Source organism: Nuphar pumila, chromosome 14 (assembly GCF_984573655.1).
Source record: "Nuphar pumila chromosome 14, dmNupPumi1.hap1.1, whole genome shotgun sequence".
Taxonomy (NCBI): domain Eukaryota; kingdom Viridiplantae; phylum Streptophyta; class Magnoliopsida; order Nymphaeales; family Nymphaeaceae; genus Nuphar; species Nuphar pumila.
In genome coordinates, this window is record NC_143262.1 from 84389595 (window position 1) to 84517554 (window position 127960).

The 127960-nt window shown below is 37.2% G+C and overlaps 4 protein-coding genes and 1 pseudogene across 7 annotated transcripts in view; 4 read left to right on the top strand and 1 right to left on the bottom strand.

The window, feature by feature from the left end:
- LOC149817186 (protein kinase STUNTED-like) overlaps positions 1–3171 on the top strand; it is a 4868-nt gene extending 1697 nt beyond the window's left edge. The window contains exons 4-11 of the mRNA XM_089987466.1: positions 1–47; positions 141–983; positions 1083–1331; positions 1408–1568; positions 1663–1739; positions 1841–1988; positions 2103–2252; positions 2688–3171. The exon at positions 1–47 is cut by the window's left edge and continues 72 nt beyond it. Coding sequence (XP_089843592.1) covers positions 1–47; positions 141–983; positions 1083–1331; positions 1408–1568; positions 1663–1739; positions 1841–1988; positions 2103–2252; positions 2688–2939 — 1927 coding nt within the window. The 3' untranslated portion in view covers positions 2940–3171. The remainder of the gene's footprint in view (positions 48–140; positions 984–1082; positions 1332–1407; positions 1569–1662; positions 1740–1840; positions 1989–2102; positions 2253–2687) is intronic.
- A 9472-nt stretch (positions 3172–12643) lies between these two features.
- NDHM (subunit NDH-M of NAD(P)H:plastoquinone dehydrogenase complex) lies at positions 12644–14346 on the top strand. The gene is made up of 2 exons (XM_089987467.1): positions 12644–13081; positions 14107–14346. The coding sequence occupies exons 1-2, from the start codon at positions 12752–12754 to the stop codon at positions 14272–14274; spliced, it is 498 nt and encodes a 165-aa protein (XP_089843593.1). The 5' UTR covers positions 12644–12751; the 3' UTR covers positions 14275–14346.
- An 18878-nt stretch (positions 14347–33224) lies between these two features.
- Positions 33225–52001, top strand: LOC149817188 (uncharacterized). Of its 3 annotated transcripts, XM_089987470.1 has the most exons (11): positions 33225–36392; positions 38863–39067; positions 39364–39514; positions 41424–41544; positions 41754–41828; positions 43439–43529; positions 44221–44491; positions 44584–44626; positions 45026–45129; positions 51158–51607; positions 51715–52001. In XM_089987470.1, the coding sequence occupies exons 1-10, from the start codon at positions 33305–33307 to the stop codon at positions 51578–51580; spliced, it is 4572 nt and encodes a 1523-aa protein (XP_089843596.1). In that variant the 5' UTR covers positions 33225–33304; the 3' UTR covers positions 51581–51607; positions 51715–52001. The 3 variants fall into 3 exon arrangements, 2 of the variants coding, with proteins under 2 accessions (XP_089843596.1, XP_089843595.1); XM_089987469.1 differs by having other exon boundaries at positions 51158–52001; XR_016427655.1 differs by lacking the exon at positions 44584–44626 and having other exon boundaries at positions 51158–52001.
- A 1862-nt stretch (positions 52002–53863) lies between these two features.
- Positions 53864–85216, bottom strand: ARC5 (P-loop containing nucleoside triphosphate hydrolases superfamily protein). 2 transcript variants are annotated; one of them, XM_089987471.1, is made up of 18 exons: positions 84669–85216; positions 82911–83075; positions 82143–82265; positions 81753–81974; positions 81444–81577; positions 81268–81360; positions 80960–81023; positions 80710–80758; positions 80453–80535; positions 78765–78922; positions 78598–78658; positions 63644–63706; positions 63418–63518; positions 62210–62267; positions 61760–62098; positions 54515–54679; positions 54283–54431; positions 53864–54089 (listed from the first exon to the last, which is right to left on the bottom strand). In XM_089987471.1, exons 1-17 carry the CDS (start codon positions 85080–85082, stop codon positions 54333–54335), a joined length of 2391 nt encoding a protein of 796 aa, XP_089843597.1. In that variant the 5' UTR covers positions 85083–85216; the 3' UTR covers positions 53864–54089; positions 54283–54332. The 2 variants fall into 2 exon arrangements, with proteins under 2 accessions (XP_089843597.1, XP_089843598.1); XM_089987472.1 differs by lacking the exon at positions 81268–81360 and having other exon boundaries at positions 84669–85208.
- Positions 85217–122937: 37721 nt separating this feature from the next.
- On the top strand, positions 122938–123366 carry LOC149817190 (calmodulin-like protein 2 pseudogene; annotated as a pseudogene).
- The last annotated feature ends 4594 nt before the right edge of the window (positions 123367–127960 follow it).

The following is a 127960-nucleotide window of genomic DNA, read 5'->3' on the forward strand; positions in this document are numbered from 1 at the left end:
TGGGAAAGTGATGTTTCAGCGAGAAGCATCAGGAGAGAATCGTTCTGGTTTGTTTTCAGTTCCTAAAAGAGTTCTTTCAATTTGCTTTACTAAAATTGTGATCAGGCTTTCTATTGGCCACTGTGGTCTTTGTGGAACAGGTGTAGATGAATCACGTAGAGCTAGAATATTTGGTGCAATACATAGGACATTAAGCAAGAATTCGAAAGTCTTGAGTAATAGTTCTGATGATACATCAACAAATGAAGACAGTAGCAAGAATTCGGACTGTGAAACATGGTCTGAGTCGGGGGATTCACCTCAATGCCGTAGCAAAAGTTTGGCAGGAGGTGGAGATTTGGCCTCTATAGATAATAATAGTGGGGATGGCTTAGCCTTTACTGATGTCTTGGAGTTGAATAATCCAAAACAAGCCTGTCAGATTTGTACAATGGATTTAGTGGGAAGAGCAAAAAACAAGGCTGTCGATAACAATGATAGGAAATTTTCTTTAGGTTGTGAGCCTCATGTAAGTGACTACTCTGCTACAGAGGATGAACATAATTGCTTGGCACTGGTTCCTGTTCAAAAGTTGGAAGCTGCTTCAAGCTCTGTTTCTCTCTTAATTAAAGAGATGCCAGAGTTAAGACCTGGTTGGCCCTTACTAAGAAGAAAGTTATTGCCAAACAGGGGTGTTCCAAATTCAGTAAGGCAGATCTCTGTTGTTCAATGGGCTATGCAGCTGCCAAGCAGGTATTCAGCAGCAATAAATTCTGACTGCAGGACTAAGAACAAGAATATGTCTGTGCCTGCCATTGACAAAGCTTGTACTGGTAATAGAAGAGAGGAATTAGTTCAAGTTCGGAATGTAGATGGTGAAATCCAGAAAAAGGAGTATGAGAATTTGCCAAAGGAGCTGAAGATTCTTTATCAAGGGCATGCTTTTGCTTGTAGACTGTTCAGCTATGAGGAACTTGCATGTGCTACATCACAATTCTCATCAGGTTACTTATCTTCTTTTGTAATCCATCCTTTACTATCAAAATCACCTGTCATTAAGAAGTTTTGGTTAAACCTAATTTGATCCTTTTTTTGGACCTCAGACAATTTGATTGGGAAAGGGGGCAGCAGCCGTGTGTACAAGGGTTGTCTAGGTGATGGTAAAGAATTAGCTGTCAAAATCTTGAAGTCCTCTGATGATGCTTGGAAAGAATTCCTGCTGGAGATTGATATAATCACTACCTTGAAACATAAGAATATAATATCTTTGGTTGGGTTTTGTTTCATGGAAAGTAATTTTCTCCTTGTTTATGATTTCTTATCTAGAGGAAGCCTGGAAGAAAGCCTTCATGGTGAGTAATCATTTTGGAAAGTTTGCTTTATTCTACAATGTTTTGGTTTCTTATCTATGATTTTTATTTTCTGCAGGTTCAAAGGATAAGCATTTGCTTTCTTGGACAGAGAGGTACAAGGTAGCAATTGGTGTGGCTCGGGCACTAGATTATCTTCATAATGGCAATTCTCATCCACTGGTACATAGGGATGTGAAATCATCAAATATCCTTCTCTCTGATACATTTGAACCCCAGGTACTGACTACTAAGTTTCTCCTCATAGAGATGTATGTACCACGGCTTCTTCTATATATCTATTTACCACATTGTATCTCTTGCTAAATTTCAGCTGTCTGATTTCGGTCTAGCTAAGTGGGCACCTACTTCTTCTCATATAACATGCAATGATGTCGCTGGGACCTTCGGGTTTGTATCTTCTCTTGCTCCCTCATGAATGATTTGTTTGAATGCTAAGCAAGAATATTTCATGACAGGGGGTGCTAAGTGGTTCACTTCCTTTTCTGCAGGTACTTGGCGCCTGAATATTTCACTTATGGTAAGGTAAATGACAAGATTGATGTGTACTCTTTTGGTGTGGTCCTCCTTGAGCTGTTGTCAGGGAGGAAGCCAATCAGTAACGAGTATCCAAAAGGCCTAGAGAGCTTGGTCATGTGGGTAAGAACCTACTTTTGATTTCTTCTGCTGAAATGAAGGACTTGCTTTGTTGATTCCATGTTTGATTGACCAGATCATCCTTTTTCCTTTTTTTTCCATGGAATTAATGATCAGGCGATGCCGCGTCTACAAAGAGGAGAATTTGCTAAGGTCCTTGATCCAAGTTTGGGAAAAGATTATGATGGTAGCCAGATGAGAAGAATGATGTTAGCTGCTTTGTTGTGTCTAAGACGTGCACCACGCTTCAGACCTCGAATGAGAGTGGTAATTATTCGGTCTTCCATTTGCATCTGTTATTTGTGAACGTTTCTATGTCACTTTTTACGAAAGTTTGATGACATCTGCTACTTGGAAATGTTTAAAGTTCAAGTTTTGTGAAAATTTGTTGCTCCACTGTCAACAACATGCTGTTCACCTTAAAAAAATTCAAACTAACAGGAGTCATGTGGCTTTCCAGATAATGCCACATTATATAACATCAACATCATTTTGGAAGTTGGTTGTGCTTGTTAAATTGAAATGATCTTTCAACGCCCAGATGCACATCGCACTGTTACAAAACACCGAGCAATCTAGTAGATGAAACCAATATATTAACTGAAAATATCAATTGAAAAAGAGGGTTGTTTGGGTACGGGAAATTGACCTCACTGCAACTTCTTGAATTTTTGTCTTAAATTGAGCACTTTCTAAATCCAGGTCTTGAAGCTACTCCAAGGTGATGAAGATGCAACAAAGTGGGCAAAATTTCAACTCAGCGTGGCTTCGGCCGAGTTTGATGGGATAGATGATGAAGCATTCCCCGTACCTGATATTCAATCTTACCTTGATCTTGCTTTGCTTGATGTAGAAGAGGACTCACTGCAGCAAAGCATTGTACAAATCACCAAAAACAAGTGTTTGGAGGATTACCTGCGGAGACGAGGAAGCCTTTCATCAAGTTTTGGTTGATTGCTCATCTCTAACATGTCTAATCGTATACATGATCTTGTATAGTCTTTTTATTTTTCATATTCTCTTTTCTTTTAGCTTTTTTGTGTTTAAAATTATGGGCCTTGGATGGGAGGTGGCTAGAAGGGTTGATGCCCTCCTCCTTGCCTCATAAGAATTTAACAGACATCTTTTTGTTGTCTGGTCTTCCTGGAAATGTATTGTGGGCCTGTCTTCTGTTAAGAGGAAGCTCTTGAAAATTTTGTTCTGTTCTGTTGTAACGGGAAACTGCCCTTTGTTGCTTCTATGAAAAAGATTTAATTATACGCATACACGTTGTTTTATCAGTATTGTATTGCGTAGATGAGAAATACTATGGAAACACGCTTTGTAGTTCACCAATAAGGAAAGTATGCACCTGAAAATCAATAACATGATTGATCCGTCTTGATATTTTGGTCATGCAACCAACGCAGTCTTGCAAACACAAAGTCTTGGTTCGATTTGATTAGATTTCCTTTTTTTTCTTTGTTTAGTTTGCTAGTCATGATGTCTCCAATGAGGATATTGCTTTCCGACGAGAGAGAGAGAGAGAGAGAGAGAGAGAGAGAGAGAGAGAGCATAACAGCATAAGTGAAAGTGATACGCCTTCAGTGAAACACTTTTTGGTAGTCAAGCCAGAGCATATAGCCAGGCCAAATACTACAGCTAGGCCAATAGAGTCAATTCATCTTTAAGCAAGGGAACGAATTTCTGTTTTTTTTTTTAAGGCAAGCTGGGGTTAGGCTGATCCCCCACCCAGTTATTATTCAAAAAGAAGAAAAAGGATGCTAGGTGTAACCCTTTTGGTGGACTTTGAACATCAGACTTCTTGGCTAAAATTGGTGAACTTTTATCACCAATTATCTCCTTCAAGACAATAAGGTAAACCATTCATGAACTTATTATGTGATGAGTTTATTAAAAAAAGACACATCAAGAATGGGTATATAGGGCAGTCGAAATTGTCACTAGCATACCCTTGACTAAGCCACAGCTATGGTTGCAAAAATCTGTATTGGATCAAGGAATAATCTTTTCAGTCATTGCTTTTCTTTCTGCTAGACGTGGCAAAAAGTGACCAAGTTCTTGAAAAGTAGCACAAGAAACATTGGAGTTTGCGATCTAGGTCACTTGCCCAATGCTATATTATGGTTAATTTTATTGTATATAGATATTATTTAAGTAATCAAGTTGGAGACTATTCCCCCCCCCCCCCCCCCCCCCCCTAAAAAATCAGTGGGCACCGAGATTACAGATTACATCTCCACAAAAGGTTACCAATTAAGAGCTTCTATACATAGCCTCCTATCTTAGGCATTGAATATATAATTGTTGCCGAAGTAAGAAGTGGGTGTGAGAAGCGTGAAGTGTTTAATAATTGCAAAGGAAAACTAGAGCCTATAACAGAGACAGCTAGAAAATGATATATAACTACAGTTTTTTATATATATTTACACTGAGAAGCTGCCCCCAGAATCAGAGACCTAACCGCTCTGACTCTACCTGCCCTACTTATTATCACTATCACGTCAGTGTAAAACTTCGTGGGCTTTATCCCTTGCCCCTAGAGAGTCATCACGCTTAGGCTTAGGCTTAGGCTTGCACAATAGGGGTGGCAATCGTGCCGGGTTGGCGGGTCGACCCGACGGGTTGACGGGTCAGCATACCTCAACCCAAACCCGACCTGTTTATTAAACGGGTCGGCTGTGGCAAACACGAACCCGACCCGTTTAATAAACGGGTAACTCGACACGACCCGCCAACCCATTTAATAAATAGGTTGGGTCGGGTAAACAGGTTCTTAGGTTCGCGGGTCAGGTTGGCGGGTCGGGTTGGCGGGTTGACCCACCTACCTAACCCATTTATTAAATGGGTCAGCCGGGTTGGCGGGTTGGCATACCCCCAACCCGAACCCAGCCTGTTTAATAAACAGGTTACGCGGGTCGACCCGTTTATCAAACGGGTTGGCTTAAGCCCAACCCGAATCCGCCTAAGAGGTGGGTTGGTGGGTCGTGTCAGGTTTTGCCACCCCTATTGCACAAGAGATGATGCCCATAAAATTTAAACCCATACAACTATATTGTTTTTTTTTTATTTATAACCCGAAGAAACTGTAACCTGGTCACACTGGCTCAGCCTGCCATACCTATGGTCATCTTACGGGCAGCATAAAACTATGAGGCTAGGACCCCTGCCCCCGAGGCCTATGCTACTCGTTGACTTGCGTAGAGGGGCGACACCCATAAGAATCAAACCTTGACTGCCCGTCTATCAGCCAAGGCCCCACCTTACCACGCCAACCCTCCTTGGGGCTATACAACTATAGTTAAAATGTGTGTTTTAACTAAAATGAATTTTAAGCAATTTTATCAAAAATATTCATTATACAATGGATTTCATAACAAAATTAATGGTTAAAAAAGAAAGTGAACTTCTTTTACCCAATTTTTTGGGTGGGTTGCCTAAAGTTTTGCAAGAATTCCGTAGTAATTCTTAAATTTTTATAATATTTTTAAGATTGATATACAAAAATCTATAAAATGGTCAAATAAATGAAGAACAATGGAGGAATGATGAGATATTCTAGGACCTTAGGTTCTTCCATTATCGTGAGATGTGCCACATTGGTTGGCAATTGATCAAATAAATGAAGAACAATGGAGGAATGATGAGATATTCTAGGAACTTAGGTTCCTCCATTATCGTGAGATGTGCCACATTGGTTGGCACCAATATTGAAGTTGATGTTGGAAGTTGACAAGGGCTGACCCTTTGATTGTTAAAACTTAATTCAGTGACTTTATTATAAAAAATTGTAGTTGAAAGAATTAAAAATAGTCTGCCGATAAGGCCTATTGGGGACTGCAACCCAGGAAAGTATTAATCTAGGTGAGTCTTGCACGACTTTGTGTAATTTGCAAAAAATGGCCTAACTTATCAGGTATTTAAGGGAAGCCCTATAATGTTTCGGGTATTATATTTAACTGTTTGCTTTTATAAGTTATTTCTAAAAAATACGCGTGGTCTTAAAACCAGTTGATATTTGTTTAATTAAAGAAACCAGTAAAATGACTTTATTGTTGATTTTCTTAACAAAAAACCATAAAATAAGTTGTTTATTAAAAAAGGAGAAAAATGTTTGAATTTATACTTTAGGCACGTATTTGATTTGGGGTGTGGCCCCGTTTTCCTTCGATCCATTGTCATCCCTAAAAAAGGATTGGGGATGGGGCAGGGCCGGGCAAGGCGGGGATTGGGATGAGGACGGAGCGGGGCGGGGCAAAGCGTAAGTCCATCCCCGCATGGGTTTCTATTTTAACCTCCATCAGTGTTTCATCTCCTCCATTCCCGGTCCAAATGGGGCAAGGCGGGGCAGGGCCCTATTTTCCCTCGGTGCACAGTCGTCCCTAAAGCTACCACAGAAAGGACCCGAGAGAGGTCTATATTTTTTTACCACATTTTATAAAATTAAAACCGAATTAATTGGGTACTTATTGTTCGCCAATCTTTTTGCGACTCATTTTTTTAGGCCATTTTTCAGTCATCTAATAAGTGTAAAACTTTTCAAATAACATATTCAGTATTTAACTATTTTTCGCCATTTCATGTATTGCTAACTATGACCAGGACATGTAGCGGGGCAATGAATCTGCTTTGCTTCTCCACTTAGGCAAGAGCTTGGCTTCAGATTGGATCTGGTCTGATCCAGAGGATTATGGGCTCCAACTATAGCTAACCTGTTATTGTGAATATAATAAGGATTGGTGTAGGACTTGTCTATTTGGGGTACTATCTAGATCCAGACAAATTTAAACCAGAACCAGTTAAGGTTTCAAGAGTTCATATTCCAAACCAGCTCAATCATAATTTTTGTTTTAAAGGCAAGCTGGTTAAGCAGATCCCTACCAATTATACAACTATACCATTGGGTTTTGAACCTGCAACCTCCCAACACAAGGTGACTGCTTATGTCAGACAAGCAGAGCCCCCCACAATCATAATTCATAAGCAGAATTTCAGTCACCCAGCAAAATTTAAACAAAGTACCCAGTGACCCTAATGGAGTTGGAAGCCAAAGCAGCAGGCTCCCTGGTGGAAGGGGGAGCAGCCATAGTGTGTGTAGGAAAACATTTGATATCATTATCTACAAACACCTCTGAATCTTCTTCCCCAAAGTTGTTTTGATCCAATTCAACCTCATCAATAGATTCAGCATGTTCAAAATAATGAGGATTTGCTTTGGAATCATGTTTTCTCGATAAAAAAAAACCACAAATTTTTTACCCGAAAAGTATTGCAGATTGTAGGCAGTCTATTTTTAAAGCCTTATAAAAACCTAACTACATGTAATTGGACGATTCAAAAGCTGATTCCCACTAAGTAAAACAGGTAGAGAGTAAATTACATCTATAAGATTAGTTTCATGAAAAACAACCAAAAAATGAAACAAAAAAAAGTCATTTGTACCTCACGTTGCTATATATATATATATATATATATATATATATATACTGTAACAGTAGACGGCCTTAACTCTGGACGTGCGTCCAGTGTTGATTTTAGACAATTAGTGGCAGTCAAGACACTGTCTTTGTTTCCCAAAAAAAAGTGTCACCACTGATCGGATAACAGTGGTGGAAAATGGTCCGATAACTGTGATCATTGGACTTCTCTCTCTCTCTCTCTCTCTCTCTCTCTCTCTATATATATATATATATATATATATATATATATATATATATATATAGGTGTGTGTGTGTGAAAATGGGTCCGTGCTAAACCAATTTGGTGCTAAGCCCCATGCTAAATGGGTTTGGGGGGCTTCTCCGGTGCTTTTTATGCAGTTTCAGCCCCATAAATGTGTTGGGCATGGTAGATTTACTGAGAATCCAATGAAAAAAATGATGTTTGGAGACTCTAAAATTTACAAAGATTTTGGACAGTTGATTTTTTGAACTTCATAAAAACCTACCCATGTGTTGGAATCAAACTCTGGTCCCTATAAAATCAAGTATATAGATCACATCTCTACAGTTAGAATTTAAAAATAAAATAAAAAAGCCCCAAAAACTTATTTATCACCAAATTGATTTAGCACCGACCCATTTCTATATATATAATGGCAAACTGGAACGGACATTCACCAGTCCCAACCTGAACCTGTTAAGTACCATCTGGTATGAAATATTAATATCACAGTTGTAGGGAAATTAATGGTTGCATGGCCTGTGATGGGGGCAAGTAGCTGATATTAAGTTTGGCAGCATGATCATTGGCTAGAGTTTGGGTCTGGATCACCTTAATCTGAGACAGACCCAATGCAAGCCCGGTCAACTTACAAGAATCAAACACCTATGCATTAGCACCACATTTAGGGGTGGCAATCGTGTCGGGTTGGCGGGACGACCCGACAGGTTGGTGGGTCAGCATACCTCAACCCGAACCCAACCCGTTTATTAAACGGGTCGGCTGTGGCAAACACGAACCCAGCCCGTTTAATAAACAGGTAACCCGACACGACCCGCCAACCCATTTAATAAATGGGTTGAGTGGGGTAAAAGGGTTCTCAGGTTCACGGGTCAGGTTGGCGGGTTGACCCACCCGCCTAACCCGTTTATTAAACGGGTAAGGCGGGTTGGTGGGTTGGCATACCCTAACACGAACCCGACCCGTTTAATAAATGGGTTAGGCGGGTCGACCCGTTTATTAAACGGGTTCATTTTTTTCAAACCCGAACCCGCTTAAGAGGCGGGTTGGCGGGTCGTGTCAGGTTTTGCCACTCCTAACCGCATCGCTTGCTCAAATCCTTGATTGACCTTAACTAAACCCTAGCCTAATCTCAGTTGTCACTGCATGCACCAGCCACGCCTAACCTAGCCCCTTTTTCTGGGACCAAGTTAGTCCCTCATCATATTCATGCAGGCTCTAGTCCAACCGAATTGGACTTGACCCACACGAGCAATGTTCAACTGAAAAATGAGACAAACCAAAACCAAGAGTAGGGAGTAGCTGCCTACTCCGTTTCGTGACTTATTTAGTCTACCTCAAGGGAACAGGAGGCTTTCGGGACGCTTTTTGCAAATCTGACCTTGCAGATGTTTTTGGCATGGACCATTTGTTAAGAAACAACACTTGGATTATGATTTTTTATGAAAATTATGATTTTTAAGCCTTAGATATTTATGAAAATTTTAGACCATCGATTTTCAAACCTTATAAAAACCTATCCGTGGATCAGAACAAGATCGATTCCAACAAAATCAAGCATACGTAGGACGCACTGTATGGTCAGATTTGAGAAAAAACTACCTTCAAAAGCCCAATAGTCTGGGCTAGGCACATATTGGAGTAGGCAGCTACGTACCCCCAAATCCCAAAATCAATATTAATACATATTTTCAAAACTTTTTCAATTTTAATAATTTAAAAGAATATAATTTTCTATTATTTTTCATCCTTTCACTTTTTTTGTACTTCGTACTTTTGCTTTAGATTCTTGCAAAAAAAATTAATTATTACTAAATCTATCCTTTTCTTATTTGTGTATTATTTATATTTATTATAATATCAAGATTTTTGAAAGTTTGCTCCAAATTCATCCAAAAGCCCATGTATCCTTAGATATTCTTCACCGAGATATAACTGAAACCGATATGCTTGACTACTTTCTTGGGCATATATGTTGACCAAACATGTGCTTTATTATTATTATTATTATTATTATTATTATTATTATTATTATTATTATTATTATTATTATGCTCGCGGTTTAACAAAAAATAACTCCTGTAAGGTATTTATAAGGAACTTAACCTGTTTGTTTACATAAAAATACATATGAAAAACACTCGGGTGGGTTGGATATCTGGCAAAAGTCATACTCCAAACCTTACCGGCCCACACGTTTTACTTGAGTAAGGTTTGGGTCGACCCAAACAACACTCTGGTTGGCACTTTTAGGTTTATGTACCCAGATACTTCCATTCAGGTTGGTTCAGGTACACTAGACAAACCCGATCCATTGACTGCAGTGGGTGTGATTCGGATAAGTAAAATGGATTAGATATCCGACCCGTTGATCCACTAATTTATTGCTCTAGATGAAAAAATAAACAGAGCAGTCATTCAAGAATAAGAATAAGAATAATAATAAAGCACAAACTGTAATAAGGTGAATGAAACTAACCTTTTTGATGAGTTTGACTAATCGAAGATACCACGTGTTTCTAGCCCGATTCCCCCTCTCAAATGAGACGAGCTGCTTGTGGATCGGCTCGTTATCAAACTCTTGAAATAGGCTCGGCAAGCCAAACACAAATAACTAGTGTTCAGCTCGGCTCGTGTAGTCTTGTTAACAAGTAGCAAGGTTTGCAAACAATAAGTTTAGAGTTCAAATCTTATTGCTTACAACTTTAAGGGTAGGTTTGGTTCGATCACATGAGATTCACTTTCTCATACACTTTAGAAAGTAAATATCATTTTTTTTTTTTTGCAAAAGCAATTACAACAACAACTACGCCTTCATCCTAAAACAATTGGGGTCGGCGATATGAACCAAAAAAGAAAATTATTCTGGGTCTTCCACATGAATCCTTCTCCTCCAATCATTTCTATCCAGTGCCATGTCCTCGGTGAGGTTCAAAGCATTCAGATCCTTTCCTATCATCTCCATCCAAGTCTTTCTAGGCCTACCCCCAACCTCTTTTAACTAATATATTTTTCCATTTTTTCATCCTTCTAACTGGAGCATCATTAGGCCTTCGCCGAATATGTCCAAACCACCGTAAACGATTATCTCTCGTCTTATTTTCAATGGGTGCAAAAACAATTACCAAACTTAAAAAGGTACCGTTATGATAAAGTGAACCGTTTTAAGAAGTGAATCTCATTTGGGTGATAACTTGACTCTCATGACTGTGAGATTTAAGACTTAAAAAGTGAATCACATTTGCACTGTACCCACAAGCAACCAAATGTATCCTAAAACAATATATTTATTTTGTAAATATGCCACTTTGAGCTTGGCTCAGAAGGTTTAGAATCTAAATTTTAATATTTAGAGTATTCAGATGCACACTTGAGGTGTTGATCTGAAGCAATCTAAGATCTTAGGATCTCAGATAGGGGTCAATGGTTTGAGTTTGGTTCAGACACAGGTGGAACTCAAACCAGATTTGAGATGATGGTGCCAGGTCCGGACATGGGTCTAATCGGACCCACCATAAGAGAAACCATATTGGGTCCTATAAGGACTACATTAACCATACCTGTTAAAATGGTATTTTTTGATCATTTTTACATTGAAAATTTGTGGATCTTAATCGGAACACGGGTCGGGCCCAGGTCTGGTATAAAATTTCACAAACCATACTCGGCTTCATGAATTAATCGGACCCTTCGGGTCCAACCCGAATTCTGATTGGAACTTCTTATTTATCACCAAACCCTGACCCTATAAGGTTTGGTACAGGTCCGGTCCAGGTAAAAACCCAACCCTTTGACACCCCCTAATCTCAGATACATGGATCTCTGTCTCCCCACTCCCCTCAAAATAGGGCCAGAGATCCACATTTTTTGTGAGGTTTTGAGGGTCTCTTTACGGAGTGTCTAAGATCCAAAACCTGGAATCTGGTATGGGCTCCATGCCAAATCAAACCCTTGGGATCTTAGATTCGAGGTTAAATGGGACCTTAGTATCTTCAATATATGTATCTCTGGTCCGATGTTCAGGCTGGGCCTTGACCTGTTTAGCCATTTAAACTCGGTGTTAGCCAAAACAGTATTTGGGTTCAGGTTAGGTTTGTAGTTACCAACCTGAATCTGATCCGGTTTTGCATTGTATTATCTGAAGATGGAAGGAGGAATTGGTATGGAACTGAAAAATATGTGGATATATCCAGACCCGGACCAAGCGCTGACCACATCCGCATCATTACCTGCTAAAACAAGTTAACTAGGATATAACTTGAGATCATAATCTGGATATCAGCCATTTTGCAGCCTAATAATGACACCCCAAATTCAAAGAAAGTACAGAAAATCAAGCAAGCAGGCAATGGTTAGAGCCTTAGGGGTTGTTCGGGTCAGGCTTACAGGGTCCAAATATAGATAGATCTATTACTTGTCTGGGTGTTTGTAAATCATAACTGAACGCAAACTTCCTACTTGCATATGAATTTTCATAAAAAAGAAAAAAAAGGAGGAATTACAATGTATGCATGGTATGTTCTTGTATATACCCAGACCCGGATCCACCTAAACAGCCCTTAAGGAAATGGATCCAATAAATGTGCCTTAAGGATGGATTCAGTCCAGAGCCAACCAGGTCTGATCTGAGTCTGACCTGAACCCATGTCTAGACCAACTAGGTGAAGTGAAAGTGTGAAACTAACTTTTTTTTCTTGGGTTGGTTTGGGGGGGGCTGGGGGTGTTGTGGTTTTTCTTTTTTATATTTTTTCTGCTTTGAATAGAAAATGAGTGGACCCAATTCAACTCGGATCTGATCACTATCGTATGGGCCATGGATTGGGCAGGACAATAGTGGGTGGGAAACCAAACCATTTTAAAAAAGGCATTTCTTATGAATATTAGGGTTTTTCTTGGGAAGTATATGAAAGTAAGGCTAATATGTTAGAATCCATATGAACCACACATTCAACCCTTCAAACTAGAGTTGGTTCCTCCATCCAAAATCTTATCCAATTCTGAAGAGCAATTTCATGTAGCAGCAATGGGATTTCAGAAAACCAAAAGAAGGAATTCTTGCTGAAGGAACAAGGTTCATCCAAACAATGGCCACTACTACCTCAGCCTACCTTGGCTCCACCAGTGTGCTCGGACTTGGCTCAGCAGGTAGGAGAAGGCTGAGAGTGAGGATGACATCTGAGCTGCCGGCCAAGAGCAAGAACATGGCTAGGGAGTATGGAGGACAGTGGTTGAGCAGCGTGACGCGTCATGTTCGGATCTACGCCGCGTACATCGACCCGGTTACGCACGCGTTCGACCAGACCCAGACCGACAAGCTGACCCTCATCCTTGACCCTACTAATGAGTTTGTGTGGAGCAAAGAGAACTGTGAGAAGGTCTATTCCTACTTCCAAGAGCTAGTGGATCACTATGAGGTATGTTCGGTTCCCACAATCAACCATTTCTCTCTCAAGATTATGTTTGGGTTTTATGTGAATACTGACCAAATTCATAAACCTCAAAATTTCTGCTAGCTATCTGGATGTTGGGTTAAAACCGGTTACCAAAGATAAATGTGAAGTGGTATAACTTGGGTTTTTGGATTGCACTCATTTTCGTAATTTCCCAACTTATCCTGCTATTCTGGATATGTAGGTTCATCCAAACACCTTGTAAGGATCACCAAAAACATGACCAAGGCTCCAAATATTATTTTTTTCATCGAAAACACATGATCCAGGTGTGGATTCCTCATAAATCTACCATGCCCAACACAATTATAGGGTTGGAACTGTGAAAAAAAAAACACCAGAAAAAGCAGAAAAACGCATTGATCAAGTTTCATTTAGCACGTACCCATCTCTCTCTCTCTCTCTCTCTCTCTCTCTCTCTCTCTCTGCGCAGCAAGAGGTGGAGGTTCATCTGGCGGACGTGGTTGCTTACTTCTTGGTGGTTTGTTTGGATGGCGCGAAACGATGCTCATTTTCGTCATATTCGAGTTAACATTCAAAACCTGGTGCATAAAATCTTGGTAGATGTTTATGCGATCTTGCGTATGCATCTTAGTGATCTTCCACTCCCTCCTGCTGATGCTACCTATCCTTTGTCCCAATCTGGGCAAGCGGCTCCTGAGCCCATTTTATCTGTCTAATGTTCTTTTCTCTTGTGCTTTCTTTATTTGTTTTGGCTTTTGTTCTTGTTCAGTTCATGTGTTCAACATTTTGTTGATCTTCATGAAGGGTAATGTTGAATTACTTTCGTCTCTCTCTCTCTCTCTCTCTCTCTCTCTCTCTCTCTCTCTCTCTCTATATATATATATATATATATATATATATATATATATATATATATATATATATATATATATATATATATATATATATATATATATATATATAATCAAATAAGAAATGCAAATGAAGAAGAAAAAGCAATTTCCTTACTAGCTTTACCGTGACAGGGTGCACCACTCAATGAGTACACACTTCGTTTGATCGGATCAGACATTGAGCACTTCATACGAAAGCTGTTATATGATGGAGATATCAAATACAACATGAACTCTCGCGTCCTCAACTTCAGCATGGGGAAGCCACGTGTCTTATTCAAAGAGCCCCCACCTTCCTAAAGAGCTCTGTAAATATTGTTTGGAATATTTTCTTCATCAATATAAAGATTCTAGAACTTGTCTATTTCCAAACCACCCTCCTCCATTTGGGTGTCTCATTGAACTTTCTCTTTGTACATTTAGTTTGGTAAATGTCTTTCTTGACTTGATGAGGTATATCATTGGAGCCTGGAATTGAATTGGAGGTGCGTTGTGGTTTCTGTAACACCCTTTGTTGTTTGGGAACAGTGCATTGCAGTTACCCCCAACACCCTCTTGTCTAGAGCAGTGATGTTGCCAAAACATTGTGCTAGGGAAAGAATTGGAATCCCATTGGTGCATGGGGCTATCATTGTTTTATCATGGTTGGGGGTAAGTAAGGCTGGGTGGTCGTGTCCTCAAAACTGGAGTTTTACCTCGCAGGAAGGTGGGCCCATTGGTGACCCCAATTTTGTTGAGGGATTTCCTTGTCATAAAAAAAAGGAATTGGAATACCCCAACACCACATTTTAAAACCATTCCATCCCCACTACCACCACATTTTGCGACACTAACTTGAGAAACATTGCATTTTGCCAAAATCATATTTCAACACATAGAAATGATGTTTTCATCTCAATCCAAGATCACATTTTGCGACACTAACTTGAGAAACATTGCATTTTGCCAAAACCATATTTCAACACATAGAAATGATGTTTTCATCTCAATCCAAGATCCCAAACAAGGGCAGTTCATGATAAGAGAAAATAGTTAATCAGGCTTGTTTTTTTTTAAGAGAAAAATTAGACCGTTAATTTTACCCTACTGATGATTGCACCGTGACAGTGATCAGACATGGGTTGAGTGATGGTTTTTTCATCCATATCCGAATCTAAATCTAAAATTAGGCCATATCAATTATATGGGATTCAGTGCCTCTATTTTTTAAGCACAATAATTACTAACCTAAGGTTAAAAAAATAAAAAGACAGCAAATTTATCTCAACGAGTGAACGTTAGCTGAAGAATCTTGCAAGATTATCCTTCCGATACCCAGCAGATCTCAGCCATTAAATTCTACAATTATGTCAACTGCTCCATTGCAGTAGTGCCCTTTGAAACTAAATCTTGAAGAATTTCTTGAAGTGTGTTGGAGGAGTATTATTAGGGACCATGTTCATAATGTGAGGCCTTTGTTCCATAAAATTTGAAGGAACGACTGCAATACCAGGTGAACACAAAATTTGATCTTGGGACATCTTAATAGTATTTTTAAAACATTAAAATGTTAATCGGTTGGCCTTCTGAACTTACAAATGTCTTGGATCCCATTTGGACTTTAGTTGCATGCTATGGCTTTGTGTGGGAGCCTTGAATAGGAGGTGTTGTGGTTTCTCCCACTGCTCGTACCCTATGGTGATAAGTAGGAATGTCAACATGTCAAATGTAATCCGACATCCAACCTGAACCCGAATTTGATTAGTCGGGTTCGATAGACAGATTCAGACCCAATTAATAATTGGATTCGGGTTTGGTATTGAGTTTTGCATTCAAACCTGAAATTTGAATCCGACTAAAATCTGGTCTGATTAAGGCCTTCTTTGGAAACTGCCATTCAGTGGTAGCTAAGGATGTAGTTACCCCAAATTTTGCAGTTTTAGCAAATCCACATAATTGTTTGGGATAAGTGGAATGGTTCAACTGAGGATTTGCCACTTTTACTTGTGTAGTTGCTTGGAATGCAGCTGAAAAGCTTAAATTAATACTGAAAAAACATTGGGAAGGTTGTTGGAGAAGTCACTGGTGTGAGAACTGGTGTAGTATTTAGTAACTACCACCTCATGTAGGTGGGAAGTGAAATGTGGAGTTGGAGGTGTCAAATACCATCCCAGTTCCATCATTTCCTACAACTCCATCCATCCCAGACGACTTTGGCGTTGGGTATTCCCCACTTCCCATTGACGAACAGTTTCCAAATAGGGCCTAAGTGTGTGTATCAGGTTTTAAGCTAGTCAAATCCGAATTCAAAACCAAACTTAATTAGGCCATGCCTGATTAAGTTGGACTAGGTAATGCTTACATTTGACCTGAGTTTGACCTATTTGCATTCCTAGTGGTGAGCAGGGAGTACATGAAGTTTACGCTAAAAACAAGGTAGGGGTCAACCAATTGTACTTTTTGGTAAATATAAAATTAGTGATTTTGTTTTCAATATAAAAAAGAAAAAGAAACTAATGCTTCCAAAAAAACACTCATAAAGCACTAACAGCTTAAGATAATTGCAACCTAAGAAGAGAATCTTATATAGACATGTGACTTTTCTTGTGGAAAGTATAAATTCATGTTGGATTGTGAGTCAAAGTCAAGTATTGAATTTGTCATATAATTAGGAGTTGTGGTGTCAATATGTGGAGTGTAGAGATTTCATGGGTAAAGTTGGTATTTTCATAATGTAATATGGGCAACATGAATTTGAATAAAGTATTAATGTGAAGTTATTTTGTCGGTTACTCATGCACATAGTAAGTCTCAAGTTATGTAATGGATGTAGTGGGCCATGTCAAGTGTAAAGCTATTGAGATGACATGTGAATAGTTTAGAGGAAAGTTAAATGAGTCATGAGTTATATAGGTTAAGGCATGCAAGTTGTAGACATAGTAACCCATGTCATTAGTAGTCATTAAAATAGAAATTTGTAGTTAGAAATATAGCTCATATAAAAGGATGGTCAAAAGTTGTCATTTATGCATAAGAAGTATGAAGAAATGAGCTCTAAATCTATATATACCTATAAGTTATGTATTTTGAGTATAAGTGAATAGTATTATTCAATATATTGATGTTTTTTAGTGTTTATTTCTCTTAAACCTTTCTTTGTGTGAAATTGAGAGCTCCTCTAATATTTTTCATTTAAAGTGGTATCAAAGTCATAATGACATCCAACAACATGTTTCAAGCTCAAGTCTCTTGTTTGTTAAAAGTCAACTATGAGAATTGGTGCATCCAAATGAAAGCTTGTTGGGTTCTCAAAAGTGTTAGTAGGTGGTCAATGATGAGTACACTCATCCAACAAATGCTCAAGCAAAAACTATCCTATCAAAGGATGATCTAAAGATAAATAAAAAGAAATACGAAAATGACCGCTTACTCATCTACCAAGGTCGAAAATGTTTGTCTTTCAACTTTGAGAGTCGAGTTCAAAGCACTCTGAATGAAGGAAGGTGAGTCAATATTGAACTACTTTTCAAGAGTTATATTAGTTTCTAATTAACTGAAAAGAAATAGTGAGAATTTGAGCGATGTCCAAATCATAGAAAAGATTATCTGATCTTGGATATAAAATTTGATTTCATTATTATGGCTATAAAAGAGTCTACAGATCTAGAAATTATGATCATAAATTAACTCATGGGATTTTTCCAAACTCATTAACAAATAATTACAAATAAGACTAATGCTCTATTAGAATAAATTTTGCAAAGCAAGATATACTTAAGAGAAGTAATAAGTGAACCTAGAGGAAGAAGTCAAAGAGGTCATGGTCAATTAAATAGAAGTGGACATGAATTTAGCAACACTAATAATGAAATCAAAAGAGACAAACACAAGCAACTAAGGGTCATGGTTGTAGAATGAGTAATCGACAAAGGTATGATTGTTTCATTGTTCAATGTTTCAATTGTAGAAAATATGATCATATTAGTATCAAATGCAAATTTAAGGACTCTAATGAGAATGAAAATCAAATAAATCTTGCAAAAAAATATGTTGATGAGGTGACTTCAAGTCTCTTGTTGGCATGCAAAGAATGAGACATTAATTAGTACAATTATTGGTATCTTGATAATGGGGCTAGCAATCACATGAGAGAAAAGAAAGAGATGCTTGTGAAACTTAATGAATTAGTTAATGACAAGGTAACTATTTGTTGACACCCAAAATTTTATGGGTTCCCAATCAACATAAATATTGTCTTCGACACTTCAGAATCACCTCGTTGGATTCATCAAAAATGAGATAGTTTATTCACAAGCCAAAGCCTTGGATGTGAACTCAAAGTATCTTTATATGCAAGAAGCAAGATACTTTCGTGAAGGAATATTTGCTTAAGGTTGGTTAACACTTCGGGCACATATCTTTAAGTTATGAGTGAGAAAATCCCTTTTCATAAATCCCATAAAGCATTCAAACATGTTTTGAAGCATTTTTTGCCAAAACTTGATTTATATTGTACTTGGTTCTCAAAATGACATCCTTTAAATATTTTCATGAAAAACTCAAGGTTTTCAAGCTTTTTGACAAAAAATCACCTGGATCCAAAATTAGAGTGAAAAGTTATAAGTGAAACAAGTTTAAGTTTCAAAAAATGGTTTTGAAAAGTAAAGCCCATTTTCAATGCATTTTTTACCAATCAAATGGCCAAATATCATATTTTTTCCAAATGAATTTTATAGAGGAAGGATGTCATCTTTCCAACACTTCAAACTGCTTATCAATTTGATATACGAGTAGAGTTATGAACAAAATACCAAAATGTGTCAAACTTTAAACTGTATATGTCGACAGACTTATTACTTGTTGACACAACTAGTGTTGACAGGTCCTCACTTTGGTTGTTTCAAGAGCAAGAAACGATTATGAGGGGGTCCTCTAGCATTCAAAACCATCTCAGCATCTCAAGTTGCTTCAAGCATTCAAGAGAGCTTCCAAGGGCTCTCTAGTCTTTTAAGTTATCCAATTTTCAAAAAAAGTCCCTTTGAAAGTCTCCTTTTCAAAAAAATTATGGGTTTTTGATATCTTGAGTAGAGAAATTCTCCTTGGCTCCCAAAGCTCTCTCTATTTCTTGCTTCGAGGAGTCACCCCAATCCAACCTATGCAACCTTCGACTTTTGAGGAGGGGCTCGAGTAAATTTCTAATATTTTCTAAAGAATTTCATTTCTCTACACATTTCCTCGTACTCTTGGGTTTCTTTTCCATGGCCCCAAGATCAAGCAAAGCATGCTCAATGGTCATGTTCCCAATGACACAAGAGATAATCAGTGCCTTTGGATCCTTAAGTTTAGGTGGGGCTTGGTGCCGAAACACTGAGCTCACCTGCTCAGTGAGGAAGATCTTCTTGGGCAATGATCTTGATTTTCTCTTCTACATGCAAAGTTCTTTAAGAAACTTTGCATATGCGTACATGTTGGATGGCATCAAGTAGGGGGGGTTTATGTGAACATGCTTGAATATCTCAATCATTTCTTGTATTCTTACCCCTTGTTTTCCAAAATCATTTGGTTTTTCTAAGGCTTGAAAAAATTTGGCTCGATGAATATACGAAGGAGAAGGCACAGATTGTAGGCCGTGGCCGCTTTCCTTGGGCCTGGTAAGAGAGATCGACTAGTCAGTAAGTCTTTCTTTGCGTTCTTCAATCTTCTTCTACATGGGGTAGAGTTTCTTCCCACTCTAAAGGGTCATAATAGAGTTAGCTTGCTCTTGATGAGACTCTGTGATGTGCAGACTATGGTACATGGGTTTCTTACCCCTTGGGTTGATGACAGGTTAACTAGGAAGGTTTCCTCCATGACGTCTGCCCAAGGCCTCAGCCAACTGTCTCATTTGAGTCTTTAGCTTGGCTATTGACTGCGTGTTGGAGTTGAAGTTAACCTTTATGTCAGAGAAAGCCTCGAGGAGCTTCTCCTTAAATGATGGACTCAATGTAGGTTCTTGGGGAGAAGGCAAGCTAAGCTGGGAAGGGGGCTGTGAGAATGTAGGTCTTTGGTAACTTTGTGGAAAGTTATCTGGTCTGGTCTATAGCTGGGAAGACATATGGAGAGAGTCTTGTGGATTTCTCCATGCAAAGTTGGGATGGTTTTGTCACCCTAAATTAAAGGTCAGTACATATAGATCATGCACCGATCTAGCGAATCTTTAGGCAACATTCACCTGCTCCTAAATGAATTCAGGATAAAGCGGTGGTACTGGACAGTCAGAAACAATGTATAGGGCTAGCGCATAGCTCGCACACTTTACTCACTTGATTTATTGAAGTTGGGTTGGATAGCAGTTGGTCCACTTTTCTAGTCAACTGATCCACTTTAATTTACAATTCTTGGTTGGACCCAACTTCAAAAATCTCACAAATGTGCTCACAATAAACCAAACTCTAATAAAAATGGGTATGTTGAGAACCTAAAATGGGTTAAGGACCAAAGATTTACAAGGTTCAAGCAAGCCCGATTGCAGGCCCTAGACTTACTATTGCAAGATGACCCAGTGAAGTTGCTTGAAGTGTTAGACTCACCATATATGAACGGCAAAGACTTCAAATACTACCAATATCACAGAGTTATGGGGCATGTCACCGAAGAATGCATTGTGATCAAACACATCATAAAAGATAACATCAAAAGTGATGAATTGATTATTGAAAAAGAGCAATAGAATCAAGACAACAATGATATGAGCTTATTTAAAGATCCATTTTCATATCACAACATAAAAGGAGGAGTTTGAGCTTATGAACTAAAAGGGAATTGGCTTCTAAAAATGGCCATTGAGCGAGGATCTCCTACCAACATAGTAATTTGCATTCCTCGATCTCCCACTTGTGATATTAATCTTCATCAACTTTCCATAGTTCCTTAAATATATTACCAAAGATGAAGAAGGGTAGAAGGAAGACAGATTCTGCAGGAAAGCAAAAGAATCTCATTAGAAGTCCCTTAGATAAATGTGCGCATGAACCCAATAGACAACAATTACACCAAGGTTTTGTGGATCCTCAAATTTTAAAAACCAAAAAGAGAATTCTATCCAAAAAATAGTTTGGATTCAAAAACTGTATCCGAATATACACTACAAAAAAACAGTTGATTAGCGACGAAATAATGTTGTCGCTACTTAGCGACGGATTAACAAGAGAAATGCATCTGTCACTATAATTGGAGAATTTTACGAAAATAGCGACAGATTATTTTCCCTCGCAAAATCCGTCGCTAAGTAGCGACAGATTTTGCGAGAGAATATTTTGTCGTAATAAATACGGCATTTAGCGACGGAATTGTGACGGATTATATTTCGTCGCTATTTAGCGACAGAATATATTTTGTCGCCTTTTTTCATATTTTGAATTACAATGGCTTAGCGACGACATTAATCTGTCGCTAAGCCGTCGCTAAATGTCGCATAACCCCTAATCCTAGCCCTCTTTTTCCTTTCTTCTTTCGTTTCTCCTGCTCCCGCCCGTCGCTCTCTCCCTCCTGCCGCCCTATCTATCCCGTCGACCTCTCTGCTGGCCCCCACCGTTCGCCGGAAGTCGATCTCCGTCAACCTTCCACTGCCGCCGCCCGGAGGAAGCGCAAGTATTTCTGGGCCCCACCATTAAATGGATTGGGGGTCGACCCCCTGCGTTTTTCGGCAAAGGGTCGACTCCGCTAGGCGCTCGACCCCGGCAGGGGGTCGACCCCCTGCCGTGTCCGGCCGGGGGTCGACCCCGACAGGCACTCGACCCCGTCAGGGGGTCGACCCCGGCAAGGGGTCGACCCCCTACAGTTCCGGCAGGGGGTAGACCCCTTGTCGTGTCCGGTAGGGGGTCGACCCTGGCAGAGGGTCGACCCCAGCAAGGGGTTGACCCCCTGCGGTTTCGGCAGGGGGTCGACCCCCTGCCGTGTCCAGTAGGGGGTCGACCCCGGCAGAGGGTTGACCCCCTGTCGTGTCTTGTAGGGAGTCGACCCACTGCCGGAAACGGTTTCCGGCAGCGGGTCGACCCCCTAGGGTTTTCGGCAGGGGGTCGACCCCCTGCTATTCCGGCAGGGGGTTAACCCCCTATGTTTCGACAGAGGGTCGACCCCCTGTGTTCCTACAAGGAGTCGACCCCCTGCGGTTTCGGTAGGTCATTAGGTACTAGGTTTCTCAAGCCCTATGCAAGATGTTTTTATTTGCTTCAGTTTTTTTTCGTGGTGACTTTATTTTAACACAACATTTTTTTGTGCAGATTTTTCAACGGAACCAGCTTGTGCTCAGCCACTTGTGGTAAGTAAGGGACAAAAACAATGCAAATCGGGTAAATACCCGTGGTGAGTAAGTGATGCAAGCGTATCACATGTTATTTAATTTATTAGATGTAACATTTTATTATTCACACACTCACTTAGTTGTTAATATTTAGGGTTACTTTGTTGGAGTTCGGAGATCATGTTGAGCATGATTTTAATGTATGAATATTGAAGTGTTCTTATTTTGGAAGTACGAAGTCCATGCTAGGCATGGTAGTAGTTAGTGAGATATTGAAGTGTGTTTGTTGCAGGTACATGTATGTCATTTGTTTGGTATGAATGATTACAATGTATTGAAATGTTTGATGTAATTATATTCATGCTTGCATGTAGTTACTTTCAATTTGATTATGACTTCCATGTGAAATTGTATAATGAAAGCATGCTTCAAATGATTGTATCGTGTCATTAATAGTTTGCACATGAAAATATTAAGTTATCAATGCATGCATCAAAATTCTTGTTATTATATGACATCATATATTGCATGATAAATTTGATATGTTCTTCATCGTAGCATTCTGATTGTTCTCTTTTAATTCGTTAAGCTATTATTCGTAACATCATAAAAAAATGACTGCAAACCATGAATAGATGTACTGTAGGATAGTGGACAATGAGTTATCGCATGAATATATAGATGGTGTTGACAGTTTTATTGAATTTGCAATGGCAAATGTTAGTACAGTGGATCCCACAGGTCAGATTAGGTGTCTCTGCAAGATTTGTAAGAATAATCGATTTGTAGAACCTCATAGCATTAGACATCACCAATACAGGAAGGGTTTTGTGAGTGATTATCATAACTGAACGTTTCATGGAGAAGAATTTAGAAACGATTTTGATGCACGGGTGAATGTGGTGCACGATAATCCATATATGGATTTGATATTTGATGTCGCAGGAATAGAACTGGGTTCTGCTATGAGTTCTAGTGATGTAAGAACTGCCGTAGATGAAGAATCACCAAACGATGCAGCTAGTAGATTTTATGATTTACTTAGAGATGCTGATGAGCCACTTTGGAACGGTTGTGAGAGTCACACTATCTTGTCTGCAGTTCTTCAACTAATGAATTTGAAGTCCAAGTATAATTTGAGTCAATCATGTTTTGACCGTGTGTGCATGATTGTGAAAAGTATGTTGCCCAAAGATGAGAAATTGCCACAAAATTTCTATCGTGCGAAAGTTATGGTCAACGCTCTAGGTATGGGTTACAAAAAGATTGATGCTTGTCCAAATCACTGCATATTGTATTTCAAGGAGCAGGAAAACAACATATCATGCCCGTCATGTGGACATCATCGGTTCAAGCCAAAGACAAGAGGCAATGGTAGCAGAAGATCAAAAGAAGTTTCATACAAGTCGCTCTGCTACTTTCCTATCACTCATAGATTGCAGCGATTGTATTTGTCTTCAAGGACAGCTAAACATATGAAATGGCATGCAAATAAAGTTCGACACGATGAAAACAAGATCACGCATCCTGTTGACGCTGAAGCTTGGAAGCACTTTGATCGTACTCATCAGAACTTTGCAATGGAAGTGCGAAATGTTAGACTCGGTCTATGTACAGATGGATTTAATCCATTTGGGGGTAGATCAACTTCATACTCATGCTGGCCAGTATTTGTAACTTCATACAACCTTCCACCAAGCTTGTGTATGAAACGTCCAAATCTTTTCTTGTCTCTGTTGATCCCTGGTCCGACCTCACCTGGCCAAAATCTTGATGTATTTCTAAGGCCATTGATTGATGAACTAAAAGTATTGTGGGATGATGGTGTTACCACGTATGATGCCCACAAAAAACAAAATATCAACATGAAGGTCGTTGTTTTATGGACAATCAGTGACTTTCCTGCATATGGTATGCTATCTGGTTGGAGCACATATGGGAGGTTGGCTTGTCCGTACTGCATGGAGGATTCCAAAACTTTTAGATAGAGGCATGGAAGGAAGCCTTGCTGGTTTGAGTGCCATCGTCGATTTCTACTCAGCGACCATCCATTCCGACGATAAAAGAATGCGTTTAAAGCAGGCACAACTGAAATGGAAGGTTCATCCTCAAGATTGTCTGGCATAGAGATTCTAAGAAGATTGCGATATTTTCTAGATGTATTAACAGATGCCCGATGTCCTACACCCTTCTGTGGATTTGGAAAGGATCACAATTGGACGAAGAAATCTATTTTTTGGGAACTACCGTATTGGCCGACCCTATTGATACAACATAATTTGGATGTGATGCATGTGGAAAAAAATGTGTTTGATAATGTGTTCAATACAGTAATGAATGTTAAACGAAAAACGAAGGATAATCCGAAGGCCCGTATGGATTTAAAATTAATATGTAAAAGACCAGAATTGGATCTCAAAAAGTATAATGTCAAAGTACTGAAACCAAAGGCAAAGTACGTGTTCGGACTCGATCAAATAAAACATGTATGTCAATGGTTGAGACAACTGAGATTTTCAGATGGATATGTCTCTAACATTGCTCGGGCTGTGAAGATTGACGATGGACAGTTATATGAGTTGAAGCGCCATGATTGTCATATCTTTATGCAACGATTGATACCCCTAGCATTCCATGATATGTTAGACAAACCTATATGGGGGGTATTGTCTGAGTTGAGCGGATTTTTCAGAACATTGTGTGCATCGGAGGTCGTAGTATCAGATGTAAAGAATCTCGAGGACTCTGTCATCACCACTGTTTGTCTGCTAGAAAAGATATTTCTGCCAACATTTTTCGATGTTATGGAACATTTGATCATACATCTGCCATATGAACTAAGGGTTGGTGGCCCTGTGCAATATCGATGGATGTACCCATTTGAAAGGTATATGTTTTTTTATATTTGTCTCTTTAATGACAAATATTTAAAATTTGAAATGTATTTTTCTGTCAGATGCATGTTCGACCTAAAAAAAAAGGTTCGTAATAAAGCAAGAGTAGAAGGCTCTATTTGTGAGGCGTACACTTAAGAAGAGATTTCAAATTTCTCATCTATGTACTTCGAACCTCATATTCCAATATGTTACACATGTCTGCCCCATAACGATGATGGAGAACAAGTAATTGTAGCTGACAAGTTGTCGATATTTCAACCACTTGGGCATGCATTTGGTAATTGCTGATCAAGGCTATTGACAGATCGAGAGCAAGACGCAGCACACATCTATATTCTTTTTAATTGCTCAGCGATCGACCCATACATCGAGTAAGTATATGTAGATGCAACACAATTATAAATCCTTTTATGTTCTATATGTGAATACATGGCTCAGTAATATAAGTATTTGTGGTTTGCAGACGATTTGATCTGAAGTTGCAAAGAGAAGTTTCACATCTCACTGATGCAGAAGTACAAAAAGAACGTGAAACTAAGTTTGTGGAGTGGTTGAAACAATTGGTAAAGAAGCTAACATAAATTTTGTACTTATAAACAACACTAAGTTACTTAATTGATCATGATCACAATCATTGTTTATGTCTGTGCGTAGGTCCGCCATGGTGATGTTAAAGATCAAGGAATATGTGATTTAGAAAATTGTCTGACCAAAGTTGTGCAATGCTACAACGGGTACATCGTAAATGGTTATCGATTTCATATAAAAGATTACGGTATAAACAAATCAACGATAAATAGTGGCGTGTGTGTCAAGAGTAGCAGCTACGGTGAAAATGAACATGATTACTACAGTGTTATAGAGGAAATAATGGAGTTGACTTACTTAGGCATAAATAACAGGGTAACTTTATTCAAGTGTCATTGGTTTGATCCAACTGCAACAAGACTCGACAAAGCTTCAGGCATTGTGAAGGTGAATCATAAATCCAGGTTTGGAACATATGAACCATTCATATTAGCCTCGCAAGCTCAACAAGTTTATTATACTTCATATCCGAGTATAAAAAAGTTAGATAGAAATGAATGGTGGGCAGTTTGCAAGGTGAAGTCTAAACTATACCCCGAGTATGATCAGTTACAGGAAAATGAGTTAGCTGAAGACAGCGATTACTATCAATCAGATGATGTCTATGACTTCACTTATGGTCACGATGTTGCGCATGATATGCATGTCATATCTCCATTGGCCGATGAAACATTCATAGAGGAATGTGATCCAAATGATGTACCAAGTGGATGGGCAAACAATGAAGAAGAAGAAGAAGAAGAAAGTCAAACTGGTGACGAGGAAGAATTCTCAAGCTAGTGAGCAAAATCTTGTACTACAAACCTCTATTTAAATGCATTGCAGTACTTGATGTGAATGATTTGAATTATTTGAATGTATTGTAATACTTGATGCGAATGAATGAGTTGTATTGCAATACTTGGTGTGAATGATTAAAAATTTTATTTGAATATATTGTAATACTTGATACGAATGATTCGAATGCATTGCAATACTTGATGTGAATGATTTGAATTATTTGAATATATTATAATACTTGATGTGAATGCATGAGTTGTATTGCAACACTTGATGTGAATGATTAAAAATTTTATTTGAATATATTGTAATACTTGATACGAATTATTTGAATGCATTGTAATACTTTATGTGAATGATTTGAATTATTTGAATGTATTGTAATACTTGATACGAATGATTTGAATGCATTGCAATACTTGATGTGAATGATTTGAATTATTTGAATGTATTATAATACTTGATACGAATGATTCAAATGCATTGCAATACTTGATGTGAATGATTTAAATTATTTGAATGTATTGTAATTTATGCAACGAATGATTTGAATTATTGCAATACTTGATGTGAATGATTTGAATTATTTGAATGCATTGTAATACTTGATGCAAATGATTTGAATGCATTGCAATGCTTGATGTGAATGACTTGAATGCATTGCAGTACCTGATATGAATGATTTGAATTATTATAATACTTGATGCGAATGACTTAAATGTATTATAATACTTGATGTGAATTATTTGATTGTATTGTATGACATATGTTATTTGTTAGAATATGGTTCATGGAGGTTACAGTGGTCGCTCATCTAGTAGTAGCCAGGCCCAACCTTCATCTTCACGGGCTCCTATGATAGGTATATTGATTAACTAATTGGATGCTTGATTAGTAAAAATGTTCATTCTGAGAACTTCTAACATATTTTTTTACAGATGATGTTTCGCCTATACACGACCCACCTACACCACTTGATCACACAAGTCAGCAGCCAACACAGGAAGCAGGGTCTTCTCATTCTGGCACAATAAGACTCATTCGAATAGTATATATCGATAATCGACCGTAAGTATTTCATTTTCAATTATTGTATATCTTATAAATATTTTATATTGATATTTATTGTGTAACAATTCATGTGCAGCATGAGGTTTGAGCCACAAGAAGTAGTACGAGAGATTAGGAATTCACTTCTTCAGCATCTACCAGGACTGGTTACTCAATGAAAAGAGTACCCAAAGGAGGTGTTAGACAGATTGTGGTTCTCATTCACGGTATACAGTTGTTCCTCATAGTTAATGTGTTTCATATTTAATTTTTTTAAGTAATGTCTACTAACTTTCTGAAAATATTTGTAGGCTTCGAATCGCTTCGCAACTACGATAGAAGAAAATGATGCAAGGAAGGTGTGGCAGAAGGTGGCTGTCAATCGATTTGCAGACATGTTGCACACTATGAAGACTGCAGCAAAAAAGCATATGGCGTAATAGATGATCCACTACAGTGAAAGGGCCATGACCCTATTACTATCAGGAGAGATTATTCGGATGAAATGTGTGATAAGTGGGCGGGAGATGCATTTCAAAATCGCTCTGCGAAGGCTGCACAAAATCGAGCGAAAATGCCCGAAGCCCATCTACACACAGGTGGATCTAAGACATTTGGGAGCCACCTGAAAAAAATGGTAACTCATTAATATATAATATTAATTTTATAAGTATTGTTGCAAACTTGTGAACTAAATCTTTTGTCCTTTAACTTCGCAGGAAGCAAAAAAAGGAGGCATTGTACCATATAAGGACGTGTTTGTTGAAACACATAAACGGAAGACCACGGGAGTCTTCGTATCAAAAAAGGCGAGAACGACAACGATATGTATTTATTCTATTAATAATCATTGCAATATATATGCAAGTTATCAAAATGTTATTATTAATTATTAATGCATACTTTAAACATTATTTTGTAGGAGGCATATGAGCAACAGATGGTAGAACGATATGGCGATGACGCTACTTAGCATCCATCATTTGATCCTACAGCATGGGTGACTCAGCAGGTGAACCCAAAAAAGGTCGCGTGTTCGGGTTTGGGAGTAATATGAACACTTCACCAGTTATTGCTTCTTCCAGTTACGGCTCACCGACTTCTTGTGCCGACATAAGCTCCAAGCAGCAGACTATTCTTTCCGGTGATGATATACGCCAGATCGTTACAGAATCACTGAATAACTACTTCCATGACACTGTCACCCCCTTTCTCCGAAATGAGATCAACAATCTTGTTCTGAACAGGGGATCTTCAATTGCAGGTCCCTCTTAGGTATAATCACATATTCAGTTTTTTGTCTACTTTAGAACACATATGAGCATAATCGAATCACATATATAACTTTTTGCCTGCCTTAGAGCACATATGAGCATAATAGAATCACATATAGAGTTTTTTGCCTGCCTTAGAGCACATATGAGCATGCTATAATCACATATAAAGTTTTTTGCCTGCCTTAGAGCACATATGAGCATGATAGAATCACATATAAAGTTTTTTTGACTGCCTTAGAACATATATGAGCATGCTATAATCACATATTCATTTTTTTGACTGCCTGAGAACACATATGAGCATGTTATAATCACATATTCAGTTTTTTGACTACTTTAAAACACATATGAGCATGCCAAAATCACATATAGAGTTTTTTTACTGCCTTAGAACATATATCATTCATGATAGAATCACATATAGAGTTTTTCTGTCTGCTTTAGAACACATATGAGCATGCTATAATCACATATTCAATTTTTTGACTGCCTTAGCACACATACGAGCATGATCGAATCACATATATAGTTTTTTGTTTGCCTTAAAGCACATATGAGCATGGTAGAATCACATATAGAGTTTTTCTAGCTGCCTTAGAACTCATCTGAGCATGATATAATCGCATATAAAATTTTTTTAATGCCTTAAAACACATATAATTCATGATAGAATCACATATAGAGTTTTGTGCCTGCCTTAGAGCACATATGAGCATGCTATAATCACATATAAAAATTTGTTATTGCCTTAGAACACATATGAGCACATGATAGAATCACATATAAAGTTTTTTGACTGCCTTAGAACACATATGAGCATGCTATAATCACATATTTATTTTTTTGACTGCCTGAGAACACATATGAGCATGTTATAATCGCATATTCAGTTTTTTGACTACTTTAAAATACATATGAGTATGCCAAAATCAGATATAGAGTTTTTTTATTGCCTTAGAACATATATCATTCATGATAGAATCACATATAAAGTTTTTTGCTTTGCCTGCCTTAGAGCACATATGAGCATGATAGAATCACATATAGAGTTTTTTTGTCTGCCTTAGAACACATATGAGCATGCTATAATCACATATTCAATTTTTTGACTGCCTTAGCACACATACAAGCATAATCGAATCACATATATAGCTTTTTGCCTGCCTTAAAGCACATATGAGAATGGTAGAATCACATATAGAGTTTTTCTAGCTGCCTTAGAACTCATCTGAGCATGATATAATCACATATAAAAATTTTTCAATGCCTTAAAACACATATAATTCATGATAGAATCACATATAGAGTTTTTTGCCTGCCTTAGAGCACATATGAGCATGCTATAATTACATACAATTTTTTTTATTGCCTTAGAACACATATGAGCACGTGATAGAATCACATGTAGTGTGTAATTTATTTCATTATATTTTGTTTATCAATACTGACTGTTCTTTTCTTGTGTAGGCTGCTAGCGATAATCAGCGTAGCGGAGCTGAAGGGACAGATAAAGGCAATGAACAAGAAGACGCATAAAATCTTGGCGATGATTAGAGAACTATGTTGAAGAAGTTCTAATGTTTTTTGTTTCCTAATTGTAATTGTTGAATTGTAAATAATTAAACTTGTTAATTTTAAGGTGGAACGATTAATTGTTTGTAGATTCCTTTTATATGGAAATTTTTGTGTAGTTTGTTTTTTATTTACAGGAAATATAAATTGTATCGTTCTCGGTATTTAATTTTCAAATAATTTTTTTTAATTTTTTTTCGTGTTTGCGATGGATTAGCAACAGAAACATCTGTCGCTATGGATATAAACCTAGCGACGGAAACAATCGTCACTATGCATATAAATCTAGCGACGGCTTAGCGACGGACGTAAATCCGTCGCCAAGACGAGGTCGTCGTTTGGTACCGACGGATTGGCGACGGAATACATCGCTCGTTATTCCGTCGCAAGTAGCGATGGACCGAGCGACGAATTTATTTCGTCGCCAGTTAGCATTGAAAAAATTGCGACGTAAGCATACCGTCGCCTCGTCGTCGCTAAGCCGGTTAGCGACGGAATGTGGTCGTCGCTAATCCACTGCTTTGTTGTGGTGATAAGACAAGAGAGTTGTGGGGTCCGCTCTTCAAATTGCATGTCTTTTTTCCTCTGTGAGCATGCATCAGCCACACCAAAAGTTCAAAATCTTCAACGCTATGCTTTAGCTCACAAGTGGTCATGCCTTATACACGGATCCTATGAAATAAATGAGTTTGATGGTGTGAGCTACCACCAAGGCTCAGAAAAAACATGAAAAAATGAACAAGCATACAAAAGTTAAAAAAATCATATTTATAATAATAGAATATATGAAATTAATACACAAAAAGAAAACCAATCCTCACCTGGGGCTTGGTAGCCCTTTCCTATTACAATGACAAGCACAATGGAACTCGGGTAGCACTTAGTATAATTGTGAGTTGGGGCAGGCTCAACTCAGTTAAACTCAAATGGGCAGAGTCTTGATGATGGGCTCTAGGATGTTGAGTTGGACAGTAGGTGTGAGTAAGTTTCTTTACTTAGGTTCTAGATGATGAACTAGGGAGAGATGCTCCATAATTATAGATTTTCTGGCATATTTGGATCATAATCTCATGGATCCAAGATTCAGATATGATTTTTGATGACATGACACGGCCATATTGGTTAAAGGTTTAAAGGTTTCTTTCTGATTGGTTCTTGCTACTAGGTTAAATCTTATTAGTTAGAGTTACCTAGCTTAACAACTAAGCAACCTAAGAATGACCAAGTTCAATGAATCTAAGGTGAGAATAATTCATAAAAGATTAGGAAGACTTATCTTTAAGAGCAGGAGAGAAGCTTTTAGGTAACTTCTAGGGTTTTATAAGAAGATAAAAATCTATAAGTGTGGATGGGGCTTCCAGAAGTTTTATATGGATTGGATATAGGAATTTCAGATATGTAAATTTTAAACTAGGTTGTACTTCAGATCCATTATGACAAGCTAATTTGTTTTGAACATAACTTTTTATTTGGATGTCATATTGATGCACAGTTTGATGTATTGAAAAGATAACATCGATACTTTATTTTATCTTTTAAATAAAAAAATTAAATTCGATCATTTTGGTAGTCAAAATTTTACTCAAAGTGGGCTCTACCTAAAAAATAGGTTTTTACCCAATAAGTCACCTTATTTTGGTCATAACTTTCTACTTTGATGTCATATTGACCTCATTTTTGTTGTGTTCGAAAGCTAATATCCTCTAGTCTAATTTATATTTTGAGAAAACTCCTTAAAAATACTATTTTAAAAGCAAAAAATAAAGATAAAGTTAGAATAACTCTAACGTGAAATGACTCAGTCAAAATTGAGGTATCTACAAATGCCCATCTTTGTTTTTTATCATTCAAAGCTCGGTAGATAACAAGAAAAGTAGACATTGGTTTTGGAAATACCAACAGATTGACTCTAACACTGTTGTTTTTAATTTTAAAAAAAATGTGAAAAAATAACATGATGATGGATCATGCATTTTGTAGGTAAAGACATATACATAGCTCAAAATGAGGGTCTCTTTATGATGTTTGTTTATATAAAGAGAGAGGTCTTGTTGAGCGAGGTTGAACCAAAGACTAGGCCAATACCTTGTTTTATATGATGACTTTTTCATGAACTCAATATGATGAGCGAGAAGTCTTTGTTGAGAGAAATTAGACAAAAAGCAAAACATGTGTTTTGTCGAGTAAGGTTGAACAAATAGACGACTGATAATTTTTTTAAAAGAGAAGGACGAACAAAGACAAACTTTTTTTACAAAGATATCAAGATATAATAAAGATACTTTTGGTCCAAACATGCTTGGAGATAAAGATGATTATTGGACTCATCAAATTGATAGCATATTGCTCCATCAATCTATGACTATTGACCTAATGTTCATCCATATATTTGATGATCTTAAGATAAAATTGGTTAGACTTAACTACTGAAACAATTAGATTTTTAAAAACTATGTCAATGGCCCAAGATTGCTACTATACATGATGCATTTTTCACTCAATAGTATTTATATTGCTATTATCACATTTTGACCCTCACAACATTGGATAGTGCACACACATCCCTACCCGAACATCAATTGCCATCTATCACCGTGACTGGTTGTGCCAATGATGGTTGAGACTATGGATACACATCGGTCCCAAACACTGGCCGCCTTCAGGCATGCCCAACAATGCCTACTAGGTCGGCGTATGACAACGCCATTGTACATCCAAAATCTAGAAACCAAATCTTATTTCATGTCAATCTCAACAAATTCCTATCCATAATAAAAAGACCCGCTCCTCCCCAAACAAATAAACATGAAACAAACAAGAGATAGAAAGAGAAAAGGATCACAAAGAGAGTGAAAGGCGTAAGGCAGCGTCTCTCTCTCCTTCCTTCCTTTTTTCCTTCTTCGACCATGGATGACGGTCGACACGCCCTCCCCGCCTTCGTTCCCGACGCCAGGTACGCTCTTACGCACCATAACCATCCCCATCACCCTCTCCTCCGCACCGATTTCGTCGACATCACCAACAGCAGCGGCGGCGGCGCCACCAATCTGGAGGCCTCTCCCCGCATTTACCCACCTCCCCACCTCTCCCAAGACCTCCGGTTGGGGATCCCCCACCACCCACCGTTGGATTTCCGGACAAACGGCGATCGAGCCCTCGACCGGTTCCTTCGCCGGGAGGGACACCCTGATTTCAGAGGTGCCCAGGATTTCTACCCTTTTGATTCCCCTGAATTTGGTGGGATCTTGAGAGAGGATCCCTGGAATTGGGATTCGCCGCAGGCGGCGGAGCCCTTCTTCGACCCGCACGGCGTCGGGAGGGAACGGTTGCCGGTCGATTCCCGGCTGCGTCCGCCGCATAGGCTCAGGATTGAGGAAGGGGTTTCGAGGGGGAAGAGGAGTAGGGTCGTCGATGAGTTCGTTGATGTTGATGGGATTAGGTATTTTAGGGTGAGTTCGTCGGATTCACATGCGGTTCAGGCAAAATCGCAGGCGAATCATGGGTATAATAACAAGGGTTATAGGGATAATGGTGGCTTTGTTGATCAATTTGGGAGATACCCATCGAAATCACCTGCGGGTAAAGGGAAGAAGATCGTTCCCGGAGGGAATTCGTATAATACCCACAAGGTTCCGGTTTTGAATTCGAAGAAGATGTTGAAGAATGGAATGAGTATTGGGAAAAGGAGCAGTTTTGATCAAGAGCCTCGCAAGGGGTTGGTTGCAACACCACCTCCTAAGGGTATGGAGGATGAGAGTTTGGGAGTTGGGGATTCGGTAGCAGAGAAGACGGTGGACCTTGACGTCTCTTTTAAATCGAATGCGTTGGTAGCCAAAGAGATTCTGGTTGTGCCCAAAGATCAAGGGTCTAATGCAAGAAAATCCACGGCGGGTAATTCAAGCAAATCCATGGGGGCTAATTCAAGCAAGGTCATGGTTTCGAAGAAGAAGATCATCAAGAAGAAGGTGAAGAAAGCCAAGAAAGTGGCTGCCCCTGTTTCAGGTACACCAGTTTCCAATGTGCAGAATAAAAGTGCAAGGGGATCGAGGTTGTTAACTAATCGACCTGCAGCTATGGTGGATTCTAACAAGGATAAGTTATGTAATTCTTCAAATGTAACCACATTATCTAACAAGCCTGCTATGGTAATCGAGGGGTCCAAACCGGATTCGATTTCACAAGATTTAGGTAATTGTGGAAGCAGTATGGGTGGAGCTGATGGAAATGTGAAGCAATTGGTGGTAGATTCTGAAAAGGAAAGGGGATGCACTTTAGATTCTCATGAATTGCGCAGAAAGAGTACACAATCTGGCAAGAAAGGTGATAATTTGATCTCTGTTAATTGTTCCAATGACACTTTTCTCAATTCTAGTGAGGAACAATGTAATAATGTGATGCACCAGAAAAGAGAAAAGAACTCTGATGATACAATTCCATTGCAGCCACCATCTGAAGATGTCAAGGCTTCAGTTTTGGAGAGAAATCCACAATCTGAAGTTGTGGGTGGTGATGCTTGTGATGCATTGGTTACAATGGAAGAGTCTGAAGATTTAATACAGAGCGCCCAGGGATTTGTGACTTCTTTGCACAATAACAAGTCAGGCTGCAACCAAACTGTACGTGTGACTTCTGAAAGAAGTGAGTGCAATTCTGTGGACAAAACTGAACCAGGAGATATTGGTCCTCCAGGGAAGAAGTTAAAGACTGATGATGGTACTGCTTTAGTTGCCAATACTGTTGCTTCAGTCTCTCCTCCAAAGATTCCGCATGCGGAAATCAGAGATATGTATATGCATAAAAATGTGCCATTTGAACACACTGTTTCGGATGCAATCTTGCAATCTTCATTACAAGCAACTGGTGAATTGACATCTAAACTGACTGGTGTGACTTTACCATCTGTATCAAGAGCTACCAGCCAACCAACAGCTAAGTTGAAGACAGCTAGAGAACCAGCCAACAAGAACTTGCAGAGCACTGTAGTACCTACATCGTTACCACAGCCAGCATTTTTTCCATCACTGTCTCTAAGAAAAGGCACAAAAGCAGCAGAAGCTGCTCGTATAAAGGGATCCAGGACCTGGCATCGAACTGACAATACTTCAAATTCCACATCAGCAGGACAACAGGTTTTATCACATGCTACTCCTTTGTCAAACCAATCACTAAAGAAGCAGGACATGTATCAGAATACTTCTTATATTCGTAAGGGGAATACACTCGTAAGAAAAGCGACACCTATTGGTGCTAGCCCTGTGGCATCACCACCTTTAGGTCTCCCCTTAAATCAATCACAAGTGAAAGCAAAATTTTCATCAACAAATGGCTCACCTGATAGAGGGGATAGTACCGTCAGTAAGAGTGTGGGATTCAAAAATAAGATCAAGGCAGTCAGTTCACTGGCCAGTGAGAATCCTGATGGAATAACCCCTATTCAGAGGCCAGATACACCACCTCTAGCTCAAGCTGCTAAATTACCAGTCAACTCTCCACAGAGTTCCCCTTTCCCAGAGTCTCTTGAACCACCCCGTGAAAATGGATTAGGTATCTCCTCTACATCTATGGTGCTGGACTCGATGAAACAGAGTGATGATGAATCACATGCAGTGAAAGTTTCAGATATTCAAAACAATTGTTCTCCTGTCATCAGTTCAGAAGTTCAGGGGAACGTGAACTCAAACAAAGCAAACTTAGAATCAAAGCAGGTGACTTATGTGAAGACCAAAATAAATCAATTGATTGCAGCTTCCAAACCTGTCTGTCATGGCTCATCGCCCAAAACAGAAAATTCTCTGGCACTGGCCAGCACAGTTTCATGTGAACACTACTACAAAAAAAACAAGAATCAACTTGTTCGGGATGTTACTGCATCAGAAAGTCAATCCATTCAAGCATTGGTTGTTCCTGATGATGGCTCCAATTCAGAGGACAAAAGATCTCTTAAACTGCGTTCTCAACAGAGCTGTGGTTTTAACAAAAGGAAGATTGATAGAGGTATATAATTCAGTATCCTTGTTAAATCTGGAATATGTAGTTGAAATTTCTCTTTTCTTCTATATCAGCTATGATAAGATCAGCATTTTATGACCTTAGTTAATCAAAGACAGGGGAAAGATGTGTATGTAGACTCTAGAGTGAATTCAAGCTTTCATTTCCATCTAAATAGTAACCGCTTGACATGGTAATCTTCTGAGAAGAAAAAGCATGCACATGTTTAGGACTCAAAATTTGCTTGGATGAAAGATATATTTGTGTAGTTTGATTTTCCCAAACTCATTTTTCCCTATAATTGATAATTAATTTGGAACAATTGGAACAGATACATTAGGTGTCATGCTTGCTTTCCTTGAGGTTTATTTCCCATTTTAATTAAAGAATCTCTTTTTTATGGTTTTCACTAAAAGAAAACCCTTTTTTGTGTTTTTGACCAAAAGAAAACCTAGGCTTTTAGCAAGATAAATTCCAGTATGTTAAGTTTTTGATAAAAAAATCAAAGGCAGTTAAGAGGTTTAAAAATGAAAAATAAAACGATATTTGTGAACTTCTGATAAAGTGTCTGATAGTGTTGGCCATTTTCTTAACACTCAAGGAAATTTCTTTACATTAAGCTTGGAGACACTCAATGCATTGTCTATCATTGCCAGACAGTTTGATGTCCAAAACTGGCATTTCCAAGCCATGTCGAGGCATATTAGTATTAGTACCTGTGACAGTGTCCAACTGCGTTTGACAACAATGCACCAGACCCCTGAAAGAGTCTTGGTAACATAGTGCAGAAGCACTGGAATGCCGGAAATAGACAAATTGGAATGTCCACAGTTGTTTGATTTTTCTGAGAGAAAATTCAAAGTTGTATGGTTAAAAGTTAAAACTGAGAATCAGGCACATCCAAACTGTAAGCAGAAAGCATAATACATTGTAGAATCGTGTATCTGATGCCATAAATAGATAAGATGTCTCCATCGGTTGCATCTAGAAATCTCCTTGGCCAGTACCAGTGCTAGACAAGTTTGGTAGTGAGATCTTAGGGGGACTCTTAGCCAATATTGTGTGTGGCCAAGGGGGAGGGAGAAGGGGGGGTGGGGGTGGGGGTTATCATTAACTCAAAGCATCAGTTACATAACATGAGAAAGCATACTAATGTAAATGCCCTCCAAGAACTAAGAGAAATAGGGAACAAAAATATGCAAGTGAGAAATGGGTATGTACACTATGTGCACTATATTGCATACACTAACAATCTCCCTCTTTTCAGAGGCCAGCTAAAGAGTGGTTAAAGAAATAAAATAGCATGAAGGCATTACGTGACAACAGATAACCTGCCTAAAGAAGAGAGCAGGGATGAGAGGAAAGAGAGTAGAAGGTGGGATGTCAAGGGCATGATGTAGAGGGTTTGGAGGTTTTTGTTGTCCTTACTAGTGTCCTAGGTCACATTCGGTTTGCTGGGCCACATGTGACTGCAAATCAAATTTGATTTGGAGTCATATGAATCAGAATCACAACCTTGTGATTCTGATTCTCATTGATTCTCATGTAAATTAGAAAATATCTCATTTGCAAAGGCCAATGAGAGTGTGTATCTCACCACTCATTTTCTGATTTTTGTTTAGCTAACACCAGTGAGATTCATTCTCTCATTTGCATGAGAGTCAAAATCTCGAGTCGTGGGATGCTACCAAACATGCCCAGTCATGAAGGGGTTGGGTGAAAAGTGAAAACAGATAACCTGCCTCAAGAAGATATAGAGCAGGGATGGGAGGAAACAGAATAGAAGGTAGGATGCCAAGGGAATGTTGTAATCAGTTCAGAAGTTTCTGTCCTTGCTAGCATCCTAATATATTCCTATTTTGGTTTGGCTGGCAAGCTTCCATTTATCTTCCCTCATCAGTATGCCTATTCCCATGCCATAGTCATCATATTGTTTTTTTCTTGCAAACAATTGCTGTGGGGAAAATCATTTCTTTGGCTATGTGTTCATTTGTCTTTAGCGTAGTCTACAACCAAAAGTGCCTTTGCTTCTATTATCTTCCTTCGCATGTTACATGCTATCATTTGTTGAAATTTGCAGATGTTTTTGCCCTTCAATTCTAAGAGATTTGGATGTTTAGCATTTCACAGCCAGCAAAGCTAACTTACGTAACCATTATATTTTGAATATGTTGCAAATTTTATTGTAGCTCGTATAACTCTAGGTGTGGTGGTGGTGGTGGGGGGGGGTTATACGATTGTTCTGTTTCATCTTATCAACAAAGGATTTGTATGTATTACTGCAATTTGAATTATGATTAACAATTTTAAATGGTGAACTATGATAATGTTTTCAAGTTTAAGCTAAGGATTTTTCTATGTAATGGCACTTGAGTCTTTGATTCAGTGGATGATCAATATTTGACCCTTTGTTTGGCATTATCTGCTTGATGATTTAACTTTTATTGAGACCTTGATTGGTTTCATATTTATTCAGTTTCTGAGGTTCAGAGTGGCAACCCTCAAAGGACGTCAAAGGTTTGGACACTAAGTGGGACTCAGTCACTGTCTAGGGAAGATATTTCCTTTCAGAAAAGATTTGTTCTTCCATCACTTGTTCCTTGGAAGAGAAAGACATATCATACTTTTTATGGAAGGAGCATGGTGTCCAGTGAAATTAGGAACTCATTATCCATGATCAGGCATGTAAATTTTTCTTATTTTCTTTCAACTTTTAGTTCAACATCTGTCATTCTTGCCTTGTTGCTGCTATGATGTTCTAGATTCCAAAGAATCTTTTGAGTACAATTTGTGGTCAATACTTTTAGGCTGTTGCTGTTATCTCAGTGGAGCGCTGCTAAATTAGTTACTACAACTTTATCATAAATGACATATATCATCACATGATGTTCTGTGGTTGTTATTATATTATAGATGCCATGTCATCTATCCAATACAATTTATCATTAATACTTTTTGGATGTTGCTATTCCTTCAGTAGAAAGCTACAACTATCACGTAAAAGAGACACATTATACACGAGATCTAGCAATGGATTTTCTCTGCGCAAGTCAGCAGTGCTCAGCGTTGGAGGAAGAAGCTTGAAATGGTCAAAATCCATTGAGAAACACTCAAAGCAAGCTTGTGAGGTTAGTGTCAGTTTTAATGTGCATATTATAGATGAGATATTACCCTTTTTTCACATCATGCATGCAAAAACAGAAAAATGTATCTGCATACACTCATAGACAATATGCCAGCATGCACACATGCATATTCTTCTTTTTAACTATCTTTGCCTCATGATATATTAGTGGTTTTAAGCTGAGAATAATTTCAAAAGTTAAAAGGTGCATTCTAAGTGGGAGCACATATATATATATATATATATATATATATATATATATATATATATAGAGAGAGAGAGAGAGAGAGAGAGAGAGAGAGAGAGAGAAAGAGAAAGAAAGTTATAGGGCTCTCAAATGGGTTGTTTGGCTAGTGGTTGGTTGTGATCCTATTGAGGAAATGGAGTCATCAAACTTGCATGAAGGTAAGATCATGTTAGAGTTACTAGAAGCTTCTTAGATAGGTGGGAAGTGTGCTTTCCGGCAACTCGCTTCGGAAGCGCGATACTCCTCTCTTCCAAAACTTAATGGGAATTTTGATTCTCCTATACTTGTGTTTAGATTTTGGCAAAAAATTTAGATCTTACACTAGAAAGTCATGAAATTTAAGAATAGTCATTTTTATTTTAGTTTTTAATCGCTTCTCGTTCTATTCGAATTTCGCTTTCCATTCGATCATTTCACTTTCAAATTGATACCTCGCTTCTTGTATCGATTCTCACTTCAGCTTCCTAGTCTGGCAACCTTGGATCATGTTAGGTTTACCCCAGGTTACCAAGATACAAAATGAATGCTGGAAGCTAAAGCGGTGAAGTGAGCAGTTTAGAAATGTGTGAAGCATGACGCATGAAATGTTTAAGAAGCATCAAGGAAATGTTTAGAAAGAGAGATTGGAGGCAATATGAAGCAATGTATCCGATGTAGCAAAACCACCTCTTCTCCTACTAAGAGGGTTGAGCTAGTAGAGCAGCCTAAAACTTTAATTTGTTGGAACCAGTTGATCAACCATGAGAGGCAATAAGAATCAAGTAACACCAAAGGTTTTATGGAAAATTTTATATAAAGATAGAATAATCAAGCTCTTGAAATGAGGTCTTTTGATTTATTTATTGGTCTAAAAATTCATTTGAGACATGATTTTGGGAGTGATAAATCACTTGCATTAACAAGTGCAAATCAACATGATATTGAACAAGTAAATTCAAATACCCTCCAAATGATCTCTATAACTAGGGGCATCACAACTTTTTCTCAGCACTGAAAGATGGACCTTTTGGCCATGCCCTCACTTGTTATTTCATTCCTTCTACCAGCAAGAAGACCAGTTGCTGGGATCAACTATACACAGACACACATATAGAAAGCAGTCTTAGTGCTTGGCCAAGGCTCATGCCTTTGTCCGACATAGCACATCAGACTTGAAGGATCAGAATCCATTACTAATATTTTTCTGTTTTTCATGCAATTAACAACTTATACTGAGTGTGTTTCCTGATATGTGTTGTTTTTTTGTACTATATTTAATTGCTTCTTAAATATTACAGTACCATATTTTTCTTTTTCTTTTTTCTTTTCTCATTGATTGGAAAGCACCTGATCACACCAATAGTTAGCTTATTTGCAGCAATCATTCCTTGAACCTGTTCTTTTGAACTTTAAATGTGTTTTTCTTTTTCCATTTCGATTTGTAAACCAAACAATATCTTTTTGCATGTTTAGAATAACCATATATTAGGCTTGTTAACTATTTTGATTATTTTTGTTTCTTTCTTGTAATAGGAAGTTTTGAAGGTTCTCTGCTTGTTTCACTGTTAGCTACCTTAATGTTGAATTATGGCATTTATATTGCCCCTATTCTAGCATAATCTTACCTGATGATATTTCTGCATTTATTCTTTATTAGCAATTGATATATGTTGATAACGGTTCACAGGAAGCAACACTTGCTTTTGCTGCTGTGGAAAAAGACAAAAGAAAGAAGGGTGATGTTGCCACTGCAAAAGCTGTAAAACACGCCTCTCGGAAATATGCTTGTGGCATTGAATTGCAGCCAGGTCAGCTAGCTTTCCCTATGTTTTGCTTAATCTAGATTTCCATCTGTTCTGGATTTCTTATTTTACTATAATGCAGCAATGAGTTTTTGATAATTAGAATACATTCATGACCTTGATGCTCTGAAAGGACTTCATCTGTAAATTTACAAAACTGCATTGTTTCTTCTGCATTATGAGAGGATGTAGTTGGAGTACACTTATTGTTGCAGGGGAAAGGATCTATCGTGTTGGTTCAGTTCGATACAAAATGGACTCATCTAAGAGAACTCTTCTGCGGATCCCTGGTAGTTATTTCTCTGGCTTTTCCTTTTTGCAGTGTGACAGTTTTGTTAGTATCGCGTGTCCTTTTTATATGCAATTTCCTGTGTCCTTTTGCCAGCATCTTTATATTAGTCATTTTTATGGATGTTAGATTATTTGTTAGTAATCAAGCAACTTGTGGACATGACAAAGTTATTCATACATGCCTGAGTTGGCTTGTACATGGAATGAAACTGCTGTATTAAATATTTTATTTAAGATGTAATATCTTAGTTATAATTCCTTCTTGATGTGTTTTATTGTATCCAATCTCATTATGTGTGGTGATAGGATACATTTGTAAATACTCATGCATATGTGCACACATCCAATGGTCTGGGTTCATGTTGGCTATGGGTTGCCAACTCAGCCTAGGCCTAATTGTGGACTTAGGTGTTTAAGGCCAAGATGATCCATTTACAGAGCCTCTCCCTGTAACACCAATTCGTTATGATTTCTGTATTCCATCATAGATCATGCATATGTTTGTTGAAGTGGTGGACAAGAACCATCCTGAATATGCTGTAATTCGAGAAGGAAAATTTCTTGGGGTGCTTTGTGCATCTTTATTTTTTTTAATATCTCTCAGCTGATTACTCCAGAAGTCATTTCTCTCTTAAGATTTGTCTAGTTAGATCCCTTTTTCTTTTTCCTTTTTTTGATGACGAGGAACCCTCACCGAGAACTGGGTCACTTAATGGCCAAGATCCCAATTTTATGCAAGCAGAAGTTGCATGTCCTTGGGTTAAATCCAAAGAAAGCAACAAGCAGGTTCTATCTGAAAGATGTATTGATTGTTTAGAATCTTTAGATTAAAATGACTGAATGAAGCTTATACATTTATATACTCTGTTAGTCTGTTACCCAATTATGATTATATAGCTTCTATTCATTCTTGATAGAAGTATCAAAGGTAATCTGATGAATTTGCATTTGAGGTGATCTCACATGACACACAGATCATTCTTTTCAACTCGGGCTTCAGTTTCTGAGAAACAGTTTTTGCTGTTCCCTTTTCTCCTTCTAGGAAGCTAATATGAAGGTCAAAATCGTTCATGCCAGATATTTTTGAGAATGGCTCTTGATAATGTAAATTAGTTGAATAACGAAACTTTAGTTTATGCCTTTTCTTTGATACCGATATGTAAATGTTTTTTTATCAAATTAATTCACAATGAGAATGGTTTTTATCAGCATGAATAATGAGGACTTGCTGAGGTTGCATGAGTGTGCTTCATGCCTCTTTGCTTTTTAAATGGAACTTTGCTGCCTGTGTCTAGATGTTCCAAGCATCTTATTTTTGAAACTCTCTCTCTCTTAAATTCTTAATGCAACATTATCCACTTTTTCTCTCATTATTGGTCTGAATTAGGGCTTGTAATCTTGAATGGAACTTGTTTGTGATCCTGATGGATTACTGTGATGGTAAAGTGGGTGCTTGAACCATTTCTTTCTTTGCATACCAGAGCAGTAAATAGTTCAGGCGATAATACTCTTTCTTCATTTTGATACAAATGCCTTAAAAGGTTGAGAGTCAAAACTGTACCTATGCTGTTTGTCTTGTTTACAAATGATGGCTGTCTGTGTGCTTCAGATGAAAGTGTTTCATCTCCTGTTGATCAATCACCTGAAACGGGTTCCAAGCTATCTTTTGTTCCAAGGAGGTTGTTGATTGGAAACAATGAGTAAGTGCCATATTCCTATTGGTAACATTTAATTTCTCAGAATCTATGGTTTTTGTGTTGCACCTGTTTCTTTCTTTTTGTCTCCTGTTGTGGATCATATATGGAATCATTGGTGCTGGCTTTTGTAATTTCATTGTTGAACTTGCAACCTTTGACATCAACTGAGCTCTGCCTCAACCTTTGACATCAACTGAGTTCTGCCTCATTGGTGTATAAGTGTGCTGGATAGGTTGGTGGGTTTTCAGATCATCGCTGTAGCCGTTTTCTTATTCTTTGTGGGGTTGTCATGAGTTTTTTTTTCTCTTTTTTTGGGTTAGAGGGTGGTCATGAGTTGTTGGCATGGGCTGTGGCTGTTAGGAGGAAGGGTAGCACTGGAGTCTCTGGGTGCATCAAGTTCCAAAGTTCCAAAGAACAACTGTAACCCTGATTCTGTCATGCCCTAGGATGACCTTGTAGTTTTGGAGGAACTTGTCAGTTATCACAGTTACTACTTTTTTGGCAAAGCTGGGTCCATACTTGGTGCCCTTCCTCTCTTCTTGGCAACTTTAGAACTTTCATTTAGAAAGGACCAAAAGGGTGTGTTTAACAGTCTTTGAACTTCTATCAGCTATATGTGGAAGCGAATAATGTGTACCATTGAATTTATTTTGTCTAACTGGATAAATCATATGTACTTTTGTTAATTGAATAGATATATACGAGTTGGGAACGGTAACAAGCTTGTAAGAGATCCAAAGAGGTTGACTCGTATGCTGGCAAGTGAGAAAGTTAAATGGAGTTTGCACACTATTAGATCACGCTTAGCCAGAAAGAAACAATACTGTCAGTTTTTTACAAGGTTTGGAAAGTGCAACAAGGATGATGGAAAATGCTCTTACATTCATGATCCTGATAAGGTGGCTGTCTGTACAAAGTTCATAAAGGGTTCTTGTTTCAATGAAAATTGCAAGTTGACCCACAAGGTATTGAGTTGGTTCATTTCTTTTTCTTTTTCTTTTTCTTTTTAAATGATTTGCATGATGTGTTGTTCTAGACTATCACATTACTTGGACAGGTCATACCAGAAAGAATGCCAGATTGTTCATTTTTCTTACAAGGTAATTAAGATCTCTATAGATGTGTCATTCATGTTTCAATTGCTCTAGATATCTCCAACTTGCTGCTGGTGCCTTGACCTGCATGATTTTATAGTCGTAGCATTACAGCAACTTGGAATTAAGGATGACTCACCGAGTTGGGTAGATGTCTAGCCAAGTTATACCAGATATTTTTCATGATGATTATTGATTGATTTTGTGCAAATAGCTTGTCTGAACCTTCTTTTCATTGGTTCATATTTTACTATTATAGAAAGATATAGGCTCTGTGATGACCTCTCTCTCTCTCTCTCATGCACACACACACAAGAGCTTCTGAGCAGGTTTTTGTTGCAATGAAAGTCATCCCTGCAGACATGTAAACGTAAATCTTGATAAGCATGTGTGCTCTTTGAACAGGATTATGTAGCAATGAAAGTTGTCCCTACAGACATGTTAATGTAAATCCTGCTGCATCTATCTGCAAGGGGTTTCTCAAAGGTTACTGTGCTGATGGTGATGAGGTTTGTCTTATTTGGATTCGCTGTATATCTTTGACATGTTTCAAATTTTTAGTTCATGAAAAGCAGATTATAACTTTACATGTATAGGAAATTTAATTCAGCATAATTGTGCCTTCTTTCTACGCATGTTTGTGTGTTACATACATACAAACATATATATAAATATATATATAAACTGTACCCGTACATGTCCTCTCATAAATTTCCACGTCATACTCTGTACCAATGTGACATGGATATAGCATCATCACTATGGTTTGCTAATTTATCAAATCACTCAACTTTTGAAGATATTCAAATTCACTAGAAATAAATAAACAAATGGATACAAAAATCGCTAGATTGCCACATTATTAGTTGCAAATATCTAGAACAAGAGGGGTGTGGAATTGAGAAACAAATACCTGTATGATGCTAGCAGACACCTAATATTCCAGTTGTTTGGGGTCTTATTGAGATGAGACTGAACTGGCATTAAACAAATGGAGCATAGAGAAAAGGTTCAGCAAAAGGTTAGAAATACAGAATTACCTGCAATGCTAGCATACACCGATATTCCAGTTGTTTCAGGTCTTTCATACTTTATTTCATAGCATGCAAGATGTCGGCTATGTCTACGCAGTCTTCAGTCAATCTCTTGTATAAAGTGTAGATGATTTGTGTTGGGATCAATAGACTACCATGTCACCTGCATTTCAGTGATGCCTATTCCAGATAGGTGGCCCCCTTGCTTTTCTCATCCTGGCTAACCTGGGTTGGTCAAGTCAATGGAAACCGTCATCTGGGATTTTTCAGCTTGGGGACGTGGAAGGTTGTCTTTGGCACAGCTTGCATACTAGATGTGTTTGAAAGTCTTTCTATGCTAGTTGTGTTCGGCAATATGTGATGTTTATGACACTGGTTGCAAGCTTATCTTGTATCTAGTGATTGTTAGAAATTTGCCTGTGCCCTCTGTCACCCTTTGAGCTGATTGAAGCATGTTTAGGTATGACTGCAGTTGTCTTTAGTGTTATGTTATTGCTAAGAATCACTTTGCATGGTCCATTCTTGACAAGAGGGTAAGATGTTACTGTTAGAAAGTGAGTTGGAATACATTGGGTTCAATAATGAACCCATACTTATGCACGTGAAGTGCAAATATACCCATTAAAGGGAAACAACACAAGCACATAATGTGCTAACCCATAAAACCCATAAAAAGGAAAAAATATGACATAAAGTCATAAGTTGCATATTATTGAAGAAACAATGGACAAGGGGTAAAAACCCCATTACAATGGAGCATAAGCTCCCTCAAGAAGTAAGAAATACAAAGGGGAGAGCCCCTATTTATAACAACAAAAAGGAGCCTTGGAGGGGCTCCACTCATAGACGTTGGAGCCCCTCCAACGGTCACAAATGTGACCGTTGGAAGGGGCCCAACGTCTATTTGAGTGGGCCCCCCAAGGTACCTTTTGGTACTTGAGAAAAAAGAAATAAAAAATAAAAGAAAAATAAAAATAAAATAAATTACAATCACATTCATAAAGTGAATGTGCGTAAAACAGAGGAAAAGACTAAAATACCCCTACGGCTAAACAAAAGGAAAATATATATTTTATATATATAAATAGGAGGATACATATACATATATACCATATATGTATATGTATCATCTTTTATATATATAAAATATATCTAATTACAACAATTGATGGGTACATTTTAACACCCCCCCCTCAAGCTTTGCAGGGAAACGAAAAGATTGAAAAAAAAGGGCAAAACTCCACGAGGCTTCGGCGACTCCAAGAGGCTTCGGCAAGGATGCAATGAAACTTGAAATAGCCTTCCTCCAATTGTCTTCAAATGATGAACCCATTTCCCGAACCATCCAGGGTACTTCCCTTTGTCCTATCTCCAAGATCCTGAGAAAAGAAACCAACAAAGAACAAGTAAACAATATCTTTGCACTTTACTCAAAAAGGAACATTCCTAACAAGGTGTAAAATTTATGCATAATATGATAGTTACTTTAGTATGAAACGAAAAATTTAGAAAACCAAAGTATCTAAATCATACATTATGTTAAAACAAAATGAGCGGAAGCAAATTATGCAAAAATTACAAGAATGCATAATGCATTCATAAGGTCCACCATTGGACAAATATAACCCCATAATGGGGAATAACAAAATGATCCACTAAGGGATACCACAAGAAGCCTACGAAGAGGCATAACATACATATGCTTTATTGAATGAGAGCCCAAAAAAGGCCATAAAGAGCATATGCATATACGAATCATCATATGAATTAATACTCAAAGAACTAACACATGCTTCAAACATGTAGTGAAGTTCCAAATAAGAGAAACGAAGTCTCCAAGCATACTTTAGGCAAAATAAACCCAAGAGTTCACAAGGTTTTTTTTTTTAAAACATTTATGAAAGTCACACTTAATTGAAAAACATTTTACATATAAGGGTGGCAAAAACCATAAGCACTTAATATATAGATTAAATGCTAAGAAATCAACTTGATATGCATATCAAAAAGATGATTTACTTGAAAAACACAAGTCATGAATGGAATTTTGCAAATTTCAATAATAGTTTATTCATTACAAACAACCTCCTCATTAGTCCTCCAAAACCCATAAATCAAGTGTATAAGCTACTAGATCAAGAATATAAAGCCATTAAAGGTCAAAGACACACACAAAGGTGTGTAAACGAACCTCTTGTCTACATATAATAATACTTGAAATAAGTGCATCTACGACAAGAGCAAGAGAATACATGCCAACATGGACTAAAAAGTATCTCTTGTCTACGTAAAAATACACTTAAAACCAAGTATGTTCAGCTACTAGAACAAGAGTAATAAGCCAACCATGGGCTAAAACATAATACATCTCTTGTCTACATAAGATGGCACTTGAAATGAGTGAAATAAGTCAACCATGAGCATACATCTAAGCGACTAGAACAAGAACACAAACGCCAACATGGACTAAGATCACACACGATGGTGTGAATCAACGTGTCTTGTCTACATATAAGATCACTCAAGACAAGTGTGTTCAGCTACTAGACCAAGAGAGCAAAAGCCAACAAAGGGCTAAAAACACACGAATGTGTAATAAAATTCTTGTCTACATATGATGACACTTAGATAATGGGCATAAAAGGAAAAGACTTTTGAGGCAATAAACTTGTAATGAAAATAAACCTCGAATGAAACAATATTCTTTTTTTAAAAAAGAATACTCATAATAACATTTTAGAATAAATGCAAGTAAAACGTATCTTCAACAAGATACTACAACCGATAAAATAATATTCTTTAGAACAAATGTGTGAACATACACACCAAGAACACTTGTGAAAAAACACAAGAACACATGTGCACAACGAGCACAACATACGGAATCACAAATGTGCAAAGGCACTCATAAGATTCATAAACAAATAAAAGGTTGGGCTATAATCCCAAAACATCTTGATTTTAAATGTACCTTAAAGCATTTAAGGTTTCAAATACCATATGTCCATCACATTTACATAGAAGCATCCATAATATCAATGGCACAAGAGAAAAGATGAGTGACACACTCATAATTAGAGATCAAATAACAAATCATTTTAGAGTCCCAAGGTGCCCATAACTCACCTCAACAACCATCTATAATATGGAAGGTGGACAATCTAAAAATGATACAACACGAGGTGCCCATAACTCACCTCGACAAACATCTCTAATATAACAATACTAAGGCCAAATAAATGATGCATTAAATAACATGTGATGGACAAACATAAATGCCACAAAAGGGCAATAAACACATAAGGAATCGTTTTCCAAATAAAAGTTTTTACAAAGAGGACCGATTAACAAATTGAATCAAAGGTCCAATATAATCCATCAAAACAATTTTGCATAAACACGAATTATGCTTAATCTTCAAAAGAAGTCTTGTACACCAAAAAAGGCTTACATAACATGAAATATTAAGCAACATCATGTGTATGAACTGATTTGGAACAAACAAGTCTTAACTATGAAAGACATAAGGTGCAATTAAACGGTGAAGTTGGTGAAGTTCAAAAAATAACAAACTTAGGCCAATATAGGCATTCATAAAGATGGTGAAGTTCGAAAAACTTATGAAATCTTACTATTTCAACTTAAAAATGATAAACAATCATGAAATCTTCATAAAAGAGTATATACTCACAAGAAGATTATAAGGACCAAAAGGCTCCTTAAGGAGAGTTTGAACAAAAAACATATACAACTCCCAAAGAAGGAGAAAACTCCATTAAAGTGGAAGAAATCCCAACAAAATAGATTCATTAACAAAACCTTATGATAAATAAGATTGTACTATGGCTTAAATAAAAAGTAAACATTTATTGAGGAAAAATTTAACACTCTTAAGTTTTATCAAAAAACATGTCTTAATAGATTATTACCTACTCCTAATGAAATAAGTACACAATAAACATTAGTGAAGACCATAACTTTTGTAATGAAATATGCGGAAAAGCAAAAGAGTGCATTAAGCACTTACAACATTCACTAATGAAAAAGGGCAAACACCAAAACCCACAAGAGACAATCACAACATAAAAATATAAATGTCTCTTATTGAAAAGAGAGAGAACTCTCTAAATGTTGAAAACATCCTTAAGAGTGTAAAGATGGAAAGAAAATCACCATATTCCATAAGACCATTTTAAAACTTAATTCAACCGGTATTATAAAAAAAAAACTTTCTTAATTAAATGTTGCTCATATAGAACGGACACATAATATGGAATTTTTCATATATGCCAAACATTTTTCAAAAAAACTACATTTCACAAGCATTTTAATCTTAACATACCTTTCTTTAAAGACTAAACATTCATATAAAGGTATTTTCATAAATAAGGTTAGGTTTAAAAATGTAAATTCAACGTTCCAATGGTCATAAATTTTTACCGACCCATTAAAGCAAGTTTTGAGCAATCATATATCTAATTTTTCGCCAAACAGGTTATCATTTAAAGTTTTTCAAAGAAAAACATACGAAAATGATTCAATAGAGTAGCAAGTAACTCAAAAAAGACATAATGACAAAAAGCACACATAAAGAAAAGAACACATTACATTCTTCATACAATACTCAAAGAAGTAGAATGCATACCGAATAACAATAAGACAATAGAGAGAAACGAATACTTCACCATTTTTCTTTAACAAATTCTTGAATACCACGCTTCCCGATGCACCAAAGAGCAACTCGATCTCAACCTTGCGCTGATACCATGTTAGAAAGTGAGTTGGAATACATTGGGTTCAATAATGAACCCATACTTATGCACGTGAAGTGCAAATATACCCATTAAAGGGAAACAACACAAGCACATAATGTGCTAACCCATAAAACCCATAAAAAGGAAAAAATATGACATAAAGTCATAAGTTGCATATTATTGAAGAAACAATGGACAAGGGGTAAAAACCCCATTACAATGGAGCATAAGCTCCCTCAAGAAGTAAGAAATACAAAGGGGAGAGCCCCTATTTATAACAACAAAAAGGAGCCTTGGAGGGGCTCCACTCATAGACGTTGGAGCCCCTCCAACGGTCACAAATGTGACCGTTGGAAGGGGCCCAACGTCTATTTGAGTGGGGCCCCCAAGGTACCTTTTGGTACTTGAGAAAAAAGAAATAAAAAATAAAAGAAAAATAAAAATAAAATAAATTACAATCACATTCATAAAGTGAATGTGCGTAAAACAGAGGAAAAGACTAAAATACCCCTACAGCTAAACAAAAGGAAAATATATATTTTATATATATAAATAGGAGGATACATATACATATATACCATATATGTATATGTATCATCTTTTATATATATAAAATATATCTAATTACAACAATTGATGGGTACATTTTAAGAGTTACCCTTGACAAAGATGTTCATGGAGTTTCATATCTGCCTTTAGATACTGATATACCCGGCCTTTAAGTTGATTGTCTCATTTTTGCAATGCAGTGTGAAAAGAAGCACAGCTATACCTGTCCAGAATACGAGGCAACGGGAATCTGTATGCAGAGATCCATATGCAAGCTTCATCACCCAAAGAAGAAAGACAAGCCTGGGAAACAATTGCGTCAGAAGGGTCGGAAAAAGACCAAGGACCGTTATTTTGTTTCCAATCTTCTTGATCTGGAGAAATCTAGAACAATTGTAACTAAGAAGCAAACCATGGAGAAAGCCCTCGACAATGCTTTTGTTTCTGATGCCAAATTTGTTGATTACATCAGTCTTGATGTAGGTGATGATGATGAAGCAGTACAGCCAATTGATCTTTGGGCCAATGAGACATCTATGCCTGACATTGTCTTGGACTCTCCAAAATCAGATCTTGATGTAGTCATAAAACCCATCCGTTTGATGCAAAAGAGAGAAACGTGAAGATGGTCTCAAGCCAATTTGTTTGGAGTTGTGTATTGATACAAGGGTGTATCATACTTCAGTCATTTTTAGTGTATTTCTTCCTTGGATTGTGGGTTGAATACACTGATGTAATTGATTATTTCTTCTTGCAGTTTTTTATGGAGAGCTGCATAATTCCAAGTGATGCTCAAGCTTCTTCATCTGCCCCGGCTGGTCAAGGATCTTCCTGGTGTATTCAAGAAAGATTCCTGCAGCATTTGGAATGTAAAAGGCCACAGAATCTTTGTATTTTGATATTAGATTATGGGCAATCTCACGCTGGAAAATAAAAGACCAAGAAGAAAGTGAAAGAGGTTGAGAATGGATGTGAATGTGCTGGCTGGAAATTGCCCCATTGTAAAACAGTGCAACGATTAGAAGAAATTTTTCATCTTTAAACTCAGATTTCCTGTGCATCTTACATTTTGCTACTTTTTGGGAGGATGGCATGAGCTATGCTATAACCGTCACAAGAAATCATTTGTGCAAGTCGACATCGTTAACAGTTTGGCCAGTCCATTGAAACTGACAAATCTGGTTCAACCCCACCTTGTTAGCTGTCCCCATACAATGAAGATTACCAATAATGAGACCACTATATCGAATCTTTTCATTTGAAGTTAGAACCATAGTTTGCTTTTATTAGGGCTTTATCAAAATTGTGGATTCAGGCGATTTTCACTGAGGCAGCATCTGCATAAGTCATTTTCAAAAGAACAAGGTAGAAGGGTACTTAATGTGTATTTAGGACATCAATGATAAACTCAATCAGTGACCTCTTCACCCCTAATTATTAATATTCTTCATCACATAAAAAATTCTGTTAACATGTTATTTCAGCCATATCTAGGGAGCCTAAAATAGGTTTGAGGTGCACTCGTGCAAGCAGATCAGATCCGAAATAGCTAAATGCATGGGAGTCGGATTTGGATCGGCTTGGAATAGCCAAAAATCACAAAACCTCTGATGGATCTCACCTGTTTGTATCCCCACATAAGATAGGATTTTTTTCCAAATAAAAAATAGACTCCTTTTTACCTTTTCGTTTTGTATAATTTGTAAACACTGCCATTAACTGCAGATGTAATGAAACGTAGCAGTCTGCCTGGATGATTGTGCAAGTTAGCCAGTTCACCACTGCATTCATGACGGTGGTTAAACCCAACAAATATCAGATGTCAGATATCTTTCCAGTTGGGAGCCTTGTTTTAGCAAAAAGATGCTCTAAATCAACATTTTGCTAATCTACCATTGCGTAGGCATGGTTGGATGTGTAGGTCACTATCATAACCAAAGTGCCTCAGGTTCGAACCCCACATGAGTCGTTCCCTAGCTTGCCTATTTTAAAAAAAACCCATGAAATATACTGTCATGAACATGGGAAGTTCTTGAAGCCCTTAGATTCATTGTGGTTTATTTGCAGCAAAGAGATGCCTTGGCTAACACCGCCAGCCACTATCAGCCTAAGTATGGGTCCAACTCCTTATCAACCCCCTGATCAAGTCCATACCCTAAACTATTTGAGACAGACCACCCCCATGTTATTCTTTGTGCTCCATAGACTGGTTGAAATAGTACCATTATTCCAACCATATCTTATGGAGGTCTAAAGAATAAATTTCCCTGGAGTTTGATTTCACTTCATACTTGGATAGCCTCCTTTTGGCATCAAAGATCAAACCCATGGCCCCTCCATTACGAACATGGTCCAACCATCCTGTCCTCCACCACATTAGATAAGTCAATTTTCTAAACTGAGAATTATCTCCAGGCCTTATACAAATGAACAGTTTTGCATCGGATATGACAGAAACCAAAGCCAAAGTCTCCTTCATTGTCATGCTGGTACAGTATATACTGTTGGCATTAACAAAGATGATATTTTTTTTTTTTTTGGGGGGGGGGGGAGAATTTTCCATAATTTTGCATGTAGCAGTAGTGAAGTCTACTTATTTTTCCAAATATAAAGATGAGTAAAAGGCGTCACTTTCTATACAAAAACTCCAAGATATTTTAACCAATGCCTGAAGCCCCTTCACAATACATTGTATTAGCAAAATTCAGCATTTAAACAATGCAATGCCTCCATTCAAAGTTCTCCCCAAATGTCATAACGTGTTACATATGCATCATTACAGGTCCAATGCATCATATCAAGATTATTGATTTCTCAAATGGACGATTACGCAAATCAGGTGGAATTTTCCTACAATTCAATATACTAAATATAAAAGGAGAAAAAAAATAATAAAATTAAGCTAATGAGAGGCAATGAATGTTTGACATATACTGGAGAAAACTGACTTACAAAAATTCTCGCATAAACAAATGTTTTGTATCTTCAAATAAACAAGGAAAGAGGTTCTTATGAACTAAGCAAGCCTTGGCCCCTGAAAGTCAATTTACCACTCAATAGGCAGCAGATTTCAGCCTGATCCTGTTTGATCCATTTGCAGCATTTAATTTAGCACCGCAGGTAGCATTCCCCCTACTTAAATCGGCAGAGGGATGAACATAGAATTAAGCTACTGGATTAAAATATACATACCTAAAGAATAATTTACAAAAGGATTTCAAGTGATCATATTAAGACCAACAGTCTTCCTACTATGACTTCAACATTATATCAAAGAACTAAAACAAAGTTTCGTACTAAAGCCCATGACAGAAAACATTCTCACCTGTCTGCATCTGTCAGATGTAAGAGACGCATTATGTAAATTAGGCCCATTCACAGTGTCAAAGATTTGACTCCATTGCACACATCCTTTGCTGTTTGCGAGGTCAATTTCTGGTGGATAACTTTAAACTTCTCTTTCAGCCTCAGAATCTGCATAGACGCATAATTTATTAATAAATTACTGCCTAAATAGCAGCAACATTGAATGGGAGGTGTTGTCATCAGAGGATTACCCGTTTCAGCTCAATCTCATAGTCACGTTTTTTCTGTCCAAGAGAAAGTCTAAGATGAGTGACATTGAAGACAGTGTCCAATTCATCCTCAAAAGCAGATTCCAGGTCTTCTCGTAGTAGGACAGGCAACTTGTCAACTACGGGCATGAGGAGGAAACAGTTGAACTGTAATAGAAACAAGTGTTAAAACCCCCACAAAATTTACATAATGATTTCTCTTATTTTCTCAAACCTAACATCTATCTACATGGCTCAATAATAGTCTGTTAAGTGACAACCATAGTCACCTGTATCATTCAAGGTAATTTCTCGGTGAGGGTTTTCCCGGAGATATTTTCGAAAACTGTTTTTCATGGGAAAATGTCGGAAGCTATTAATAATAAAACAGATACGAAATAATTACTTTTATAGTATTTTTCTTGCAAATATATAAAGAAACAATTAGAAAAGGTTTTTAAATATATAAAAAACAACTTAGACTATATAAAAAAGATTTTTTGAACATCTTGGGAAAATATCAGAAGCTATGAATAATAAAAAAGGATAAAAAATAATAGGTTTTATAGTATTTTTCTTGCAAATATATAAAGAAACAATTAGAAAAGGTTTTAAAATATAAAAGAAAAAAAACTTAAACTATATAAAAAGATGTTTTTAAAATCTCGAGAATATCTCAAAAAAATATCGCCATAATATTGTGATATTTTAGGTTCTGGCAATATTTTAAAACTCTCGGAAAAATATTGGCTGAACTTAAAAACCCGATAATATAGCAATATTTTCAAAACATCGGTGATATCAGTGACTATGGTGTCAACAAATCAGACATGGATCAGACATTTACCCAACATAGACCCCACTAACCTGTTGTCACTAAATAAGAAATGGGATGGATTCTGGTAGTTTTGAGTTCCATTGAGGATAAAAAAAATCAAGGGTTCGTCCCCAAACCACAAGAACATGCTGATATTATCTTCACTACAGCTATAGTATAGTCATTTCTATTTCCTATAAGTAATACTGGGTTCCATGTGCCCATGCCCAAACTAGTCATCATCCACACCCTGCAACAAGCCTCATGTGGCCATGGCCAAACTAGTCATCATCCACACCCAGAAACAAGCATCATGTGGCCAGGCCCAAACAGTAGGTCAATACAACAGTTTAGGTATATTAGTGGTGCATGGAAGAGCACAGACTGCTGTGGCTGGCTGCAGCAAAGCACCAATTAATGATTTTTTGCAACATGTTGGAGCAATTTCTACAACCTTCCAATGCTGCTGTACATGGTTAGTTACGAAGGAAATGCATGTAGGAGCTTTCTATGGTCATAGTGAACTGACCAAATTCTAAACTGCAATATAATGCATTTTAGTTATTGTTTACATTAGTTGTTTCTATACAATGGCAATACTGTATATCTACTCAAATAGGGCAGTCACACACTCTTAAACCAAGTTAGATGCCACAATTTCGTGGTGATTAATGTAAATTCATGTTCTGGCAGTGGCAGTTATGCAATATTTAGATTCTCATCAATGATAATGGCGCAGATGGATCAAAGAGCATTAAAATACCATTTCATTAAATCTTATAAAGAGTAGGTGGATAAAGAAATTATGAAAGTGGCTCAAATATAAAAATGAAAATGCTGACATAATATGTAATGAGATATGCGGAAATACAAAATACAAATGATAACACGAGAGTTCAATAAAGAGCCAAATATCACAAGCACACAAAGTGCAAAATACAACCCACTAAGGGGTGAATGCCAAAGGAAAAGAAGAATATTATTAAAGAGAAAGTGAGAGAACTAATACAAGGAATGAGGGGGAAGACCCCTTTATATACAAAAAGGAAAAAGACGAAAGAGGGGGGCAATTGGGGCTCCCACTAATAGACCTTGGGGAGCCCCAACGGTCAAATTAATGACCATTGGGGACCCCAACGTCTATTAAGTGGGGCCTCCAATGATCCCAAAATACAAAATACAAAAAAAAAATAGAAAATGAAAAAATAAAAAGGGACCTAAATATGTTTTATACATGGTTGCCAGTTGAGGAAGCGGGAAGCGATACGGGAAGCGGAAGCGGGAAGCGATACGGGAAGCGGGAGCGGGAAGCGAGGCACTTTCAAAATTTTAAGAAGCGGGAAGCGTGGGACCACTTAGGAGCGATTCAGAAATCATCTCGGAAGCGGCCTAGGAAGCGAACCGGAAGCGACCTAGGAAGCGAGGGGGAAGCGAAAAAAATAAAAATACAAAATAAAAAATACAAAAAAATTGAAAAAAATGGGGGAAGCGTGGGAGAAGCGTGCTTCCCATTAAAGGGAAGTGCGCTTCCCATTTAAAAGTAGTGCTTCCCCATACGCTTCGGAAGCGCGACGTTTCGCACTTCCGAAGCGCGCTTCTCCTTTTACTTAGGCGCTTCCGGTAACTCTCGTTTTATATAATATATATTACACAGTGAAAAGACCAAAATACCTCTATCGGGTATTTTGGAATAAACAAGAATATATATATATACTTTAACACCCCTCCTCAAACTTTACAGGGAGAAAACCGAAAGTTTGCTAAGGAGAAACAAAAAACGAGGAGTTGAAAGAGCTTTGGTGAAGAAGTCAGATGTGACATAAGGCAACGTAATGGTTCCTCTTAGGTATTCATCTCGAACATAATAGCAGTTCATTTCAATATATTTGGTGCGCTCATAAAATGTATGATTGTTTGCAATGTAGATCGCACTTTTGTTGTCACAACACATCTTTGAAAGAGTTGAGATGATAATCCCCATATCGTAAAGAAGACTTCTAAGGCATACGATTTTCATGGTTGTAGTTATCATGGCACGATATTCAACTTTTGTTGATGACAATGATATTTTTTGCTGCTTCTTATACCTTCAAGAAATAAGTGAATCTCCTAAGAAAACATAAAAACCAGTAGTTGAGATTCGATCATTGAGATTACCTCTCCAATCAACATCAGTATAAGCTCTTAAATCAAAAGATAAAGAAGAGGATAAGAAAAGCCCTTTTAAAATAGTATTCTTGATGTATGGCACAATTCTCATGACAACTGCCATATGAACTGTCGTAGGATCATGTTGAAACTGGCTTGTTGCATAAACAGTATGAGCGATATCCGGTCGGGTGATGGACAAATAAGTAATAGATCCAATTAGTTGACGATAAGGAGTAGGATCATCAAGTAGAACACCATCTTCAAGTCTTAATTTGACATTTATAACTTCGGGAGTTTCTACTTTCTTTTCATCTAAAACCCTCGACTTAGCATAAATGTCCGTAGCCAGCTTTATTTGGGATATAATGTATCCTCTATATGAATAAGCCACCTTAATACCTAAAAAATAAATCAAAAAACCCAAGTCAGACATATCAAAAGATTTCTTTAGCATAGACTTAATGTCATTTATTCTCTCTTTGTCACTTCCGATGATAATCATATCATCAACATAAAGAAGAAGAATTACAATAGAATCACCTGTTTTCTTAACAAAGATAGCAGTATCAGTATAGCAAGAAACAAAGCCCAAATTAATTAATACATTACTAAATTTATCATACCAAGCTTTGAGAGCTTGTTTAAGACCATATAATGCCTTTTTTAATTTCAAAACTTTTTCATTTAAATTCATGTCAGGAAGAGGATTCATATAAACCTTTTCACCAAAATCTCTATTTAAAAAGGCATTTTTAACATCAAGCTGATAAATATGTCATTTTTTAATAGATGCAATTGCAATGAGGGCTCGAACACTTGTCATTCGAGCAACCAAGGCAAATGTCTCATCATAATCTACCTCCAAACTCTTGATCATATCCTTTAGCTACCAATCTAGCCTTATATCTTTCTAAAGAGCCATCACTTTTAGTTTTTACCTTCAAAATTGATCTGCATCCTATAGGTTTTTTTTCCTTGTGGAGGATTAACTATTTTCCAAGTTTGAGCTTTCTTAAGTGCATTAAGTTCATGTTCCATGACTTCATTTTAATGAGCATTATTTGGCATCATTATAATGAGATGGTTCATAAAAAGAGTGAAAAGCTAATAAACAAGCTCTAAAATTTGGCAAAAAAGATTCATAAGATACAAATCTATTTGGTGCTTTAGAGATACAATTTGACCTTGTGAAGATTCTTCTAAAGATGTATTTTGAGAAAATTTGTCGAAGGCACATGAATGAATACTTTCATTTCTTCTAGTATAAACTTGTGTATTATTTGTTACATGTTCATCTACATTTTCATGTGAATCATTTCTTTCATTGTCAAAATGTTGTTCATTATGATTTCCAATATCATTGAGAGACTCAAAGGTCTCAATAGGATTCGATTCATCTTTTCAGGGTAGTAAATCAAATAAAGAGTAATCAATGTTCTCTTTTGGTTCATCATTTGCAAAATCATTTTCTTTTTCAAGAATGGTAACATCTTTTGAAATATAAAGTTTGTTATTTAATAAGTCAAAACATCGGAATCCTTTTTGTTTTTCACCATATCCTAAGAAGACACACTCAATAGCCTTTGGAGAAAGCTTATCATTCTTGTGAGTAAGAACATAACATTTTCAACCAAAAATTCTTAGTTTTTTGAAATTCGGATACATGTTATAAAGTTTTTCAAAAGGAGAAACATTGTTTAAAGATGATGAAGGAGTTCTATTAATTAAATATGTTAAAGTTAAAACGGCTTCAGCCCAAAATGATTTTGGAATATTTTTTGAAATTAAAAGATTTCTAGTTTTCTTTCTACTAGACTATTTTGTTGCGGAGTGTTGGGACAAGATCTTTGATCACAAATCTCATTTTGTCGTAAATAAGTTTAAAATTCATTTGACATATATTTTTATCTGAAATCTTATTTTAAAATAGATAGATTACTTAAAAATTGATTCTTGCCTATTGCATGAAATTCTTTAAAGAAGGAAAACACATCGAATTTTCAATTTAGAAAGTAGATCCATGTTATTTAGTGAAATCATCCACAAAAATTATATAATATAAAAAACCTCCTTTAGATATGACAGGAGAGGGACCCTATAGATCGAAATGAACCAATTCAAACGGTCGTGTAGAGACAAAACTTCGTTGAGGAAATGGAATAGCTTTTAATTTACCAAATATGCAATCTTTACAAGTCATGACTTTTTCATTACAAGTATTTCCTAAAAAGGAGAAAAGAGACATCTTTGAAAAATTCGGGTGACCAAGTCTTTTATGTCAAACTTCAATACTTTTGACATTTATAAAATTACAAAATGACTTGGATGGTAGAGTCAAAAAATCCATAAAATATAAATCGCTCCTCCTATGGTTGTGCCCAATCAGCTTCCCTGACCGGAGATCCTGCACAGTGCAATCTTTAGGAGAGAAAGAGACTTTGCAATTATGATCGATAATTTGAAAGACCGAAAATAAGTTTAAATTGATTTTTGGAACCACCCTTATTTTTGGAACAAAAAAATCTTGAAAATATTTTAAATCAAGTATTCCAATGTTTTTAATTTTTAAAGAAGTCTCATCAGCCGTTGAAACATAAGACGATGTGGGATTGGAATAGACATTAGAAAGGATGTTTTTATGTGGTGTCATATGAAAAGAAGCACGGAGTCCAGAATCCACATACATGGAGGAGAGAAGGAAGATGTGACGGCGGCACCCGAAGTAGAAGAAGACTTAAGAAGGTGTTGAAGTGCCTCCGAAATTTGATTTAAAGTATCTTTAATGTCTCCTCCATTGTTGTTCACTTCTTTCTTTGGAACATTTTCACCACCAAGGCCACATTTTCTTTAAGCTTAGGACAAACCGGTTTAATCTATCCTGGTTCATTACAATAGTGACAAATAACACCCTTTCTAAACCCATTATTTTTGGCAAAGTGAGGAGGCCTATAGGGCTTAACATTGGATCTCGGCCTAGTAACGGCCAAGATTTCATCACTTTTATGAGTCATACCAAGACGAATTTCCTCTTGGCATACTTCGGCAAGGGCATTTTCAATAGGTAAGGTCTTGCTTCTATGAAGAAGGGATGTCCTTGTTAAAAATCCGGTCTAAGACCGTGAAGAATTTGAAAGAAATGTTCTTTTCGATTTGTTCTCTTCTTATTTTAATATCTTCCGGAGCCACCCACTTGGGCTCAAGAAGAACAAGTTTATCCCAAAGGAGAGACAAGGCACTAAAGTAATCTCGGACACTCATGTCCCCTTGTTTAGTGGATCCAATCTTTTCTTGACAAAAAAATTATCTAGCTAGATCCTTTTGGGTATACATATCCTTAAGGAAGAACCAAGCTTCATTGGCTCTTCTAAACTTAGCAATGTTGGCACAAATCTTTATGTCAACATTGTTCATGATTTCCAATCATTTGCCTTTGTTTGATGCTCATTAATTGCCTTAATACGATCCTCACCATCAAGAGCTTTTTCAAGGCCACCTTTGATCTTGGTGAGCTTCAATGTTGGTTCAAGAGTGGTCCCCGTCACGAAGCCCCATAGTTTCTTTCCACGAAGATGGTTCTCTATAGCCGCTGCCCACATTAAATAATTTGAACCATTGAGCTTGAAGGAAAGTTCTACTCTTGAGTCGTGCTCCACGATGAAGAAGAAGGTAGAGATGAGAAGAGAGAGAACTCACAATAGATCCTAAAAAGAATCTTTCAAGATCACAAAGAACCAAAATGGCTCTGCCACGTAATGAGATATGCGAAAATACAAAGTACAAATGATAACACAAGAGGGTTCAATAAAGAACCAAACAACACAAGCACACAAAGTGCAAAATACACAAACCCACTAAGGGGTGAATGCCAAAGGGCAAGATGAATATTATTAAAGAGAGAAAGTGAGAGAACTAATACAAGGAATGAGGGGGAAGACCCCTTTATATACAAAAAGGAAAAATAAGAAAGAGGGGGGCCATTCGGGCTCCCACTAATAGACGTTGGGGACCCTAACGTCTATTAAGTGGGGCCCCCAATGGTCCCAAAATACAAAATACAAAAAAGAAAAAAATAGAAAATGAAAAATAAAAAAGGACCTAAATATGTTTTATACAATATATATTAGACAGTGAAAAGACCAAAATACCCCTATCAGGTATTTTGGAATAAACAGGGAAATATATATATACATACTTTAACGTAATATACATCCACTGCATAATTCAGCTGATTAGGAACATTTAGAAGAGAGGACCCAGAAGGATAAGAAAAGGAAGATGACCTTAAGTTCTGCAGATACTAAAAAGTGCTCCCTTATGCCTTGGAATATTTGCTGCACCAATGCATACACAATTCTTTCAGATGAAGGAGCAAGTCTTCTGTTCCACAATGTGTTGTCTAAAAGGTCCACCAATCTCATCTCAGTGGTCTGGGTGCATGCACTTGTTTCTAATCCACTGGCAGAATGGTTATGCTTTGTCTTATTGTCATGTTTGCTCTCATTAGAGATGGATCCAACAGCTGTTTCTTGAGAAACCATTCCAACGACAGGTGCACCACTAAGAGTGGAATGTTCAGTGCCAGAAAATGAATCCAAGAAATGGCGTAACCCAGCTCGATTCTGTGGATAAACATTATCTGTCAGAGAACACTAATAGCATAGACAAACAATTTGATAATCTTCAATTTAATGCAGCTCTTCCAGTTCCATAAGATAACATGTCATGATCACCTTATTGTGGAGGGACCAAGTCACATATCGTGTTGTACTCATTAAATCTTCCATACATCTACACAAAAAAACACTCATTAAGCAAGAGGACATACATGAATTTACATAAAACCTCAGTACAGTATGTGCTCTAGAAAGAAGTACAGCTCCCTTATCAATTGATAAAAACTCAATAGACTATCATGCATGATGGGCCTGCATAGGCCTTTTAATCAACAGCTGGCTGCAAGGGGAAGAGCGAAATAGGCGTGGTGAGGAAGAGGGAGGATCTTTCACACCAATTTAGTGATATATTTTCATCAAATAAATTGCAACTTTTTAGCTGCTTTTGTGAGCGATAAACTGTGTTATACATTTTCTATCATGCCTGTAGGTATTTGCAAGTCCACTTCATATTTAAGACTACATACATACTACCTTGTGCAACATTCTGTCACTGTTCTAGCTTCATTAGTCCTATTTTCTGTATGTCAACTGATTGACAGTCTGAGCAACAAGTCATCCTCAGAATATCACAGGACCAAGACTCAGAATTGAGTTTCTGATGCAATATGAAATAAACTGGATACTGCATTCTGCTTTGACAGTTTGGTAGTCATATTGCATATGTCATTATTACAGGCAGGACTATTTGAGCATGTTTCTCTCCAAACTTTGCATCACATCCACTTTAGTGAAATGATCAGATTGTTATGCAGTTCAAACAACAAAAGCTGATTATCCATGACTGGACTATATATTGAAATCACTTATAGATAAGAGTCATACTTTGAAATCACTTACAGATCAAAAGCCATAAGGGCTGCATCAAATCTCTGCAGCTAGATTTATAATCTAAGAACATTCATAAAGATTGAAATTCTTGTTCAGCATAATTCCAGCTTGCAGCTCTCAATTTCAACTTGGATTTATCATAAATGTTAAGCGGTGTTGCAATGAACAAAAAAAGGGTAGCGTGTTTCTGCTTGCCAGTGTTTGTACTTTTATATGCATTTATGGTTCATCTGTAACAACAAATCTGTTCTGGCCCTTCTGATCAAACATTTTTTCCCCTATATTTTCCTTTGATCATTCACTTAAAAAGATATGAACTAGTCGTCAATTTAGCAAAGGCATTTCAACTTCCCACCTATCAAATAGAACACTTCAAAATGTGGCATTTAGAGAATTACTCTCATTATTACGAATTTTTAGGAAAGATGACTAACTTTTCACGGCATGCTCGTTCAGTAGACTCTGCAAAAGAATTGAAGGCTGTCTCAACACGCTTCAGAAACACATTGTGACCACTAAAATATTCACCATCTTTCTGTTCAAAGGTTAGATTTCAGACAAAATGTAAGCCGGTGGAGAAATAGCAACCTCTTGCCAGAAATACTAAAGAATTTATTGATGCATATGGTCAGGAGTCACTACAAAAGATGAGGTACATACTTGCAATAGGTAAACGGAGATGGGAAGCAGCCTCTTCAAAATGTGAAGAAGTCTAAAACCCAACTGTCACAAGGAAAATAAAGAGCAACCGCATATTAAGAACAGATTCTGAATAGTAAAATACAAAAAAGAAATAGAAGCCTTTGAACAGTCTTCTTATTCAACTTCCAATTAATAGTTTTAACAGCCAAGAAACTGTTACATGGAGAGTACTTTGGATCTATATCAAGAACTTAATCAAATTAAGACATCTGAACAACAGTAACAAAATTCAGTAAATCAAGATAACATCAATTAACCAATGACAGAAGTAAATGAATGAACACCCATTAGAGTGTTAATATATATATATATATATATATATATATATATATATATATATATATATATATTCTATTTACTGTTTTATGTAAACAGAAATACTCATCAGGGGTATTTCAGTCATTTCACCCATGTATAGGTGTCAGCCTATTAGAGGCTTGTGTATCCTTTTTTGTTTTTATTTTTTTTTCTTTTTAAATTTTTTTTGTGTACTTTATGGCTGTTGGTGCAGCCCAACGGTCATAAATATGACTGTTGGGGTCTAAACCAATGTCTAGTTGGGATGCCCCCTTCACTCCCTCTTGTATTATAAATAGGGGTCAGTGTTATTAAAAGCGTGCCTCAAGGCGCAAAAAGCGCGCCTCGCCACAAGGCGAGGGCCTTTGTGCCTTGAGGCGCAAGCATAAAGCGCAAATGCCCCAAGGCGTGCCCCTCATACGCCTTGAGGCGCACACCTTGGGGCGAGGCGCGCCTCAAGGTGAGGCGTATACAGATCTCTTTTGCAGTGAGAGAGTGATATGTAAGGAACCAAGAAAAACCATCGTTTCTACCCAATCTTGCAATCCAAAAGAAGACGAAAACCAGAAGCAAAATATAGGAATCGTGGAGATAGAGCAAGGTTCCCGAGGTGGGTGCACTACGTACCGCTTGGAGAGCATGAGAGGGCTTCCCCTGCTGGATAAGCTCGCAAGCCAATGCCAGTAAACCCCTCATATCTGGTGATCCCTCGTTCTGAACATATGAAAAAAAAGAGGCAGAAGCATCTCTCTCTCTCTCTCTCTCTCTCTCTCTCTCTCTCTCTCGTAAAACACTGCCTTCTAATCAATACCTAAGATACCAATGCTTCTCGATCTCTCTCGCCTTTTTTGGGTTGTCTTCTGATGAGCCTATTATAAGAAATTGCAGGATAAAATGGGGTGTTGCATTGTGAATGATAACATAATACCCAAATTGATTATAGTCTTTTTTTACTAGGGGAATTTATCCAACTATAACACAAGTATCATGTGTTTTAAAAATATCATGATTTTGTTATGTGATTTGCAAAATTCTATAATGTAATGCCCTAAGATTTAAAACAATTTCCCCTCTTCTCAAAACCCTTCAATGGGAACTTGAGGGGGGGCGATCGAGGGCCTCTCTATCAAAGACCGAATTGCTAGAAGCAATTCGAGTGCCATTGTCCGACGGTACATCACCGAAAGAAACCTCACTTAGGGACTAGTTTCTTAAAGCTCACCAAGGTGGTATCCCATGTCAAGCTACCCAGGATTGAACCCTGATGTCACATGGGGCTACTGTTGCTTTTACACAGGTTGCGGCACGTAAGGCTGGGTGGTCGTGTCCCCAACCCAGAGTTTTACCTTGTAGGGAGGCAGGCCCGCTAGTGACTCGGTTCTCGGTGAGGGTTTCTCCGTCATAAAAAAAATTGTCCTTTCAATTTTAGTCCTTAATATTATTATTTCCTATGTGACTATGAAAAATTTAGAATAGAGGTCCTGTTTATGCTATTTTCCAAAAACATATTTGTATACTGAATTTTTGCAATAGCCGATTTTCTTCTTGTTGGTTGTTGCTTTATCAATAAAGTAATTTTTTTATTTATAATTTTAAATATTTTTTATAGTTTTTTTAAAAATTTTAAAAAAAAATTTGAAGCTTACGATTTACGCCTCACCTCAAATTTTCGTGGAGCGCCTCGCTACGCCTCAACGCTTTTCACAACACTGATAGGGGTTGAAACCCCTTGTAATCTCAATGCTTTTCTAAGCATTTCTTAGCGGATTTTATATTTTTTACATTGTGTTGTGTGTACCCTTAGTGGCTACTCTGTATGCCCTTAGTGGCTAATTGTGTTTGTGTGTTATCTTCTTGAGATTGTTCTCACTTTGCATCAACTTTAGATGAATTAGTGCTTGTGCAGTTCATTTGTATTTGTATTGATTCTTATTGGGATCTCTTTTGTATTTCCGTTTGTTTCATTACATGGTGTCAAAGCTTAAGGCTCTTGTATTTGTGTAACACTTCTCCAAAAGTTCGTGATTGCAAAGAAAGATCCATAAGCAAAGTCTCACAATCCAAATGGACAAAAAAGAATCCATGACAGTGATTGCCTTCAAGCTAAATGACTCCAACTATTTAAGTTGGGTTACCGCTATGGAGCATCACATTAAGAAAAAGAAATTATGGGGGTATGTGAGTGGTATCACATGTGAACCACAACTCATACTCACCAAAAAAGATGGTGACCAAGTAAAGATTCTCAATGATGAAGAAAGAAAGGTTACACTCAAAGAACACTAAATCAAAGTAGAATATTGAAAAGCCGAAAATGCCTAAATTCTTTCTTGGTTTCTTAATAGCATAGACCTCAAGATTGCGGCAAGCATAGTCAAATTTAAAAAGACAAGTGAAGCATGGCTTTTTCTTAAACGTATGTTTGTGCAAAAAGACTTGGCACAAAAATACTTTTTACAAGAAATGATTTGAGGTGTTAAATAAGGAGATAAGAGTGTAAGAGATTACTACTCTTTGGGATGAATTAGCCTTGCTTGAGCCTAATTGAGAAGGTTATGCCATTGAAAAAAGGCAAAAATAACTTGTGAAGGAACATTTGTTTTCCTTCCTATTCAAGTTAAGACCCAAATTTGAGCAAGTTAGGTTCAATATCTTTCATATGACCGAAACTACCTCTCTTGATGATGCGCTTGGAAAAATATACCAAGTCGAAACCCAACTTGGCATGACAAAAGTGAGGAGGTTTTTACCGTGTCAAGACCCGGTAATAATGTTAAAGAATATAAACCTCCTCAATTTTGGAAAAATAACAATGGAGGAGGAACATATAACAATGGAGGAAGAATATGAGTGATTTGTCATTTTTGTCAAGAGGTGAGACATATTAGACTGGATTGTCCTAAGCTCAAAAGAAATGTATCAACCATTGAAGAAACACCACCCAAAAAAGGTGACGAAGGTACCATGAGAAAATAAGAACTTAAGGATTCTATTAAACATCTAACAGAAGCATTTCAACAATCCTTAAGAACTCCTCTACATCTACTTTTGGTGTCGCCGCATCTACTTTCTCTCCTCCAGATATGCTTTTTTAGATTTTTGACTCTGGTGTCTCTTTTCGTATGACTCCTTTAGAATTCCTCTTATCCGAATGCACAAAATCCTTTTATAACTCTTGTGTTTTTACGGCTGATGGAACTAATCTTGAATCAAAAGTATTGAAACATTTTCAAACATTTCAAAAAAAAATCATGTACCTAAAGTTAGAGTTGTTTCAAAACTTAATTTAAATCTTTTATTCATCTCTCAAATCTCGAATTATGGGTATGAAGTCACCTCATCAAAAAAATGTTGGGTGCGGGATCGTCAATCAGGGAAGCTGATTGGGAAAGGTTATAGGAAGGAAAACCTCAACTACATGGATTTTCTTCATCTTCCCAAAGAATCATTTTGTAATTTTGTTAGGGAAAAAGATATTTTTGTATGACATTAAAGGTTAGGTCATCCTAATGTATCTAAGTTATCTCTTTTTCTGTTTTTGAAAAACTCTTGTAATAAAGAGTTTATATGTAATGAATGTATTCTTGAAAAAAAAAAGATTCATTTTAGTCCTAGAACTTTTATTTCTTCAAAACCTTTTAAACTTTTGCATTCAAAAATATAGGGACCCGCGTCAGTCATGGTAAAAGGAGGACTCTCCTATTATGTTATATTCATTGATGATTATAGTAGGTATACTCGAATCTATTTCCTTAGGCAAAAATCTGATGTATTCTCATGTTTCAAAGAATTTCATAAAATTATACAAACCCAACTTCAAACCAATATTGTCATTTTTATATCAGATTAAGGGAAAAAATATTTGTCTACTAACTTCAAAAATTATCTTAAAAAAAAATAGGATTTCACACCAAAGATCTTGTCCAAATACTCCTCAACAAAATTGTTTAGCTGAGAAAAAGCATCGACATATCATTGAAACTACAAGAACTTTGTTTATCTCAAAAAATGTTCTAAAAATTTTGGGCTGAAAGTGCCCTATTGTAGTTTATCTTATCAACAGAATGCTTTCATCCATTCCTGATTTAAGAATCTTTGGATGCAAATATTTTATACTTATTGAAAAAAAAAACAAATTATCTCCCAAGGCCATTGAATGTGTGTTTCTAGGTTATGCTAATAACAAAAAAGGGTATAGATGCTATAATAAGAAAAATGACAAATTATTTCTCAAGAAATGTTAATTTTCTCAAGAATAAAAATGGTTTTTTATTTTGATAAGCCTAAGGATAGTTTTGAGTATTCCTTTATGTTTGATTTATTGCTAAATAAGACCCCTGACGGTGGTATGCATGATAATAATATGCATATTAATAACTCTTAGAGGATACCCAGAATCATGATATTCAAACTTATTACAGAAGAACTCTTGATCATCCTCCATGCGCACTTGATAGATACTCACAAAACCAAAAATCTAGGAGAATCTAGTATTAGGAAATCCAGTAGATCCTCTAGGCATCCTGAAAGATTTGTGTCTTATGAGACTTTTTCTCCTAGATATAAAGCGTGTCTTTTGTCTATTCACTCTTTTTATGAACCCACAACTTACAAAAAGGCTAAGGAAATTCCAATGGATTGATGTTATGAGCTGAAAAAGTCCTTGATAAAGCCAAGACTTGAGAAATTCAACAATTACCGGAAAAAGGACTATAGGATGTAAGTGGGTCTATAAAGTCAAAACAAAAGGTGTAACACCCCAAAAATCCAGGACTTATAACTTTTTATGAAAAGTTTGAAAGCTTTGTAATCATACTTTTATCAGAGTTTTTAAATAGTAATTCAGCAGAAAATAGTGTTTGAAATAGCAAGTCAATGGACCTTGAGCGCATTACAGCGCAATCTTTCATTCACAAATAGATTTGAAGTTCCATTCATTTAAGAAATCAAATAGATTATGAAAATGCAATTTTTAGTAGCTTAAGACTTACAAATGAGAGAGTTTCAAGAAAACCTTTATACAAATTTACCGAAAAGTCCTCATAAGCAAAACATCAGAAAAAGAGTCTCATCTTGATTTTATCACGCCATCGTGACATCGCAGTCCGTACAAATCCAATTATCACCTGTGCCCATAAAATGAGTCGGTTTCACGAAAAACTGATAGGTGCACAAGTGAGACAATGTGGAACTGAAATAAGCAATAATCAATGTGCAATATTCTGTAACAAACATGATTTTACTTAAGCAAGTAAATCACCTTAAGCATGAGCAATAAATTATACAAGTGAACAAGCATTTCTAACATGAGTAATTAATTGTGAAATCAAGTGAGTTATTAACTATCACAGGATAAGAGTTCATTCATCACAAGATATACACAGCTTCTTGATAAGTAGATACATTAATCATAAGATGCACAACAAATAGTTATAAATTACCAGATGTAAGTTGTAAGCAATCGCATGACAGCAGTTATATTAATCACAAGTTGTAAGCAGCTTGTAAGACAAACAGTTATATTAGTTATAAGATATAAACAGTTTGTAGATTACGAGCTTTAAGCATTTGCACAACAAGCGATCCTATCAATCACAAGGTATAGGTAGTGCGCAAATTACACACTGTAAGCAATCGCACAACAAGCAATTACATTAGTCATAGTTATAAACAGTTCGTAGATTACGAGCTGTGAGCAGCTAAATAACAAAGATAAACAATTATTTTACACTAGAGACTTAATCACAAGGATTGTGAATAAAGCTAACATATGCATCAAATATATTCACGATACGCAATTCAACAAGTTAACGTGAATAAATCTAAATTCGTCAAGTAATATGAACTACTCTAGATTCTACAGTAATGTAAGCAGGATAACTTTTGTTTCGATATTAGCTGGCCTTGCGGGTACGCACAAAGCACGACACATAGAAACAACTGAGACTAATTTGGGGGTTTGTTATGTCATGTATATTAGATACCCCGAGTAGCTAGCTGAGTTCGCTCCTAAGGAGACGGCCAGTGACCAAGAGAGAAAATCCCCAAAGGCATTCATGGCCTAAGGATGAATCGAACTTCTGCAAAAGTGCTTGAAGCTACTTCTTGTAGCCCATTTCTCCCGACTCCGATAACTAGGGAAGCTTAGTCTTTTTCCCAAAATAGCCATTAATGGCCTATCCAATCTCTTGATGAAGTCAGCGGGTCGAATGGATACGCTAGGTGTTACTTAACTGAAGACCCATTCTATATGCTTTGGTCTTTCGACCCCCTCGAGCATCTTGCCTATGAAGACGAAATCATCACCATTAGGTGATTTAAACGCGTCAGTGCACGTTCACGGCAACCATACACCTTTCATCCTACTCACCGCAGTACGCAACATACCTATTCAAAAGTACAACCACGATGAGAGGGGTCAACATATTGTGAAGGTGAAAACATCACCATTATGTGGTCTCAAACACGTGTCATTGCACGTTCGAGGTAAACATAGACCTTTCATCCTACTCATCGTAGTACGCAACGTACTTGTTCAAAAGTACAACCACGATGAGAGGGGTATGGATTTCTTAAAGGAAATCCCCACAACATTACTATGCAAAAATACATGGTGCAATCGTTCAAGTTCAAATTGAACATGCACAGGTCCTTTAGACCGACACGAGCCTCTTGCTTGTTAGGAGAACGTCAACATTATATGATTACAATAATGTGTCAATACATGTATCGAGGTGACCACCGACGTCTCATCCTACTCATCGTAGTCCAGCCATGTCGTACATGCCTAAAAGTATGACTACGAAGAGAAGGGCATGGGTTTCTCCAAAAGAAACCCAACAACAAAGTCTCGCAAAGAAGTGATGCAACAAATATCTTATTTTTTATCATGATTTATCTTTCGAACAATGGATACAACACTTGTGCAACTCGCACGAGGCAAGATTGCTAGGGATCTCTCATTCGTTTATCGCAGTATCCGTATGTCACGCATAACTCGCGATACTGGACTCGATGAACGAAATAAGAGTTTCCCAAAGGACCAAACCAAAACTCAAGTTCATGTCCCTTAATCAGGATCATCCGAGTCGTATTGGATACACAAACCGAGGTTGCACAACACCTCTCCCAAATACATTGATTTGGGAGATCTAACCACTATCTCGCAAAAGACTTTCAAAATTTGCCTTGTAAAACTATGCATTTGAAAATATGGGTTTGCGCCTAAAAATCATCGAAATGCATGTGTGAATCGTGACTTTTAAAACAAATGAGTGAAACTATCACGGGCCTATTTCCTTCAATGGGCCAGCGTGGCACGACGATCCTTCCTTACCGCCGCAAGCCTACTTGTCAGCTCGCTTGCCAGTCGCAGAAGCTTGTAATCAGAGTGCAAAAGAGCTTGTAATCAGTTCTTTGCTAACCTGTTTGTTCTCAACTCTGCAACTTCTAACTACGTTGATCGACTGCATGGCTCCCATCCGCGGTTGCATGGTCTCAGTGTCATTGCATTCAGTATCACTGCATTTTTCCTGTGTTGCATTGGCGTGCTCGTCGTCCTTTACGAGGTGCTTGGGGCACTGTCTGGCGATATGTCAATCGCCACAGAACCAGCATGTCACAACTGTACCCTTGTTGTTGTTGTTGTTATGCTTTGTGTAGTTTTGTTTCTTGTCGAATTGATGGCGTGTTGATGCCTCACCTTTGTTATTGCACCGCTCATCCTTCTTTCTTCCGTAGTCAGGATTCTTTCCGACTTTGGTTGATGGGGTGAAAGACTTGCGCTGAGTGTCAACTAAGCGCTCGACCGCCATATATGCATCTTTCAAAAGCGCTCGACCGCCATATATGCATCTTTCAAAATACGGGAGTTGTTCCTTTCCACTTCAGACTGTGCCCATAGTTGAATTCTCACAATGAACCAGTTGAGCTTATCCTCTTCTGGCATGTTAGGCAACTCCAGCATAAGCTTCTGGAACATTCTGACATAGTCTTGTAACGAACCAGTATGTTTAAGCTCACGAACCATCCGGTATGCCTGTCTCTGCGCATTTCTCGGCATAAAGTAATTGTGCAGCTCTATTTTGAAGTCGTCAAAAGTGTCTATCACGCATTGACCTCTCTCCATGTCGCTGTGCTTCTGCCTCCACCAAGAGATAGCATCCCCATCCAATAACGCTGCTGCAGCCTTAATCCGAAGATCTTCAAGCGTCACATTTTGAATATCCAAATAGTCTTCTACTTAGAACAAAAAGTTCTCAATGGCCTTGCTGTCTCGAGAACCATTGAACTTTGCGGGTCTTGGCACATCAATCATTTATGGCCTCTCACCATTTCCACCATTTAGGGTCACTGACCGCTGCAATGTGCGGTTTTTCAACTGAAGCTCCCCTACTTCAGTCTGCAAGTCAGCCACTGTTGTCGTCAACGAAGTGATCTGTCCCATATGTAAGTTCGCATGCTCTTGCAGGCTCGCCACCGTATCATTCAGTCCACCGAATGATTCAACTGCGCGTGAAATCGCTTACTCGTACGAAGTCACATCTTCCACCAGCTTGTTGACAGTTGCAGCCATCTCTTCTTGGCCCCAAAGTTAACCCATCTCCTCAGCTTCGACAATTGCCTTGTCTTTGGTGTTGCGCAGATTTTGATAAGGCACCACGATGTCTTGCTCACAAATCGCAGTCTGTCGACACTGACTCCAGAGTCTCTTCCTCAGCACGAGAACGGGCTCTGATACCACTTGTCACGGGCCTATTTCCTTCAATGGGCGAGCGCGGCGTGACGATCCTTCCTTACCGCCTCAAGCCTACTTGTTAGCTCGTTTGCTAATTGCGGAAGCTTGTAATCAGAGTGCAAGAGAGCAAGAGAGAATAGAGGGAAAAGAATTGCAATCACAACAAGGGTGAACAAAAGAAAGCTCAACGCATTTAATTCATTCACAATTTTGCCCGAAGGCTATTACAGTTCAAGCATACCGGTTGCCCCTTCGGGGTATTGATTCACCTGAACCGGGCAGCTTACATCAGACTCAACAAAAGCAAAATAGACTTTAAGCACAACTTTACAATGTAAGTCGCAAGGGAATAGAAACGGTATATGCTCTAAGTTGCACTCAAGTGCAAGTCGGCAAAAAGCGAGCTTGTGCACAATACAGTGCGACGGTAAAGTAACATCGATCCCCAAAGTGCAAAACTGTGTTGAACGCAAAACCTCGTAAGCAGTGCACGAAGTACGAAAATCATGCATCGACTAAACGCACAAATAGTAAGTAAATACTTAAGGCAGTGCACGAGGTATGAAACCGCACATCGGCTAAACAAACATGCAAGCAAGTAAATGCATAAGGCAGCGCGCTGAAGAGCGTCAGCAAAGTAAAAATAAAAAAAGACAGGAAATAAAAGAGAAAGTAAGAGCCTAGGCACATAAAGCGTGACGGCAAGGTAAAGACAGAAAATAAATGCAAAAATAAAAGCCTGGGCACATAAAGCGCGACGGCAAAGTAAAGACAAGAAAGAAAAAGACAGAAACTAAATGCGAGAATAAAAGCCTGAGCACATAAAGCGCGGCAATAATAAAAAGCAATAAAGACGAAAAAGCAAAAGGACAAGGATCGCGAAACTGTGTCCTTGAGTTAAATGCATACATATATAGATATATGTATACATATTGTCCTTAGTCCTTCCTTTTCTCATTTTAAGTTTTAATTGCTTAATTTAGGCTCATTTATTATCCTTTGCACAACTTTTCCCTACCTTGAGGGGTTTCAGGGGTTGTGCATGTCTCGAGTGTACGAGATGAGGGTCTTGGGTCGTGGGGTGCGTGAGGCTCCGTCGTGCAAGCTGCGAAAGACAAACAATTAGTATACGAGTTAATGCTTAAAAGAAATATAAACAGGCAAGGGGGTCCGGCCCTGCCGGTAGGCATCGGGGAGGCAAGGGTGGACTCGACTACCAGGCCAAGCTCGGCTCTGCCAAAATGCGCAAAGGAGGCAAAGGCAAGGGCTTGGCCCCTGCCGACCTACTGGGAAAACAAAAGGCGGCAGGGGCTCGACCCCTGCCGACTTGCCAAGAATGCAGAGGGTGGTAGGGGCTCGGACTCTGTCGTCCTGCCGAAAAAAGGAAGGTGGCAGGGGCTTGGCCTCTGCCAGCCTGTCGAAAAAAAACAGAGGCGGCAAGGCTATGCCCCTGCCGACCTATCAGAGGAACCGAAGGCGACAAGGACTCTGCCCCTGCTGACCTACTGGAGAAAGGCCCAGGCGCCAGAGGCTCGGCACCTGCTTGACCAAGGGGAGGCAGGGCTTCGCCCTGCCTGCCGGAAGACCCAAGCAGCAGGGTCTTCGCCCCTGCCAAACAAATGGAGACAGAGAGGGGCTCGGCCCCTTCCCTACAAACAGAGGATGCAGGGAGGGGGGCCGACCCCTCCCCTGCAAACAGAGGGCGCATGGAGGGGGCTCGGCCCCTCCCCTGCAAACAAAGCACGCAGGGAGGGGGCCCGGCCCCTCCCCTGCGTACAGAGGGAAAGGAGAGGGAGGCAGGGGCTTGCCCCTGCCTGCTTAAAAAAATAGACGGGGCAGGGGAGTGGTGTCGCCCCTGCCGGCCTACCGAAAAATGGAAGAAGACAAAGGGGACGAAGAAGACGAAGACGAACAAGAAGACAACGCAGAGACTCAGAGAGAGGTTACCTGCGGCAAACGGCGTCGGGGGGTTGGTGTCGTCGTCGTGCGGCTCCGACGAGCTGAGGGAGCGACGGACGTCGGTCGAGACTGCCCGTCGGCGTATGCAGAGGGAAGGAGAGGGACGAGCACAGAGGTGCTCTAGAAAGGGGGATGACAGTTGGGCTGCCAGCGGCAGGTGGTCGGACGCGGGGTGGGCAGACCGGGTCGTTGGGAAGGGGAGGCCCTGCCGGCCTGAGGCTGGAGGTCAAACGGGAGAGGAAAGAGGGCGAAGAGGAACGAGGGTGAGAGGAAGAGCAAGGGGGAAGAGGGTCGGTTGGGAACGGCAGTGTTGTCGCCGGCGACGGCGAGTCGAGAAAGGCGACGAGAGGGAGAGGGCTGCAGCACAGGGGGGGGGGGGGGGGGGGGTCGAATGAGACCCTCGCCCCTCCCCTTGCGTTGTCTTATAAAGACACAGGGCGGTGCCCCAACCCTAATGGGGTTTTGGATCTGAGTCAAATTCGGATCTAACCCGGGTCCAACATTTTTTTTACGTGTGTTTTTACAAAAGGAGATGGATCCTTAGAAAAATATACGGCTAGGTTGGTAGCCAAAGGTTATTTCCAAGAGTATGGACTAGACTATGAAGAGGCATTTGCTATCGTAGCCTGTATGACTAGTGTTAGGACACTCATTGCCTTATCATCTATTAAAAAGTAGTCTATTTACCAACTTAATGTTAATAATGTTTTTTTAAATGATGATCTAAATGAGGTAGTGTACATGGATCCTCCTCCCAGTCTTGAGATAGACAGAGGAAAAGTTATTTGATTAAGGAAAGCTTTATATGGGCTTAAACAAGCCCCAAAGCTAGGTATGATTGGTTTAGCAATATTATGCTAAATTTGGGTTATAAATCTTGTTACGCTGAAAGTGCTCTTTTTGTAAAAGATACAAGTATTGATATTGTCATACTCTTATTATATGTAGATAATATGATCCTCACAGGAAGTGATTAAAAGGGAATTGATGAAATTAAAAATGTTCTTAAAAAACATTTTGATATGGCTGACATTGGTTTTCTCAGGTATTTTCTAGATATTAAAGTGGCTTATTCTCCTCGAGGATATGTGTTGTCTCAAATGAAACTGGTTGTAGATATTATTGCCAAATCTGGAATCTCTAATGATAAAAAGGTTAATACACCAAAAGTTGTAAATGCAAAATTAAGATTGGAGGATGGAACTCTACTTGATGATTCAACTCCATACCGAAAATTGGTTGGATCCTTGACTTATCCATCACCAGACCAAACATTGCCCATAAGGTAAACTCAGCCAGTCAGTTTCAGCTTGCACCAACTACGGTGCATATGAGTGTTCTACGAATTATCAAATATATCAGGAATATTATCACCAAAGCGCTATTTTTATCCTCTTCTTCTTCTTTAGAGTTAATTGCTTATACTGATGTTGATTGATGAGGTAATCCCAATGATAGAGTTTCAACTATGGGTCTTTGTTTTTTTAGGTGAATCTTTTATATCTTGGAGGTGCAAGAAGCAGCACAAGGTCTCTCTGTTATCCACCGAAACTGAATATAGAGTCGTGGCAACCACAACGATGAAAATCATTTGGTTGAAGGGTCTTCTCAAAGATATAGGCGTAATCATCTCTAGTCCTTCAAAGATGTGCGGAGACAATAAGAGTGATATTTATATTGCAAGCAACCACACTTATTATGAACACACCAAGCATATAGAGATGGATTGCCACTATGTTTGAGAAGAATTTTTGTAAAGAACCATTGAATTACCTTATGTAACTTCATAATGTCAGCTGGCAGACTTCTTCGCTAAGGCCTTGCCTTCACCTCGTTTTTTGTACCTATATGCATGCATGCATGTGTGTGACTAACTTAATCCAAGATCTGGATCTGAGATGGGCATGCTCATGCATAAAAGTAAGATCTCAAAACCTGAATAAAGAAGGGAGAAGGCATAGAAAGATGAAAAAGACATGTTCCAAGAAATAAGCACACAAAACTCCTCATGTCCTCCATAAGTACGGTAGTGAGCTATACCTAGGGATCCATCATGATAGAGAAGAGCATTTTCACACAACATAGAAGAAATATAGAAGAAGTTTATGATAAAAAGGACAAAGTTGCAACCATATCACCCGTATCATTAAGGTAATTTCTCGGAGAGATTTTCAATAAGTAATTTTTCTTGGGGAAATCTAGGGAGTTTAAAAAAATTTAAAATATAAAAAATAATAAGAAAGATAAGAAAATAACAGGTTTTATCTCATTTTTTTCGAAAAATACAAGTAAATAAGTTTGAAAAGTTTTTAAAATACAAAAAGAAACAAAAAATAAAAACAATGGGCTTCAAATATATAAAATAAGAAAATTTTCAAAAATATCATGATAATATTGTGATATTTTTATTTCTAGTAATATTTTGAAAATATCATGATATTTTGCAGATATTATCGGCTGACCGGTAATTGCCGATAATATCACGATATTTTCAAAATATCAATGATATTGGTGACACTGGTTACAACTATTTAATAATAATAACTCCTATTGTATCTGTTGTAAAACTTGTTATGGATCTGCCATAGTTGCTTAACTTTTTTAATGACGAAATGCCTTTCTGAAAGGAAGCATGAAATGAATATGTTCTACTTGATGCTGAATAGTACTACCAAATACCAGACCAACTTCCTAGTCTTCAATTTTATCAGGATATATATTGATCAATCTCAACATATTGGCTTGCTAAGCTGGGTTAGAGTCATAATATAGCAGTAAACATGGAACCTTTTTTTCCACCAAGTAGATGTTGTACCAAGAAACTGCTGCAACCAAACCATTGCTAAAAAGCCCCTCGGAATGAACAATGCAAATTTCCTCTGAACACTCCACATAACTTGGTCCCCAAATAAATATAGCAACTAGAGAGTAGTTGACAATGTAAGGACTACTAGCACAATCTGCACCAGAAAAAGGCAAAAACTAAGGGATGACTTTAAGTGATCTAGAGATGAGAACAACCCAGCGCATCCACGCTAGGGCCAGTGACATTTACCAAATGGCACTTCACTGAAAGTGACTAATTCTTGGGAAATTCATGAATGATGAAATCCAGTTCACAGATAAAAAAAAAAAGAAACGTCGAGGGTCTATATGACTATGCTATCAAATGAGTTTCAGCAAAAAAAACTGATCAATAACCAAACATCTTTCCTTGTTCAGATCATGTCCAGGCTTGGCAGCAAGGTCTAAGTGCTGTCCAATATCTTGCCTTTATTCACGCAATTGATCTACTTGAATCAAGGATTAGAACTGCGGAATAGAAGAGTAGCAAAAATTGTATCCAGAAAATAATATACAGCACATAGCTCATCTAGTCCTCTGTGCTTTTAAATTGAAAGAATAAATTGAACAGCCGACTAAAACTAACATATCATAGCCAACATTTTTTCAGCTCCAAGAGAAACCTATTCCTCCACATCCCATGTTGATATGATTAAACATGGATATCACATGACACTTTGTTAGACATAGGAGGGGTATTTCTTTCTTTGAAGAAACACCTAGTTCTATAGTATATGTTCTAAGACTTACTACAATGCCTTGTAACTGTGACTCCCAAATTCTTATATTTAATATGGTAATGGCAACTATATATTTCTAATATTGAACGTATGCATATAGTAGATGCTTCTCTGACCTTGTGAATGTGCATGTCCTAGCAAAACGTGTCCTTGTCATAAGCCAAACATAGTTCCATGTTCATGTGATATTGCATCCCAGCTAATCCAATGGTTTCATTGAATATAAAAGAAAAGTGCCCAAAAATTTTCAAACGGTGCGACGTTTGATCTCGTTAACAAGTATTTAGAGACAAAAGGAGAATTAATGAGGAACTTCCCAAAGGAAGTCATGATACCTGATGAAGAAAAGGTTCAAATGTGTCAAGGGCTTTTGCAACAGCAATCACACAAGCAGTCCTACAAAAAATTCAGCATGCCATCATAATAACAACTAAATAATCAAATACAAAAAAACACTGTTGAACAATTATATTAATAAAGAATTATTGAAAGGCGAGCATGCCTGAAATAGTTAGTCCCATCATGAACATCTTCAACTCCACATGCATTCACTATTTCCTCCCGAGTAATTTGAGGACATTTAATTCCACCAACTACAAAACGGAATTCAGCCATAGCTCTATGATACTGTGCACCCCCATAAAGACGCATCCCAGCATTCTGATAGCGAACAACATTCAATAGTTTGAGACTTTGTAGTAAAAAATAAATAACATAAAATATCAAATGCAATCTAACATACAAAATCATGGAAAATAGTAAGTAGGAATTTGTCACAGATCAGACTTGGTACAATTCTGAAGCATCTAGCAAATGACATAAAAGCAAATTATGATGCCATGACGTCCAGAGTTAAATGTCAAATCAAACTTGAATAGAACTAAAATAGATTCAGAAACTCATGTAGGGTCTTAACTGGAAATATGATAATCATGACAGCCCAATCCTACAATAAGACTCAATTTTGCTTAAGATAAAGCCAACCATGAAACTGGAAAGAAAAAAACTAAGGCTAAACCAAAAGATTAGTTGATGAGAGAGAGAGAGAGAGAAGACAAGAAAGGGAAATTTTCATTTAGAGACCTACCCTTTGCATATAATTCCAAAGAGAGGCCTTCCTTTGCTCAAATTTCTGATATAGATCTACGTTTCTCTGACAATAGTCAAATATGGACCTGTTGTGACCTATGATTGCCTTGAACCACTTACCGAAGTTAAATTTCTAAAATGACCAAAAATGCCTTTCACCCAGGAACTTTAACACATAAAGGGTAGTAGGTTATTTCTGCGTGCAAAAGGGTAGCCACGTATTTTCAGTGAAGAAGGGTAAAACAGGAACTTTATAAGCAGGTAGCTGACCCTGCTAAATTTCTAAAATTAAAATACCCTTTACCCAGGAACTTTAACCTGTAAGAGTAGTTACAATATTTGTGTTCAAAAGCACAATCATGTAATTTTTGTGAACAATGGTAAAACATGAACTCCACAACAAGCATATGAATCAGTCGGTTTGTGTTTTTACTGATGGAGGTTAACCAAAGGTTCCTAATTGACAGGCTTTGTGAAACAGTAGGTCGAGATTTTGATTCAGGAAAAGTTGGTACCTAACATGGAATACCCGGTAAAGGTGGGTCTGGATCTGGAAATTACCCAAAAGGATTCTGACATGGAAAAAAAAGTAAAAATATTATATAGAAAATTATAAGTTTGAAAATGCATAAAGCTCTAGCGTATGAGTGTACTAAAACAACTGTAATTTTCCATTTAAATTTTGAAAGATTAGAACATTTTAAAATTGAAAAAGAAAAATTAGAGAAAATTTTAAAAAATTAATTTTATAAAGAAAGAAATGTGAATAGGGAAAAAGACAACAACGAAATAGAAAAAATTCATGTTAATCAATATTCACCATGTGACATCATAGAATTATCACCAAAAGCCATAGTGATATTATAGTTTAATACAACAGCTGCATCATTAAAATAAGAAAAATTTAAAAGAATCCAGCTAACATTTCATATAATTCTAAAAATCACCTACTCATAAAAAATACCAAAGAAATACCTCCAGTTATTTGCACATGTTCTAGAAAGCAGAATGAATTAACTTCCAATTATTTCTAGGTGGAAATCATATACAACTAACTCAAACAACAATGACGACAATTGAAGCATTAACTTTACAACATACTGGCATGAATTTGTATGGAATCTGAAGGCCATCAGTTCCATGGAAAGCCCCTCCATTGACCCTCTCATCTTGTAAGGTCTCCCCTGCAACCAAAGAACAAAATCTTTCTTGAGTTGGCAGAAACACATACCCACATACACAAACCTACATATATATGTAAGCACACATGTATACAAACTCCTAAATGCAGATTACACCTGCAATAGATTTTTATATCTTATTGTGATTCGTTTAGCATAACATAAGAGAAGTTTTACCAAATTTATCAGGAGGTGCCACAACTGTTCCCTTCAACAGCAGCGATAACTGAGGGGAAAAAAAAACTTAACAGTAAGCAGCAAAGAGATAGATGATTCTGAATACCTCTATAATTAACCTATACAAAGGATGGTTCATGGTAGAACAATATCAGCAGTTCACAAATTATTATGAAAACCAAAACAAATATGTGCAAACAGTAAGTCATGAATGGATTCAGCCATAGAAGTATATGCTCATAGATAAAACCTTGGTTAGAAGTGAATCATGAAAAAGCCGCCCCTTCTCCTTCAGTTTTACTTCATCCATGTTGCTGCCACAAAAGAAATCACAATAAGCAATCATACTGATGTTTCTATCCAGTACCCATAAGTTCCCCCAGACAAATTTTTTTACAATGCATATCTGAAATTGAAGATCCAAAATTAGTAGGCATGACTTGCAAAGCGTGATTTGGAAGACATAGGAAGCACCAGTATCACATTAAGTATTGTTTTCATGCTCACAAATGAGGCTTTCAACTTATTATGTCCAATATTGAGAGAAAAAATACTTACTTTAGCTCCTGGTTTATTTCATGCAATTTCCTTGTAATGCAGTGGTACTCCTTTTCAAGAAGAGGGATTATCAAAGGAACACTGTCCATGTATCTTACATTCGAAAAGTTTTGAAGAGCCTTTAGTCCACAAAATAGAGCTAATGCAATAAAGAAAGCATTCTAAACAATGTGCACCTTTTCTGCAGTAGTTCTTCAAGAAACATTCTAAGGCTGCTTACACCAATTCTATATCTTTCTTCTTTTGACAAGGAGCGACCTAGCTTTTCTTCCAATGAAGCAATATCTTGCAACTCCCTCAAAGAAACAGCCTGAAATAACAAAAAATATTGCATAGAATCATTTCAACAAACAATTAAATTGAACATTCAAATCTTTACCGTGATTTATTTCAAGTTTGTGCTAAAAGCCATACTGTTTTTGTTTTGATGATCCTTGCATCAACTCTGAACCAGAAAAGTATGCAATGGATAGACAAAGAATTACCTGTTTAAACTCATCATTTGATCTAAAAACAGATTCCTGTCCAGAACCCACTCTTCCAGATGGTACGGACGTAAAGAAGGGGGAACCCCCCAAAATGCTGCCATCAAGAGTGCGAGCAGGCGGTTTAAGAAACACTTCCACGTCAGAAGATCGGGCAAATTGCAAAATTTTTGTGTCAAGCTTTGTGGATACCACGACACTCCTTGACAGTTCAGGATCAATCTACACAAGTGTACAAAGAAATTTTTGACAATCAAATCATATTTCCTGTCAACAATATTCAACAATTAATGCATGAAGTAATCAGAAAACATGGCCACCAAATGAAAGCAATGAAAAGGTCTTACGTGAATGAAAGACAGGATGTTTATCATGTAAGCATGCAAGTACCTGCATCACGACTCGACGAGTAGTGGCATTACTCCAATCACTGCAGTCCTCAAGACAGAGAATGATAAACTCCTTATGTTGCATTTTATCTCTCACAAGTGCTTCAACTGCACGTGCTTGAGCCTTCACATATATTTGTAATAGTATTAGTTATTGGAGGGGAAAGAAAAACAAGAGTACACCATGAGAGAATGATTCAAAGAATTGATGAAAACATGATAAAAACGCAAACCCAACCTGCACCCTCCCCAGCAAAAGAAAAAAAAACAAATAGAAAAGAGAAGGTTGCCAACCAAAACCTGAAAATTACAATTATAATATATTTTTCCAAACAATTAATTTTTTACAATTTTGAAAGAAGAAATTTTAACTTAAATTACCCCTTTAAGGCATAGAAAAGTTGATTTGAAAATCAATAGGAATCATTCTGAACAGATATATCAAAGAGTGCCACATTTTGGTCATGATTTTATAACTGTTTTATGTTCTTCAAATTTGATCATAAAAAATGAAGACATGATAACTTCCTGCAAACAAGAATTTATGTGAATCCATACTGAGCCCATTTCCATTGCTAGGCCAAACAATAGAAACACAATCAAATACAAGATGATGATGTAAACCACCCGAGAAATGCAAAACAAGTTACAGTTGATCATTCGTAAATGTGGCAATTAACAAGTTCTAAATCACTTTCTTCAGTGCATAGAGAAGTATCTCAACAATATACAGAGCTCAAACCTTCATATTGATTGCAAATGAACGCACCTGTAGCATACGATTTTTTCTCCCTGGAGCTGGAGCAACAAGGCCTGGGGTATCAATGATTGTCAGGTTTGGGCAATATTTGTATTCAACTCTAATGATTATTTCTTTTGTACAGAACTGACATGCATCACGCTCGAGCCGCATGTTTTCAGCTTCAATATATGCCTATGTACAAATATCAATCGTTATTTAGACTAGCATAACCCTATGCTACTTGAACATGAGATATCATAATTCTGCAGTAATCAGCCAACAAATGAAGCAAAAAATATTGAACCAAGATATCAGTGATTTCGTTAATGCCGTTACTGAAAATGAAAGGGGTGGATTGAAAAAAATATATGGAAATGGCTTAGCAATTTCACTACGAAAAATGCATACATAAGTTAGTTATATCTCAGCATAAAATGGTCTCCTACAAAAGTTCACGGAATTCCTGATCTTTGGAGAGTTTCATGCTAGTAAGCGTTCTTACATACTACATGGACACGTAGAAAAAAGAAAATCTCATAAGGTAATTTTTTCCTCTCCTTTTTTTTTGCGAATAAATTGTAAATGAATTTTTTGCCAAAAGGTTGAGATTATCCAAAGAAAATAAAGGATCATGATGAAATGCCCTGATTGAGAATCAGTAAGAATATTAATGATGCATATTCATCATCAATTTGATATCTCTTTTTCTGACGTGTGTTAAAGATCAACGATTGCCTTTGATGTCAATAGAGTACAAGTTTTCTTGGTCTTAAAGAGATTAAAAATATATCCAAGAAGACAAAAACGTGTAAGTTACAGTCCTCTTGTAAGTCAAAATACAATAAACTGAAAGGTGATACTTCATAAATAGAAAAAAAAATCAATTCCAGTTTATCTTTAGGCACCTTGTTGCAAAACAACACCTGAAAATAAGCAAGCAAATGCTTTTGCATATGATGACTGGTTTGATACATATTTACAATGGGAGGTTGCAGGAAGCAAGAAGAGAAAGAAGAAATGAAAGTACAAAGTATTGGGTGATGCATTCTTACGGAAAAAAACAAAAGAAATTCTTAATACATTAGTGGAATGAAGTTTAAATAAGAATGTGTTGAAAGGACAAAAACAATGACATACTACGATAACAACCATCAAAACATGCTTAGTAAAGAAAAAAAACTCAACAAAAGGAGGCATGACAAAGCCAAGTCGGGAAAACCTCCAACAAGGGTTTTACTCATCGTTTCATAGGCTATTCAAACTGGCCCAACCAGACTTGGTGGTGTCCAAATACATGACCTATCTAATGCAGCAATAGGAAAAGATTATTGTAGCAAGCAGTAGATTGATAATATGCTTGCTAACCGTGTAATTTCTACTGAATTACAGCTATGTATGGATGTTATACAAAACAAATAAATACATCATCTCTCCTCTCTCTAATGTTAAGAGAGGAAGAGAGGCAGCATTACCCCCCAAACGTAGGTTTTCATAGAACCGAACCACGTAAATACTTGAGTTCTTTCTTGTGTGCGGTCCTTTTAATTTTAACACAAACCAAACAAATTTGCTAAGGAAAAAAAACGTAGTGATCATTCTAGATCATGGACATTAACATAACTACACAAAAGAAATCAAAATCCATCAAACTTCTGATCAGCTAAGAGCTCCACCAACTAAACCAAGAACACAAAAACCACACCAAAATCCGAAAATTTAGAACACCAACATTCTCAAACCACGCAAAAAATCCTATTTACAATCCAAAAACCAGAAATTCCATACTTGAATCTCCTCAAGAGACTTCTCGTCCGAGCACGTCGGGTCAGCCTCGTAGACGAGATGGCAGAGCGGGTCCTCGCACAACGAGTTGTACTTCATGTGGAGGGTGATGGGTCTCCGGGTTTTCGTCCCGCCGCCGACATGGTTGAACTGGAAGCCCATGAGGGCCTCGACGAGGGCGCTCTTGCCGTCGGTCTGGTGGCCGACGACGAGGATGGCGGGGGCATCGAATGGGGTGTGGAACTCCTGAGCGAGGCCGTGGAGCTCGTTGTAGGCGTCGTAGAGCTTCTGGCAGTCGTCGTGGAGGAAGAAGAGCGGCGGAGCGCGGTGGCGCTCCGCTTCCTCTGCAACTGAGCTTGGTGGTGGTGGGTCTTTGTGCAGAGGAGGAGAAGAGGAGGCACCATCAATGGAGCCCATCTTTGGAGATTAGGGTTTTGGTGGGGAATTAGAGTTAGGGTTTGGGGGAATGGAGGGGAGGGGGCAATGCAGGGAGGGTTTTGGGGCTCCACAGTTTCAGAGGAAGAGACAGTTGGAAGCTTGCCTGTTTCCTTTCTGTTTCTGAGCTTCACTCGTACAAGATGGCAGAAGGTGGAGGAATATGTATCACAGAGACACGCCGGGTTCGGTCGTGCCCCTATGATACGATTGGACACGTATTGACATAGTGTCCTATTCTTCAAAAAAAATTATCAAAAAATATTTTTTATTGATTAAAAATTAAAAAACTTTGTGTCCTACTCCTCGTGTCCTCTTTTTTTTTTTTTAATTTCAACCTGTGTGTCATGTGCCCCCACAATGTCTTCACTTATCTGGTAGGAACGACTGGTGGTGAATGTCACCAAGTAGGAGCTAAGCCTTCTTTATGCCACGTGAAGGGCAAAATGGAATTCTGAAAAGTTGAAGGCTATTTCTAAATAAGATGCTCTGTCATTTTACAGGTGGCAGCAAGCCATTACTGAGCTTTATCCGAGAATGACTCTCACGGTAAAAAAATATTTTGGATGCGTATGATGCCTCTCGTCGGCTGTTACCCACATAGTGAATCGGCGCTAGAATGCGGGACAATAACTGCTTTATTTTGAAAATAACGGGTTAATAACATCCCAATATTTGAAATTTTCTGTAAAGTGTAAGAAGTGTGGCGCTACAATATTTGCTAAAAATTGCTTCATTTCGAAAATAAATGGACAAAAACGCATGTTATTGCGAGGGTTTTTCAAGTTGAGGAAGCACGAAAAAATGGCTTTTACTTTCAGAGATTTAGAATCTCTACGTTTGCACAGGCCCTCCATGTGCTTTTTGTGTTTAATTCACCATTTCCTTAGACAAAGTTGGCATGTGGAAAATAAAGTTTTATTATGACGATAATTTCAAAATAACTGTATATTGCAGCTTATAACTATGATTTCTATGAGCCTATAATGCATTTAAAATTTTGATTATTGGACCTATGCAATGAGTCTTCTTCCTTCAGTCCTCTTTTTTTTATGTGAAATTGATTGTCCTCTTCTCTTTTATGTTCCATTGTCCTTTTCTCTTTTTAGCTTTTGTTGGCCTTACTTTTAAATTCTGAAATTTGGTATTGACGGTGGCAGATGTATGATTTGATGCAGGTCATGTACATCATGTCCCGTGACCAATGTTGTCAATATGTGTGTGAATCAGTCCGAATCGCCCAATACATATCGAATCGAGTCAGAAAACCGATACAAAAACTAGCATTAATCTGCTAATTTAAAAAAAAAAAAAACTCGAAATTTGTCAAAATGGTTGTTGATATTTTAGTATTATTTTGACACGTTTTTTTTGTTGGTTAAAAGTTGGGCAATTCAAAATGATTCAATCCCGAATCGGTATCGCCTGATTCACCTAAATCGTTTGAAAAAAGATTCATGGCCCGAGACAATACTGACAACATTGCCCATGACCTAAAAAACATGGGAAAAAACCACTGAGGTGGTAACTCATGTGGTAAGTGGGGTCCTGTGTCAAGCTGAAGGCCTAGGATCGAATCCTTCTGCCACATGGGATGGCTATTGTTCTGGTAGGGGTGGGTCTGCCTAACCCTAGCTTGCCTTTCCAAAAAAAACATAAAATAAAAGCATGGGAAAAAGTTTGTTATGTGGGTCTTGTAATCTACCAAGAACTCAACAAAGTCCTGGGCCCACACAAAAAACAAAAAAAAAATCACTATTTAAAAATAGTAAAAGTCACTGCACTTGATGGGTGTGGCGTTGCACACAATGATTTTCCTTGTTTGGGATCCCAAGTATTGGATCTGATATCTTTTTATGTCATGTCAATGGCATCCTTTGCATGTTATCTTAATTTCAATGGCAACTAAATTATATGTATAGTGAGTAGGATAACTGCCTACTCCTATGTGTGCTTACCGCTAGCCTATTAGGCTTTCAAATATTATTTTTCATGTTTTTCTCCAATCTAACTATATAGATGTGTTTTATATGCTTGATTTTATAAGAATGGATTATTGGATCATTTGATTCCTATACAGTGGATAGATTTTTATAAAGTTTGAAAATTGACTGTCTTACAATTTTCATAAATATTCAAACTAAAAAAATCATATTTTGTTTGAAAATATATGATCTAAGTATCATTTTTAACCAATCAACCATGTTGAATACATCTATGATGTCAGATTTGCAAAAAAGGACCCTAAAAACCCTAGCTCGCTCACATTAGGATCCTAACTTTGATAGGCACCTACTCCCCACTCATTTATAGTTTAAAAATTAAACAAGTCTCAAGGATTAGTATCCTTTGTTTGTAATGTGCTTACTCTACATGGGCAAGATAAAGGAGGAATTTTGGTATCCATTTATGTCAATGTCCCTTTTTGTGCATAGAATTAATGATGTTGTGGATGAAGTAGGGCAGGTTGGTGATGTTGGATGGGGAGCGACTGGTATTGGAGGAGGATATTGGATTTTTGGGGCTCCACAAAGTTTCATAGGGACAATGGAAAGCTACTTTCTTTTGGTTCTTTTTTAGTAACAACAAAATTTTAAAAAATAAAAAATATAAGGAATATGTAAGAAGGAATGTATAAAAAATAAAAACGTGTTTTTTAGCTGGTAAAAAAGGAGCTAATACATTCATTTGGGTCTCTCTTTTTAGGGAAAGCAGTTTGGATTCGGCATGCAGCCAATACCAAATCCCTCTAATCAAGTATTGGCTAATCGTACTCAAATTGAGATTCAGATTTGGATAGGAAAAAGCTTAGAATCTGAAAAAATACATGTAATCGGATTCTGTTATGAAATCCTAAACTGAATCCGAATCTGATTACTAAATGGATTTTGTTTTCTTAACTAAATCTGACTAATCAGGTTTGGAATCGGGTCAGATATTAAATATATCCGACTCTGTTAACATCCCTAACTCTTTTACTCTCTTTTTTTTTTTTGGATAGCTTTTGGTGATTGTCCTCAGGTCTGATCTGGAACTGTTGATTAGCTGCAACCCTCAAGATGGTGTTGGGATCAGATGCAATCGCATTGCACAAATGCAATGTGCTGCTGCACCTGATCACTTGATCACCCTCCATCTTTATCTTCGGTTGTACAGCCAAACAACACATGGATGGTGATATATATATATATATATATATATATATATATATATATATATATATAGCCCAGTCCTGCCTCTCGAAACAGTTAAAAACAATTTGTTTTTTTTTAAAGCCCAGACCTGATTCCATATGAAATAGATTTTTATCTATTTTTGTAGCCCAGCCCTGACTGCAGCAAATAGTTTGATTGGTCCATATGAAATAGATTTTTATTAATAATTGTAGACATTTTTTTTTTATCTCGAAAAAAAAAAATCGGGGGGGGGGGGGGGGGGGGGGGCGGGGGGAGGGGGTGCTGCCCCGAACCCCCGACTATCACACAAAATATATTTTTTTTTGCTACACCCCTGTCCCCCCCCCCCCCCTCTCACATGAATCCTAGCTACGCCACTGGCTCTGCTTGTTTGGTAGAAGTTGTTAGTGCAGCGTGCCTAACCCCAGCTTGCCTATACAAAAAACCATTGTGTTCAAATGTTCATGTGTTGAATTGTTGACCAATGAATATGGGATTCAAGATCATGCGTGCAATCTTCTGCTGATCAATTTTCTTCCTCTTTCTTAAAAGGCAAGCTAGGGTTAGGCAGACCTCTACTGATTATACAACTATACCATTAAGTTTTGAACCTGCAACGTCCCGACACAAGGTGACGTGACATGCACTAGCTGCTCATACCAGACAAGTGAAGCTCCCGTTGGTAATAAATTTTCTTCCTCTATAGGAAATGAAGAAGAAACTCCTCCATTGTACAGCTGAATGATCATCATACTTTTTAAAGGCAAGCTGGGGTTAGGCAGAATAACAGCCGCCCCATGTCGCAGAGGGATTCGATCCTGGGCCTTCAGCTTGACACAGGACCCCGCTTACCACATGGGATACCACCTCGTTCAATGAGCATCATAATTGTATAGGTTTACATTGCTGATTCTTGAGACTTAAGGGTGAGTTTTATTACCTCCCATCTATGAGGAGAACCAAGGTTTTGTGGACAGAGGCATGGGGCCCACACCTTGACTAACCTCTATGCAAACAGTAGGTCAAACCGCCGTAAAAAATATCCTTGGATATCTAGTTAAAATACCTTAAATCTTAGATCTGAAGTAGGGATGGCAGTGGACCGGGGCCCCGCCTCGCCCCGTTTGGACTGGGGATGGAGGCGGGGACAAAGGTTAAAATTCATCCCCGTTCGGGGATGGACGTTCACTTTTCCCCGTCCCCGCCACAATCCCCGCCTATTCCCCGCCCCGCCCCACCACATCCCCGTTTGAACCGGGGATGGAGGACATGAGACGGGGATGAATGTGGGGGTGGGTTAAAATCCACCCCGTGCGGGGATGGAGGTTCTAATCTTGAGGCGGGGCGGGGGTGGAGACCTTGTCCCCCACCCCGCCCCGCCCCACTGCCATCCCTAATCTGAAGTAATCAAACGCACCCTTAGAGTCAATAAAACTAGCTTTTTCTATCATGCTGGAATTGAGACGCGGACATACTATTCATCTTTTCTTTGTTTGTGGATGGTCAAACTAGGTGTGGGCTCATTCCTCCTTTAACTGGTATCTTAGCCTGCTAAGTCATCAATTATTTCTTGTGCACGATAGTTTTCCCTTGTTAAATCCTATCTTTTAATCTACATAAAACATTTTTTTTTGGTTGTTTTCTTTATGATATAACTGTAATTTATTTGAGGGATAGTAGTAGTGCTCTAATGTGTTCAAAGAAATGGCAATCTAATGGCTTTATCACAAAGATTGTGGTTCCTTTGCAAATACCCTATTTTTTGTAGGGATAAACATTGGCTACTAATGTAGGTACAGAACTAACGAGTTGTATCGACTCCATCTAATCATACGGATGTGTTCATCATGGTTTGTTTACTAATGATCAGTGTTTTTCAGATGTATAAATGCCATCTTCTGAGTATAATTTTTACTCATTGGTTCCGTACCTTCATTAGTAACCAATATGTACCCTTGTTTTAATAGGTCAAATACTTTGATTTTTTCTTAAGTACAAAACCCATCACATCTTACCAAATACACTCGGGGTGGTCACATGAAATTTTACCTTTTAATGTTGCTTTCCAAATAATGGGCAATCTAACCAAAAAAAAAAAGGACGGTACTCTTTTGAAAACTTTTTAATTTGACAAAGGCAGTCTTATGACCTTCTGGATCATTCTAGAATCATACGCTAGTGTCAGGCTGCCAATACAATGACATCAGTGGTTTTAACAAATTACAAAACACATCAATGTTTTGGTCATTTACAAATAGTGGCCCAACCTTTTGGATTTTACATTTTACTGGCTTCATTAAGAAAGTTTTTTTTTTTAGACAGAGAAAGCTGAGGTTAGGCAAACTTCTACCAGTTATACAACCACACCATTTGGGGTTCGAACTTGCAACGTCCCAACACAAAGTAACGTACACTAACTGATCCTGCCAAAAAAGTGGAGAACCGCCAGGGTCAGAATGTTTGTACATATCCTGTGAGTGTTTTGTAGTGAGGTTTATACGTAATTTTTGTATTCTATTATTAATAAAAATTATTATTTTATTTATTGGTCTTCTTAATGTTATTTCTTATCTATGATCAAATGAGTTATATCTATGCGTTTGTAACATCTCACAATTTTTTGCTTAATTATAAATTTAATAAATATAATTTTTATTAAATAAATACATTTTCATGATATATTACAGAAACTGTAAACTTATAGGAAAATCTTCCCTTTTACCCTTACATGATAAAATATCAAGATTAACCGTATGGTATCAAACTTCTTTTTGCTTTTAACAGCAGACATGTCATCAAACATTTCAAGCTTCTGTTACAACAACTCTTTCAGCACCTAGACCACAAGGGCTCCCCTCATCTGGTAGGGGCGACTTGTAAGTTGTAAATTTCACCATTAATGTTGTCAGTATCGGTATCGGCCCTGAATCGTTTGGCCAACAATTCAACTCTATCGAGCCAATATCGATACTCAAGTGAATTGTTCTGTGTCGGTAAAAAAAAATAAAAAAATATTATGTGTCAATCAGAACATGACATGTGTTGAAACTATTAAAATAATATTTAAAAAAGTATTAAAAATTAAATTTAGTATTTTTATATTTATTAAAAATAGCTAATTCAGGAGTGACACTACCAGAAAAACTCTAATTAGCGACGAAAATTTGTGACAAATTTTTTTTATCGCAAATTTACGATGGATTAGCTAGAGAAAACTATATGTCGCTAACATTCAAATTATTTATAGAATTAGCGACAAAAAAAAAATCATCGGTAATACGTCGCGAATTAGCGATGGATTCGCGACGAAACAATTTCGTCTTAAACTCCGTCGCAACATCGCGACGGCTCAACAACAGAAATTTTTCATTGCACATTTGCGACGGCGTTTGCGACATAACATTGTCATCGTTAATCCGTCGTTAAATTTCTCGTAAATTCCTAATGCGAGGCTCTTTTTCCTTTCTGTTTCATCAGTCGCCCACCCAGTGCTCGTCGGCCTCTTGTTGTCCGCCCGTCGCCCGGTGACCTCCCGTTGCCCGCCCGCCTCCCGTCGCCTGCCCACCGCTCATCGACCTCCCGATGACCTCCTCTCTCTCTTTTCCCTCCTGTTCTTTCTCTCGTTGCTCCCCCTCTGTGTTTTCCGATGAGCCTCCTTCCAGGTACACCCTCCATCTCCCAGGTCTTCTTCCTCCTTAAGACTGACAGACTTCCCAACGACCCCCCTTTTGCCATGTTCGGCAGCCTCTTCATCCCCTTCCTTTTTCTTTTTCGACAGCCCATGTCGCTCATGTTCCTCTTATAGAGGGTCGGCAGGGGAAAAACCCTACCGTCGGCTGGCTCGAGCGGGCCGACAAGAGCCAAGCCTCTGCTACCCCCTCTCCTTTCCAACAGGCGGCAGGGTTGCCGCCTGCGTTGCCTCTTCTGTCAGGTAGAGGGCTTCCAGGGAAGGGGCTACTCGTGCCTCAGTCGGCAGGATGGCTGGGCCCTCTGCCTGCCTCTTGTTCAGGCAGGTTGGCAGGGGCTGAGCTCCTGCCACCTCCTTGTGTCTATGAGCAATGGCAGGGGTCGAGCCCTGTGTCTGTCTCCCACTCTTTTTTTTCTTTTGGTGGGTAGGTCGAGCGCAGACACCTCCTTGAGTTTTTCTGGTGAGTCGGCAGGACGCAGCCAAGCCATGTCGCCTCTCTGTTTGCCTGGGTAGGTCGATAGGGGTCAAGCTCTGCCAACTTTGACCTTTTTTTTTTTGGGTAGGTTGGCTGGGGTAAGGCCCTTGCCACCTATAGTTTTGGGGCTTGTTTCTGATAAGGGGCGTCACCCTCGTTGTCATCGGGTAATAAACTTCATTTTAACACAGTGTCTCTTACAGATTTCTCAATGGATCTCGCTTGTGCCCCACCACCCGTGGTAAGTAAGTGACAAAAGCAATGCAAATCGAGTAAATACCTGTGGTGAGTAAGTGATGCATGTGCATCACAGGTTATTTAATTTTTTGGATGCAATACTTTTCTGTTCACACACTCACTTAGTTGTGGATATCTAGGACTGCTTTGATGGAGTTCGAAAATCATGTTGAGCATGATTTTAATGTATGAAAATAGAAGTATTCTTATTTTTTGAGTTCGGATTTCATGCTAGTAATGGTAGTAGTTAGCGGGATATTGGAGTGTGTTTGCTACATGTACATGTTTAGCATTATTTTGATATGAATGATTTAAATGTATTACAATGTTTGATGTGATTATATCCATGATTGCATGAAGTAACTTTCAATTTGATTATGACTTCTATGTGAAATTGTATCATGAAAACATGCTTCAATTGAATGTATCATTTTATGAATGAGTTTGCATATGAAAATGAATGATAAGTTATCAATGCTTCAAATGAATGGTTTTGCACATGAAAATATCAAGTTATCAATGCATGCATCATAGTTCTTGTGATTGTATGACATTATATATATATATATATATATATGTGTGTGTGTGTGTGTGAGAGAGAGAGAGAGAGCGATATATATCAAATCATTACATCTACCACGAATGCATGATAAATTTGATATTTTCTTTATCATAGCATTATGATGATTATCTTTTAACTGGTTAGGATAATATTTGTAACATCATACAATAAAATGACTGCAAACTGTGAATGAATGTACCATAGAATAGTTGACAATAAGGTATCACTTGAATATATGGATAGTGTTGACAGTTTTATTGAATTTGCAATGGCAAGTGTAAGTACAGTGAATCTCACCGGTCAGATTAGGTGTCCTGCAAGATTTGTAAGAACAATAAATTTTTAGAACCTCATGGCGTTAGACATCACCTATACAAGAAGGGTTTTGTGAGTGATTATCAGAATTGAACATTTCATGGTGAAGAGTTTAAGAACAATTTTGACGCACGGGTGGATGTGGTGCATGATAATTCATATATAGATTTGATATTTGATGTTGCAGGATCAGAACTGGGTTCTGCTATTGATCCTAGTGATGTAACAACTGGGGTAGAGGAAGAAACACCAAACGATGCAGCTAGTAGATTTTATGATTTACTTAAAGATGCTGATAAGCCACTCTGAAATGGTTGCGAGAGTCACACTATCTTGTCTGCAGTTCTTCAACTACTGAATTTGAAGTCCGAGTTTAATTTGAGTCAATCATGTTTTGACCGTTTGTGCTCTATTGTGAAGAGTATGTTGCCTAAAGATGAGAAATTGCCATAAAATTTTTATCGTGCGAAGGTTATGGTCAACGCTCTAGGTATGGGGTATCAAAAGATAGATGCTTGTCTAAATCACTACATGTTGTATTTCAAAGATCAGAAAAATAGCAGATCATGCCCGTCATGTAGGCATCCTCGATTCAAGCCAAAGACAAGAGGCAATAGTAGCACAAAGTCAAAAGAAGTGTCATACAAGTCGCTCCGCTACTTACCTCTCACCCCTAGATTACAACGATTATATAAGTCTTCGAGGACAGCTAAACACATGAAATGACATGCAAATAAAGTTTGACATGATAAAGACAAGATCACGCATCCTGTTGACGTGGAAGCTTAGAAGCACTTTGATCATACTCAATAAAACTTCGCAATGGAAGTGGGAAATGCTAGACTTGGTTTATGTACGGATGGATTTAATTCATTTGGGGGTAGATCAACTCCATACTCATGTTGGTCAGTATTTGTAACCTCATAAAACCTTCCTCCAAGCTTGTGTATGAAGTGTCAATTTTTTTTGTCTCTATTGATCCCTGGTCTGACCTCTTCAAGCTAAAATGTTGATGTATATTTAACGTCATTGATTGATAAACTGAAAGTACTATGGGATGACGGTGTTCTCACGTACGATGCTCACAAAAAACAAAATTTTAATATGAAGGTTATTGTTTTATGGACAATCAGTGACTTCCTTGCATATGGTATGTTATCTAATTGGAGCACACATGGGAGGTTGGCATGTTCGTACTGCATGGAAGATACAAAATCTTTTAGATTGATGCATGAAAGAAAGTTATGCTGGTTTGATTGCCACCGTCGATTTTTACCCAGCGACCATCTGTTTCGACGATAAAGAAATGTGTTTCGAGTAGGCACAACTGAAATGAAAGATCCACCTACAAGATTGTCTGACATAGAGATTTTAAGAAGATTGTGATACTTTCCATATGGACTGACAGATGCCCGTAGCCCGACACCCTTCCTTGAATTTGAAAATGATCACAATTGGACAAAGAAATCTATATTTTGGGAACTACCATATTGGTCGACCTTATTAATACGACATAATTTGGATGTGATGCATGTGGAGAAAAATGTGTTTGATAATGTGTTCAATACAGTAATGGATGTGAAAGAAAAAATGAAGGATAATCCGAAGGCCCGTATGAATTTAAAAGTAATATGTAAACGACCAGATTTGGAACTCAAAGAGTACAATGGTAAAGTACTGAAACCAAAAGCAAGGTACGTGCATGGACCAGATCAAGTAAAGCAGGTATGTCAATAGTTGAGACAATTGAGATTTCAAGATGGATATGTGATCATGCATATATTTCAGGGTTAATTAACATTAAAATATGCATGATTTTATGAAAAAAATGTTTCAAAAACCCAAATTTATGTTAGTTTTCAGTAAATGAGCTAAAAGGATTGAAAATTAGAAAATGCTTGAAAAAGTAGCCTTATTTTGCAATTTAGTTAATAAAATAATTTTGGTTTTCTTTATAGAAAAGAAGAAAAATTTTTATTAAATATATAAATTAGAATAGTTATAGAAAAAATAATAATATGAGGTTTTGAGGTTTTTAGCAAATAAAAACTCTTTAAATAGTTTTTTAGATTTTTGAAAAAAATAAAATAAAACTGACCGGTTTACACGGTTTGGGCTTTTTGAAATTAAAAGCTGAAAATAACAAACTGGTTTACACGGTTTGATTTTTTTGAAAAACTAAAAAAAAAAACTGAAAACAAACCGGTGAACCGGTTTGTATTCGTTTTAAAAACTCAAAAGAGGGGAAATTTCACTGGTCTTTCACCCTGTACGCTTAAGCTTCCCTTTCCCTTCTTTCCCTCTCTTCTCTCTTTCCTAATCCTTCCCCTCTACCATGTTTCTTACCTCTTTCTTCCTCTTCTCCCTAATTCTCTTCTCTTTTCCGGTAGAGGATAATCTTCAGTCCGACGACAGCGTGTGGGTGGATGGCCATTTCTTCTTCTAACCCTCTGGTTCGGTAAGTTTTCTTCTTCTTCTTCTTCTTCTTTCTTTTTCCACATTAATTTTCTTCTTCTAATTCGTTTAATGAATTCGAGTTGTGTTTCTGTGTAATGAAAAACTAAAAAAAAGAGAGAAATAAAAATAGAAAGAAAGAAAAAATTAAACTCGATCATTTCTGTTTCTACATTGTTTTTTTTCCAATTTTTGATTTTGTAATTGATGTTGTAGTTAGATGAACGTTGATTCCAAATTCCAGTTTATATTCTGAAATCCATAGTTTCTTTGATTTAAAAATCTGTTGCCAGATTCCAATACTGTTCTTTAAAAATTTTGATCGATCATCTGGATCGATTTCTGTTTTTTTTCCGGCGATAATTTTTCCGGTGATCATTTTTTCAAATCTTCTTGAAAGAGAGTTTGGTACCAATCGGAGCTATGGATCTGCTGTATATGTTGCCGGAATCTGAATACAATGTTCAGTTGCCTGCAATCGGAGCTATGGATCGGCTGTAGATGCTGCCGGAATCCCCTGTGTTAGCCATGAAATCACTAATTTCTGTTGAAATGTTGTTACGATGTGTCATGAAAACTTTGTAGCCGATTGAAATCTTCAATCTCTAGCATGATTTGCATTTGATCAACGACTGATGTTGATCCAATCACTACTGAGTTGAGTATTGTGTTTGCTATATAGTGGTCGGAATCGTGCATAGGAGTGTGTATCGGGTGTTTACTGTTCCGGTGAACACTGATTTGATCAGAGGTTCAGTTGATTTCTAGTTTGTTGTTTACATCTTTCAGATTGAACTTTTATTGCTGTGTAACATTCTGGTCAAATGTTTTGTGTAAATCCAGTGAAAATTTTAGCATTCGGCACTGATTGTTTCCCAAGTAAATCGATATACATCAGAAATTTAAATCTGGCATTTGAACAATTAGATCCATTGGTAATCTGAACCATTCTTTTTACTATTTTCGGTGGAATTCAATCTGAGCCCCAGATTTGTACTGCTATTAATTGTATTAGATTTGAATTTTGCTAAATGTTAAGTGGATTTCTACTGTTCATTTTATAATGAACTGTTGAATGTAACGGAAGGTTAACTGTATGTTAATCACTGAATTTCATTGCTTTTTATTGTTTTGAGTGATAGAGTTAGTTGTTTAGTCAAGTGACTAGTTAGCTGTTAGGAATTAATATAATAATTTTGTTTGAATCAGTTAAGCAACATGTAGTTATTAGATCAGATAAGTGATTAGTTCATTAACTGTTAGTTAATTGAATAGTATTAGTTGCAAGTTAATGAAATTGTTAGTTAATTAGGTTGTTAATTAGTTAGTCAGAGTCATCTTCAAGTATAATAATTCAATTAGAATTCTTGCATACTTTCATTCATATTTTAGCATTTAGTAGTTTAGTATAATTTCTACTTTTATTTCGTGTACTGCTTGTGTTCTTTTGATTTGTGCAGGATAGCACAGGAGTGGAGCGGAAGCGATTACGTGACACGAAGTACATGAAGATAGAAGATATTTTTTTCTTTTATTTTAGAATTTAGGCATTTAATTGGGTTTGTAAATATCATTTTTTACGCCCTCTGTGAAGGGTATTCATTTGTTGCAATAGTTAGTTGTTTTTACTTTTCTTGTACATTTTATATTTCATAATACGGCAATAAAGAATAGTTTAGATTTGTTTACTTGAATACAAAATATTCCCGTTCCCTGAGTTCGACCCGGTCTCATTCACAAGTGAGAACCGGTTTTTATTATTTGATGTCTGGTTTTCACATGTTTTACATAAAAAAATCTTTTCAAAATTACAACGATTTAAAAGAAGACATCAATACGTCTCTAACATTGCTCGGGCTGTGAAGATAGACGAGAGACAATTATATGGGTTGAAGAGCCATGATTGTCATGTCTTTGTGCAATGGTTGATACCTCTAGCATTCCATGATATGTTAGACAAACATATATGGGGGGTATTATCCGAGTTGAGTATTTTTTTTAGAATATTATGCACATCAAAAGTCATAGTATCTGAGGTAAAGAATCTCGAAGATTCTATCGTCACTCTTATTTGTCAGTTAGAGAAGATATTTCCGCCAACAATTTTTGATGTTATAGAACATTTGATCATACACTTGCCATATGAACTAAGGGTTGGTGGTCCTATGCAATATCGGTGGATGTACCTATTTGAAAGGTATATGTTTTCTTATATTTTTCTCTTCAATGCTATTGAGAAATTTATTGTAATCCGAGATATATATTGTTGACAGATGCATGTTTGACCTCAAAAAAAAAGGTTCAGAATAAAGCAAGAGTAGAGGGCTTTATTTGTGAGGGGTATACTTTAGAAGAGATTTCAAATTTCTCTTTTATGTATTTTGAACCTCACATTCCAACATGTTACACATGCCCACCTCGTAACGATGATGGAGAACAATTTACTATAGCTGACAAACTGTCAATATTTCAACCACTTGGGCATGCCTTTGGCAGTTGCCAGTCAAGACTCTTGAAAGATCGAGAGCAAGACGCAACACAAATCTATATCCTTTTTAATTGCTCAGCGATCGATCCATATATCGAGTAAGTATATGTAGATGCAGCACCAATCTATATCCTTTTATGTTCTATACGTGCATACATGGTTCGGTAATATAAGTATTTATTAAGTGCAGACGATTTGATCTAGAGTTGTGAAGAGAACTTTCACATCTCACTAATGCAGAAGTACAAAAAGAACATGAAAATAAGTTTGTGCCATGGTTGAAAGAGTTGGTAAGGATGATGATATACATTGTCTTTGTGTAAATAACAATAAGTTACTTAATTGATCGTGATCACAGTCATTGTTTATGCTTGTAGGTCTGCCATGGTGATGTTAAAGATCAAGGAATATGTAATTTACAAAATGGTCTGACAAAAGTTGTGCAATGTTACAACGGGTACATCATAAATGGTTATTGATTCCATACAAAAGACTACGGTGTAAACAAGTCAATGATGAATAATGGCATGTGTGTCAAGGGTAGCAGCTACGGTGAAAATGAACATGACTACTACAGTGTTATAGAAGAAATAATGGAGTTGACTTACTTAGGAATAAATAATAGGGTAGCTTTATTCAAGTGTCATTGGTTTGATCCCACTGCAACAAGAGTCGACAAAGCCTCAGACATTGTGGAGGTGAATCATAAATCAAGGTTTGAAACATATGAACCATTCATATTAGCCTCGCAAGCTCAACAAGTTTACTATACTTCATATCCGAGTACAATGAAGTCAGATAGAAATAAATGGTGGGCAATTTGTAGGGTGAAGTCCAAACTATACCCCGAGTATGATCAGTTACAAAAAAACAAGTTAACTGAAGAGAGTGATTACTATCAATCAGGTGATATGTATGACTTCTCTTATGGTCACGATGTCGCACATGGTATGCATGTAATATCTTTATTGGTCGATGAAATATTCATGGAAGAATGTGATCCAAATGATATGCCGAGTGGATGGGCGATCAATAAAGAAGAAGAAGAAGAAGATGAAGAAGAGGAGGAGAAAGAAGAATAATAATATGAAAGTCAAACAAGTGATGAGAAAGAATTCTCGAGCTAGTGAAATAAATCTTATAATACATACCTCTATTTGATGTGAATGGTTTGAATGTATTAAAATGTATTGCAATGACTTAAATGATTTGAATGTATTGCAATGTTTGAATGTACTACATGAAGTTATTTTTGATTTGATTTGAATATGTTATATTTTAATGTATTGCAATAATTGATGTGAATGATTTAAATTATTTGAATGTATTGAAATGTATTGCAATGTTTTGAATGTTTTGAAGGTATTGCAATGTTTGAATATATTGCATGACGCTTTTTGTTCTTTGATTATATATCTTCGATACGTATAGAGTTATGATTTGAATGTATTGTAACATGTTTGAATGATTCAAATGTATTGCAATATTTGATGTAAATGATTTAAATTATTTGAATGTATTGAAATGTATTGCAATGGTAAATGATTTGAAGGTATTGCAATGTTTGAATGTATTACATGATGTTTTTTATTCTTTGATTATGTATCTTTGATACATATAGAGTTATGATTTGAATGTATTGTAACGTATTTGAATGATTTGAATGTATTGCAATATTTGATGTGAATGATTTAAATTATTTAAATATATTGAAATGTATTGCAATGATTTGAATGATTTAAAGGTATTGCAATATTGAATGTATTGCATGACATTTTTTATTTGTTAGAATATGGTTCATGAAGGTTAGAGTGGTCGATCACCCAGTGGTAAACAGTTTCAACATTCATCTTCACGGGTTGTTTCAATAGGTATATCATTTAACTAATTGTATACTTGATTAGTTTAAATGTGTATTGTGTGAATTTTTAACTCATTTTTTTACAGATGATGTTTTACCTGCACATGACCCACATACCCCAGTTGTTCATACAAGTCACGAGACAACGCTGGATGCAGGGCCTTCTTAGTTTGACACAAGAAGACTCTCATTCAAATAGTGTATATTGATAATCGATTGTAAGTAATTTATTTTCACTTATCCTATACTTATCTTATAAATATTGTATATCGATAGTTAATGTGTACCAATTCATGTGCAACGCAAGGTTCGAACCACAAGAAGTAATACAAGAGATTAGGTATTCACTTGTTCAACATCTACCAAGATTAGTCGATCAATAAAAAAAGTACCCAAAGGAGGCGTTGGACAGATTGTGGTCCTCATTCATGGTATATAATCGTTTTTCATAGTTAATGTGTTTCATATTTAATTTTTTATTATAATCATGTCTACTAACTTTATGAAAGAATTTATAGGCTTCGAATCGCTTCGCGACTACGATGGAGGAGCAGGACTTGAGGAAGGTGTGTAAAAAGGTATATGCCAGTCGATTTGCAGATATGTTGTACAATATGAAGACTGCATCAATAAAAGCATTCGGCGGAATAGGTGATCTAATAAAGAGGAAGGGTCATGAACCTCCTACTATCAGATCAGATGTTTGAGATGCAATGCGAGACAAGTGGGCGGGGCATGAATTTCAAAACCGCTCAGCGAAGACTGCACAAAACCGAGCGAAGATGTCCGATGCCCATCTACACACAGGTGGATCTAAGACTTTTGGGAGCCACCTGATGAAAATGATAAATCATCAATATATATTATCAATTTTATAAGTATTGTTGCATACCTGTTAAATAATTTTTTTATCATTTAACTTCGCAGGAAGCAGGAAAAAAAGGCATTGTGTCATATAAGGATGTGTTTGTTGAAATACATAAATGTAAGACCACGGGAGAGTTCATATTAGAGAAGGCGAGAACGACACCGATATGTATTTATTGTATTAATAAACATTATAATATACAAGTTATCATAAATATTGTAATTCTTAATTATTAATTCATACTGTAATCATTACTTTGTAGGAGTCATATGAGCAACAGATGGTAGAGCGATATGACGATGACTCCACTCAACATCCACCTTTTGATTCTGCAGCATGTGTGACTACAACATGTGAACCCAAAAAGGGTCGTGTGTTCGGGTTTGGGAGTAATATAAACACCTCACCAGTTGTTGCCTCCTTCAGTCACGACTCACAGAGTTCTCCTGCCAGCATCAACTCCAAGCATCCGACTGACCCGCCTAATTCTTGGGATGGTGTCCGCCAGCTTGTTAATGATACAATGCGTGACTATTTATATGAAGCAATTTCCAACGTTGTCCGTAATGAGTTGTGCAGCTTTTTTTGGATAGGAGAACTTCGTCTGCAGGTGCCTCTCAGGTATGAAAGTTTTATGTGATTTGTTTCATATCGTTAGATTTCAAGCTAGTATATGCATGATTAGAACACATATTTGCATGATTGAATCATAATAAATTTTTTATGTCAGCCTTAGAACACATCTGAATTATGTTAATATCCTTCACTTTATTTCTAGCTAGATTATGTGTAATTCACTTGTGTTACTTTGATTGCCTTAACTTAAGTGCATTGCATATAATTTATTTTATTATATTTTGTTTATCAATACTAACCTTTCTTTTGTCTTGTAGGATGATGAAAATAATCAGCGTAGAGGAGTTGAAGGGGCAGATCGAGACAATAAAGAAGACGCAAAAAATCTTGGTGATAATTAGATTCATGTATTGAATTTATTGTACCTTCTTGTTGTTTCGAAAGAAAATCTTTGTAAATGTTCACTTGTAAATAATTAAAACTTGGCGAGGATTATAGTGGATCGATAAATTGTTTTAGTTGCTTTTTATATGTATTTTTTATGTGTACTTTGTTTTTTATACACAAGAAATATAAATTGTATCATAAGATTTTTTTCTCGATATTTATGTTTTAAACAATTTTTTATTGTTTGCGACAAATATTATCCGTCGCTATTTACTATCAGCGTCCAATTTAGCGACGGATTAGGGACAAATATTAATCCATCACAAAAGTGAATCGGCTAATATTTTTACGACGAATTTTAATTCGTCGCCAAACCAAATCTTCGCATATTAATGACGGCCTTGCAACGAATCATGGCATTCACTTATTCATCGTAAATTAGCGATGAAACTTGCAATAGATAGTTTTCGTCGCTAACTAGCGACTAGAATTTTGCGATAGAAATTATCCATCGCTAAGTTGATGCTAATCCATCGCTAAACTGTTTAGCAACAGATTGACGATGGATTAGCGACAGATTGAGGTCGTCTCTAATCCATAGATTTCTTGTAGTGTGATGCGTATCGATTTTCTACCGCTATGATACATATCTTCGGGTTCAGGCCGATACGCATTGCTACTTGTTAACCTCTGTGATTACTTCAGTTGGGATTCCTATATGGAGCTATGAATCAACCCTGTCTAATTTGAAACTGCCAACAGTCAAATCTTGTTTGCATAAATCACCATTTTTTTTAAGTTGGTAAAAGATCATCAGTTAAGATACAATAAAGCACTTTCTTTCACCAAAAGGGGCTCTGCTTGTCTGGTAGGAGCAGTTAGTGCGCGTCACCTTGTGTTGAGACGTTGCAAATTCAAAACCCTATGGTACGGTTGTATGACCGGTGGGGGTAGGACTGAGAAACAAGCTGAGCCGCTCGTGGTTCAGCTCGCCATGAACTAGTTCTCGCTTCATGTGGCTGGCGAGCGGAGCCATGAGCAGCTCATTAACCAAAAATGAACCGAGCATGAACAAAGGTTTATCGCCCCGGCTTGGCTCGTGTAAGCTAGTAATAATATAAGATACATAATTTAGGTGCAATATTTATCATTAAAATAAGTCTTGTGCAGGTGGTTAGATGACATGACACGCGAAAGATAACTTTGAAAGTTCAAATCCCATTGTTGACAGAAGTTAGTGGTCATTTTTGTAGTAGTGGGGATGGCAGTGGACCGGGGATGGAGGCGGGGACGAAGGTTAAAATACATCCTGTTTGGGGATGGACCTACACTTTTCCCCGCCCCGACACGTCCCCGTCACTTGTCCCCGCAATATCCCCACCCCACCTCATCCCTGTTTGAACCGGGGATAAAGGCGGGGGTGGAGGTTAAAATCCATCCCCGCCCAGGGATGGAGGTTCTAATCTTGAGGCGGTGCGGGGGTGGAAACCTTGTCCCCTGCCCCGCCCCGCCCCACTGCCATCCCTATTTAGGAGTGTGCCTGTGTTCCATCCCTCAGGAATCTGGATTCAGATTTGATACATGTCCAACCCCGTAAGAGGACCGATTTTGGTTGGACTTATGAAATTAGATTCTTGTTGGATTCAGATTTGAGTTCTGACTTTAGGATCTATATTTGGATTTTCATTAAAAATCCTACACTTGTGTTTTTTCTACATATTAAACACATGTTCTCACACTTTTCTAACGGATTACCAAATTGAGTTTGGACTCATGTTCAGCCTTACCACATCAGATCTGGTCCAAATCCACACCTTTTACATACCTAAATTTTGGATTCAAGATCAGTCAACCATGATCCAGCTGGTATCAGATCCATTTGCGTGAATCCTATCAATGGGTTGGACCTTCACTAGAGCTCTGCCTGACTTCGAGGTGCTGGTACCGGATCAGGGTCTGAAGACCTGACATAGCAAGAACCAGATCCAGACCCAATGATACATATCAATATACAAAAGCCGGTAATATTGAAAAACGATGAATCATAATCATAACTCCAGTTGGACCATAGTTAGCAAAACTCCATATAAAACAAGTTTCTGTCAATAAAACTTTGAAAATTAAAAACAATTGAAACTGTCTTTTTCCAAAAAAAATGGCAAAAAAATGCGTTATTTTAAGAGAGCATTCAGAACACCAAAACTTATATTTAAACAAAATACTTAAAAAAAAAACTCAATTCTGGATCAAATTGCATTGGATCTTGGGTTGGACTTATTTCATCTGTTTTGAACCTGGGTCATATATCAGATCAGATCTGGGTCTGTATCGGATCTAACCCCATTCGTTGACAAGGCTAAACTTTGCATACCGGTCATCATAATCTTGATTTGACAAATCAAAGATAGTGGTGTGGGTCCCAGGGTCCACAAATGGCGTGCCCCCTACACCACCACGAATTGAACCATTGAAGAATTCTCTATGCATGGAAGCTTCCATGCTCCCCTCCATCTCCATCCCAATCCTTGAAGGCAAAGCATGGAAGCTTCCTTGCCACCTTCCCCTCCATCCCAATCCTTGAAGGCAAAAGCTTGCTTCTTCCATGCCCTGTTCTCAGATGATCTGCCAAATCACTCTAAAAAAAGTGATATGACATCCTCACCGTCCATATTTCAATCCACGGTTTTTTTTGCAAGTTGTAGGGCCCACCAAAAAGTTAATGATGACATCATCATTAGCAGTCATAACGGTGACCATATAATGAAGGGTGAGGATGTTAAATCACTTTCCTGATGTGATTTGGGAGATTGATCTGCTCTCCTTCCCTGCTTGGTGCCTTAATCACTGTATATAAATATATGTCCAAAGTTTTGGAAGTTGAAACCAATGAAATTATCTATCAAACACAGCTTCTTCTTTGAGCCCCCTAATGTATAAATCAAATTGCACCATCAAAATCAAGTTGCCATCTAGAGTTCCCTCTTAAGCCATGGTGCTTCTTCAACCATCGGAGTTGCGGCGGATCTTCGACGAATTCGATCGGAACGGGGACGGCCGGATCGACCTCGACACGGTTGGAGTTTATTTGTAACTATGCACAACTTAAGGTGCCTTTTTTGTAATTTATTCTTTCCTTTTTTAAGTTTATTCAAATGGAGGTTTCTTGCAAAGAAAATACACACGAAGCTGCCAAATGCCAAGACTTGTTTCTAGAACTCAAACAGAAATGGAATTTGTCCAGCCCTCTCCGTACGCATGGTTGACAACTTGGGCATGTTTTCATCGGTCTCCATACACGGGTGGAAAAAGCATGACACTTTGTGTGTTTGATGATAGACTCGTCCAATTAGTCCCACAGAAGGGGCCAGGCCGGGCCGAGCTGGGGCGGGGGCCGGGGCCGTGGCCGGCACGCCGGTTGCCCAACTGGTCATGAGTCGCACTGCATTGATTAGCACAAGGAACTCAATAAACAAATGTCCAAACGATAACTCTTAGGACCAAAAATTCCACAATTATAGTTGAATCTTTGCCATAAGTTTCAGTTCAAAATACCAAAAAATTCAACAATTACGGTTGAATATGTGCCATAGGTTTTAGTTCAAAATATGACTAATAAAGTGTGAACCTTTTTGTCCGTTTTGGAATATTCCATTCAAGAGGAATTGTGAGACCAATAGCTCGTTAGAATTTCATAGAGGGGAACTCATTCTTGACCAAGTGGTGAGGTTAAAATTAAGTCCGAAGAGCTATATGGTGCCACATTGTCAAAGTTCTCCCCAACTTCGCCTTCACCTCTCTGATATCTTGTACTAATGACGTGATAGAAAGGGAGCTTGCCTTTTGGGTACTTCTTAGGTCAGTGTTAGTGACATAGCATGGTCGTGATCATCCCATACGTGAAATCATTCACCATTTCAGAATTATGACAATTTTAGTTGACAGTATAGTTAGCAAAACTCTTATATATATATATATATATATATATATATATATATATATATATATATATATATATACACACACGGAAAACCCGCCCACAGGACCGGACTTAGTCGCGCTGGCTCTGCCTGCCATACTTATGATCACTGTCCTGGCACCGTAAAACTCTGTGGCTTACTCCTTTCCCTCAGAGAGTTGCCATTGGGCAAGGAGTGATGTTCATGGGATTTGAACCTAGACAGCCTGTCTAACGGCCTAGGCCCAGCCAAACCCCTTTGGAGCTAGAAAATTTCTGTTTAAAACATGTCTTTTAAACAAACTTTAAAAATGAAAAAAACAAACAAACAGAACTTGGTCTTTTTAAAAACGACAACAAAAAACACGTTGTTTCAAGAGAAATGTTTAGAACTCAAGAATTTATATCAGAAAAATACCTTTCATAAAACCTCAATTATGGATCCAATTGGATGGGGTCTTGATTTGAGTCACAATGATTCATGAATATGATTCTCATAGTTTCTATACACTAACTTGATTCTCAAGGAAAAATCTCACATGTATGCCACTTTTTTTACCTCATATTAAAACAGAATTAAATCCATATGTATTGTTTTGCTGATTTTTCTGAAATTTATTTTTTCATTCCAGTTTTTCACCCGTCTTTTTAATATGGAACATTTCAACAAAATGTATTCACTATTTATTTATTTATTTTGTTGTTTCATGTGTATCTAACTATGGGGAGACATAAGTAGGGCTGTAAACGAACAGAGCAGCTCGTGACTCGGCTCGGTTCAGCTCTTCACGAGCTCGTTCATGATCGGTTTGTATAGTTGGTGAGCCGAGCCACAAGCAACTCATTTAACTTAAACGAGTCAAGCCTGAACACAAGGTGCTCAGTTTGGCTGAATAGTGCTCGTATAGATAATATATATATATATATATATATATATATATATATGGATAATATATATTGTGTAATATATAAAAGGAAGAATGCATAATATGTATATAAAGAAAGATGAATGAAAAATGTATACATAAAATATGGGCTATTAAGTGTAATTTATAAAAAGTTATATATATTTTCAAGTATAATATACAAAAATGTATATACTATGTATAAATAACATGGAATGTTTTTACATGAGCCAGCTCATGTTTGGCTTGTCTCGTTCAAGGACCAGCCGAGCTCGAGCTCGGCTAAACAAGAACATGAGCAGAGCCATAAGCTCAATCCACTAGTAAACGAGTTGATCCCAAACATGCCCGGTTCGGTTCCTTCGGCTCTTTTACCAGCCCTACACATAAGTTTATCAGGACCGCCATAACAAGAATAATTGAAGTTACTGCAACACACACAAGCATAGAAGCCTATGCCCAAAAATTTCATGACATTTAGCGTGACCAACGTTTGAAAGTGAAAACAATTTTACATATGAAAAGTTTTTCTATAAAAATTTTGTGAAAGTTTTCTCTTGTTTATGCAACACTAGAGAATAGAAATGAAAAAATGAAAGAAAAGTGCAATCTTTGTTTGTCACAGAAAAATTGGATCAGAAAATCCATATATATATATATATAATGAAAACTGACAAAATGGGCACAGTGCTACATGAAAACAGAATAGTTAGCAAAACTCGTTTATACATATTTACACGAAAAAAAGCCCACAGGACCAGACTTAGTCGTGCTGGCTCTGCCAGACATACTTATGATCACTGTCCTGGCACCGTAAAACTGTGTGGCTTACTCCTTTCCCTCATAGAGTTGCCACGCTTCGGCTTGGGCAAGGAGTGACGTTCATGGGATTTGAACCTAGACAGCCTGTCTAGTGGCCTAGGCCCAGCCAAACGCCTTTAGAGCTAGAAAAAATCTGTTTAAAACATGTCTTTTAAACAAACTTTAAAAATGAAAAAAACAAACAAACAAAACTTGGTCTTTTTAAAAACGACAACAAAAAACACATTGTTTCAAGAGAAATGTTTAGAACGCAAGAATTTACATTAGAAAAATATCTTTCATAAAACCTCAATTATGGATCCAATTGGATCGGGCCTTGATTTGAGTCACAATGATTCATGAGTATGAATCTCATAGTTTCTATACACTAACTTGATTCTCAAGGAAAAATCTCACATATATGTCCACTTTTTTTACCTCATATTAAAACATAATTAAATCCATATGTATTGTTTGATGATTTTTTTGAAATTTATTTTTTCATGCCAGTTTTTCACCTGTCTTTTTAATATGAAACATTTCAACATAATGTATTCACTACTTATTTTATTTTATTTATTTATTTATTTTGTTGTTTCATGTCTAGCTAACTATGGGGAGACATAAGTAGGGATGTAAATGAAGAGAGCAGCTCGTGACTCGGCCCGGTTTGGCTCTTCACGAGCTCATTCATGATCGGTTCGTATAGTTGGTGAGCCGAGCGACAAGCAACTCATTTAAATTGAATAAGTCAAGCCTGAACACAAGGTGTTCAGCTTGGCTCGATAGTGCTTGTATAGATAATATATATATATATATATATATATATATATATATATATATATATATATATATATATATATTTATGGCTAATATATAAAAGGAAGAATGCATAATATATATAAAGAAGGATAAATGAAAAATGTATACATAAAACATGAGCTATTAAGTGTAATTTATAAAAAGTTATAATATACAATATATATATATATATATATATATATATATATATATATATATATAACATGAAATGTTTTTACATGAGCCAACTCATGTTTGGCTCGTCTCATTTAGGGATGAGCCGAGACTAAACAAGAACACGAGCAGAGCCATAAGCTCAATCCACTAGTAAACAAGTCGGTCCCGAACATGCCCTGTTCGGTTCGTTCGACTTGTTTGTCAGCCCTAGACATAAGTTTATCAGGACCACCATAACAAGAATAATTAAAGTTACCACAACACACACAAGTATAGTTGTTGATCTTTTTGCAGTGGTATTTTTAAAACTTTCTTTTCAATAAAATCATCTAGAAAATCGTCAACCAAAAATAATAAAAACCGACTTTCCATGAATGTGGCAAGTACGACTCGAATCCTCAGGGAACGGGATACATTCAAATTAAATCTAAAACTTCAATTTATTAATATCACAAATGTTTACAACTACGTTAATATTACAATTCTAATTGAATAAAAAACAAAAAATGAGAATAAACTGAAATAGATTACTAAGTCTTCTTCGGATCGCCAGGGATGATTTTGTCTTTTCGCCACACGTGCATTCGCACTCACACTCTAAATACACTTGTTGATCTGTTTCTAACTTATCAACCTAAACAAAAGACAATAAAAAGTTAGCAACAATGCAATGAGTAATTCTAAAAATTAAATCTAAAACTACTTCTAACTAATTGCTAACTTAAACTACAATAATAAAAAAACCAAACATATATAAAAATGCAATTTCTGACTAAACTAACCAGTTAAATAAACTTTACTAAGCTAACTATTGTAAGTAAACTAACATTATACAGAAAAACACTAAAAACTACCGAAAATCAATTAACTAGCTAAATGACTGCTTTGCCCTTAAATAGTGCAGAATTGGACTCTGATAGGGTTTTGCAAACAGTGAATTTGAAGGGGCAAACGAAGTCCAATTTTTAATATTTTTCTTTTGTTCTGTGCCCGACAGATTCAAAAATCTGTCAAACTTTAAAGAAGTGAAAAACTCATCCGGAAGCTTCAGATTTAATCGTTTCAAGTTTGATAAAAATTCTAAAATTGTTTGACCCGAAATCTAAAATTACGAAAAACCTGATTTTGGAAAACACTTAAAAGGCAAACCAAATCAACTCGAAACGAGCTGAATTTTGGTTTGAAAACATTCAACACACTAATGAATAGAATAGAACAATGATTTTGGAAAAATTCAAAAAACTTTCACAGAATATAACTAGTGTAAGACAATGCAAAATGTTGGTTTTTACTTCAATACACTATTCACTTGAACGAATGCATTGCTTGCACTTGTCTTATTAACATATATGCAAAAACAGACTTTTACCTACCTAATGACATTAAATAAAACTAAATATCAGTAAATGAAACTAACTATGTTAAACATTACCTTAAACCTCATAAAAATAAGACTAAATTATCATACACAACTAATGTTAAAACATGACCAAACTAATTACTCAATTAAAACACAACAACACAATCCTAATATCATCTAAATTACCTTACTAATAACTATGCATTGAACATCAAAACACAACTGCAACAGGAATTCAAAACATGAAGCATACATTAGTCGTTCCTTGCACAGTGCTCCAATCGAAGAGGGTAAACTCCACCCGAACTTGAGCATTATAGTTATCACACACTTAGGTCTAATATCCCAATAACTTATAGTGCTTCTACAAAACTTAAAGTGTCTAAATCTATTGTTTAACGATAAACTAAATATCTATGTAATCTACTTTACCTAAGATGCAAAACATCAAACTTCTTCATTACGAAAACACTTTCAACATACTAACATGGTTTTAACTAATGCATGTGTAAAATTTTACCACTACAATTTAAAGCATCAACTAACAACTAATCAACTAACAAATTACTATTATTGCAGGAAATCAACTACCCTATGCTAATCACATCAATAGGCAAAATGTGAAAATCGGGTAGAGTCCCTTCTACCCGATTTTTGCTATTTGGCACAAATTTAAAACGAAACACCATTAAATTCTAAATATCATTTCTAAAACATCAACAACAGTTCCTACACTACAGAAACAGAGTTTAACTATGATTAATTAACTAAATTAAGCACCTAGGATGAAAGATTCTAGTCGGCTAGAATCGATCTAGCCGGATGGGATACTAGAGGGAAAACTGATGCAACTACATTCCCAAAATATCAAAAACAGAAAAACAAAAAAACAAAAAAACAGAAAAACAGAAACAAAAGTTGACATCTAGACTCGATCTAGATGCTGGTTTAAGCATTAACATATATATACTATGGCTGAAACAATGGAAAAACACAGACAATTAAAAATCAAAACACGCAAATGGGTTGTATGTTAAAAGAAGGGGGGAAAGAAGACATACCATATATTGGGATGTCCGACGAATGAGGAGGTAGGGGTGAGCAGAATTTTCCAAGAGACTGCACCCAGCTGCCTTCGGTGGTGCTATGATGTGCTCACTTTGGTGTAGCTTGTCGGAATACGCAGGGTGGAGGTGCTTCGAAGGATGGCGTGCTGGACCGACAAATCGGGTGGCGTAGAAAACCGGGGAGGTAGAACCAACTGGCTGTGGAGGGGCGGAAGACATCCCTACCTCAGTTGGCGCACTCCATCCATGTTGCTACTTGCAAAATACACCATGGATCATCAACTGTAGCAAGGTGAGAAGAAAGGAAAACATGGGAGAAGAGAAATGGAAGAAAAAGAATGGCTACTAAGAGAAATGTTGGGGAAAGCCAAGCAAAACTCAAAGGGGAAGAAGATGGGGCGCATGGGTGGCTGAGAAAAAAGATGATGGTGCGTGAATCAGGTTTGGGGCACAAATCCCTAGGCAAAAACATATTGCCTAGGGTTTTTTCATGATTTTAAAGCCAAAAGCCCTCTTTTTGGTATTTCTAAAAAGATGATTAAAATATTTTTATTTGCTAGGCGCCTTTTCAGAGAGAGTTTTTAGCAATTAAGTTCAAAAATGAGTTTGAAATTGGGTTGGGTTGGGTTGGATCCAATGTATTTTGCATTAATCCATGGCTCAGAATGGCTATTTGGATCCGACTTTGACCCGCTTCGGCATGAGGTCTGACCCGTTTCACTAAAAATGTGATATCTCTCTCGTTTTAAGTCCGATTCAAATAAAATTCGAATCATAGCTCAATGACATCTAAATGCATCTAAGTGAGGGTTCTAAACCTATAAATGATGTGTTTATTTCATAAAAATATATTATCATTACGAATAATTTATGCATCATCACATAGATGCCTATGCCCAAAAATTTCATGATATTTGGGGTGACCAATGTTTTAAAGTGAGAAAACAATTTTACATATGAAAAGTTTTTCTATAAAAATTTTGTGTGAAAGTTTTTCTCTTGTTTATGAAACACTAGAGAATAAAAATGAAAAAATGAAAGAAAAGTGCATTCTTTGTTTACCAGAGAAAAAATGGATCAGAAAATCCATATATATATATATATATATATATATATATATATATGTGTGTGTGTGTGTGTGTGTGTGTGTGTGTGTGTGTGTGTGTATAATGAAAACTGACAAAATGGGTGCGGTGCTACATGAAACATGTAATTGAATTTTGGATGCTTTTTCAAAATTCTGACATTGATGATGTGATCTATGTTTATTTTTATAGGAATCACATCTTAGAGAATTTGATTCTTATGCATAGATAGGTTTTTATAAGGTTTCAAAAATCAATAACCAATAGTTTTCATAAAATTTTATGGCTATAAATACTATTTTTTCATCTAAAATTCATGATCCAAGTGTCAATTTCTAGTGAATCAATCATGCTAAACACATTAATGGGGTCAAAATTTTGAAAATAATACTAAAAATCTATTAGCATGTTTCACTTGGCACTGTGCTCATTTCACTATAAGAAATTAATTTTTTATTGGTTCTCCTCTTGTGCATGTCAATAATGAAGTATCTTTATTGGCGCAAGTAAAGAACTACGTTATACTGGCGCAACATTCATGAGTATAACATCTTTACTGGTGCAATTATATTATGCGTCAATGAAGTAAAGATCTTTACCGACATAAAATATGGCTGCGCCAGTAGAGATGAGCGTTATATTGGTGTGACATTATTTTGCATCAGTATAACAATCCTCATTGGCGCAAAAAAAAACTCGTGCCAGTAAATAAGTAAGTTAGAAAAAAATAAAAAACCTACCCTCTCTCTGGCGCCCTCTCGCCCCGCCCTCTCGCCGTTGCCCCCTCTTTCTCCCTGTCACCCAACCCCCTCTCCATCTCTCTCACCCCCTCCCCCTCTCTCTCTCACCCCTTTGTCTCCTTTATTTTGTGTTCATCTGCAAGGTAAATTTTGTATTTATTAATTTTAAGGTTTGTGTATTTTAATTACTTAATTTTTAATTTATTTAGTCAATGCATGTTAAATTTTTAGGGTTTTACATTTTAATTGCCTATTTTATGATTCATTTGTTGAATGTTTGTTAAATATATTTTTTCATATATGATTTAGATTTTAGGGGTTTTATGTTTTAATTATCTATTTTATGATTTATTTATTGAATATAGGTTAAATGTATTTTTTTCTTCATATATGATTTAGATTTTAGGAATTTTATATTTTAATTATCTATTTTATGATTTATTTATTGAATGCATGCTAAATATGTTTTTTTCTAATATATGATTTAGATTTCAAGAGTTTTATATTTTAATTACCTATTTTATGATTTATTTAATTAATGCGTGCCAAATTAATTTTTTTCTTATATATGATTTAGATTTTAAGGGTTTTGTATTTTAATTGCCTATTTTATGATTTATTATTTAATGCATGCTAAATGTATTTTTTTTATATATGATTTAGATTTTAAAGGCTCTACATTTTAATTGCCTATCTTGTGATATATTTATTGAATATATGCTAAATTTAGAGTCTTTTTTACCTAAAGATCGTAATGGTCCAATTTAGTGTTGACTGACTTAGGGGTATACATATCATTACATTTGACTTAGGAATATATTAGAAAATCTTTATTTTGGTTAAGAAGTAACTAAACTAAAAATCTAGTTGACACTTAGTTACACTGACTAGAATAGGGTCTAGTTAATGTAACTAAATGGCCTAACCAAATTTAACATAATTTGGATCTGAGTCATATAGGATGCAACCCAGACCCAAAAACATCATGCATAAGGCTTTACACTTATACCTATTCTCACCAAGTGTTGGCTTCATTCAACACTTGTGAATAGAAGCCGCCAAGTGTTGAATGAAAATCAACACTTAGATGTCTCACTACCATCTCACTCCTATAAATACTACCCTTATTTCTCGCACTCTCTCTTAAACTATCTAACTCTCTCTCTTGTTGTTTCTCTGAGCCACTTATTTCAGCCATCTCTAGTGGTTGCCATTTTCCAACCACCACATCTAAGTGGCGGCCATTACCTTTTTTGCCTCCTCACACAACCATCTCAGTGTACGAGCTTTATATTTTAGCACAAGCCTCAAGGAAAAACCGCACACAATCACCCTCATTTACACTCATTCAAGGTAGATTTTTACAACAAATGCTTGTAAATTGCATATTGCTTCACAAACTATGTTTTAAATGTATATTTCTGCAAAAATATTGAATTTGCCTTGCTCAAGAGTCAACTCATGCCATGCATCAAGCCGATTCTCTGATTGTAGCAACGGTCAACTCATGTAGAGATGAGTCAACCCCTTCTTCACTATGTATTTGATTTGGCAGGGTCAACCCCTGCTTTGCAGAGAGTCGACCCCCCGTAGTCTTTGCATTTTGGAGGGTCGTGCTTATGTTTATGTGCTGCAAGGGTCAAATCCTTTGAAAAAAGAGTCGGCCCATGCTTTTCTCTCCATTCTAGAGAGTTGACTTCTGCAGAGGGAGCCGACCCCTAGCCTATGTTTATTTCAACAAGGGTTGACCCTTAAAGAAAGAGTCAACCCCTGCATTTTTCCTATATTCGGGAGAGTCGACTCCTCCAGAAAGAGTCTACCCCTAGCCTATGTTTATTTTAGCAAGGATCGAACCTTGAAGAAAGAGTCGACCCCTGCATTTTTCCTATATTCTAGAGAGTCGTCTTCTGCATAAAGAGTTGACCCCAGGCCTGTTTAGATTACAACAAGGGTCGACCCTTTGGAGAAAGAGTCTACCCATGCTCAATCAAATGCCTAGCAAGGGTTAACCCTTGGCCATGTAAGTCAACCCCTGTTGTGGTTAAGTTGGGTTAGATTTTTATGCTATGCTAGGGTCGACCCCTGGGTCCTTAGGGTCAACTTCTGCACTGCACAAGGCAACTCATGATTTTGGCAATTGCTTTATTTAGGGAGAATCGACTCATGTTTGGTAAGAGTCGACTCATACTCAATTGGTTACCTAAATCATATAATTAAAATGTTCATATAGCATGCTCTCTTTTGTAAATCAAGTGTAAATGGCTCGTATGTAGCTCCATGCATGAATGCAATAGCTTACATAAAATTATGTATTACTTTGTGTTCATATGCAATCATTTACACTTAAGATTAAGATCAACCAACGAGATAAGGGTTCGTGAAACCTTATGGGCCATATGAATATGTATATGCGTAAAGCCTAGGAATTTTGATATGCAAATATGTGTTCGGCTCGAGACAGAGCCAAGGTTCAAAGGAACCATAGTAATGTAAAATGAATGTCATATTGTGTGTGTAAGATATGTGACTTGTATTTTGTGTGATACTTGAATTCGCCTTCATAGGCAAAGTACTCGTAAAGGGCTAATGATGTCAGAACAATTCTAAATGATAAATATGACATTCATATACACACACACTTAAAGTGATTCACCTTCATGGGCAAAGTGCTCATAATTATCAGAGCAATTACTGAATGGGTGAATACATATCATAAACATCTGGCTACCCAGAAGGGGTATGCGGGCTATTGAGCCCTGAAAAGCCTATGAGAGACAAATGTAATTATAAGTCCCATATTAAAGAGAAAACCATGTTACCCATTCAGCTTTGTGCTTACCTTGGAGAGGGTAAATGGTACAACTTTGATCGACATTATTGTCAATGAAATCATTATCCTCAAGTGGCAATAACTCGACATCCTTGGTCATTGGAGGTAGGGGACATAAGCTACTGCAAGTATAATCCTAAGTTGATAGTTTTCACACTTCTGCAAAATGTTAGGGTGCATCCTTACTAAAACACGCCCTGGAAAAATCTCTCACAATCATTATACCGTCTCTTATGGCTTTTATGGCAGGCTAGTTGTATGAGTTACTAAAATACATAGAATAATAAACCCTCGCATGGTCTTGGTCATGACATAGAGCTGTCCATGTGAGTACTACAGGGGGTTAAATATCGAAACAAATACTTTCATGTTTACACTGAATACTTGCTTAAGGAAATGTGATTCTTGACTTGCATTATATTCATGCTTTAACCATGCTTTATTGAACTCATACTTTAGTTGTACTCATAGTTTCCCTGAAATAATTCATTAACTATAATTATATGTGATTTTACCTAAAATTGATATAATGACCTACCAGACTTTTAGTAGTCTAACCCTTTAAAGAGAATTTTTAGGTGATTGGCTCATAAACAGTGGATGGCGCGAAATAGTAACATCATCCTGAACCAGACTTCCAGAGGATCACGGGCCAACTCAAGGTGTCTTCTTTATATATTATTTTGATCCTATATTTTTGTATAACAAACTCTAGTGTAAATATAATTTTCTGAACTTTTTGACTTATTTGGTTTTTTCATGAATGATTCTCACATGTGACCCGCCCGTAGTTTGCTTAACCCCAAGGGTAAAATAATCATTTTTCACTACTTAAAGGTCATTTTTTTAAATTTTTGGATTAGAAATTTTGGGGTATCACATTTATATTTTAATTGACTATTTTGTAATTAATTTATTGAATGCATGTTAAATTTATTTTTTTTATATATGATTTAGATTTTAGGGGTTTTATATTTTAATTAGCTATTTTATGATTTATTTATTAAATACATGCTAAATATATATTTTTCTCATATATAATTTAAATTTTAAGATTTTTATATTTTAATTAGCTATTTTATGATTTATTTATTGAATACATGCTAAATGTATTTTTTTTATATAGGATTTTGATTTTAGAGGTTTTATATTTTAATTGTCTATTTTATGATTTATTTATAAAATACATGTTAAATATATTTTTTTCATATATGATTTAAAATTTAAGAGTTTATATTTTAATTGCCTATTTTTAACAAATGAAAAATCCTATACTAATATCATCAAAAGCATCGACGTAAGAATCTGAAATGTCTGAAGAGTCATCAGGTATTTGCTATATCATATTGATAATCTAGTGTTGTTTATTATAACAAATAAATTATTAATACTTGTGTACTCAATTTTACAACTAAGAGACTACAAGGATATACACGCCTTTGGAAAGGACAAAAGCACAAGGTTACAATTAATAAGTATGGACAACCCACAGTAAAAGAGGCAAAGTACCTTAGTACGTACACAAAAACTATCACATGCGATCCTAACCAAACATCAATGTATTTTTTAACTGGCTTTTATTGCCATTTACTTGCAAGGAGGACGCTTGGGCTTCTACTCAAATGTGTATATTTCTTATAGCTACATTTTGTATTTGATTTGATCTTTAATATTTATTCTTTCAACAATATTTAAGATACATATATTATTAATGAAGGAAAAGTTTGAGATTCTTGTGTTGACGAAGGGATGGATCAGTGTTGTGAGAGGCGTACGCCTCAGTACCTGAAGCGTACGCCTCAGAGGCGAGGCGCACGCTCAAGGTACTGAGGCGTTGCTGTGATGCGCCCCTCATCAACCTCCGACCAGTTGTGACCACCGACCACCGGAGTTGCTGTGCTGCAGCTGCTGCTCAGTCTTCTCCGACCACCGGACGACCGGCATATCCCTCGCTTCCGTACCAGCTGGGCGGTGGTCCTTCTCTTACTGCCTCCCCTCCCACCGCTTCACTTCCATTCCAGTTGTGAGAGGCGTACGCCTCAGTACCTGAGGCGTACGCCTCAGAGGCGAAGCGCAGGCTCAACGCCTCGCTTCGCCTCATCGCATTTAACAACCTTGGGATGGATGATGAATGAATATGCCAAAGCTTGAAAAAACTTTAAGTTCGAGCTTAGGACGATTTATAAGTAGCATAGTAGTCTCGAGGATCGATTGACTCCATGTCTACCTTACGTCTCTAATATTCAATGAGAGGCCTTGATGCGTCAATTTGATACTCGTCAATTGATTGTTTACATTTTTTCATGAGTGTTAATGTTGTATGCAAATCTTATATATTCAAATGCGATAGTGTATATATATATATATATATATATATATATATATATATATATATATATATATATATATATATATATATATATATATATATATATATATATATATATATATATCACTTACATGTTTTTGTAGGCCCTAAGTGCAAAGAATACAACCCATTATGCCTTACAAAAACATCCGTACACGACGGGCACAAAAAAGTTCCGCGTGATTGTGAGACAAGAATGTATGTATATTATTTTGTATGCTTGTCATTCATTTATACTTTTTAATCATATTCCATTTATTTTTAAGCTGATGATAATAGGGTTGGGTCTTCTCGATGAGAGATGTTCTGCATGAGTCAAAATAGCAAAAAACTTGGGGTTGTAAGTCCAAAAACACATCACATAATGGTAAAACATATTTGTTTGATTATAGTTCATTGTTTGTCATATAATAATTAAATATATAAATAAAAGATATAATTGTTATTAAATTAATACGTTGTCTTACAATATGAGATAAGAGACAAGATAACTCAGATGTCTCAGACCTTCGATTCATCTGACTCTCATAGCAAGTAGATATCCTCTCTCAGGGTTTTGGATCAGACAAATATGAGCATGTATGAATGCTTGGCATGGGGGTGTCCATCAAGTAAGTGTTCGGTGAAGGTACAAGCAAAGCAACACTCTTGCAATAAAACAATGCATATCACACCAATATGGCCCAAATGCAAGAGGAAATCAGAGGCTTGAATTCTCATGTCAAAGAGTTGAAGGAGCTAGTCATGAAAATGTTGGTTAACAATCAAACAAGTTCCTTAGGTAAGTTTATATAACTGAAGATTGTAATCCTGTACATGAATCTGTATTTGGTATAAATATTTATGTGTCTGTAATTCTTCTACTTTATTAATTTTTAGGCCTCGTATAAGTATGGTGCACCCCGGGTTTAGAGACTATCTATCCTTTATCTAATTCATGAACTGAGATACTGTATATGTATTTGAAATAAAACTATATTTTTGTCTATGATTTGACATCTATTTAAAATTGTTACCGATTTATGCATAATTTTTTTCATAGTGAGTTGAAGTTATGCATTTGTATATGTGAATGTTAGAGTCGTGCCAGATGTAGTTATGGAGGGATAAAGAAAGAGCTATAGTAGTGTGTGTATGAATGTTTTACATGTGTTTCTTGTAGAGTTTCAATTGTTAATATTAGGGTTACGAAGGATGTAGTTATGGAGGGCTAAAGAAAGAGATGTAGTAATGTGTGTATGAATCATTTGCATATTATGTTTCTTGCAAAATTTCAATTGTGAATGCTTTAGTTATGAATGATGTAGTTATAAAAGGCCAAAGGAAGAGATATAGTAGTGTGTGTATGAATGCAATTTTTTTTTGTTGAAAAAACATGATCCTAAGGTTGAGCTCTAATAATTTTACTATGCTAAAAATCTCTGCAGTGTAAGATTTAGTCCAAACAATTTGCACTCACGAGTTTCAATTCATTGATACCGAATGGACATCGACATGAATGTTGTCAATATCATTGTGTATTGGCCAATACATATCGTATCATCAAAAAATCGATATGCTTCACCCCTTAATTGGCTATTTTTAATAAATATAAAAATACTTAAAATTAATTTTAATGGCTTTAACATGTGTCATGTAATATTTTTAAATTATTTTTGGCTGATTTAGGACGATTCACTTAACTATCGGTATCGACCAATTCACCTGAATCGTTGGCCAAATGATAGAGGGTTGATACCGATACTGACAACATTGATCAACACCAAATAGGGGTGTCAACGGGTTGGGTTTGGTTCAGACCCAGATGGAACACAACCTTGCACTGATTTTTGGGTATGGTATCGGGTCCGAACCCAAATCTAATTGGACTCACCATAAAATAAACATACCTGGACCCGATAAGAACTACATGAACCAGATCCGGGTCATGCTCGATAAAATAATATTTTTTTACATTGAAAAATTGTGGGTCTTAATTACAACTCGGGTTGGGCCTAGGTATGGTATAAATTTTCATAAACTATGCTTGACTCCTTGTATTAGTGGGACCTCTGGGTCCGGACCCAAGTCTTAATCGGGTGTTCTTATTTATCACCATATCCGGACCCTATAGGGTTTGGTACGGGTTGGACCTGGGTAAACCAGACCCGTTGACACCCCTAACAACAAAAGACTTATACTAATTACTAAGTATCGAGGACAAATTCATGAAAGGGATGGTGCTGAAATTTGGGTTCTTATGGTCACAAGTAGGGGTGGCAATCGGGTCGGGTTGGCGGGTCGACCCGACGGGTTGGCGGGTCGACTCGGCGGGTTGGCGGGTCGACTCGGCGGGTTGGCGGGTCAGCATACCTCAACCCGAACCCGACCCGTTTATTAAACAGGTCGGCTGTGGAAAACACGAACCGACCCATTTATTAAATGGGTAACCCGACACGACCCGCCAATAACCCGACACGACCCGCCAACCCGTTTAATAAACGGGTTGGGTAGGGTAAACGGGTTGGCGGGTTGACCCACCCGCCTAACCCGTTTATTAAACGGGTCAGCCGGGTTGTCATACCCCTAACACGAACCCGACCCGTTTAATAAACGGGTTAGGCAGGTCGACCCGTTTATGGCACAAACCCGTTTATAGCCAAACCTGAACCCGCCTAAGAGGCTTGTTGGCGGGTCATGTCAGAAATTGCCACCCCTAGTCACAAGACACAATAAAGAAGAAATAAGGGGAGAGAAAATTGTAGTTGTCCATCCATGTCACAACAGCGGTAAACAAACGGAGACAACCAATTTTTTTATGCAGTCGGCTGCATTAAGATCCTTGGGTTTATACATGAATCCATGTAGGGATGTCAACGGGTCGGATGTAATACGACTTCTATCCGAATCTGAAATCCAAATCTGAATAGGATTAGTTGGATTTGTTTGTCAAATCCGGATCTGATTAGAAATCAAATTCGAGTTCAGTATTGAGTTTTTCATTGAAACCTGACCTGAATCCAACTAAAACCTGAACCCGCTTAAGTGTAAATATCGGGTTTTAAGCTAGTCGGATCAGGATTTAGTTTAACTTTTTCCATCCGACTCCCAAATATCTCATTAGGTCGGATCTGATTCGGTTTTATATTTTTCCATCAGAATCTAACCCATTGACATCCCTGATGCCATGTCTGAATGACTCTCAAGATATAACTTGGGCCACACAATCTCCCATACCCATTTTGCTGGATTCAGATTGGCACATGTCCAACCGGGTAACAGGCCGACTTCAGTTGAACTTGTGAGATTCGTTTCTTTTTGGATTCAGATTTGAGTTCTGATCAATATTTTCTTTGGGATCTATATTTGGATTTTCATTAAAAATCTTACCCTTGTTTTTTCTACATATTAAACGCATGTTCCCAGACTTTTCTACCAGATCCATGTTACCAATTTGAGTTTGGACTCAGGTTCAGTTACCACATCAGATCTGGTCCAAATCCGCACTTTTTACTTACCGAAAATTCAGATTCAAGATCGGTCAACCATGATCGAGCTGGTATCAGACCCATTTGTGTGAGTCCTATCAATAGGTTGGACCCGCACTAAAGCTGGTCCTGACTTTGAGGTGCTGGTACCAGGTCAGGGTCTGAAGACCTGACATAGCCGAACCAGATCCAGACCCAATGATGCATATATAGCAATATACAAAAGCCGGTTATATTGAAAAAAGATGGATCTTAATCGGAACTCGGGTTGGACCATAGTTAGCAAAACTCCATATAGAACACGGTTCTGTCAATAAAACTTTGAAAATGAAAAAACAATTGAAACTTTTTTTTCAAAAAAAATGGCAAAAAAAGCGTTCTTTTGAGAGAAGCATTTAGAACGCTAAAAATTTATGTTTAAACAAAATACTTAAAAAAACCTCAATTATGGATCCAGTTTGATTGGATCTTGGGCTGGGATCATAATAATTCTTGAATCTGAATCTAACCCTAACTTGTTTTTCATAGAAAAAAATCTCATATATATGATCTTTTTTTTACCCCATTTTGTAACCCGTACACATTGTTTGCCGATTTTTTGCAATTCATTTTTTTTTGTCATTTTTTTCAGTCGCCTTTTTTAGCATAAAACCTTTCAATCGAATAACGTATTGAGTATTTAACGATATTTTGCTTCTTCACGTATTGCTAACTATGTGTTGGGCATATTTCATCTGTTTTGAACCTGGGTCATATATCAGATCAGATCTGGGTCAGTATCGGATCTAACTCGATTCGTTGACAGGGCTAACCTTTGCATACCGGTCATCATGATCTTGGTTTGACAAATCAAAGATAGTGGTGTGGGTCCCACATGAAATACTTAGCCGGTCCGTAAATGGCGTACCCCTACAACACCACACGATTTTTCGTGACGATTGAGAGGATTGAACCATTGAAGGATTCTCTCAATGCATGGAAGCTTCCCTGCATTGCGACCAATGAAATTGTCTATCAAACACATCTTCTTCTCTGTGAAGTAAATGGCAATCACTCTATAAATATGTGAAGTTTTGGAAGTTGAAACCAATGAAATTGTCTATCAAACACAGCTTCTTCTTCTCTGTGCCCCGTTATGTATAATCAAATTGCACCATCAAAACCAAGTTGCCATCTAGAGTTCCTTCTTAAGACATGGTGCTTCTCCAACCATCGGAGTTGCGGCGGATCTTCGACGAATTCGACCGGAACGGGGACGGCCGGATCGACCTCGACGAGCTGCGGTCGATCCTCAAGTTGGTCGGCGTAGATGTGAGCCAGGAGGAATTGGAGAAGGTCGTTGGTGCCACAAGCTTGGATCTGAAAGACTTCGTGGAGTTGTGTCAGGAGGGAGATGAGGAGGGTTATGGCGAAAGCTGCGAGCTCATGGAAGCGTTCAAGGTGTTCGACGAGGACGGGGACGGGTTCATTTCGGATGAGGAGTTGAGGAGGGTGATGCTGAGGACGGGGCTGTGGACGGAGGGCGATGGGGATTGCATGATGATGATCTGCAAGTTTGATGCTAATTCAGACGGACGGCTGGATTTCCAGGAGTTCAAGGACATGATGCTTAGAACGCTGTGAATTCTCTCTTTTTGTATATTTTTATGAATGTATTGATTCATTATTTTTTTGGAGAATATCAGGATATTTTGAGAATATCATTGTATTTTTACGAGTAGCTTTACACTTTTAAAATGCAATAGTATTATGAAAATATTGTGATATTTTGAAAAATATCGAGATATTTTTTGTTTGAAAGAAAATATTACGATTTCATTGTAATTAATATTTGGTGCATCAGTTTGTACAAGTTGTTATTCCTCTCTCTCTCTCTCAAAAGGATGTAAATGGTGGGGATTCAGGTTGTCTATCTAATCTGATCCAGACTCAGGATCGAGTTTTGCATCCAAATCCAAGTATATATGAGTCAGGAGAATCTGAATCCGAATATAAGCAAATGTAGGATTTTAAGTTAGTCAGATCTGGATTAAGTTCTACTTGATCTCCATCTAACTCAGAATCTGAACCAGATCCAATTAGACTACATTCAATTAGGTCGGACTCGGTAATGCCTATATCTGCATGGAGTCGGACCGTTTACATCTCTCTGTCTCTCTCGTCGGTTTGATTAAATTTCGGAGTCTCAACATCTGAGAGCACATTAGACAGCTGTCCCTGAGAAATTAAGTGGTTGGATTTACTTCCTCAAGACACTGGAGAGAATTTTCACAGGTAAATTTTCTTGTGAAAATAACATGGCATTTTGCTTGGAGAAAATGAACCACATGAATGTTTACAAAGCTCTAAAGAACTTAAGCTTAAAAAAGATGGTTGATTTTCTTTTTCAATTATAACCGAAAACGGGGGCAGGTTATATGTGCACCCCTCACCCACCAACATGCACTGTAGCTACATTGCATGTTCGGGTCTCCACTGAGTGCTGCGTAGCGCTCAGTCGGGTGTACGGGATGCCATACACTGGTGTATGCCAGCCTGCGGACTGTACGGCGGTACACGGCACCCTTTACACCCGATTGTGTGCCATGTGGTGCTCAGTTGGGACCCTACAGTGCGTGTTCGGGGGAGAACACGCAACACTCTCTCCGAAGAAACCATACCTAACACAAAGACCTGGTTGCACTGGCTCAGCCTGCCATACCTACAGTCATTATGCCACTGACATAAAACTCCTAACCTAGCTGAGCTGAAGCTTGGCTAATCGAGCAATGATCAAAATTTATACAAAGATTAAGTCCACCTCCAATTCAGACTCGGTTGTAATTAGGTTGTCAGGTAAAAGCCAAGTTAGGGATGTAAATGGTTTGGATTTGGTCGGGTTATGGCCAAATACCATATCCGACTAATCTGATATTTGCTACTTGAAATTGGCATAGAATTTGAATTTGGATGGAAAAAAGTTTATGTATATCGAAATTCATACATGCAATTGGATATAGATAACTATCGATAGCAAAATTAAAAATCATACCCGGATCTAATTATAATCAGATTTGGTTTTGGCTAATCAAATCTGACTAAGGCTCTGTTTGGGAGCCCGTGTTGGTGAGGAAAAGGGAGTGGAAATGAGGCTGAAGTTGTCAACAACATCTGATGATGTAGTTGAAAATAGCTCATCTCCACACCCATCTCTCAAAACGGGGTTCCCAAATACCAGTAGAGGTAGGTGATATTAATTACACCCACGTTGAATACCATATTTACTCTAAAACAAATCCCATCATTTCAATGAGGATGAGTTTCATCGTACATTCAATCTTAGCCATCTACCCAAATCATAATTGGATGGTTAGGATTGAATGTATGATGGAACCCATCCTATTTCAAATGATAAGATGCGTTTCCTTTTCACTCTCATCTCCTTTTTCTGGTTTCCAAGCAGAGCCTAAATGAAATCGGATTGGGTCAAATATCGGATAAAAGCCTAATCCATTGACATCGGTAAAGCCAACCCCTTCTCAGCCACACCCAAGTGTGAATTAAAATGGTGAAAACTGCGCCGGTGTTGATTGGGCTTGAGGGTTGGCTAGTTTTAGTTGTCATGAATGAAAAGTATTCGTAGAGACAAAAATTGCTTAACACTTGATTTTGTTTGTGACTAAATCCAATTCGCTGGGTCGAACAGAATTTGGACTTTTTTTGGGGAATTTTACATATAAGTGTCTAATTTATGAAAAAATCACGTTTAACTACCTACTTACTAAAACTTTTCACATAGGCACCTGTGTTTTAAAAAAAATGCTCAAATGACAGCTTATGACATTTTTAAGCTAAGATTACTTATTTGGCCTAAGTGTATGACAAATATACGAAAGAAAGACTCTGTCATTTAAGAAAAACAAATGGTCAAAGTGTCATTTTAAAGAATCAAATTTTTGCTAGAGCTACTTATTTGACCTTAGCTCCATGACAGCTCCAAAAAGTAACGTTCAGCCATTTAAAGAAAATAAAGTAAAAACAGAGTCGGGTGACAGGAAAAAGTAACAGGGCGCGTTTGGAAGAGAGAAAAATGATAGGAAAATACAAGTAAAAAAGAAAAAATGATAACTTTTTCAACCATTGTAAACGAGAGAAAATGTTTTAATGAAAAGTTTTTTCTAAAAATTATAAATTTTGATAAAAAAAATACTTTTTATGCATTTTATAATTTTTAATAATATCTTTATGATATAAATATAGAAAGAAAGAGATGAAGGTGGTAACTGCCTACCACCTTCTCAGCTAACCTCGAGCGCACCACGAGTGACCGTTGGATCGTTGATGATAAATAGTTGTAAAAATGATGATCGTCGCTAAAGATGTTTTTCAGTGGAGAAAAAATCAAGCCGAGCGTGTTATCCAAGCTATAGGAAAAGTGGTAGCTGCATGATCACTTTTTGAAGATGACCAAAACAAACTCGTGCGAAGTGTCCATCGCAGGCATGATGGACGAACCACGCGAGGTTCCGCCAACAAACACTTTTAGCGACAACAAAAGTCACCACTAAAGGCATTGTAATGAGACTTTTAGTCGCAGCTAAAGGTCTTAGCACAGAGACCCTTCCGTCGAGCATCCATCTCGCTGGATGAACACTTGGTGAAAGTTTTGGTCATGTTCAAAAGTGACCATGCACCTCTCTCTCTCTCTCTCTCTCTCTCTCTCTCTCTATATATATATATATATATATATATATATATATATATATATAAAGTCCCTACTAAACCCAAATGATGTTTAGAACCTAAAAAATTGACAAAGATTTTGGGCTGTTGATTTTTCAAACTTTATAAAAACCTACCAATCAAGCATTTCAAGATCTGTCAATATAAAATCAAGTACACAGATCACATCTGTACGTTTAGAATTTAAAAATAAGATAAAAACTTGAAAAACCCATTTAGCACCGACCCATCTCTCTCTCTTTATATATATATATATATATATATATATATATATATATATATATATATATATATATATATATATATATATATATATATATATATGAGAAGTGGTAGCTTTCTACCACGAGCAAACGAGCATTTTAGTTTTTTTGTTTGCAAATCTGACCCTTCCTGTGTATTCAACATGGTTGATTTGTTAGGAATCGAGATCATGTTTTTTGATAAAAAAATATGTATTTTTAAGCTTTAAATATTTATAAAAAATTTAGACCGCTGTAAATCTTATAAAAACCTAGCTGTGTGTTGGAATTGTACCATCCAAAATTCATTTCTATAAAATCAAGCATGTAGATCACATCTGTATTACCAGATTTAAGGAATATATAGAAACACTCTTCAAAAGCCCAGTAGGCAGCTATCAACCTACTCTCTCTCTTTCTCTCTCTCTCTATATATATTTAATATCTGCTGACATTTTGATGAGATTTTTCCAATCCAAACAAAGTTTTTAATTTACCACTAGATTTTCCTTGCTGAGAGTCAGAGACGTCCCTGAGAATAAGATTTGTGATACTAGTAAGCGTGAGCAGGAGAGTCCCAGCTTTGTTCTTGAGAGGTTACTTATCGCCACCGTCCTTCAAAAATAGCAGTTCGTTTATTCATGCCTAAATCACAATTATAAGTCTTAATTTATCTCACCTTTGTCCCAATAAATTAAATAAACTAAAAAAATTTCACAAATTCGACATGTGGCTATTTGTAATGCATTACAGCTTTAACATGTTTTTCATATTTTGTTACATTTATATATGTTTTCTAATTTGTTTTTTATATCCTAAAATGCACAACTAAAACTTCTTATACCCGAACTACATTTTTCTATTTTGTTTTTAAACTCTAAAATATAGTTTTCAAATTTTAAATATTCCCAGTTTGGAGTAGGGCTCCAAACGGACCAGATACGATCCGGATCTTGTTAGGTCCTAATCTGAATCTGAAGCTGCATCATAGATTCCAGTTTAAATGGATCTGAATAAGATCCAATATGGTATGGTTGAATCTAGATCCAAAATACATGTGGTAATCATAGTGACAAATATCGCGGGATTTATGAAAACCTCACGACAATATCGTGAGAAATTGCTTGAAAGTTTAAAATGGCAATTTCTAGCGAGATTTTCAAAATCTCCCAAGATTTATGAAAAAACATAAATACTGCAATTTAAACATGATACCTACGTTTTAAACGGCTATTTATCGTAAAAAACCATGT

Coding starts and splice junctions, on each gene's coding strand:
- ARC5 (XM_089987471.1), bottom strand. CDS start 85,082: ATGGGCTCCATTGATGGTGCCTCCTCTTCTCCTCCTCTGCACAAAGAC. Junction 78,923..80,452: donor TTCCATACAAATTCATGCCA/GTATGTTGTAAA, acceptor GTTCGCTATCAG/AATGCTGGGATGCGTCTTTA. Junction 62,268..63,417: donor GAACGAGCATGCCGTGAAAA/GTTAGTCATCTT, acceptor TTTTTTGTGTAG/ATGTATGGAAGATTTAATGA.
- LOC149817188 (XM_089987469.1), top strand. CDS start 33,305: ATGGATGACGGTCGACACGCCCTCCCCGCCTTCGTTCCCGACGCCAGG. Junction 44,492..44,583: donor ATTGCAAGTTGACCCACAAG/GTATTGAGTTGG, acceptor TTACTTGGACAG/GTCATACCAGAAAGAATGCC. Junction 45,130..51,157: donor ACTGTGCTGATGGTGATGAG/GTTTGTCTTATT, acceptor TTTGCAATGCAG/TGTGAAAAGAAGCACAGCTA.
- NDHM (XM_089987467.1), top strand. CDS start 12,752: ATGGCCACTACTACCTCAGCCTACCTTGGCTCCACCAGTGTGCTCGGA. Junction 13,082..14,106: donor AGCTAGTGGATCACTATGAG/GTATGTTCGGTT, acceptor TTACCGTGACAG/GGTGCACCACTCAATGAGTA.